Source organism: Papio anubis, chromosome 3 (genome assembly GCF_008728515.1).
Source record: "Papio anubis isolate 15944 chromosome 3, Panubis1.0, whole genome shotgun sequence".
Taxonomy (NCBI): domain Eukaryota; kingdom Metazoa; phylum Chordata; class Mammalia; order Primates; family Cercopithecidae; genus Papio; species Papio anubis.
In genome coordinates, this window is record NC_044978.1 from 73,199,697 (window position 1) to 73,343,875 (window position 144,179).

At 33.4% G+C, this 144,179-nt stretch overlaps 2 long non-coding RNA genes across 2 annotated transcripts; both read left to right on the forward strand.

The window, feature by feature from the left end:
• The first annotated feature begins 8,271 nt into the window (after window positions 1-8,271).
• LOC103884585 lies at window positions 8,272-70,101 on the forward strand. The gene is made up of 4 exons (XR_647219.4): window positions 8,272-9,404; window positions 18,648-18,735; window positions 24,560-24,698; window positions 65,307-70,101. It is a non-coding gene; the product is annotated as an uncharacterized LOC103884585 (long non-coding RNA).
• Window positions 70,102-101,639: 31,538 nt separating this feature from the next.
• LOC103884584 lies at window positions 101,640-106,926 on the forward strand. The gene is made up of 3 exons (XR_002522162.1): window positions 101,640-101,722; window positions 104,076-104,127; window positions 106,743-106,926. It is a non-coding gene; the product is annotated as an uncharacterized LOC103884584 (long non-coding RNA).
• Window positions 106,927-144,179: the final 37,253 nt, after the last annotated feature.

A 144,179-nucleotide genomic window follows, 5' to 3' on the forward strand; every position in this document is an offset into this window, starting at 1 on the left:
CTCAGGAAACTTACAATCATGATGGAAGGCAAAGGGAACGTGAGGATCTCGCATGGCCAGAGCAGAAGGAAGATAGAGAGAGGCTGGAGGTGCTATACACTTTTAAATAACCAGATCTCATGAGAACTCACTATCACCACAACACCACCAAGAGGAATGATGTTAGACCATGAGAAACTACCCCATGATTCAATCACTTTCTACCCAGGCCCTACCTCCAACATTGGGGCTTGAAATTTGACATGAGATTTTGGCAGAGAAACAGATCCAAACCATATCAAAAATCAATATAAAGGATCAGTGAAATGGAAAGTCAAAATGTTGGTTTTTTAAAAGGTAAATCAAATAGAAAGACTGCTAGCTAGATTAACCAAGCAAAAAAGAATGAAGATTTGAATAGGCATAATCAGAAATAATAAAGACAACCTTTCAAAGATACCACGTAAAAAACACCAAAAATTAACAGAGACTATTATGAGCATTTCTATGCACACAAATTGGAAAACAACAGAGGAAGTGGACAAAACATACAATTGAACAAGGAAAAATTAGAAATCCTGAAAAAAACAACAATGAATGGCGAAATTAAATGAGCCATACCAAATTTACCAACAAAAATAAGCCCAGGACCACACAAATTCATAGTCTGTCAGATGTACAGAGAATAACTGGTGACAATCCTACTGAAAATGTTCCAGAGAAATTGAAGAGGAGGGATTCATCCCTAACACATTCTGTGAAGCCAGTATCACCCTGGTGAGGGTGATATCATACCAAAGCTAAGTTAGAACACAACAGATAAAGAAAGCTACAGGCTAATATCTCTACTAAACGTAGATTCAAAAATCCTCAAGAACCTACTAACCAAACAAATCCAACAGCATACCAAAAAATTAATATACTGTGATCAAGTGAGCTTATTCCAGGGATGCAAAGATGGTTTAATATACACAAATCAATAAATGTTTTTCACCACATAAATATAATTAAAACCAAAACATTATCATCTCAATAAATATGGAAAAAGCATTCAATAACATTCAGCACCCTTTGCGATAAAAACTCTCAACAAACTACTTATGGAAGTAGCATACCTCAAAATATTAAAAACCGTGTATAACAAACCCACAATCAGCACCATACTGAATGGAGAAAAGTTGAAAGCATTCCCCCGTAGGAAGTATAAACACTAGAAAATACAGTATTATGTAAAGTGAGCAAACCTGAAAGTTATAGGCGTTCCTGAGGGAGAAGAAGAAAAGGTTAAATGTTTGGGAAACATATTTGAGGAAATAATTCAAAAAAATTTCTCTCGTTTTTCTAGTGATGTAGATGACCAGATACAAAAAGCCCAGAGGAGACCTGTGGGATACTTAACAAGATAAGCATCATCAAGGCATATAGTCAAGGAAAGAGTGACCACTTTCACCATGCTTATTCAAAATTGTCCCGGAAGTCTTAGCCAAAGCAATTAGGGTAGAGAAATAAATAAAAGGCATCCAAACTGGAAAAGAGGAAGTCAAACTATTTGTGTTCACTCTTGATATGATTTTACAGCTAGAACTCTAAAGACTCCTCCAAAAGACTCCTAGATTTTGGAAATGACTTCAGCAATATTTCATGACACAAAATCAATGCACAAAAATCAGTAGCATGTCTGTGTATCAATTACTTTTAAGTTGAGAATCAAATCAGGAACTAAATTTCATTTATGATAGCCATACATATAAATAAATTACCTAGGAATACATTTAACCAAGGAGGTGAAAATCTCTACAACAAGAACTACAATACACCAGTGAAAGAAATGATAGATGAGGCAAACAAATGGAAAAATATCCCATGCTCATGAATTAGAATAATCAACATTGCCCAAAGCAATTTACATATTTAATACCATCCCTATCAAAACACCAATGTTATTTTTCACAGAAATGGAAAAATGACTCTAGAATCGATATGGAACCAATAAAGATTCTGAATAAAAACTCAATCATAAGAAAAAAGAACAAAGTTGAAAGTATCATATTACCTGATATCAAATTATACTATAAGCTCATAGTAACCAAAACAACACGGTACTGATGCAAAAGTAAACACATAGAATAATGGAACCAAAATCAGAACCCAGAAATAAAGCCAGATACCTACAACCAACTGATTTTTGACAGTCAACTAAAATGTACGCTGAGGAATGGACAATCTATTCAAATAAATGATGCTGGGAAAATTGAATAGCCATATGCTGAAAAATAAAACTGGACCTGTACCTGTCATCATATGCAAAAATTAACTCAAGATGGATTAAAGACTTAAACATAAGACCTGAAACTATACAAAATCCCCAAGGTAAACTTAGGAAAATCTCTTCTGGATATCGGTATTGGCCAATAATTAATTATTAAGATCTCAAAAGCAAATGCAACAAAAACAAAAATAGACAAAGGTAATTTAATTAAACTAAAAAGTTTCTGCAGAGCCAAAAAAAAAAATTAAGAGAATAAACAGACAACCTACAAAATGGGAAAAATATTTGCAAACTATACATCTGACAAAGGGCTAAATCAGAATCTTCAAGTATCAAAAAACTCAGCAAGAAAAATGCAAATAACCCCATTAAAAAGTGGGCAAAAACAGGAACAAACATTTTTCAAAGGAGGCATGCAAGTGGCCAAAAATCATGAAAAAATGCTCAATATCACTAATCATCAAAGAAATGCACATTAAAACCACAATGGGATACCATTTTACACCAGTCAGAATGGCTATTATTAGAAAGTCAAAAAAACAGCAGATGTTGGGAATGATGTGAAGAAATGGGAACACTTACATGCTTTTGGTGGAAATGAAAATTAGTATAACCTTTATGGAAAACAATATGGGGATTTCTCAGAGAACTAAAAATACAGCAATCCAACTACTGAGTATACACCCAAATGGAATAAAATCATGACATCAAAAAGATACCCACACTCATGTGTTTATCACTGTACTACTCACAATAGCAAAGGCATGGAACCAACCAACCTAACTATCCATCAATGGATGACTGGATAAAGAAAATGCAGTATGTATAAAGTCCATGGAATACTACTCAGCCATAAAAAAGAATGAAATAATGTCTTTTGTAGCAAGATGTGTGGAACTGGAGGCCATTATTCTAAGTAAAATAACTCAGAAACAGAAAGTCAAATATTAGATGTTCTCACTTAAACCTGGGAGCTAAGCAGTGGGTACACATGGGCAAGCAGAGTAGAATAATGTACAGTGGAGACTACAAAAGGTGAAAGGGTAGAAAGGGAGTGAGGTATGAAAAATTATTGATTGGGTATAATGTTTACTATATGGGAGATGGGTACACTGGAAGCCCAGACTTTACCACTACACAGTATGTACATAAAGGAAATCTGCACTCGTACCCCTTAAATCTATAAAAATAAAAATTAAAAATATTAGTGGAGGATATTTCAGTTTATTACTGAACAAATGCAAAGAGGGAAATATTATAACCAATATCACTCACTCAAAAAATATATTCAGCATTAAGCATGTTCAGATCTTTATTATATATTCTCTTATACCCAAGGCTGGCAAACTATGGCTTTCCTATGGATCAAATCCAGCTCACATCCTACTCTTGTAGGTAAAGCTTTGTTGGAACACAGCAACACTCATTTGTTTACAATTGTCTAAGTCTGCTTTTTTTATTATGAAACATGGAGTTGAATAGCTATGATAGATAGCATAGGGTTTACAAAGCTTAAAATATATGTGACTTGGCTTATAGAAATAACTTAGCTAACCTCAAGTTAAAAGCAACCTACCTCCCTCCCTCCCTCCCTCCCTCCCTTCCTTCCTTCCTTCCTTCCTTCCTTCCTTCTACAATCATCTCACTTACTGTAACTCTCCCAGAGGACAAACTTTTTACAGAATCCAAATGTAAGGTCATCGGAATTGTCAACTGAAATATATCTTAGTACATACTCAAATGTCAGTACTTGCTGCTAAATTTACCATTGGTAAGTAAAATGAGCAAATATTCTTTTTATTAAAAGAAACATTCTTACTTAGTAATCAAAAGGACTTACTTGTCAAAATGTCCTTGCTCAGGCACCTCACCACAATACATTTAACATATTTAGCTAGAACATCTGGAAATGTTTGAAGATGTTCAGTATCTGTAATTTCAAGAGACATATCTTGGTTTAAAAGTGAGATTTCATTCTAGCTTCTGACAATTTTTCTTATAGGTGCTGTTAAAAAATTAAGATTCAAAGGGAAACCAGCAAAACACAAACACACACACACACACACACACACACGGACTTGCATGTTCAAAGTTTTGAACAATGAGCTTAAGCAAAAGAGTTGGCAATCCAATGAGAAATACATAATATATTTTGAGTTAAGACTGATGCAAACAGACTGTTTCTAGATGATTGTTTTAACACACTGACCATAGAACAGTTTGTGTTTGTGGCAAAGACCCAGCTATGAAGTAAGCTGAAATAGAATTTGGCAGAATTAAGAAGCTTATAACAAAACATGTTCTTGTTGGAAGAGCTGTGACTCTTGGAAAAATAACTGACATGAGACCATCTATATATTTTTAAAAATGATCTCTCTCTCTCTCTCTCTCTCTCTCTCTCTCTCTCTCTCTCTCTCGTTAGAGTACAAGTAACCACCTGTTCTTGTTTTCCAGGGGAAAATTATAATAAAAAAGAACATCTGGGTGATTTAACTAAAATATAACATTGCTCATTACACTTCTGAGATTGTTTTCTTACTGAAAAATGCTGACGGTAGGAACACAGAAAGATGGGTGTGATGGATTTTCTACATGAGTTACACAAGCTTACTTAACTTGGAGTTCAATGGGGGAAAATACTTATGTTCAAATTTGAAATTTTATTTTTGTAGAGTATTGTCTTTTTCTTTACTGAAACTAGTTGTAATTAAAATCAGTATGAACATATTCAAGCAGTCTCCAACAAGTATGTCATTTAAGAAATGTAATTAATGTTTAACAAAAATTGATAAACACATACATGTAAGTGAATATGTTTATCAATCATAATCATAAAAATCAGTATATTCATTACAAGTCTTTATCAGACTATTTGGTCCTGAATTTTGAAATTGCTTTCAAAATTTGACATTGTTTAAATATATTTAGTGGTGTGAAAGTGTGAAGGCTTTATCTTATGTATTGTGCATGTCATATTGGAATATAACATATCATATATCTACCCAATATCTAGATCAAGTTAGGTAATATCTCAAAGATAAATCTCAGTGAGAAACACAGTGTGTTAGGAATAACCTTTATAGAGCAACTTAAACTACCTTCAATCAAGTTATATTTGTGGTGAGTACTATTAGAAGGACATACTCATAACTTATGGAAATCCAGGCAAAGCGTAAACTATAAGATTTTAATAAAAGCAGAAGCAAATGCTGGGCAAATACAGAGAACATGTTAGGTCCCTAATATCTTGTATACACACATACACACAGATATCTATCTATCTATCTATCTATATCTATCTATCTATCTATCTATCTATCTATATCATGTATGTGTATATATATACACACATATATACTTATATATACTTTTTATATATTTTTAAATTCTCTCCAGTTTATTATTTCTTCCTTATGGGGTGATAACTGAGTCTCTTGTTAGTTTTGGCATAAAAACAGCATAAATTGTCAAGAAAATTAACTAAAACTTTTATCTATACACCGAATTTAAATAAAAGTATTACATTCTGGAATTGGATCTCATTTATTTCTGCCATTCCTTATTAATTTGATTTACTACTAAACGAATGAATGAGACTGAATGGACGAGACAATTTTATAAAATTTAACATTTAACATTTAGTATCTGATACACAAATCATAGGAATATAATTCATCAAGTACTCCAAAACAAGAACAAACATGATTAATTTTAAGAACGTGTGGGTGAAAAGTCAAAGATTTATATAGACAACAAAATTTCATAAGCTTTAACAGAAAACATACGTTGCATTTTTCTGTCATTTGAAAACTGTAAAATTCCAGAAATAAGTATATATCAAAATCTTGGCATAAAACAAAATGTATAAAACATCTTAAACTATAATTTGAATACTTACATTTTTATACTGGTGACTCTAGATTTAGTCTAAAAGATACACGAACTGGGATTATTTATGTCATCATTATTCTCATCTATTCACTCTGATATAATATCTTATTATCATAAGATATGATTATTTAATAATTACTGCAATCATTTAAACCAAGAACAACATGGTTAACTCTCTTAAGGAAATAGACAAAAATTGCCTATAATGGTAACCATGACTAATGATATACTATTATTTGAACAGAATTGGCTAATTTCCAACATAAAGAATAATAAAAATTTAGAAAATGTATTAGTGCTATAGAGTAAATATTTGATATAGAGTAAGTATTAGTGCTATAGAGTAAGTATAGTGCTATAGAGTAAGTGCTATAGAGTAAGAATTTGTTGTGCCTACAACAAATTCATGTTGAAAACCTAACCCCCAATATGATGGTCTGTTCTTTGGAAGGTAATTGAATCATAAAAGTGGAGCCCTCCGTGAATGGATGAGTACCTTTATAAAAAGACACGGGAGAGTATATTATTATTATTATTATTTCTCTCTCTCCTGTTTCCCATGTAAGGAAACAAGAAGAGGACTGCTGTCTACAAAGCAGGAAAATTGCCTTCATCAGACACCAAACTTGCTGCCACTTTGATTTTGGACTTGCTAGTCTCCAGAACCATGGGGAATAAATGTTTGTTGTTTAAGCCATCCAGCCTATGGTATTGTGTTATAGCTGCCTGAACTAATTAAGACATTATATCTGTGAGAATTATGAATAGATATGTCCTAGGCATTGTGAAGTGTATTGTTTAAATTTGGCTAAACTACTCAGAATAAGTATCTTTCTTAAACCTCAAAATGAAAAATTGAGGTATTTATATACAAAACATATTTCTAAACTAGACAATATTTAATTTGAATCTTTCAACTTGATAAATATTTACTGAACTCTGGGTACAGTAGATATATTAGTGAAATAATTTATACAAAATTACTATAGTTATGGAGCTTAGCTCTAGAGGAGACAAAACCAACAATTAACAAATAAGAAAACTAGATAGCATATTGTCAATATGACCCTCTATATTATGAAGAGAAATAAACCAGGAAAGCAAAAAAGGGTATTTATAAAGGATGGTTGCAAATTGTTCTCTTATTCAAGATAGTGAAATATTGGTGATTGACAGTTTCAAACTTTTGTTTTGAAATAATTTTAGAATTACAAAAATAATATTGAAAAGATAATGCAAAGAGTTCTCATATATGCTTCAGCCAGTTTTCCCTACAGTCAACATTTACAAAACCATTGTAAAATTATAAATTCTATGAAATTAACATTGGCATAATATTATTGAATAAACTTCCGGCTTTATTCACATTTTACCCCTGCCTTCACTAATATCCCTTTTTTCTGATTCTGTCATTTCAGTGCATTTAGTCATCATGTCTCTTTAGCCTGCTTTAATCTGTGACAATTTCTCAGTCTGCCCTTCTTACTATAACTTCCATGCTTTTGAAGACTGCTGGAGAGGTATTTTCTAAAATGTCTCTTCATTTATGTTTGTCTTATGTTTTCTCATGATTGGTCTGAAGTTACTGATGTTTGGGAAGAATGTCTCAAAGGCAAAGTGACCTGCTTATCGTGTCATATTGGAAAATATATGGTAACAACATGATGTATTTCCGGTAACGGTAACATTTATCACTTGATTAAGGTGTCATCATTGAAGTTTCTCCAAAACAAAATTATCATTTTCCCATTATGTGTTCCAGTCATTAGAAATAAATAGCACAATTCAGTCTACATTTGAGATGAGAACTACATTTTACAGTCCGAAGCAAGGATTGTTAGAGTATTTGAGGGTATATGTTAAAACCACCCCAGTAATTAGTAAATATATTTAGGAAATGCTTTTGGATTATTCAAATATTCTGTTTCTCTTTAAACTTGCTTTCTCCGTCTTTTAAAATTCATCAGTGAATATTACTGACAGCCATTAGTACTCTTGTATAATATTAATTTTTTAAATTCTCTTATTTATTATACATTTATTATGTTCTGACTTTTCCCCTTCTGCTTGTGCATTTGTTCATTTATCTATTTGTAACGGTATAGACTAATGGATATTCATTTTCTATCTTTAGTTATTTTATTACTTGGTTATCTATTCTGAGTCAATGCTCATTTCAGGAATTGGAAGAAATGCTCCACCAGGAACTTACAGTCTCTTTTGGAGAGAGATAATGGAAAGGGGTAGAATCTATTTTCTTTCTTCTGTTTTGTGTTTTAATTTTTTTAATTAATTTTTAAAAAATATCAGTATGCCTGTATTTTGATTTGTTTCCCTAGGGAAGCTGAATACTATTTCTAGAGAGACAGATATAATTTTTATGGTAAGACTTCTTATTATACTTTTGTTTATGAAAAATTGGCCTTAGGAATTCCTTGGTCAGGAAAAATATACATAAAAAGGTCAAACCCAGGTTCATGGCAGGAGATTTTGGGACTAGGATCAGAGATAATAATCAACAAAGAAATGAAAAAGACATTTCCTTACTGTACAGTGATATTATTTTACCATCCTCTGCACTTCAGTAAAATCTATTAGGAAAACAATGTGAGATAAATTATAGATGACTAAATTGGATTGGTCTGAGTTAATTAACTGTGAAGTTCAGGGCAACACGGTCTACACAAGGCTACCTTTACTTTGGACACCACTTACAAACTACCCTTAGGTTTGATAATATGCTAGGAGTACTCACAGAACTCACTGAAGACTGCAATATCCACAGTTACAGTTTATTCCTGGGAAAAATACAGATCAAAATCAGTCCAAAGAAGAGATGGGTAGGTCAGAGTCCAAGAGAAGTCCAAACATAGAGCATCCCAATGTCCGCTTTCCATGGATTCATAGACAATGTGAACTCCTCTCAGCCATAATGTATGACAGTATTACAAACCAGGAAAGCTTACCAAACTCTTGGTACCCAGTTTTTAATTGCACTTCATCACTTTGATTACATACTTCCCATGTGGCTGAACTTTAGTCTTCAGCTCTGTCAGTGGTCAAACTGATATCTTCAATCTCCAGTCCCTCTAGAGGAAGAACTGACATAGAATGACCCAAAGCCCTCATCACAAATCACATTGTTATGCTATCTAGTGGCTAGAGCCCCAACGCAAACAAAGACACTGGTATCAAGCATGACATTCTACAAGCCCAAAGATCACTTCCAAGCAGAGAGAGGCAAAGACCCGAGATCTTTCTTTGGGTAAGGTAAAATTTTTTCTACAAAAATTGCATCCACATTTCGGGAAAAACTGCACTACAGAAGACTGAAACTACCTATAAATGCAGTAGCATGATTGAGAAGGTGTATGGAGAAAAGAAGTATGTTATATGAAAGGCAAAATGTAAGCTCCCTCTCGTAGAAATGTGTGTGACTTTAGATAGACTTGTGAACATTCCACACAATTTATATTGTGGATTTCCCCCTACAATCCTCTTATTTTGAAAGAAAACAAGCCAATTTATTCAAAGAAAAGAGTAAACGCAGGAGAATAGTAACTGCTCTAATTTAAGTTGGGAAAAATATCATTGAAAACCAAAGGTTGTTTTGCCTAAGCTAAATAAGTTTTAGGATTTTAAGAAGCTCCAAAATAAAACTTTGACATCCAAAGTAACAATTTTTTATTTTCAAATCTAGTATTGGTATGTTTTAAGTAAAGTGGTATATTTCTTTATTAAGCAATGTAAATGAATACTGTTAATTTATTTGAACCATAAAATTTTATTTTGTTTTGCACAAAAATTAAGTTCAGTGGGTTGTTCATTTAATTAACTAAGAATTATAATGAATGTATTTAGTTATGACTGCTTATTAGTATTTTTCACATAATAAACTACGTGAGAGTAGGTAGAATAGAAGAATCCTACTAAACAGTTCACTTCTGAAGTTTATTTCTGAAGTTGAATTATGAGTGATTTCTTTCCTTTGTTTAATTTTATTTTCTGATTATTTTACATTTTTCCTACTTGAGTTTCCTGTTTGAGTAAACACACTAAAGGTAACTTATATTGACAAAAATATCTTACACTAGAGAGGTAGATATAAAAATTAAGCTTCTAATATACATTTAGGATAGTTAGGTCTTCATGTTGAAGACATGCATTATCATTATGCAACTCCCTACCTTTGTCTTTTTTTTTTAATCTTTGTTGATTTGAAATCTGTTTTGTCTGAAATTAGGATGGCAGCATTTGCTTTTTTTCTGGTTTCATTTGCTTGGTAAATTTTTCTCCATCCCTTTATTTTTAGACTATGGGTGTCATTATGTGTGAAATGGGTCTCTGGAAGACAGCTTACCATTGGGTCTTGCATTTTATCCAGCTTGCCACTCTGTACCTTTTAAGTGGTACATTTAGCCCATATACATTCAAGGTTAGTATTGATACATGTGGATTTGATCCTGTCATTGTGTTGCTAGCTGGTTATTATGCTGGCTTCTTTGTGTGGTTGCTTTATAGTGTCACTGGTCTGTGTATTTAACTGTGTTTCTGTTACCGTCTATTAGCAGTCTTTCCTCTCCATATTTAGTGCACCTTTCAAAATCCCTTGTAAGTCAGGTCTGGTGGTAACAAACTCCCTCAACATCTGCTTATCTGAAAAGGGTCTTATTTCTCCTTTGCTTTGCTTAGGAAGCTTAGTTTGACTGGATATAAAATTTTTTGTTGAATATTTTTTTCTTTAAGAATGTTGAATGCAGAACCCTGATCTCTTCTGGCGTCTGGCTTGTGAGGTTTCAGCAGAGATATCCGCTGTTAACCTGATGCGGCTTCCCTGGTAGGTGACCTGCCCTTTCTCTCTAGCTACCTTTAACATTCTTTCTTTCATTTGACCTTGAAACATCTGACAAATATGTGTCTTGTGGATGAACTTCTTATGTAGAATCTTGCAGAAGTTCTCTATATTTTCCTTATTTGTTGGCATCTCTAGAAAAGTTGGGAAATCTTTCATGGATGATATCCTGAAATATGTTTTCCAAGTTGTTTGCTTTCTACCCTCCCCCATCCTTTCAGGGATGCCAGTTATTTGTTTATTTGGCCTCTTTTCATAGTCCCATGCTTTTCATAAATTTTGTTCATTCATTTTCATTATTTTTTCTTTGTTTTTATCTGACTGTCATATTTCAGAGAGTCAGTCTTCAAGTTCTGAGATTCTTTCCTCAGTTTGGTTTATTTTGCTGTTAATACTTGTTTTTGAATTGCAAAATTCCTGTATTGTGTTATTCAACTCTGTCAGATATGTTAGGTTCTTTTTTATATCAGCTATTTCATTTTTTAACTCCTATATTATTGCATTTTGATTCTTAGTTTCCTTGGATTACATTTTGCCATTATCTTGAATCTTGAAGATCTTTATTCTGATCCATAGTTTGAATTCTATTTCTGTCATTTCAGACAGTTCAGCTTGGCTCAGAACTCTTGTTGGAGAACTGGTGTGGTCATTTGGAGGAATATGACACCATGGCCATTTGAGTTACCAAAGTTTTGCGTTGGTTCTTTCTCATCTCTTCATGTGAGCGTTCCTTTAACTGCAGTTTAGATGGAGTACAGACAATATACTTCTCTTCTGAATGTTTTCACAGGGCCAAAGTTTTGTGCAGGGTTTTTATTTGAAGTGAAATTCTTGTCTTTGGTTTCAGAAGGGGGTATATTGAGGTATTTTTGGTGTTGAGAAGCTTTGGGGTCTGATCCACTAGGTGGCGCTTAGGCACATTAGTCAGTTGGTAAACCCTTGCTTGGCTGTGTGTGGAGCTCCCTTATGTTTTCCCACACTTGCAGCCAGGTTCTCGCTCAATGCTCTGAAAGTGTGAGCCGCCCTCCCCGTTGAGTTCTGGCTGTATTTCACGGCTTGGCACTCCTTGGCTGCCCACAGCACTGGGGCAATCTCAGTGTTTATGTTTCTTTCTCAACTTGGAGGCAGCAGAGGCAGGGACCTTAGTAGTGGTGGTGTCCAATGGTCTTTTGCTTGTTTCCTGGGGGCTCTACCTCAGAGAAATGCAAGTCAGCAACTTCTCAGTGCAGTCAGTCCACCAAGGAAGGTCTGTGTTGTGGGTCTAAGCCATGGGTTCCATGTGTAGTAATGATCATGGTGGTGGGCCGGGGGAGGGTTAGGACCCATTAGAGACAGACTGGCCTTCTCTCCTTGGGTCCACTGCAGCTAGTTGAAGGTATGGATAAGGCACTTTGAATCTTTGCTGCTTTGTTAGTCCAAGGGTAACAAGGGCAGTCCCACTGCAGAGGCAGTGGCAGAGAAGCTTTCAGTTGCCCCTAGGGACTCTGTCCTGGGAACTGCAGAGCTGCTACTGGCTCAATAGATCTGACAAGGAATGACTGGAGGCCCACGCCTGGAGGACCTGCCCGGTGAGAATATGTAGGAACAGGAACCCACGCCACAGTCTGACCAATTTTCCACAGGGCTGCTGTGGTATGCTGGGGGCCTGCTCTAGTCCCTAGTCACTTCAGATTTTCCAGTACCTAGAGGTATCAACAGTGAAGACTTCAAAACAGTGAAAATGGCAGCCTGCCCCTCCTTTTGGGAGCTCCATCCCAGCAAGGTATGAACCTGTTGCCAGACTAAACACACCTATCGAAGGTGGTTTAAGACCCCACTCAGTTAGGTAAGGTTAGGTGATCCCCCCCAGTGAGGAGGAACAGGATCAGGGACCTGCTTTAGAAAGCAGTGTAGCTGTCTTCTCATAGAGCAGTTGTGCTGTGCTGAGGGTTCACTTCAGCCCCTGGTCACCTTGGACACTCCAGTGCCAAAAGGCTGGAATGGCTAAGTCTCCCAAACAACAAAGATAGCAGCCCACCCCTTTTTCTGGGACCTCCATCCTAGGATGGTTTGAAACCTCTGTTGGCTAGAGACCACCGGTGAGGGTAGCAGGAGACTCTACTTGGGAGATTTCACCGAGGAGGAGAAATAAGATTGGGAACATACTTTAAAAAGCAATCTGGTGACTTTTTCATAGAGCAGCTGTGCTAGGATAGGGCCCGCTCCAGCCCCAGGTCGGCTTAGACTCTCCAATGTTTGAAGACTCAGACAGCTAAGTCAGCCAAACAGCAAATATGGTGACTTACCCCTCCCCCTGGGAGCTCCATTTCAGGGAGGTGCAATGGTGCTACTGGGGGCTGGCTGAATTTCAAAACAGTGGGTTTTATCTTGTGAGGTGCCATGGAATCAGGGCCTGCAAACTGTTGCTGCTCAGTCCCCTGGTTTCAGCCCTTTTCATAGCGTTATGTATAGAGGACTACCCTCCCACTTTGCCAGACTTTGCATGTACTTTTGCTGGAAATCTTTAAAAAACTGAGTGGCTAAGGCTGCCCAGTCTCTCTCTCTCTCTCTTTCTGTGTGTGTGTGTGTGTGTGTGTGTGCACACGCCTGAGCAACTGCTCTGCTGAGACTGTAGGTAGCTCTGTGTGTCAGACTGAAGGCCCTGGTGGAATGGGTTCACAAGGGGATCTCCTGACCCTAGGATTGCAAGGATCCATGGGAGAAGCATGGATTCCTGAAGCTGCACATTCACTCACTGCTTCTTTGGGTGAGAGAGGTTCCCCTGGCTCCATACTGATCCCAGGTGGATCATTATCCTGCTTTTCTTCATTCTCCGTGGGTCGAGTTGCTTCTTTGATTAGTCCCAATGAGTGCTATATTGGGTCTAATTTCCACTGGAGGTGCTATATTGACTCGCTGTTGAAGGTTCTATATTGACTCGCTCCTTTCATTCCTCTCTATGAGAGCCACTAGCAGCTTCTAGTTGGTCATCTTGGGGTCCTTTCATTGATTTTTATGAATATCTGCAATATGTTGAGACTTGCATTCTAATCCCAAGCCTAGACTTTAATAGTACTTTAATAGTGCATGAACTTCAGGAAGTTTCTATCTGCTCCCAAAGTTGAAAAATGGAATTTAACCATATTGCCCATTGTAGTGTAGAGACCTCACATGCATACGTGTACACACAAACATGCACACATACACACACACAAGCACACACACATATTTAACCATTGTTTTTTCAATTTTTTAAACAATGTTGTTAAATGGACACACATTTACATTTTTGGGAGTTTATTTCAGTATTCAGTGATTCATAAATTGGACAACATCAGTCAGCAAGCGGTTTAGCACTTTGCTGGGGATGAAGGTGGCAAGAGACAGACTTTTATAAGATTTTCATGGAAGCAAGAAAAATAAAACATGTTTGCTTAGCATAGAAAATATCTAGTTAGAGTTTAATTGGAAGCTTGTGATTGGTAAAGTCTCTAGTTTTATTTTACTGTTTAGGCCATCTCAGCCTTAATAATCAAATATACATGTATTTTTAACAAAGGTAAAACATGCTTTTGAATTATAAAGTTTTAAAATTGGCTTAAAATGTATGTATTCATGTCCAATCATGATGGAGTTATATGTATTGGACTAAGTCTTCCAAAGAAAACAACTATAAAATTTGCATAAGATGCATTAATACAAAACTATTATTAAAAGAAAAAAGCACCATAGGTAGGACTTGAGTGGAACCATAGCAGGAAATAACAGAAGATGAAAAATTTTAGTAGAGACCTAAAATCCTATGAAAGAGGTTAAGTAGGAATTCTAAAAAAAACCCAATGTAATATAAGTAAGATTGAGAACTTAAAAACTGGGTGTAGTAGTGAATTGGATACAACTGAATAGAGATTTATAAAACTGGAAGAATATTCAATACAAAAATATTTAGACTGAAGTACAGAGAAAAAGAAAAAAAAGATAAAAATATAGGAACTAGCATAGGGAACATTAGACAGTTGTGAAACATTTATTTAGACTTACAGCAAGAGAGAAGACAGATTGGGACAAAAACATGCTTCAAAAATAATGATGGAGAATTTTATGATGAATTTTATCAACACCAAGCGGAATGGAGACAAACTGAAGATACAACTGCTAAAAATAAGAGACAAAAATAAAAGTTTATAAACCGTCATTGAACAGCTGGGGTACGGAATGGTTGTAAGTCTTGAGAAGGAGCATCTTATGACTTAACAGGAATTATTAAAAATAGAAAACAATAAAATGGCACAATTAAGTTTTCAAAAGGAAAACCAATCCAGATTTCAAAACTCATCATAAATATCATTCAAATGTAAAGATATATACATATAGAGAAAAATATCTGATATAATTTGTCACCAGCAATTTTTCAGACAAGAGTAAATTTGATGTAAATATTAATAAGCCAAGCAAACATGCTATATTCTATAGGTTAGCCAATAAAAGAGTAGGATAATAATATGTAACAAAAATGTTATATATCTCAATTGTCTCTCTGAAGAAACCCTCTTAGATATCTTTTGTAATTTCAGAATCTATCTATTATGCCTTGATTTATTTTCCTATATTTTTTATATTACATTTTCCTGTGTTCTCTTCCCTGGGTATTTACCTGCTGTGTTTAAGTCACAAGTTTAATTCTAAGATTTGTCTACTTTGTTCTGCAGTTCATTCAATTAAATAAACATTTTCTTATTTAAGTGTGCAATTTAATGAGTTTTGCAAAGTTATACACCTTTGTTATTGGCAACACAAACAACATATAGAATAATTTCCATCAATTTAAAAAATTTTGTTGTATTACTGATTAGTTCATCTCCCTCATTTGACTTCAAAGTACACTCAACTAACAATCTTACTTGCCACTATAGACTGTATATTTTATTCTTAGAGTTTTGAATAAATAGAATCTAAATACTAAACACTAAATACATACTCTTATATGGTTTCTTTCTCTTAGCATGATGCCTCTGGGGTTCTTCTATGTTGTGAAAATCAGTATTTATTTCCTTTTTAAGATGAAATTTATTTAGTATATGATTACAACACAAATTATTTGTCCAAATATTCTGTCAATGGGTATTTAGATTGTTTTCAGTTTGGGGCTATCATTAATAAAACTGCTGTGCAGGTGTCAAAGCTTTTGTGCGGATATGTTTTCTTTCAATTATTTAGTAATATAATTGCTGGGTAATATGGTAAATAAATGTTCTATTTTCTGAAGTACTGCCACAATTGAGAGTGAAAGTGGACAGTCATTAGTATGCAGTATCACACTTTTTTGCTGCCAATGTTGTCTGTTCCTGCACTGACATCTACCACTTTTGGAAAAATGGCAAACATGAAGCATGGCATACAGCATGTGTATAAACATACTGGGATGTGGTATTATGCTTCAAGTCAATTCTAATTCATTCTTATCTTTTCATTATTTCTTAGAATTTGTTGTAAGATAAAATATCTATTTATTTTAGCTGTTATACTTTTTGAATTTATATTTTATAATTAATGCCATTTCAAAGATATAATACAGGAATCTACAACACCTATTAAGTCTCCATCATATATTACCTTGTTAATTTTACTGACACACACACAAAAAATCTATGGACTAACTAATCATATAATTTAATGCAATACACTGTAATAGTTAAACTGTTTTAAAACATTATACTAATACATTAAGTAAAGTTGTAAATATTTATATGGAGACTAGCATATTCTCTTTATTGGCATATTTACATCATTTTACAATAAAGGGGCACTATAAAAATGGAGAAGATTGTATATCTTCATATTAAAGAAGTGTTTATAACTTATATGTATTAGGTAAACACTAAATTATACCATGTACAGAAAAGTTATTTTTGGTCTGTTTTAAGGAACCATATTAAAGTTTCCCATATCATTTTATAAATCCATATTACTGATATTTTTCTGCAGAATTTATTTGTCTAATATAATCACTTTTTTATTCTTTAGTGGAAATATCCAATATTAAGGTTATATTTTATGGATAAAACATACAAAGTTTTTGATATATTCAATTGTTTCTTCTCTGTGAACCACATTTCCCTTTAGAAAAATACTATCACTGGACATTATAAGGTTCTTAGTAAGCTCAGTGTGAATTATAAGAAAGAGAAGATATTCTTAAATCTAATTTTATTGAAAAGTATAAGCAATAGTACTTTATTAAATATGATAAAATAATATGATGTATACCAAGTAGGATGAAATACTGAAGCAACATGGCAGTCTAAAGTTGCTTATGTTTTATGCTATTTAATCTTTACATCACTAAGAACCTAATCGTCTGACTCTCATACAAGAGCTTCTTAAAGTGTTCTTCACAATTTCAACAATCCAAGTTTTCTTCCTCTTTATTTACCACATAGCTATAACATATTTCTTACATCTTGTGACTTAGTGTCATACCAAACTACATATTCAAACTACAAAGCTGTTGAAAAATTTAGAAACATCAACATTCAAATGCCAACTTATGTTTCCTGGCTCCCATAAAATGTTATCTATATAATGCCAAACACGCATTGCGTGTTCCCTTATTTTTGTGAATGAGCTTGCATTTTCAGGTTGACAATTTCTCTTTCATATCATTCAATGTATTTGTAAAAATGTTCATATCTGATGGAGTCAGTATTTTGTAGCAATTCCAGTCTCACCCAAAGTTCATTTTTTACTCTTTGAGAAGATTGGAAAACACCCAAGCATAACATAAGGGAATATTCATGCACATATGCATAAGGACTCCATGACAGAGCCTTCTACTCATTAAAATTAGCATAAGGAATCATTTTACACACAATAAATCAGTAAAATAACATCATCACACAGAATGAATAGCATTTAATGATTTCACAAAACCTGTTCCACCATAAATTTTAGTATGAATTTTTGGCAGAATATTATATCCTTTGCAATATCAAACTATTTAGTCTTGCTTCAGAACTTGTTTTATTTGCTGAGGCTGTGAAAAAGTATGGCTGATCATCTTGTTTTACATTATTATTTTATAGATCAATTTTTTTGTTAATTTTGATAACACCTTGCATCAAATACTTTGGAACTAAATAAGGTTCATATAAATCTCCAGTATAAACATTTTTTTGTGAAAGTAATCCTTACCATTTTGATTATTTACAGTCATACACATTGATCATAGAAATATTTTTAAAAACCTTCATTGAGTATATTACATTCATAGGGACTGAGTTGTTTTCTGTGAATATTACTTACTAAATTTTATCACTTGCCACGTTTTTTATGATCACTTCTGCTTCTCTTCCAGAAAACATACATGTGTACAAATACATACATCCACATACAATAAAATGATGACTTAAAGTTAAAGAGCTTACTATAATTATTGCTAAAGCCCATAACTTAGATTTGAAAAAAGTCATTCCCAGGCTCACACATCTACACATCCATGCTAAACTCGTCCAAATTGTACAAAGATTGATGAAAATACATGTATATTTCTTATATTATTTGTATTAGCACCTACATTTAAAAAGTATGCAAGCTGAAAAAAATTTAAATAATGTAAAACAATAAAAGAAATGTATACATGTTATTCACATTACTAAATTAATTCATGTATGATTGCAGATTCTTGGCAACCTTCCACTGAACCAAATAGCCAACATCCCAGAGAGCTCCTATGAGAATTCCTTCAGAAAATAAAACAATTCATGAGGTAATATTGCACTGTTCTAAAAGCTGCTTATAGTCTGTATCAATAGTTAGCCAGTGTTACATTATCAAGAAAAAGTGTTAAGTGCTTTCAAATGATGCTGAGAGGTTAAATGAAACAAAGACAAAGTTTCCACGGTTTTGCTATGTAGCAGCTTTTGGTGACCATAGCAGAAGTTGTTTGTTGCTATAATGGGGAGCATGTGATACATTTGAGTATAAGTAAAGCGAGAAAATGACAAATTAATTAAAATATAAAAATTATACTTCTAAATTAGGGATATCTGATTTAAGTGATAAGAACACAATCAAACTAGTAAAAAAAAAGGAATCACTAAGGTTTTGTGACAGACCTTCTGGCAAAACACAATCCAGGCCTTCAACTGAGGAGATGGTTATATTTCTCTGTTAGCTCTACTCTCCTCTATTTTTAGACAAACCTGATTTTTAGACAAACTTTCTTCATGGCTACACCAGCAATTCCAGACTTATGGTCTGCAAAGTTTAACGTCTGATGGAAAAAAAAAAAAAACTGCCTATTTTTAACCTCATCAAAAGGGGTCATTGTTAGCTTTAATTGTTTCTGATTGAAATAGAAAGCCTTTTTAAGCCAGATACTATAAAGAGGAAACAAAGCTTTCAGCAGTCAGGCTATGCTCCCACTTCCAACTCTGAGGCCAAAGAAAAACTTGACTTTATGTGAACCACATTAATAAAGGTAGAGAAACAGTGATTCCAAAAAATTTCAGTACTCTTATTAATAAAAGGGGAAATAGGTATCAGTGAGTGAAACAATAAAAATAAATTATAACTATACATACCACCCTTTCTGTAGGGTTGATGTGAAAAAAAGGAAAGAGGTTAAACGGATATAAAACAAAGGGATATACATTTTCTAAATGTTAGATTACTGAACAAAATTCTATCTCAATAAGAAAGACATAACTAGAAGAGGTAGCTTTCAAAGGATTAGAGAAGAGATTGACATTTGGATGAAAGACATGTTCTTTAATGCCAAAGGAGAAAGAAGAAATGGAGCAAATCTAGTAAAAGTAGTTTTGCACATGTGAACAAAAATTTGGAAGTAGGAGATTAAAACTTCTGCACAGAATAAAAAATAATGGGGGTGAGGGGTTTAAGGTTTAAAGAATGTGAGAGAGAATTGGCATTGGCATGTTAGAATAGTAGAGTGAATTGCACATGGAGAATACTATGTTTCCCAGGAGTTACTTAAGATTCAATTAAGATAGTAAATTATGAATTTAAAGTGACTTTCCTCTTGCTTGCTGTGTGGTTCATTCCAGCAGACCTGTACTGCTTATGTATAAGAACTAGAAATTCGTATAAAGTATAAAGGTTTGTCAGTTACTTGCAATAAAAGACAGAAGGGTAAGACAGCTATGAGAATATGTGAGCATAATATGGTAATGTTGGCTACACAATAAAAGCTGGAAATGCAGGGCTATTTGACAGAGTGAAATTCACACAAGGACTTGGAGTCTGTATTTGATAAATTCCAGAAACATTTTACATTGTTGGAAAGGAAAATCAGAAAGTTACATTTAGGATGCAATAGGATTTAACTAGGAATTTGAGTTAGAACAGTTTCTGCTGATGAGAGCTTTCAGTGTGTTCTTATGGGTTGATGGCTGAAGAGGACAGGGGGACTAAAAGTTCATGGCTGAATAGTATTCACAGACAGATAGATAGATAGATAGATAGATAGATAGATAGATAGATAGATAGATAGTATATTTATATAGTGTTCATATATATAGTGTTTATGTCTATATATATATAGACATACACACACCACAGTTTCTTTATCCACTCATTGATGGGCATTTGGACTGGATCCATACTGTGCAATTGTGAATTGTGCTGCTATAAACATGCATGTGCAAGTGTCTTTTGTATAACTTCTTTTCATCTGCGTAGATGCCCAATAGTTGGATTACTGGATCAAATGTTAGTTCTACTTTCGGTTCTTTAATGAATCTCCACACTATTTTCCATAGTGTTTGTACTACTTTACATTCCCACCAGCAGTGTAAAATTGTTCCCTTTTCACCACATCCCCGCCAACCTCTATTATTCTTTTATTTTTTGATTATGGCCATTCTTGCAGGAGTAAGGTGGCATCACATTGTGGTTTTAATTTGCATTTCCCTGATCATTAGAGATGTTAAGCAGTTTTTCATATGTTTGTAGGTCACTTGTATATCTTCTTCTGAGAATTGTCTATTCATGTTCTTAGCCCATTTTTTGATGGGATTGTTTGTTTTTTCTTGCTAATTTGTTTGAATTGCTTGTAGATTCTAGATATTGGCCCTTTGCCAGATGTACAGATTGTGAGGATTATCTCCCATTCTGTGGGTTGTCTGTTTGCTCTGCTGATTATTTCTTTTGCTGTGCAGAAACATTTTAGTTTAATCCCAACTATTTATCATTGTTTTCGTTGCATTTGCTTTTGGGCTCTCGGTCATGAAGTCTTTGCCTCAGCCAATGTCTAGAAGGGTTTTTCTGATGCTATCTTCTGGAATTTTTATGGTTTCAGGTCTTAGATTTAAGACCTTGATATCTCTTGAGTTGATTTTTGTATAAAGTGAGAGATGAGGATCCAATTTAATTCTTCTTCATCTGGCTTGTCAATTATCCTAGCACCATTTGTTGATTACGGTGTCATTCCCCACTTTGTGTTTTTGTTTGCTTTGTCAAAGATCAGTCAGCTCTAAGTATTTGGCTTTATTTCTGGGTTCCCTATTCTGTTCCATTGGTCTATATGCCTATTTGTATACCAGTACCGTGCTGTTTTGGTGATTATGATCTTATAGTATAGTTTGAAGTCAGGTAATGTTATTCCTCCAGATTTGCTCTTTTTATTTAGTGTTGCTTTGGCTATTCAGGCTCTATTTTTGTTCCATATGAATTTTAGGATTGAATTTCTAGTTCTGTGAGAATGATGGTACTATTTTCATGGGAATTGCACTGAATCTGTAGATGAAGGTTTTAATCATAGAGGGATGCTGAATTTTGTCAAATGCTTGTTGTGTATCTACTGAGATAATAATGTAATTTTTGTTTTAAAATCTGTACTTGTTGTGTACCACATTTATTGACTTACATATGTTAAATCATCCCTGCATTCCTGGTATGAAATCAGTATACAGAGACCAGGTTCATGAGTGACTTGTCAGTTTGGTAGTGAAGTCACATAGCATTGGAGTAGAGAAGACAACATGAAAGCTGCTTAAATCTTAGATGAAAAAGAGTAAATGGTCTTGGGGCAGTGGTTGTATATAATAAAGACCAACAAGAATGAATAAGTGAACAACACAGGCTCGCTTCCATAGTATTTTAACCCATTAATTCCTTTAATGTTTAAAAAAGAAAGGTAATAGTTTAGAAGTAGCAGTGTGAAGCAACATGTAATCTAAACTAATTTCTTTATTCAGAGGTATGTGTCATATGATATACTTCCACACCTTCACTTAAGAGGAAGGTTCGAAATAGTATCTTGTGGGAGGGCCAAGTGTTAGAGCCTTTAAAGAATAGTCTGAGAAGTTAGGATAATTTGCTGGTAATGTGATAGGTGGGGAAATTAGAAGAGCATAAAAGATAAGAAAAAGTCAAAAGATGGAGTCAGATACAAATTAGCACCTGTCATTATGAAAGTCCATGATAAAGAAGAGTAGAGGATGGCAAACTACAACTGTCAGGACACATTGAGCTTGAAACCTGTTTTTGTAATGTTTTCTTGAACACAGATATGGTCATTCAGTTACAAGTTATCCATGGCATTTTGTTTACTACAGTGTCAAACTGGAATAGTTCCAGCACAAACTATATTACCTACAAAGGCTGAAGCATTCACTATATAACTTTTTATAGAGAAATGTTGGCTAAACCTTAAAGACCAATAAAGTAATGGATTAAATTTGAAGAAATTTTCACTAATAAAAAGAGGTACGCATTAACAATATCTTTAAAGAGGGTCAAGTGTGACATAAAGTGATTTTCTAACTGCAGTAACTAACCACTGGATGGCTTAACCACCCTGTGATTGCCATGTCTACTTGTGTGTACCTTTACCCTGGAAGCAAAGGTGACAGTGATTGTAGGGTTTATAATTACATTTGGAAGAACTACAATAAAGGTCATTTCTGAAATTGCAAACTGTACCCATGAAACTAGAGAAGAGGTAATACTAAAGGTATCAAGCTTAATATAATTGTCTTAGGATGGAGTTTTTTTTTGGTGAAAATTCTTATTTTTGGAATACATTACGTTGATAGCATAAGCACATTAACCAAATTAATGGTGTAGGTATCAATCTCAGGAGATTCTTAAGTTTCTATACCACCATATAGTTTCACTATGTTCCTTTCCAATTATTCTTTTGTTTTTATTTAAAATTTTGAGAGCAAACTGTTATGCATTAACTTCCTGACTTTAAGAAATAGGATAACATAACTGAACCTATGTTTCTCAATTTGTTGATATATCTAGCTATCATTTATTAACCATTGGCTATATATAAGGCATTGTTTTAGTCAATGAGTATTCAGCAAAGTTTTAGCCTTCATAAAAATAAATATTCTCATGAAACAGACAATAAAATGTTAGCAAATAAATATGTAATACGATACCAGATTATATTTAAAGAATAAAATTAAAGCAATAAATATAGGAAGTAGATACACTATTTCATGTAGTCACAGAATACTGCTTTGATAAGATAATATTTGAGCAAAGACATGAATGATTAAGAAAACTATGAGAAAATATTTTCTGAGCAGAAAGGTATAAAGATGGTTAGATAGATACAAGTGTGGCATGCTTGTAGGATAAAGGCCACTGTGGTTAGAGTGGGATAACGGAGTCAGAGAGATAGGCAAGGGCCTTATTATGTAGAACCTGTATATATAGTAAGGAATTTGCATTATGATATAATTACATTTAAAAATTACTGGCTGGGCATGGTGGCACGCACCTGTAATCCCAGTTACTCAGGAGGCTGAGGCAGGAGAATTGCTTGAACCTGGAAGGCCAACGTTGCATAAGTCAAGATCATGCCACTGCTCTCCAGGCTGAGCAACAGAGAGGGACTCCATCTTAAAAATAAAAATAAAAATAAATAAATAAATAAATAAAAATAAAAACTCTGCCTGACCACTTTTGGGAAAATGAACCACAGAGAGTGGGGTGTAAGCAAGGTCAGTCAGCTTGCTGAGGAGTCTTGCTTCAGGGTAAAATCTTATGTGTAGTTTATCAGGCTTAACCATAGGTAATGGCAAAGCTTTGTCTGTCTGGCCTCGTTGGTGGAAGCTGTCTTCCCCTCACCAAACTTGGTGTTTAGGTATGCATTATATGTTTATTGGAAAGATTTGCAGTAAAAGGCTCAGGCACTCTCTCCCTATCTTGGCAAACCATGCTCAGACACTTATTTGCCTTGTTAACTCAGGCACCATTATTCAGAGGCCCTCATATCTAAGGCCTTTGTTAAAGCACTTCTCAGGTGCCTCTGCCAAAAACCCTTTATCAGAGTCTTGTACTTTTCTTCCTCTTTACTTAGGATTTTTCTACTCCTAGCTCTTTCCTATCTTTCTCCCTCTGCCCCACAGATCCATTAAAAGGCCTTCTGTTCAGGACTTTTTCACAGTAAAGCAATTTTCCCTGTTTGTGCTGAATCCACCAGATCTTAACACAGTGCAATTACACTGGAAAAAAAAATGTAATACTGGGAGCTTGTGCCTCCCTCATTTGCTCCTTGCTTGCACTGTCACAATAAGCAAATAAAGACTGACTTGATACTTTCATTTTGGCAGGTTACCTTAATTGACCAGCTCAATATCTCATTTCATGAACAGCCAGATAAGGGAAAAAATATAAGGACACTGCTGTGGCAAGGAAATCATGCAAATAAAGTATTTCAGGAAGGAGACATTGATGCTCCTGGGAGATCAGGTAATGTAATGTAAAAGTATTGGACTTCAGACTGGCCAAGATGCAAGCTGTTCTTAAATTTGATACACAAGTTTCAGTGGAGTGGTAGAGAAAACAAGTCCTGGATTTAGTTAATAAGAAACAGGAAGATAAATAAGTGAGAAATGTTATGTATACATTGTTGGAGAAGTTTTGTTATAAACTGACTAATGAGGAAACATCTGGAAGTGTAGGTATAGTTTCTAGGAAATTTATTTATATAGTATGGGATAAGGGTTATTAGGCAAAAGAAAGAAAAATTTGATGAAGTAGGACTATACATAAAGCATTATAAGAGCTATTTCCCTCGATTTCAAGAGTACACGGGATTCATGGCACATCGAGGAAGTTCAGCAGTTCTAGCAAGAGAGCAACTAATACATGTATTGCTTTAATCAGATTAGTGAATCTGCTGCTGAGAACATGAAGTAGCTCGCTTGTTTGCTTAAATTTTCTCATTGAAATACAAAGCAATGTCCTGAGTCGAAAGAGTTAAGAAAGTAAAGAGGACATAAAGGATCATTCTCAGAGATTAGAAGTGATGACTGATTAGAGAAAGTAGAAGCATTGCAAGGTATTTCAAAGGTTTTGCCTAAGATTTGTGGTCATTTATTTAGAGTAAGAATAATCAGTATGGTTAACAGTCTTTTTCTCATCTACTTGCTTTTGCTCAAATTTGGGCATGGAGAATCAAAACCATAAAAAAAGATTTGAATATGATATTGATGTAATTATTCAATTAAAATATAATTCAAGAATTTAGATTTAATATATAGGCAGACAGATGCTGCAACCGGGTTATTGGATGACTGAGTACACACTTTTTAAAGCCTTGTTCTTCAATTTGCTATATTAATAAATTAGCTCTGATCTAAAACTTAAGAAGTGGTGGCAGAAAGCCTATCTTCCCCCATGGGATCTAAAAATATACCTAAGATATGATATTAGTACCCAATTTATTTCAAATGATTGATTCCAATATTGCCCTTGATATTTCAGAAAATTGGGGTTAATTGGGTAACTCTAATTATTGAAATATATAATTGTGGCCTTTAATTTATTAATTTTGAATACTTCAGCAACTTCTTAGTTTCACATTTCTTATCAACATGTAACTAGTATTAAATATTATCTACAGTATACTTATTGTAAAGTGTTCTTAATGTAACAATTTTAGCATTGTTATGTGCTGTTACATAAGATGTCATCTTGTTTTAAAACATTTTTAATAGAAAAATTTTATTTAGTGTTCTAACAGAATTTACTTTTATTAAAATTCTTAATGATCTCTAAGTTCAAATTCTTTTTGTAAGAAACCTTATATAATTTGTGAAAGTTGTCAGAATTAAAATGCAGTCACTAATGTTGAGAAAACCCTGACAAAGAGAGCCAGGGAAGCCCATGAGAGAGGGTTCTCATGCTTGTATGAGTGATAACAAAAATGATCACAAAGAACTGAAAAAAACACAACTTTGCACAAAAGCCATTGCAACTTTTTACAAAAAGCATTTTTGCAAAGATACCTGCCCTCCAATTCCATGTTGAATCTCGAACTGGCATCATTCTTGCTACTGATCTTTGTACACAATAATAATTATTTCAAAACAATTGATTAATCCTCCTAATTTTTCTTCTTCAAAAACTTCTTTCTTCCTTTCACCTCCTAAATATGTACATAGGTTACTATGGAATGTGTATTTATACTGCAGTGATTTATTTCCGAATACACATTTTTTCTTTTAGGTAGCCTCTGTTTGTGTGTTGTTTAGGTTGACAAGTTCTAAAGACTAAAATTTGGAAACATGATCTATGTGATCTTAAATTACAGTTTTATTGTATTTACAAAACATTTTCATAGGCAAAATTGTAGTTAATTGTATGGTTTATACTGGGAAGAAAAACTCACTCTTTTTACTATATTTTCATCATTTTTGTTTAAAGAAAAATGTTTATTCTGATAAATTGCATTGTGGTAGAAATCATATTAACACCAAGAAAATCTGTTTATGTATTCTGCTTCCACAGTGGAAGGCTGACTCTTTATATTAGACTATGAGTAACTGAGAACTTAGTAATATTAATGATATTTCAGAGGTAATCAGTGTATGAGTATGCAAGGAGTCATGCCTCTTCCAAACTGTCAGTTTATGTAACTGCCTTGTGGCAAAACCAATATTAATGGCTGAGAATTTTTAATGCCCTAGGGCTCTCTTCATTTGCTAAGACATTATAATCAGCTATGCCAGGCTATATGGCTGCACCTCTGCCAACTCATGAATACATCATTCAAATGAGTGTCATAAACAGACAGAAGTGTTAGTTGCTTCTGTCGTCTAAGCCTTCTGTCAAGAAATAGAATCTGGCTTATTGTTGGGGAGCAAAAGACAAATAGAAATCTTACTAAAATGCAATAAATTAATGACAAACCTAATTGGAGAAATAATCATTAGGTCACTATTCAACTCCACATAGTCTTAACATAATATAAAAAGAACATCGTAACTCCAAATCCAAAGAAGCCTAAAGCCTAAATGATTTACAGGTAATCCATGTTCTTGTGAGCTCACTAAATTTGAAGAGAAAGTAAAATCTATTGTTTTGCTATCAGAAAATGGTAGTCTAACTAGATTATCTATTTCCTAATTATTTTACCTTGTATTATTTCACTTGGTAACTGATGTTTCTTACAAATGATACTGATGTTTTGCAGACAAAAATAAATATATATATTCAATACTATAGGCAAAAAGATGTTTTATTTCAGCAAAAAAGAACAATTCTAGCTTAAAATATACACATTTATAGCAAATTAATAATCTCAGAACATAAAGCCATAACATAATTTTAAATGTGTTTTAAACAATTAAGCCAGCCTACAATTTATATTGTTAAATATACATTGGGTACAAATATTTCAGAATTTACTCCCCTCTTGTCTGGCAAGATTTACCTTTCACTCCACATTGCAGAAAATACATATTTTTATAGGAAATTTCAGGCTGCAGTCACAAATGTTTTAGAACAATATACAATATTAATGTAATTCTTAGTGCTTTTTTATTACTTTATGAGTAAATAGTCATTCATTTTTAAGAATTTTCCAATTAAAATATAGATTTTTAGATACCAAAGAAGAAAAGTACAAGACTTTTAATTTTAAAATAAAATAAAAACCACCGCATGTTCTTACTCTTAAGTGGGACTTTTTACTTTAAAGTGGCATGCTCATTTTATAACTTTTAATTAGTAATATTCAATTGTGATCAAATAAAAAATTGTCTTGAATGGCTGAGATTTTGTAGTGATTATAAATAAGGCTCAAAATGCCAGCCCATATCATTTCTACAGCATTCATTCAGAGAATCCTGAATAGGAGGTTGAAACTATTGCTCAATTTGCAACTTCTCTACCTGCCATCAACAGCTGGGCAATCATTTATAACTATCTTCAGTGAGTAGCAAGTTCATGACAAAGTCAATAATTACAGAATCAAATGAAACATCAATTTCCATTCAAGATTTAATTTGGCAGCGTAGCACTTTGAAAAATAAGACTCTCATATAGTATTACTACAATCCCTAAATTTACAATCTTACTAGCATTTCTGCCTAAGTTAGTATGAATTATCATGTTTGCATTACAATAGTAATATAATCAATATAAAAATTTATTTTTGATAGTAGCCCTCTCACTTAAAAAGAACTGTTGCATATTGTTCAGTTGCTTATGGTTGTTTTCAAAAGATAATACTTCCAATCTCATTGCCTTAACAAATAATACTGCAGAGTTCTGTTGTATTTTGCAAATTTCTGTTTTTTATTGGAAATTAGAATTTTTGATATTTTCTACTTTTAGATAATTTTCTCGGTTATTTATTTATTTATTTTACTTTAAGCTCTGGGATACATGTGCAGAATGTCTAGGTTTGTTACATAGGTATACATGTGCCATGGTGATTTGCTGCATCCATCAACCCATCATCTACATTAGGTATTTCTCCACATACTATCAATCCCCTAGTCCCCCACCCCCTGACAGGCCCCGGTGTGCAACGTTCCCCTCCCTGTTCCCTATGTTCTCATTGTTCAACTCCCACTTATGAGTGAGAACATGTAGCATTTTGTTTTCTATTCCTGTGTTAGTTTGCTGAGAGTGATGGTTTCCAGCTTCATTCATGTCCCTGCAAAGGACATGAACTCAATCTTTTTTTATGGCTGCATAGGATTCCATGGTGTATATGTGCCACATTTTCTTTACCCAGTCTAACATTAATGGGCATTTGGGTTTGTTCCAAGTCTTTGCTATTGCGAATAGTGCTGCAATAAACATACGTGTGCATGTGTGTTAATAGCAGAATGATTTATAATCCTTTGGGTGTATACTCAGTAATGAGATTGCTGAGGAAAATAGTATTTCTAGTTCTAGATCCTTGAAGAATTGCCACACTGTCTTCTACAATTGTTGAACTAATTTACACTCCCACCAACAGTGTAAAAGCATTCCTATTTCTCCACATCCTCTTAAGCATCTGTTGTTTCTTGTCTTTTTAATGATCACCTTTTTAACTGGTGTGAGATGGTATCTCATCGTGGTTTTGATTTGTATTTCTCTAATGACCAGAGATGATGAGCTTTTCTTCATATGTTTGTTGGCTGCATCAATGTCTTACTTTGAAAAGTGTCTATTCATATTATTGGCCCACTTTTTGATAGGATTGTTTGATTTTTTTCTTGTAAATTTGTTTAAGTTCCTTGTAGATTCTGGATATTAGCCCTTTTCCAGATGCATAGATTGCAAAAAATTCCTCCCATTCTGTAGATTGCCTGTTCACTCTGATGTTAGTTTCTTTTGTTGTGCAGAAGCTCTTTAGTTTAATTAGATCCCGATTGTCAATGTTGGCTTCTGTTGCTTTTGATGTTTTAGTCACGAAGTCTTTGCCTGTGCCTGAATGGTATTGCCTAAGGTTTCTTCTAGGGGTTTTATGGTTTTGGGTCTTATGTTTAAATCTTTAATCCATCTTGAGTTAATTTTTGTATAAGGTGTAAGGAAGGGGTCCAGTTTCCATTTTCTGCATATGGCTAGCCAGTTTTCCCAACACCATTTATTAAATAGGAAATCTTTTTTCCATTGTTTGTTTTTGTCAGGTTTGTCAAAGATCAGATGGTCGTAGATGTGTGGTGTTATTCTGTTCCATTGGTCTATATATCTGTTTTGGTACCAGTACCATGTTGTTTTGGTTACTGTAGCTTTGTAGCATAGTTTGAAGTCAGGTAGCATGATGCCTCCAGCTTTGTTCCTTTTGCTTAGGATTGTCTTGGCTATACAGGCTTTTTTTTGGTTCCATATGAAATTTAAAGTAGTTTTCTCTAATTCTGTGAAGAAAGTCAGCGGTAGCTTGTTGGGGATAGCACTGAATCTATAAATTACTTTTGGCAGTATGGCCATTTTCATGATATTCATTCTTCCTATTCATGAGCATGGAACGTTTTGCCATTTATTTATCTCCTCTCTTATTTCCTTTAGCAGATTTAAACATAAAATTTAAAGATTTAAACATAAGACTCAAAACCATAAAAACCTTTAGCAGTGGTTTGTAGTTCTCCTTGAAGAGGTCCTTCACATCTCTTGTAAGTTGGATTCCTAGGTATTTTATTATCTTTTTAGCAATTGTGAATGGAAGTTCACTCATGATTTGACTCTCTGTTTGGCTACTATTGGTATATAGGAATGCTTGTGATTTTTGCACATTGATTTTGTATCCTGAGACTTTGCTGAAGTTATCAGGTTGTAAAGTTTTGGGGCTGAGACAGTGGAGTTTTCTAAATAAACAATCATGTCATCTGCAGACAAAGACAGTTTGACTTCCTCTTTTCCTATTTGAATGCGCTTTCTTTCCTTTGCCTGACTGCCCTGGCCAGAACTTCAAGAACTATGTTGAATAGGAGTGGTGGGAGACAGCATCCTTGTCTTGTACTGGTTTTCAAAGGGAATGCTTCCAGTTTTTGCCCATTCAGTATGATATTGGCTGTGGGTTTGTCATAAATAGCTCTTATTATTTTGAGATATGTTCTATCAATACCTAGTTTATTGAGTGTTTTTAGCATGACAGGCTGTTGAATTTTATCAAAGGTCTTTTCAGCATCTATTGAGATAATCATGTGGTTTTTGTCATTGGTTCTGTTAATGTGATGGATTACATTTATTAATATGTGTGTGTTGAACCAGTCTTGCATCCTAGGGAAGTAGCCAACTTGATTGTGGTGGATAAGCTTTTTAAATATGCTGCTGGATTTGGTTTGTCAGTATTTTATTGAAGATTTTTGTACCAATGTTCATCAGGGATTTGGCCTAAAATTTTTTGGTGTTGTGTCTCTGTGAGGTTTTGGTATCAAGATGATGCTGGCCTCATAAAATGAGTTAGGGAGGAGTCCCTCTTTTTCTATTGCTTGGAATAGTTTCAGAAGGAATGGTACCAGCTCCCCCTTGTACCTCTGATAGAATTCAGCTGTGAATCCATCTGGTCACGGGTTTTTTTTTTGTTTGGTGGGCTATTAATTGCTGTCTCAATTTCAGAACTTGTTATTGGTCTATTCAGGGATTCGACTTCTTTCTGGTTTAGTCTTGGGAGGGTGTATGTGTCCAGGAATTTATCTATTTCTTCTAGATTTTCTAGTTTATTTGCATAGAGGTGTTTATAGTATTTTCTGATGATAGTTTGTATTTCTGTGGGATCATTGGTTATCTCCCCGTTATCATTTTTTTTTTAATGTGTCTATTTGATTCTTCTCTCTTTTCCTCTTTATTAGTCTGGCTAGTGGTCTATTTTGTTAATCTTTTCAAAAAACCAGTTCCTGGATTCATTGATTTTTTTGGAGGAATTTTCACGTCTGTATCTCCTTCAGTTCTGCTCTAACCTTAGTTCTTGACTTCCGCTAGCTTTGAATTTGTTTGCTTTTGCTTCTCTAGTTTTTTTAACTGTGATGTTAGGGCGTGATTTTAGCTCTTTCCTGCTTTCTCCTGTGGGCATTTAGTGCTATAAATTTCTCTCTAAATACCGCCTTAGCTGTGTCATAAAGATTCTAGTACGTTGGTTCTTTGTTCTCATTGGTTTCATATAAGTTATTTATTTCTGCCTTAATTTCATTACTTACGCAGTAGTCAATCAGGAGCAGATTGTTCAGTTTCCATGTAGTTGTGCGGTTTTGAGTGAGTTTCTTAATCCTGAGCTCTAATTTGATTGCACTGTGGTCTGACAAACTGTTTTGATTTCTGTTCTTTTGCATTTGCTGAGGAATGTTTTACTTCCAACTACATGGTCAATTTTGGAATAAGTGCGATGTGGTGCTGAGAAGAATGTATCTTCTGTTGATTTGGGGTGGAAACTTTTTTAGATGTCTCTTGGGTCTGCTTGGTCCAGAGCTGAGTTCAAGTCCTGAATATTCCTGTTAATTTTCTGTCTTGTTGATCTGTCTAATATTGACGTGGGATTGTGTGAGAGTCTAAGTCTCTTTGTAGGTCTCTAAGAACTTGCTTTATGAATGTGGGTGCTCCTGTATTGGGTGCATATATATTTAGGATACTTAGTTCTTCTTGTTGCATTGATCCCTTTACCATTATATAAAGCCCTTCTTTGCCTTTTTTGGTCTTTGTTGGTTTAAACTCTGCTGTATCATAGACTAGGATTGCAACCCCTGATTTTTATTTTATTTTTTTTCTTTCCATTTGTTTTGTAAACCTTCTTCATCCCTTTATTTTGAGCCTATGTGTGTCTTTGCACATGAGATGGTTCTGCTGAATACAGCAGGCCGATAGGTCTTGGCTCTATCCAATTTGCCAGTCTGTGCCTTTTAATTGAGGCACGTAGCTCATTTACATTCAAGATTAATATTGTGATATGTGAATTTGAACCTGTTTTTTTTTTTGATGCTAGCCTGTTCTTTTGCCCATTAGTGAATGCAATTTTTTCATAGTGTCGATGGTATTAACATTTTGGTTTATTTTTGCACTGGCTGATACTGGTTTTTACTTTCCATATTTAGTGCTTCCTTCAGGAGCTCTTGTAAGGTAGTCCTAGTGGCGACAAAATCCCTCAGCATTTGCCTGTCTGTAAAGGATTTTATTTCTCTTTCACTCATGAAGCTTAGTTTGGCTGGATATGAAATTATGGGTTGAAAATGCTTTTCCTTAAGATTGATGAATATTGGCCCTCAATCTCTTCTGGTCTGGCTCGTAGGGTTTCTGCAGAGAGATTCGCTGTTAGTTGGATGGGCTTCCCTTTGTGCGTAGCCTGACCTTTCTGTCTGGCTGTCCTTAACATATTTTCCGTTATTTCAGCCTTGGTGAATGTGACAATTATGTGTCTTGTGGTTGCTCTTCTCAAGGAGTATCTTAGTGGTGTTCTCTGTATTTCCTGAATTTGAACATTGGCCTGTCTTACTAATTTGGGGAAGTTCTCCTTGATAAGAATTTGAAGTGTGTTTTCTAACTTGGTTCCATTCTTCTCGTCACTGTCAGGTACACCAATCAAATGTAGGTTTGGTCTTTTTACATAGTCCCATATTTCTTGGAGGGTTTGCTCATTCATTTTCATTTTTTTTTTCTCTAATCATGTCTTCAGGCTTTATTTCATTAAGAGGATCTTCAATCTCTGATATCCTTTTTTTCTGCTTGATTGATTCAGTCATCAATACTTGTGTATGCTTCACAAAGTTCTTGTGGTGTGTTTTTCAGCTCCATCAGGTCATTTATGTTCTCTAAACTGGTTATTCTAGTTAGCAATTCCTCTAACCTTTTATCAAGGTTCTTAGCTTTCTTGCATTGGATTAGAACATGCTCCTTTAGTTCAGAGGAGTTGTTTATTACCAACCTTCAGAAGCCTACTTCTGTCAATTTGTACAACTCATTCTCCATCCAGTTTTGTTCCTTTGCGGTGAGGAGTTGTGATCCTTTGGAGGAGAAAGGACATTTTGGTTTCTGGAATTTTTAGCCTTTTTGTGCTGGTTTTTCCTCATCTTCATGGATTTATCTATCTTTGGTCTTTGCCATTGGTGACCTTCAGATGGAGTTTTTGTATGGTCATTCTTTTTGTTGATGTTCATGCTATTGCTTTCTGTTTGTTAGTTTTCCTTCTAACAGTCTGGCCCCTCTTCGGAATGTCTGCTGGAATTTGCTAAGGGTCCACTCCCGACCTTGTTTGCCTGGATATCACCAGCGGAGACTACAGAACAGCAAAGATTGCTGCCTGCTCCTTCCTCTGAAAGCTTTGTCCCACCAGATGCCAGCTAGAGCTCTTCTGTATGAGGTGTTTGTTGACCACTGCTGGGAGGTGAGTCCCCATCAGGAGGCATGGGGGTTAGGGACCCACAAAAGGAGGCAGTCTGTCCCTTAGCAGAGCTTCAGCACTGTGCTGGGTAATCCACTACTCTCTTCAGAGCCAGCAGGCAGGAACGTTTAAGTCTACTGAATCTGTGCCCACAGCTGCCCTTTCCCCCAGTTTCTCTGTCCTAGGGAGATAGGAGTTTGATCTATAAGCCCCTGACAGGGGCTGCTGCCTTTCTTTTAGAAAGCCCTGCCCAGAGAGGAGGAATCTGGAGAGGCAGTCTAGCTACAAAGGCTTTGTGGTGCTGCAGTGGGCTCCACCCGGTCTGAACTTCCCTGTGGCTTTGTTTACACTGTGAGTGAAAAACCACCTACTCAAGCCTCAGTAATGGCAGTCCCCCATTCCCCCCACCAAGCTTTAGAGTCCCGGGCTGACGTCAGACTGCTATGTTAGCAGTGAGAATTTCAAGCCAGTGGATCTTTGCTGGGCTCCATGAGGGTGGGATCCACTGAGAAAGAACACTTGGCTCCCTGGCTTCAGCCCCGTTTCCAGGGGAGTGAACAGTTCTGTCTTGCTGGCATTCCAGGCCCCCTGGGGCAGGAAAAAAGTTCCTGCAGCTAGCTCAGTGTCTGCCCAAACAGCCACCCAGTTTTGTGCTTGAAACCCAGGGACCTTGTGGTGTAGGCACCCGAGGGAATCTCCTGGTCTGCAGGTTGTGAAGACCATGGAGAAAGCATAGTATCTGGGCCAGATAGCACTGTCCCTCACAGCAAGGTCCCTCAAGGCTTCCTTTGGCTAGGAGAGGAAATTCCCCAGCACCTTGTGCTTCTTGGGTGAGACAATGGCCCAACCTACATCTGCTTGCCCTCCATGGGCTGCACTCACTGTCTAACCAGTCCAGTGAGATAAGCTGGGTACCTCAGTTGGAAATGCAGAAATCAGGAAACTTTTGCATTGGTCTCGCTGGGAGCTGCAGGCTGGAGCTGCTCCTGTTTGGCCATCTTGACTGGGAATGTTCTCTCAGTTTTGAATGAATACAAAACAAATATTTTGCACAGGAAATCTTCATATATTAGACCTGAAGAACTTGTCTCACTCTAGAATTCTGTAAAACAAATGAACTGATGTTCAAGTGGCTTAATTTCAGTGATTCTTATGCTCTCTTTTGTATGTACTAAAATTGTTGGTAACTCTCCAAGAATATAGATTTCCAAAGAAAATCCAATACTGAAGACCACTTTGAATGTATACGAATTACATTGATGACAATAGTCTCTTCTAATCTATAGAGGCTTTTCATGATAATGCAGGCTTTTTATACTAATCTATACATCTCACTCTTAATTCCTGATCAAATATCATGAAATTTCTAACTAGATCACAAGAGCAATGACTTACAGAATGTTGTTTATTATACAAAATAAAGACTTCACAATATTTTAAAATAGCCTCTTGCTCATTAGTAGCTGTAAAGAGCACAAAAATGAGATACATATTTTCAAAGAAAAATAATATCATATTTTTCTATTCCTAATCAATTGGTACATATTTCTTTGGGTAAAAAAAAAAAAATCAAATAAAAATAATGGAACCTCAAATATTAATATAAAATAACACACTAGGTGATATTTTAATACATTTTTAAAAAGGAATAGTGAAATACAAAAAAGGCTAAATTATGTGGCAAGCTATAATAACTGGTATTTTGATATTTTATTCATAGCTTCTTTTCAATCTGCAAATCCCTTTTATATTACAAAAACACGTTATGATTTCAGTAAGTGAACCAATTTTTTAAATTAGTAATATGTAAAATATCCTCAAACATTTTTTCCTGTTTTAAGTTAGATAAGGTTAGGTTAGTAATGTAATATTTTATATAGAATTTGATTATTTCACTTAAAAATACTTTTTAATACAATTCTTAATCTAAGTATAACCAAATTACCTTTCCAATATGATGAGCAAATATTTATTGAAATTATATTGATGCATTTCAGGTAACATAAGTTGAGAATCTATATTTATTTATTATGCCAATTTGTTAGTTTATTGTACATATTTTAACAATATTTTCAGCATATTTTCTAGAGAACTTTTGATGAACTCATTTACTTAATTAATGTGTATGTGTATAACTTATTTATTACTTTAACTAAGAATGGCTTTCTTTTAAGAAAGTGTTGTATCAGGATTATAAGAGTATCAATATTAGAAAATAAAATAAAATGGAAAAATATCAGTATATTAATAGACGTGTTCATAATGTAGCCTATGAAAATTTTTGAAGTAATATCTACAAGCAAAACTATATTTTACAAGTTGAACTATTTACAGAACAACATTTTTCATATGTAAGTAGTTAATAAGTGTTTTTCTCATAAAATTAAACATTTTATGAGAAAATTTGATGAAAGCTTTAAAACAACAAAAACACACATATATAGTGGTCATAATTTCTTTCATAGTTCTGTTTTCCTGAAATTTAACTCTGTATCTAAATTACTTTTCTACATCTATAAATTTTCCAAATGTGCCAGCTATTGAAATTTTAAAATAGTGGCTGGCTTGGCAATGTTTCAATAATTCCACCCACAAAACAATTAAAAATAAATATAGTTAACTAATGAAAAATTGTGTCATCTCTAAATAAAATGAACAATTTAGGATGTATTAAAATTTTTCTAGAAAAACTCATGTAAAATGTAATTATAACTTTTTAATTTTATAAAATAACATATTTAATATTTTCTATTATAAATATATTATTAACTGATATTATATTTATAAAAAGAATGACTCATGCACTGAGAAAAAGAATGTATATTCTGCAACTCTTGGATGAAATGTTCTGAATATGTCTATTAAGTCTTTTGGTCTATAGTGCAGATTAAGTCTAATGTTTCTTTGTTAATTTTCTGTTTGGAAGATCTGTTCAATGCTTAAAGTGAGGTGTCAAAGTATCCAGCTGTGATTGTATTGGGGACTATCTCTATCTTTTGTTCTAATAATATTTTCTTTATATTTCTGCATGCTCCAGTGTTGGGTGCATATGTAGTTAAAATTGTTATATTCTCTTACTGGAATGACTCCTTTATCTTTATATATTGACTTTTTTGTCTCTTCTTGTAGTTTTGGTCTTTAAATCTGTTTTGTGTGATATACATACAGCAACTCCTGCTATTTTCTGGTTTCCATTGGCATGGAATAGCTTTATTCATCCTTTTATTTTTAGTCTAGGTGTGTCTTTATAGGTGAAATGTGTTTTTTCATCAATTCAGCTAATCTGTGTCTTTTGATTGGAGTGTTCAATTCATTTACATTCAATGTTGTTATTGATAAGTAAGGATTTTCTCCTGCCATTCAGTTATTTGTTTTCTGATTGTTTTGTCATCTTCCCTTGCTTCTTTCTTTCCTTCGTGTCTTCCTTACAGTGAAGGTGATTGATTTTTGCTGGTGATATATCAAATTTAGTTTCTTGCTTTTTATTTTTTGTGTCTCCATTGTATGTTTTTTGGTGTCTGGGCATTGAAGAGTTAGGTAGTTACTGTAGTCATCACTGTCTGGGCTTATTTACAACCATCCTTCTTGGGAAGGCTTTCCAGTTATTCAAAATGACTTTGATGTTGTGATCTAAGCTGTTTCTGCTTTAAGCCCAGTAACCCTGTGTTTCTTGCAGACTCATAGAGGTACCACGACAATTATCTTATGCAAGAAATTGAGGCAATAATTAACAGCCTACCAACCAAAAAAAGTCCAGGACCAGACAGATTCACAGTTGAATTCTACCAGAGGTACGAGGAGGAGCTGGTACCATTCCTTCTGAAACTATTCCAATCAATAGAAAAAGACGAAATCCTCCCCAACTCATTTTATGAGGCCAACATCATCCTGATACCAAAGCCTGGCAGAGACACAACAAAAAAAAGAGAATTTTAGACCAATATCCCTGATGAACATAGATGCAAAAATCCTCAATAAAATACTGGCAAACTGGCCGGGCGCAGTGGCTCACGCCTGTAATCCCAGCACTTTCGGAGGCTGAGGCAGGCGGATCACAAGGTCAGAAGATCAAGACCATCCTGGCTAACAGGATGAAACCCCGTAAAAATACAAAAAAATTAGTCAGGAGTGGTGGCGGGCGCCTGTAGTCTCAGCTACTTGGGAGGCTGAGGCAGGGGAATGGAGTGATCCCGGGAGGTGGAGCTTGCAGTGAGCCGAGATTGCACCGCTGCATTCCAGCCTGGGTGACAGAGTGAGACTCTCTCAAAAAAAAAAAAAAAAAAAATACTGACAAACTGAATCCAGCAGCACATCAAAAAATGTATCCACCATAATCAAGTGGGCTTCACCCCAGGATGCAAGGTTGGTTCAACATACGCAAATCAATAAATGTAATCCAGCATATAAACAGAACCAAAGACAAAAACCATATGATTATCTCAATAGGTGCAGAAAAGGCTTTTGACAAAATTCAACAGCCCTTCATGCTAAAATCTCTCAATAAGTTCGATATTGATGGAACGTATCTCAAAATCATAAGAGCTATTTATGACAAACCCACAGCCAATATCATACTGAATGGACAAAAACTAGAAGCATTCCCTTTGAAAACTGGCACAAGATAGGGATGCCCTCTCTCACCACTCCTATTCAACATAGTGTTGGAATTTCTGACTAGGGCAATCAGGCAAAAGAAAGAAATAAAGTGTATTCAGTTACGAAAAGAAGAAGTCAAATTGTCCCTGTTTGCAGATGACATGATTGTATATTTAGAAAACCCCATCATCTCAGCCCAAAATCTCCTTAAGCTGATAAGCAACTTCAGCAAAGTCTCAGGATACAAAATCAATGTGCAAAAGTCACAAGTATTCTTATTCTTATAAACCAGTAACAGACAGCCAAATCATGAACGAACTCCCATTCACAATAGCTTCAAAGAGAATAAAATACCTAGAAATCCAACTTACAAGGGATGTAAAGGACCTCTTCGAGGAGAACTACAAACCACTGCTCAGTGAAGTAAAAGAGGACACAAAAAAATGGAAGAACATACCATACTCATGTATAGGAAGAATCAATATTGTGAAAATGGCCATACCACCCAAGGTAATTTATGGATTCAATGCCATCCCCATTAAGCCACTAATGACTTTCTTCACAGAATTGGAAAAAAATTGCTTTGAAGTTCATATGGAATCAAAAAAGACCCCGCATTGCCAAGACAATCCTAAGTCAAAAGAACAAAGCTGGAGGCATCACGCTACCTGACTTCAAACTATACTACAAGGCTACAGTAACCAAAGCAGCATGGTACTGGTACCAAAACAAAGATATAGACCAATGGAACAGAACAGAGCCCTAAGAAGTAATACCACACATCTACAGCAATCCGATCTTTGACAAACCTGACAAAAACAAGAAATGGAGAAAGAATTCCCTATTTAATAAATGGTGCTGGGAAAACTGGCTAGTCATAAGTAAAAAGCTGAAACTGGATCCTTTCCTGACTCCTTATACGAAAATTAATGCTAGATGGATTAGAGACTTAAATGTTAGACCTAAAACCATAAAAACCCTAGAAGAAAACCTAAGTAATACCATTCAGGACATAGGCATGGGCAAGGATTTCATGTCTAAAACACCAAAAGCAATGACAACAAAAACCAAAATTGACAAATGGGATCTAATTAAACTAAAGAGCTTCTGCACAGCAAAAGAAACTATTGTCAGAGTGAACAGGCAACCTACGGAATGGGAGAAAATTTTTGCAATCTACTCATCTGACAAAGGGCTAATATCCGGAACCTAAAAAGAAATCAAACAAATTTACAAGAAAAAAAAAACCCATCAAAAAGTGGGCAAAGGATATGAACAAACACTTCTCAAAAGAAGACATTCATACAGCCAACAAACCCATGAAAAAATGCTCATCATCACTTGCCATCAGAGAAATGCAAATCAAAACGACAATGAGATGCCATCTCACACCAGTTAGAATGGCAGTCATTAAAATGTCAGGAAACAACAGGTGCTAGAGAGGATTTGGAGAAATAGGAACACTTTTACACTGTTAGTGGGACTGTAAACTGGTTCAACCGTTGTGGAAAACAGTATGATGATGCCTCAAGGATCTAGAACTAGAAATACCATTTGACCCAGCCATCCCATTACTGGGTATACACCCAAAGGATTATAAATCATGCTGCTATAAAGACACATGCACATATATGTTTATTGCAGCACTATTCACAATAGGAAAGACTTGGAATCAACCCAAATGTCCATCAGTGACAGACGGGATTTAGAAAATGTGGCACGTATACACCATGGAATACTATGCAGCCATAAAAAAGATTGAGTTCATGGCCTTTGCAGGGACATGGGATTCAGCTGGAAACCATCATTCTCAGCAAACTATCGCAAGAACAGAAAGCCAAACACCACATGTTCTCACTCACAGGTGGGAATTGAACAATGAGATCACTTGCATACAGGCAGGGGAACATCACACACCAGGGCCTATTGTGGGGAGGGGGGGAGGGAGGAGGGATAGCATTAGGAGATATACCTAATGTAAATGATGAGTTAATGGGTGCAGCACACCAACATGGCACATGTATACATATGTAACAAACCTGCACGTTGTGCACATGTACCCTAGAACTTAAAGTATAATAATAATAATTTAAAAAAAAAAGATCTGATTTTCTGTTCCTGTGTTAGTTTGCTGAGGATGATGGTTTCCAGCTTCATCCACGTCCCTGCAAAGGATATGATATCATTTCTTTTTGTGGTTGAATAGTATTCCATGGTGTATATGTCCCACATTTTCTTGATCTAGTCTAATCTTTATAGTAGAATAATTTAAATTCCTGTGTGTATATATACAGTAATGGAATTGCTGGGTTAAATGATATTTCTGGTTCTAGATCCTTGAGGAATCCCCACACTGTCTTCCACAATGGTTGAACTAATTTACATTCCCACAGTGTAAAAGCATTCCAATTTCTCCACAGCTTCAACCGCATCTATTGTTTCTCAACTTTTTCTCATCATTCTGCCTGGAATGAGATGGTATCTCATTGTGGTTTTGATTTGCATTGCTCTAATGATCAGTGATGTTGAGTTTTTTAACATATGTTTTTTGGCCACATAAATGTCTTCTGTTAAGAAGTATCTGTTCACATGCTTCACACACTTTGATGGGGTTGTTTGCTTTTTTCTTGTAAATTTGTTTAAGTTCATTGTAAATTCTGGATATTAGACCTTTGTCAGATTTTCACTCATAAGTGGAAGTTGAACAATGAGAACACATGGACACAGAGCGGGAATCATCACACACCAGGGCCTGTTGTGTGGTGAGGGGTGAGTGGAAGGAACTTAGAGGATGGGTCAATAGGTGCAGCAAACTACCATGGCACATATATACCTATATAACAAAACTGCATGTCATGAAATAGTTAGGTAGGGAAGTAACATGATACTTTAGGACTAAAAGGAATAAGACACTAAAGCTTAGTATCTTTGTGACCCAGAAGATCTAGATTTGTAAAACTGCATAGAATAAAACTGTCGATTTATTGGTTTATTCCCATAATTATATTTTGATGACTCTAAATACATTCCAAATATTCCGAGACTCATGAGAAAGGATTCTAACTTAGCAAATGCTTAAAAATAACATCTGTTTTTGGTGTTTTAACACTTAATTTTATATGCTGTTCTTTATAAGCTGCAGAACAGCGTCTCAAAATGGTTCTTTTTTTACCAGACGAAATAGTTGTATGTTGCTTCAGTTTCTTTAAATACCTACTGTTCCTTTTGAGACCAAAAATTTCCATCAAGGAAACAAGTCAGCCTGATTGTAACATTTTATGTGTTATATTGCCTTTAAGCACTATGATTGGAGGGCTTTTCTTCAATTTGTTTAATAATCCTTGGTTAAATTAACAAGTATCCAAAGTAAAATAGCTGAGTTACTCGATTCTGTAAGGAGAAGAAAAAGCATTTAATTTCAGAAGATTAACTGAAATGGAAAAGTAAATGAATTAGCAGAAGAATTCATTTAAAGTATCAGAGATATTAAAAAATCTAGGTTCCTTTGGCTATTCAGTATATGAATGCTTAATTATAATTGTTATATGTTGAATGGATATTAGGAATAACTCACCAGGCACCTAAAACTGCCATCATAGTAAAATGAGACAATGTTGAAAAGTAAAAAATATTGTCTGGAATGAAAATATATTCAAGTTAATGCATACTTAAATGTTTTCTATTTAATACTGCAGATTGGTCCTTTGCCCACATTTGTTCAAAACTGTTATTGTAGTATTAGTGTATCCTTTTGGATTGTGCCTTTGTTATGAGTCAATTGAGAAAAGTAGTCCTACAAATGATGTGAAAGTTATTACCATCACAGAATGAATATATAATATTGTTAAAATCAAATACCCACAGAAAAAAAATAATACAATTCTGCCAATAAAAAAAAAAAAAAATGGGAGAATTAGCTGGATTACCATGCAGAGACCCTTGTTCTGTTTCATTAATTTATCCAAAACAGAGGCTGTCTTTGTGTTCTGAGCTGCCTAAAGCTGAGGACGAAGTGACACAAGCACTCCTTTGGCCACCACATCTATGACTACACTGGATTAAACCTGAAGCCAGTGCAGCACTGGATCTCACCCAAGACCTGCTACAACTACTCTCTGGCTACTGCCTATGTTCACTCAAGGCCCTGGAGCTCTGCCATCAGTCAGTGACAAAGCCAGTCAGCCATGTGGGACTAGTATACTTTAATTAACAAGAGTACTTGGGATGTACTGATTGTTCTGTAGCACGTTCACGGGGATTAAGTTTTTCTACTTTGAGGCTATTATAAATAAATACTATAAATAAATTACAAACTTTCTTCTATACATCTTTGGTGTACATAGGTGCTTGTTTCTGTACATATATATAGAAGCGAGATAATTGACTCATAAGAATTGTATATATTTAGCATTAGTATATATATTTTTTGTAGTTTTCAAAAGTGGTTGTAACACTTAACATTAAAAGCAGTATATCAGAGTCTCAGTTACCGCACATTTTCATCAAAGTCGGTATTGTGATTAAAATTTTTTAAAAGCCCTCTGATAGATGTATTAGTATTTAATAGAGACTTTCATTTGCATATTCCTGATGACTAATGATATTGAGAATCATTACATATGCTTACAGGTATTCTGCATTTATTCTTTCATGAAATGAGATTTAAAATGTTTGCTGTTTTTTCTTCAATTGTGTTTTATGACTATTGGCTATTTATTTGTAGGTATACATTATATAATCTTGATACGAGTCCTGACTTCCCTTTTCAGTCATGCCTTTTGGTGACCAAAAATCTCAATTTTAATAAAGTCAAATTTATAAATGTTTCTTTCACAGTTAATCCTTTTTGTATCTTATCAATAAATATATACATTATTGAAGGTCATAAATATATACTTTTTGGTTTTTTTATTTCCTAGGTATATTATTTTATATTTTAGTTTTACCTATGATCCAGCTCAAATTTAATTTTTTACATATGTGTAGGTCTGTATTTGTATCTCTATTTGGTTTATTTAATCTCTTAGCTTATCATTTTGCCAAATTCATGCTTCTTACATAGTAAAAATTTCAAGTAAATTTTGATATTAGGTGACAGTTAGCTGACACTGTTCTTCTTTCATATTTTTATAACTATTCTGATTATTTTACATTTCTAAATGAAATTTAGAATTACATAGTCAGCTTTGAAAAATGCTGATATTTTAATTGGAGTTGCATTCAATTTGGGGAAGACATGAATCTAAATGGTTGAGTTTTCTGATTTATCAGCATGATTATATATCTACTTTTTTTTTGTCTTGCAAACTTTCTTTGGACAATGTTCTGTAAGTTTTAATGTAAAGTTTTAAATTCTTTAAAAATTTAATTTTAATAAGTTGACATTTCTGATAATATTATAAATGGTAGAAAAATATGGGAGTATAAAAAACTTACACAAATTATGATACTGGTATATATACAAGAATAGAAAAGTAGGTCAAAGTAACAAAACAGATGATATTAAAAGTAGACCTACCAGGATTTATATAACTGGTTATAGTTTTGAGAAATGTTAAACATTCATTTTATATATATATATATATATATATGTGTGTGTGTGTGTGTGTATATACACACACATATGCACACATGATATTAATTTAAAAACAGTATTCCTAAGCAAAATATACAGAAGATTACTACAGCCCTATTTTTTTCTTATTGTCTTTCTTTCAGACAAGTGTGCAGTATAATGTACTGTTGACAATTTTCTGTTTGGAGATCTTAAGATTCCCCTGATTAAATATATCTCTTCCTAGTCTATGTCTTATTGTTAACAATATGTCTTATTTGATATTAAGGTCACAAATTGGTGTTTCTTTGTAAATATGAAAGTTTATGGAGACCAAACATATGTAAAATATACAATGTGTGCTGTATTGCATGACTCATCTTAAGCTTAAAAGTGGCACTTGTAATTTCAAGTTTTACATCAAATGGCCTTTGATAGTACTGGATAGAACTCATATTCTATGGGGGATGTGTACAAAATAATGCCCCCAAAGAGATCCATACCCCAATCCTCAGAATTACTGAATATGTTATTTTACATATCAAAAGAGTCTTTGCAGACACAGTTAAGCTTAAGTATATATAGATAGAAAGATTACTCTGGACATTCCAGGTGAGTCCAATGTATCACTTGAACCCTTAAAAGAAAAAAATCTTCTCTATCTACAGAACTAGAGAGATAGCAACATGAGAACTCTCCCCAACATTGCTGGTTTTGAAAATGAAAGAAGGAGTCACAAGTCAAATAATGTAGGTGGCCAATAGAAAAGACAAAAAAATATATTCTCTCTTAGAATCTCCAGGAAAGAGTGCAGTCCTGCTGATGTACTGAGTTTGGCCAAATGAGACCCATGTTAGAATGTTGACTCCTAGAGTCTTACAGTTCTAGGAGTCAGACATGAACAACAATTTGTGTTGTTTTAAGCCACTTAGTTTATGGTAATTTTTTACAGCAATTGAAAGTATATATATGTATATATATGCAAGCAAACACACATGCATACACATACACAAATATGTATACATATACACAAACATATGAATGCACACATATGTGTATATGTGTATGCATGTATACAGGGATATACACATATATACTCATATTTAACATCCATATTTACATCTATCATGTGTTATACTTTCTCAAAGTCAGGTGATATCTCCCTTAAATTCTCTAAGTCTTTTAAGAAAGGAATTCATTGCTGATTTAACACAAAATCAATTTTAATATTGTTCAAATATTTGATTAGTAATATTTGCCAAATTACTACCCTTTTGTGATGCATTATTAATGGAATACACGATATCTATATGTTTTTCACAGCATGCAATTTAAAATGTAAGCTAAAGCATGAACATTGTAAAATGCTTTGAAAAATGTTCAAAGTAATTTTGGATGCCGTGGTAATGGCAAATTGGAACAGATGGCAGATAGAGGATAATCAATCTCAGTTACTTAGACTGAAATAAACTTCTAAAGTAAAGCAGAGTAATTCATCAAGATAGAGAAATATTCATTAAAATCACTGTAATTCCCTCAATTTGATTTTCTATTTAGAAGTAAAGCTTCAGTTGTGCCTGTTGTTTGAACCTGCTCCCAAACAGGAGGATGCCCTATCTAAGCATGTGTTATTGGATTTTAGGCAGATATGAAGCTTAGTATTCTATTTCAGTCTATGTTGCTATGCTGCTATTAAAATATGTATATGACCTAAGAACTCAAATTTGTAAATGTATGCAGCCACATGTATACAATATTATTCAATCATATTAAAATTGATATAGATTTATAAAAAGACTTGAAACAGAAATTTTTTTAAACATTGAAATTAACATAGATTTATATGTGTGTGCATTTAGCCAAACTATACAGTATACTAATATACTGATAATTAACAAATTTATATCATGGTTCATGGAAATACGTATATATGTACATACAGTCATACACAATGAATACACAATTTATTTTGTAGTGAACACACATACAAATTTGTGTACTCAATTGAGAGTATTACACATATAATTATGATATCTGCACCCATATTCCTACTTTCGTTGCATCTATTAAGTATGTTTAGCATTTTCTGAGGGCCAAGAGAAATGTCTTAGCTTTGGCTGAAATAGACTCCAATTCCTGTTTCATAACACTATATAAAAATATTACTATGTGGCTGACATTCTCTTGCTCCACGGTTTTCCCTAACATAGTCGTTAGAGATGGTTTTCTATAGACTTATTAGTCAGTGCATTTACAAATATTTAAATGTTCTATTCAATACATTTTTGCCAATACATTTCTCCTACTGTTTGTGGGAATGTAAAATAATACAATCTCTATGGAAAACAGTATGGAGATGTGTCAAAGAAGTAAATATTGAGCTACCATTTGACCCAGCAATCCCGTTACTGGATATATACCCAAAATGAAAGACATTATCGTATCAAAAGATACATGCACTCAAATGTTTATTGCAGCACTATTCACAATAGCAAAGATATGGAATCAACCTAAATTTCCATCAGTAGAGGACTGGATAAAGAAAATGTTTTATGTGTTTATCACACACACACACCACGGAATACTCTTCAGCCATAAAAAAGAATGAAATCATGTCTGTTGCAGCAGCATGAATAGAACTGGAGGATATTGTCCTAGGTGACATAACTCAGAAACCTAGAAAGTCAAATACTCCATGCTCTCACTTACAAATGGAAGCTAAACAATGGGTACACATGAACACACAGAATGGAGTAATAGACATTGGAAAGCCCATAAGGTGGGAGCATGGGAGGAAGATGAGAGGTGAAAAGTTACCTGTTAGTTACAATGTTCACTATTTGGGTGATGGGTACACTAAAAGCCCAGACTTCACCAATATGCAATATATGCATGTAAGAAGTCTGCATTTGTACCCCCTAAATATATAAACATAAAAAATTTAAAAAAATATGTTTGCCTATTATCTTTAAGGAAGATTTACTTTTGTTCATTATATTTTTCAAATACACAAAGACTCTTACCACAGTGCTACTTTTTCTTTCTAGTTTATTGAGTCCAGAAACACCCATTTTTATAAAATCTCCACTGATTATTTTTTCTTTACTCTTGATAGTGACCAGTGGGAAATGATACAATTGGCCCTCTTTGTTCTCGAGTTCCTAATCCACAGATTCAACCAACTGCAGATTGAAAATATAGTTAGCCCTACATAGTTGCTTCTATACTGAACATATGCAAACTTTTCTCTTGTCATTATAGCCTAAAATGTATGGTACAACAACAATTTACATAGAATTTATATGGTATTAGGTATTATAAATAATCTAGAGATGACTTAAAGTATATGAAAACATGTGCAAATACTACACCATTTTACATAAGAGCCTTGAACATCCACAAATTTTGTTGTCATCAAGAGAGTTAGAACCAATCTCCATAGATAATGAGGATGACTTTGTTTCTTAAGTGGGTAATAAAAACTTGCAGAAATCTTGAAAATACTTTACTCATAATCGGCGTTTGTAAACTTACCATGGTCAAAGTTATATAGTAATGTACACATAAATAAAAATATATTGACAGGATTTTTGGCAAATAAATTATAACCCATACTTTTAAAATAAAACTTTCTAAATACTTTACACTCATGTAAAATAAATAAAATAATGCATCGAGGACTTTATGAATTATCATAAAGCAAAAACACTGGTTAATATATAATCTAGGTTAATAAATTTAGCATTAATAACAATCCTTAAATCCTATCATGCCTACTTTTAGTATCTAGTCATTTAAATACAATATTTCTAGAGAAAACTTATGTAAATACTAAGTGGTCATGAGTGGAAATATTTATTTTGTGCGTTCTTTACAATTTTATTTTTAACATTTTATCTTATTTTAGCTATAGTAGAACATTCTGGCATCTAAATTAATTACTGGTTAGCTTTAGAGTAAGTATAATGTTGCCTTGAAGAAATATTAGAAAATGTGCAAAAGGATCTATTGGGGTGAAAGTAATATGTTTACAGATATAAAATTTTTTAAAGTAGAAAATTTTGAAAAAAAAAATGAGTATTCACAATTGAAAGAATGCTTCAACAAAATCAAGTATAGTAACACAGAGGAAAAAAACTGAAGTTTTGAAGGTAAATTAATTAATTAAATGATTAAATAAAGTATCCAACAGGTCCATCTATCTCTCAAGTAGAATAACTCCTGGATGCATGGACCTGCAGGTCTTATGCACCTGTTCTAACTTTTTGACAATAGGTAACTATATTATAATCTTAAATTTTCATTATCAGTATGGTGAAACTTCCTAGGTTGACATATCTCCTTCATTATTTCAATGGATCTGTTAATCTACGTTATTAATACTCTTAACTGTCTCAAATGAAAGAACACATTTCATATTCAAATTATTTTAAATAATTAATAATGTATGGCTAATTTATCCTGATGTGGAGAAAATTAGAACAAAGTTGAATAAATCTATAAAATACACTATTAATGAAAATTTAACCAATTACAGATGACACCAGCTTACAATGGTTTGACTTAATGATTTTTCAACATTATAGTGGTACGAATGCAATATGCACTCAGTAGAAACTGTACTTTGAGCACTCATACAATTATTTGGTTTTTCACTTTCAGAGCAGTATTTATTAATTTACATGAAATATTTCACATTTTATTATGAAATGTATTTGTGTTAGATGATTTTGCCCAACTGTAGGCTTAGGTAAATGTCTGAGCATATTTAAGGTAGGCTAGGGTAGCCTATAATGTTTGATAGGCTATTTGTATTAAATGCCTTTTTGATTTACAATATTTTCAAATTCTAATAGGTTTATTGGAATATAACCCTCTTTATGCATACAGCTGCATCTTGACAAGATAGGATTATATCCCAATAAACATTTTTTAATAGGCTAAAAGTACAAGGAGGTTTTAGTACACCAAGCAAAATTAACCCAAATAAGACAACCTCAAGACATTTAATAATCAAATTCCAGAAGGTTAAGGATTTTAAAAAGGATCCTAAAGAAGCAAGAGAAAAGAAACAAATAACATATAAAGAAGCTCCAGTATATCTGGCAGGTGACTTCTCAGTAGAAACTTTACAGGCTGAGAGAAAGTGGCATTACAAAAAGTGCAAAAGGAAAACAAAATATTTAATCCTAGAAGAACATGTCCAGTGAAAATATGCTTCATTTCTGAAGGAGAAATAAAGATCTTAACATACAAGCAATAGCTGAAGGATTTCATCAACACCAGACTTTTCCTCCAATATATGCTAAAGCGAGATCTTCAATCTGAAAGAAAAGGACATTAGCAAACAATAAGAGATTATTTGAAAGTACAAAACTCATTGGTAATAGTAAGTACACAAACAAATACAGAATATTATAACACTGTAATTGTGCTATGTACATGACTCATATCTTGAATAGAAAGACCAAAAGAGGAATCCATTAAAAATAATAATGGCAACAACTTTTTAAGACTTAGACAATATAAATATAAACAACAAAAAGTTAAAAAGCAGGCAGAGTTCAAGTGTAGAGTTTTTATTAGTTTTCTCTTTGCTCGTTTGTTAGTTTGCCATTTATTTATAAAAGTTGTGTTATATTGTCATGGGTATAAAACAATGAGTTAGAATATATTATCTGCAATCATCGTGGAAACTTCAAATCAAAATCACACAACAGATAGAGAAAAACAAAGAGCAATAAATTAAAAAAAAAAAAAAAAAACCCACCAGCGAAAAATCAGCTTCATTTTAAGGAAGACAGTAAGGAAGGAAAGAAGAAAAAAAAAAAAAAATCAAAAATAAACAAGACAAATGGCAGCAGTGAGTTCTTACTAATAACAACATTAAATGTAAATGGACTAAACTCTCCTATCAAAAGACATGAACTTGTTAAATAAAGGGAAGAACAAGACCCAACAATCGATTACCTAAAAGAAACACACTTAATCTGTGAAGGTACACATAGACTAAAAATAAAGGGATAGAAAAAGATATTCTGAATACATAAAAACAAAAAAGTAGAAACAACTCTACTTATATCAGAAAAGTAGATTTCAAGACCAAAACTATAAAAAGAGACTAAGGAGGTTATAATATAATGATAAAGAAGTCAGTTGAGCAAGAGGATGTAACAATTGTAAATATATATGCATACATCACTGGAGCACCAACATATAAGGCAAATATTATTAGGCCTAAAGAGAGAGTTAGACCCCCAGCACAATAATACCTGGATACATCAACACCCCACTTTCAGCATTGGATAGAACTTCCAGACAGAAAATCAATAAAGAAACATCAGACCTGTTCTGCACTATAAAACAAATGGACTGAATAGTTATTTACAGAACATTTCATCCAATGGCAGCAGAATACACATTATTTACCTCAGCACATGAATCATTATCAAGGATAAATCATATGTTAGGTAACGGACTTAAATCACTGAAAAAAAATACAGTAAGTGTCTTATCTGACCACAATGGAATAAAACTAGAAGTCAATTACAAGATAAATTTTGAAAACTATACACAGCACATGAATACTAAACAATGTGCTTCTTAATGATCACCAGGTCAATGAAGAAATTAAGAAGAGAAATGAAACGCTTCCTGAAGCAAATGATAATGAAAACAAAACATATCAAAGCCTGTGGGATAGAGTGAAAGCAGTACTAAGAGGAACCTTTACAGCTATAAGCTTCTATATTGAAAAAGTGGAAAAACTTCAAATAAATAACCTAATGATACATCTTAAATAACTAGAAAAGCAAGAGCAAACCAAATCCCAAACTAGTAGAAGAAAATAAATAACAAAGATCAGAGCAGAAATAAACGAAATTGAAATGAAGAAAAAAACACAAAAGAACAACAAAAGGAAAACTATTGTTTTGAAAAGATAAACAATGACAAACCTTTAGTCAGAATAACTGAAAGGACAGAAGAGAGAGAAGACCCAAATAAATAAAGTTAGAGCCGAAAAAGCAGAACTTAAAATTGATACCACCGATGTTCAAAGGATCATTAGTGGCTCGTATGAGCAACAATTTGCCAATAAATTGGAAACCTAAAAGAAATGAATAAATTCCTAGAAATGTACAACCCGCTAAGATTCAACCATGAAAAAATAATTATAATTTTAAAAAGCCCAAATAGACCAATAACAGGTAAAAAGACCAAAGCAATAATAAAAATGTCCCAGCAAAGGAAAGCCTGGGGCTCAATGGTTTCCCTGATAAATTTTACCAAACACATAAAGAGGACTAATACCAATCATGTTCAAATGATTCTGAAAAATAGAGCTGGAGAGGATATGTCCAAGCTCATTCTACAAGGGCAGAATTACACTGACACCAAAACCAGACATAGACAGAACAACGAAACAAGACTGCCTGCCAATATTCCTGATAAACATTGATGCAAAAGTCCCCAAAAAATCCTAGCAAACCAAAACCAACAATACCTTACAAAGATTATTCATAATTACTAAATGGGAATTATGCCAGGGATGCATTGGTGGTTGACCATATGCAAATCTATCAATCAATGGCATACATCATATCAACAGAATGAAGGACAAAAACCACAGGATCATTTCAACTGATGCTGAAAAAGCATTTGATGAAATTCCATATCCCTTCATGATAAAAATCCTCAACAAACTAAGCATAGAAGGAACATACCTCAACAGAATAAAAGCCATATATGACGGACTCACAGCCAGTATCATATCGAATGGGAAATGACTGAAAGCTTTTCCTCTGAGATCTGGAACACAAGAAGGATACCTGCTTTCACCACTGTTGTTCAACATATTACTGAAAGTTCCAGTTAGAGCAATAAATAAGAGAAAGAAATAAAGCCATACAAATTGGAAAAATAGAAGTAAATTATCCTTGACTGCAGATGATATGATCTTATATTTGGAAAGAGCTAAAGGCTCCACCATAAAAACTATTATAACTCATAAAAAATCAGTAAAGCTGCAGGATACAAAATCAACATAAAAATAAGTAGCATTTCTATATGCTAACAGTGAACAATCTGAAAGAGAAATCTAGAAAGTAACCCAATTTGAAACAGCAACAGATAAAACTAAATACTCTGGAATTAATTTAGCCAAAAATGTGAAAGATACGTACAATGAAAACTATAAAATATTGATGGGAAAAAAATTAAAGAAGACACCAAAAAATGGAAAGATATTCTATGGTCACGGATTGGATGAATCAATATTGTTGAAATGTCCACACTAAAAAAGGCCATCTACAGAGTCAGTGCAGTCTGTATCAAAATACCAAGGACATTCTTCACAAAAATAAAAAAAAAAAATCTAAAATTTATATGGAACCATGAAAGACCCAGAATAGCCAAAACTGTTCTAACCAAAAAGAACGAAACAAGAGGAATTACACTACCTGACTTCAAATTATACTACAGAGTCATATAACCAAAACAGCACAGTACTAGCATAAAAATGAACATATAGATCCATAGAACAGAGTAGATAACCCAGAAACAAAATCACACATCTAGAGTGAACTCGTTTTAAACAAAGGTGCAAAGTACCTACGTTGGGTAAAGGAAAGTCTCTTCAATAAATGGTGCTCAGAAAACTAGATATCCATATGCAGAAGCATTAAATATATCCCTATCTCTTGCCATATCAAAAATCAGATCAAAATAAAGACTTAACTCTGAGATATCAAACTATAAAACTACTACAATAAACCATTGGGTAAAATCTTTGGACTTTGGAGTGAGGAAAGACTTCATTAGTCATACCCCGCAAACACAAGCAACTAAAGCCAAAATGGACAAATGAGATCACATCAAGTTACAAAGCTCTGAAGAGCAAATGAAATAATCAACAAAACGAAGAGACAATTCACAGAACGGAAGAATATATTTAAAAACTCCACACCTGACAAGGGATTAATAATCAGAATATATAAGGAGCTCAAACAACTCTAAAATAAAAAACCTAATAATTCAGTTTAGAAATGGGAAAAAGATGTAAATAAATATTTCTTAAAAGAAGACGTACAAATGGCAAGCATGTATATGAAAACATGCTCAGCATCATTGGTCATCAGAGAAATGCAAATCAAAACTAAAATGAGATATTACCTCAACCCAGGTAAAATGGCTTATATCCAAAAGAGAGACAATAACAAACCCTGGCAATGATGTGGAGATAAGGAACCCTTGTACCCTGTTGGTGGAAATATAAAGTCATATAGATACTGTGGAGAAAAGTTTTAAGCTTCCTCAAAATCTAATAATAGAGAGCTCTCATATTATCCAGCGGTCCCATCGTTAGGTATAATATAAAAGCAAGAAATCAGTATATTGAAGAGATATCTGCACTCCCGTGTTTATCAGAGCATTATTCCCAACAGCTAAGATTTGTAAGAAACTTAAGTATCCTTCAGAAGATAAATGGATAAATAAAAGATGGTACTTATACATTAGTACAAGGGAGTATTATTTGGCCATGATAAATAATGAGATCCTGTCATGTACAACAACATTAATGGAACTGGAGGAATTCATTTATTTATTTATTTATTTATTTATTATTATTTTTTATTTATTTTTGAGGCAGAGTTTTGCTCTTGTTGCCCAGGCTGGAGTACAGTGCCATGATCTCCGCTCACCACAACCTCCGCCTCCCAGGTTCAAGCAATCCTCCTGCCAGACATGCATTTTTATACAGGCATACAATGTATACAAAATGCATACGATGCAATACAAAAATATCTCATGTACCCCATAAATATATACACGTACTATGTTCCAACAAAATTCAAAATTATAAAATAAAGGAATCTAATATTGTTTTTAAAATTAAAGAAAATGAGGAAATTGGCGTAAATGTTTATGTTAAGAAGTAGAGTTAAAGCATCACATCTAAGCAGACTATGAGTGAACTACATTTCTAATACAATCATTATGGTCCTAAACATCTTTTACTGGGGCAGAGCAAGTTCCTGATATTTTTTTTAGTGTACCATGCAAATGTGGAAGCCAGAAATTGACATGTATATCATGAAAGATTTGGGAAGAAGATAACTGCAGATTGTGGTAACTTAAGTATTTTTTAACATCTCTTTAGTACAATGCTAATGAAAGTGAAAACAAAATGTTTAAGTAATTTTAGAAATTGAACATGAGGATATTATCCTTTCAGATTTATATATTGCAAACTTTTAATATAAAGACTCTGAAAAATGGAACATGGACTTAGTGTCCATGAAACATTATTTTTACTCTTCATATGTATTCAATTTACTCTGCACAATTTTAAAAAAGCTTTAAGGAATACATGAATATATATTTCATAATTATATTGAACTTTTGAACAAATTGATATTTTAAGTCACTCTGTATGACAGTTCAAGATTATCACCTAATTGTGTCATTATTTAAATGTAATTTTTCATGTAAGTTTGTTATTCTGTTACTGACATCAAAGACATTAATCAAACTGTCTTAGTCGTTTTAAAAAATGACTTTGACATAAATTTTATCTAGTTCATAGAGTGTTATATGAGGCATATGGGAGGCTATAAACAGAGGAGAGTTCCTTACTCTGCCTTATCCATAATCGTTGCTTGTCAACACTAGCATCTGTAGCATGTACTGATTGAACATACTTTTTCCAAAGAAAAGTGAAGTAACAAATCCCACAAGATCAACAGTGTTTAACGAGAATATTGGTATTTTAAATTAAGATTTAACCATCTAACACAAATATCTCATATAATTTTAGTCCACTGCAGAATTTTATGACTATCCTGCTATTCAAAAGATATGTCTTTTCCCTAATCAAATTTTGGATTAATTAATATTGCTTACAAAATGATGTATTCTTTCCCTAGGTTGGCATTCAAATTCATCACACCCTGCATTGTTCCTCGTGAAACCTATTCTAATGCCACTAGTGTCAAATATATCTTAACTAGCACTGATGCTACAATTAAATATTTGTGTATACTTGTGCATGAGATTTAATTTTTTAGTATTGTTTAATCAAATTCAAAATAAGAATAATATTGATTTATATCAGAATTGTGGGTCTTATAAAATATCTATATTGTGTATTAAATAAACATTTAGTGCCCAGAGATATCTCCTGGTTTTTAGCCAATGTGTTTTTCTTAATTTTTGTGGGTGTATAGTGTGTATATATGTGTGTGTGTGTGTGTGTGTGTGTGTGTGTATGAGGTACATAAGATGTTTGAACGGGCATGCAATGTAAAACAAGCACATCATGGAGAATAAGGTATCCATCTTCTCAAGCATTTATCCTTTGAGTTACAAACAATCCAACTGCACTCTTTAAGTTATTTAAAAATGTACAATTAAGTTATTATTGACTTTAGTCATCCTGTAGCACAGTCAAATATTAGTTCTTGTTCATTCTTTCTATTTTTTGTACTCATTAAAATCATCCCCACCCTCCCCCGAGACTCTCACTACCTTTTCCAGCCTAAGATAACCATCTTTCTACTTTCTATCTCCATGAGTTTAATTATGTTAACTTTCACCTCCCACAAATATGTGAGAACATGCTAAGTTTGTCTTTCTGTGCCTGGTTATTTCACTTAACATAATGATCTCCATTTCTATCTACTTTGTTACAAATAACTGGAGATCATTCTTTTTTATGACTGAATAGTACTGCATTGTGTATATGTACCATATTTTTTTAATCCATTCTTCTGTCGATAGACACTTAGGTTACTTCCTAATCCTAGCTATTGTAAACAGTGCTGCAACAAACATAGGAGTGCAGATATCACTTCAATATACAAATTTCCTTTCTTTGGAGTATATATCTATCAGTGGGATTACTGGATCATTTGGTGACTCAATATTTAGTTTTTTGAGGAAACTCCACACTGTTCTTTATATTGGTTGTAAAAATTTACATTCTCACCAACAGTATACAAAGATTCCCTTTTCTCCACATCCTTGTCAGCATTAGTTATTGCCTGTCTTTTGCATATAAGCCATTTTAACTGGGGTAAGACAATATCTCATTTTAGTTTTGATTTGCGTTACTCTGATAATGAATGATGTTGAATATCTTTTCATATGCCTGTTTGTTACCTGTATATCTTCTTTGAGAAATGTTTATTCAAATATTCTCCCCAGTTAGCGATTGGATTATTATGTATTTTTTCTACAGAGTTGTTTGAGCTCCTTATATAGTCTGGTATTTAATCCCTTTTCAGATGGGTAGTTTGCAAATGTTTTCTCCCATTCTGTGGGTTGTCTCTTCAGTTTGTTGATTATTTCCTTTGATGTGCAGAAACTTTTTTTACCTCAATGAGATGCTTTTTACTCATTTTTACTTTTGTTGCCTATGCTTGTGAGGTATTGCTCAAAAATTTTTGCCCAAGCCAATGTCCTGGAGATGTTCCCCATGTTTTCTTCTGGTAGTTGTATAGTTTGATGTCTTAGATTTAAGTCTTTAATCCATTTTGATTTTACTTTTGTATATGGTGAGAGATAGGAGTCTAGTTTTATTCTTCTACATATGGATATCTAGTTTTCCCAGCACCATTTATTGAAGAGACTGTCCTTTCCCCAGTATATGTTCTTTGCATCTTTGTCCTAAGTAAGTTCACTCTAGGCATGTGGATTTGTTTCTGGGTTATCTCTTCTGTTCCTTTAGTCTATGTGTCTGATTTTATGCCAATACCATGTTGTTTTGGTTACTGTTACTCTGTAGTATAATTTGAAGTCAGTTAATGTAATTCCTCCACTTTTGTTCTTTTTAGTTAGGTAAGTTTGTGATATTCTGGGTCTTTTGTGGTTCCATATAAAATATGGGATTTTTTTCTATTTCTGTGAAGAATGTCATTAGTAATTTGATGGAGATTGCATGGAATCTGTAGATGGCCTTGGGTAGTGTGGACGTTTCAACAATATTGCAGCCTATATGGCCTAGATTGTTCTCTAAGTTCATTAGAGACACAGAGCACTGTAGCCCACAGTGACGAGGTTTGTGGGAACTCAAGTTCAGACTGTTGGGATCCTCTGGCTAGGGGTGGCTTAAACACTGTCTCCCTGGGCAGGCATCAGCTGAGTTTGATCTGCTTTTCTGTTCTGTTTTACCAGGACAGCACTCAGTTCAACCCCTGAAAATTGCTGTAATCTCCCTCCTCTAATGCCCAGAGACACTCTCCTCAGCTTGCAGCCTTGCCAGGGGCTGTAAGAAGGGTGGGATTCACATTTTAAGACTGTTTTTTCCATCTTTTCAGTGATACAAAGATAAAACCAAGTAGTATAAGGGCTCACCTGACTTTTGGTTATTCTGAAGTGTCTTTTCTGTGTGGATGGTTATTACATTGGTGTCCTTGAAGAGGGGACTGTCAGTAGAGCCTTCCATTCTACCATCTTGCACTGCTTCTCAGCATAATATCTTGTTTCTTGAACTAGTTTTACCTGCAGTACTTCTTTTACCTGTAGTACTTCTACCCATTTTTCAAGGTTTAGGTCAAATTCCATCAAAAACCAAAGGAACTACTCTTTTTTGTGCTCCCAGGGAAAAGGAATCTTTACTTACTCAACACTGATATCATTAATCAGTACAGAGTTGCCAGTTTGCTTGGGTCAGTCCCGGGTTATTCCTGTTGTATCTATCAGCAGTTGTCCATAGCATCCTTTTTAACTCACAGAAGTAGCCAAGTAAAATGATTAATTACACAGCCTCCTATTTTGTGTCACTCCAGAGCTACCCTCTATACCTTCTTTGGGTGAGAGTTGTGTATTCATTTTTGTTTCTCTAATTAAATTGAAGTATGAGGATAAGATTTCCCAACTTATATGTTTTCAGTTTTTAAATGTCTACATAGCGCCTTGGACATTTTGTAAATTTAGCAAATACATGTTTACTGAGCTATGTTGATTTTGGTTCATAATCGGCATATTTGACATCATTCAAAATATTAAAATGTTTTGACAGTACTTTTATAGCTATAAATTCTGAATATGCATATCAAAAATATGCTTATTCCTTATCCTTATTCCTATTCTTAAAACAGATATATAAATGAGTTCAATAATATGAAAAAAGATAGATTTTAAAAATAATAACATATAATTTAGGAATAATTATTCACAAATATTTATTTTCTTTCCATTTTCTACTAGATTCAGCAGATCCAGAGGTAATTTAAAACAATAACCCTGTGCTTTCATGATCTTAAAGTGAGGTAGATTGATATTGAAAAATGTGCCATTCTTCCATAAATGGTAAATCTAAATAAATGTAAATAATACTAAATGTAAATAATATATTTAAATTAGTATAATTGTTCCATTGGAACAGAACATAAGACAGTGAAACTTGAGAAGGTATTCCTTTTTTTTTTTTTTTTTTTTTTTTGAGACGGAGTCTCGCTCTGCCGCCCAGGCTGGAGTGCAGTGGCCGGATCTCTGCTCACTGCAAGCTCCGCCTCCCGGGTTCACGCCATTCTCCTGCCTCAGCCTCCCGAGTAGCTGGGACTACAGGCGCCCGCCACCGCGCCGGGCTAGTTTTTTGTATTTTTTAGTAGAGACGGGGTTTCACCATGTTAGCCAGGATGGTCTCGATCTCCTGACCTCGTGATCCGCCCGTCTCGGCCTCCCAAAGTGCTGGGATTACAGGCTTGAGCCACCGCGCCCGGCGAGAAGGTATTCCTAAATGAGGTATCATTTACTAAGATCTGGAGAAATAGAATTATGTTTCCATTAGCATAGTGACTTACATACCTTGTAAAATTCTTCCAGTTAATTAAAAAAAAAAAACTTGTGACAATATAAATATGAAGGTATATTGAAAGCCTGTTGATCTTTAGCAAGAAAAGGAATAGTCAGAAGCTATAAATTCAAGACAGGAATAAAGGGGTTGAGTTACTATAATGAGCTACTTACTTTAACAAACCCAAAATCTCAGACTGAAGGCATTAAAAGGTTTTTTATTCCCCTGCAACCATCCCCAGCAAGACAGCTCAATGTAATTGTTTGGTGGTGGAATCCATGTGGTAATTCTAAAAGCCTGACTCCTTCCATGTTGTGTAGATATTCATGAGCGACTTTGAGTCCACTGCAGGAGTCGCTATATCTAGTTTGGTAGCTCACCTGGGAGATTTTTGAGGTTTTAAGGTCCAGGACTGTGTTGCATCACTTTCCACCATATCCCAATTGCAAGAGTTTATCACTCAGAGATAAAATGAAGCTTAGAAAAGCTAGCTTCCAACCAGCAACTCTGTGTTGTGAAAAAAATTGTAAATTTTTTTGGTTAAAACTAGGTTTCTGTTTGTACGTGTTTGATCTAAGTACTGACGTTTGGACACTCAAGTCATGATTTCTTTGGCAATGCAATTTCGTCAAAAATGTTATGAGCTTTTCATTTCTGTTTCGTATGTTTGTTACAGATCCATGCATTTGTAACCACAAGCAAAGTTATTTCCTAGATTGATTTTTCAATTAATTGTGAGTTGCTTTACTCGCTTATCCTCATTCTTCTCTCTCTCTAACTAGTGACAGACGGCATCAGGAATGGGAAGAAAGGGTGTATCATCATTTGATTTTTGATCCAGGGTTGACTCTTGTGTGGATTGTGTTACTCCAAACCTTCTTCAGTCTTAGAACTACATTTGGGATTTCTTAATAGTGACCCTTTGCAACTCTGCTGACACAAAATTTTTGAACTCCATTCCATTGAACTTGTAAAATTACCAAATCCTCAGAGCTCAAAAATTTTAAAACATCTAATACATTGCTAAATGCATTGGTTTGAATCAATACATATCTCACACACTATTTTTAACCTCTAGAGTCTTAGGTCAGCAGACACTTGATCTACCTTCCAACTTCTAATTATCACAGGCAAATTTTTTTCCAAGTGTTTTGACATTTTTTTTAGCATGTCTATACTATAGGTTATGTTGTAGAAGCAAGCAATCTTATACCACAATGGAATAAGATCAATAACATTTATATTTAACTCGTATTATGTGCTAATGGCAATGTGGCTTTGAGTTTGACTTTGCAACATTTTTGCTCTGGGATCAAAGTTAATAACACAGCTACTACTAGGAAGACTTACAGCCATTGTGGTAGAAAGAAACCGAGCTTTGGAGAGTCTAGCACCAGCAAATAAATGTTATAGTTCTGGAGAATATAACATTTTCACTTATAGCTCATTAGATAGGATTAATTCCATGTCCTCATCAAACCATAAAGAGACCAAAAAGATTAACAAAAGGTTGTATGTAGATAGTAAAGGGTTGAGCCAGAGATATTGGAGAACAACAATAATGACTACTACAATAGGTCTCTATTTGTCCTAATTTTGTGACATAGTCTTTTTGAAGTATTGGCCGATGTATGATGCCTACTATTTTTCACCTGATACTAAAGAAATAACTCATTTATCATTATAACACATCAAGTGACCAATTTATGGATTAAATAAAGTAAGGATAGCACTGTTAATGTTAAATCTAAAACATCAGTGACTTTGCAAAAAAAAAAAAAGTTGTTCTTGCCATTAAAACCTAAATCAGTGGTGTGAGATCTCTGATTTAAGGTTATTATACAGAGACACACCCTTAGCATCTTGTGGCTCTGTCACTGTCTAAACATAGACACTGATCTACGAGACAGAAGAAAGAGAATTATTAATCATTTGACAGATTTTTAATGTCAGGGCCTCAAACTTTTATATGTCACTTCTGCACATGTTCCATTGTTGAGAACTTAGTCACATAATCACACCTAAATAAATATACATGGGCAAATGTAATGTGGTCCCTGGTTGATCAATCACACCACAGTAACAATTTTATGTTCTATAAGGAGTACAAAAATAGTTGGTGCAGTATTATCTATCTGTATCCTACATAGCTTCCTCTCTTAACTAAATGCTTGAAGTTTTGAGCTTCTCTTTTGAAGTTTGCACTGGAAAATAATTCAGAAGGTAATGCTTTTTCATGTTAAGGTACCTGATAGGGGACTACCTTATAAAAATGGAACCCCAAAGAGAAACGATTTTATTATAAAATTGAAGAAAAATATTAACTCCTGTGAAAAATGTGTCTTAAAGGAATAAGCCTGCCTGACTCTTGCATCAATTAGAAGGGGAAAAAGATTTTAAGGTAATTTGTGGAGAAAACACGTAAAATATCATGAACTAAACTCAAATGGCTTTTGTGAACTACTTACAAATAAAATTTATGAAAACAGTTTTATTTAAATAAGTTGCTAGTAAACTTAGCCACATTGACAAATGATTTGCAGATTTTCTCTGGAAAAGTACATCTTCAAATCAGACCTAGAAGGATCATAATAGATTAACCCTCCAAGCACTTGGATTCAACGAAAACACATATTATACAATCCAAATAGAATCATAAGTGAGCAGCAACAGAAAAAAATGAATGAACAGAAAACAGGGAAAGACTTATTCTTCCTTTTGGGAAGTTTTACGGAGAATACAATAGAGGTTAATTTATATTCAAATCAAAATTCTAAGCTTAAAGATGAACAAAAGGAAAGCATTAAAAAAAAAAGCTCCAAGATTTAAAAAAATGAATACTTCTTGAAATGTACAATATAATACAAACCATTAAAGCAGCAGAGACTCTTTAAAAGGCACACTAGATAAATTTTAAAAGAGAAATTGTGAACTTGAAAAAAAAAAGATGTAAATACATTAATGAGTACCTTAAAAAAAGATGAAGGAATTGGTAAGCTACCTAGAAGACAATGTGACAAGGCTCATCTACACAATAATTTTATGTCAATAGAATATAATAGACAGAATGGAAAGGGATGGTTTTGCAAAAGATTTTAAACTTTTCCACAATTGCCAAGAGATGTGCAATATAAAATACAAATTTCAATTTTAGGCTCAAAGAAAAAGAGGAAAACACCAATATAGATAGAGAATAAAAATACAACTAGAGAAAAATGATTACCTAATCAAATTTTCAAAAAATTATTAAAAGGAACAGTTCTTTCTCAATAACACCCATAGGAATAAGAAAACACACACATACACACACATGTGCACAGACTTTTTTGAGATGAAATTCTGTAAATATACAAGTTTAGACCAAGAAAACTAGATTTTTAGAAGCAAGTACATAATTAATAATTTTTTTATTTAACAGAAACATGAGAACATTTACTACTAATCTACTTTCATTGCATAAAAAGGGAAATATTCCACAAGTGATGTCTCAGGAAACCGAATAAGCAAACTGATAAACAAAAAGGTAAATGCAAACAAACATTAAGCAAAGCAATAATAATTATTATATCTAATTTTTTAATTTAAAAATAGTACCATATTTACTTATTGAACAGCTCTAATTTTGAAGGGTAGATGATCAGGTTTAAAATATTCTACAGACTTTGTATTATTTAGTTAAGTATACAAATATTAATAAAATTACACCTGGTAAAATGTTATTTTAAATTATATACTATTAAAATAATGGGCATAAAACAGGGAACATATTGAATGAGATCCATATTAAAAGACAAGTGGTAGTTCACTAAAGTGAGGTAGTGGGAAGCAATAAAATGGGAAGAGAACATTTCAAAGAAAATAATTTATGCCACGGTCATATGGTAGAAGAGTTGTCACCTTTTATGAGCAATAAAGAGAATAATTTTTCATAAATGACAGTTCATTTCAATTCAGAAAAACTTCTATGGGGAACAGGTAGAAAAGTTGGATGACAATACACATACATCTCCCCAACTGCCCCCTTAATCATCTCTACTGAGTGCACATGCACACACACACACACACACACACACACACACACACACACTATGTGAAAGTGTTGGAGAACCACCAAGGCAATGAGGACATGAGATTCCGGAATCCTGGGGAGTAGAGAGGCATCAAGGTAAACATTACTTGTTTGGAAATACTGTCCCTTAAGATATTTGTTAATTCTTTTCCAGTGTGGGGCCAAAAGAATAAGAAGCAGAATCAAAATCTTAAAGGATTGGGATAATGAAAGACATGTTTCAGAGTTTTACATAACATGACTATGGCTACAAAATAGGAGTTTAGAGTTAAAGCAGCTAGGATTTGAGAAGTAGCATTTTTGGCAATAAGTGAAGAACACTGAGGTAAACCTTACATTTTACTTCACTTTTTTCCACTAAATTTTTAAGAATGAACAAAAGGACCAAAAACTTACCAGAAAGTCGTAGCTAAGATAATTCAAAAACTGGAATTCAAGGTTCACCAAATAGTAGAGATATTGGCAAACATCATATCCTGAACTTCCATTGAAGGTTTTATTAAGGATACACCCTTAATAAAACCTTATCTTAAGGCAATAAACCAATCTTCACAAAGGCTGAAATACAGCTTCAAATTGACTCGGTTCCATGTGTTGATCTGTGCTTTCTGTAATGGCATGCTAGAAAACACAATTAAACCTTTGGAAGAAGGTAACATTGGACAGGTTTCAAATTATCTCTCCATTTTTCATACAAAATATTCAGTTTTAATTAAAAAATACCAATCATGTTAGTGGACAACTTCAAATGACAAAAAAAAAAAAAAAAAAAAAAGAGGAGGAGAGGAGGAGGAGGAGGACAAAGAGGATGTGGAGATAAGATAATGGAGTTAGCATGCATGAGTTTTAAAATAATATGATTAATTTTTTCAGGAAATAGATGACAAAATGGAAATGGAGACTTTCACCATTTTGGTTTCACCAAATTACTGGCATCCAAAATGGGGACCACAAATAGGGGGTACAGTGCTAACTACTACCAAAACAGAAGAAGAAGAAGGAGGAGGAGAAGAAGGAGGACAAGAAGGAGGAGGAGGAGGAGGAGGAGGAGGAGGAGGAGGAGGAGGAGAAGAAGAAGAAGAAGAAGAAGAGGAAGAAGAAGAAGAAGAGGAAGAAGGAGGAGGAGGAGGAGAAGAAGAAGAAGAAGAGGAGAAAGAAGAGGAAGAAGAGGAAGAAGGGGAAGGGGGAACCTAGGATTTCTGTTTTCAAAGTCAATAAATATAATTCACACATTAACAAAATAAGAAAGAACAAACAACATATGATGACCAAATTTCATATCCATCACGACTAAAACTCTTAGAAAACCAGAGACAAAAAGAAACTTCCTTAACCTCAATACATTTACATAATAAAATATACAAAGCATCAATAAACATATGAATATCTGTAACACATCAATGGTAATAAGGAGAATGCAAACTAGAACTATTCTAACGTATTTCTATAACTTATTAGGCTAAAATTAAAAAGACTAAAAGTACTAAAAGCTGGAGAAGTTGTGAAATAACAGAAGCTTTTATCTACTTCTCAATTAGTACAACCACTTTAGTAAACAGCTTTTCAGCCTCTATGAAAGTGAGTGTGTAAATACACTATGTCCCCAGAGTTTTATACCTGCTTTCATAGATAACACAAACCCATGGATGCATGTATCAAAAGACATGTGCAAGAAGGCTAGCTATAATATTAACTGTACTAATTAAAAATACAAAAGTAACCCAAATGCTCATTAACTATCTACTGAGAAAATAAACTTATTTTATACAGAAGACATAAATCTCATCTTGAATAAAATTTGCCAGAAATAAAATAAGACATAATATATGGTTCCATTTACATATATTTCAAACATAAAGAAAATTAATCTATCATGCATATACAAGTATAGTTACTTCTCAGGAGAGAGTGAGATGACTAGGAGAAAGTATGAGAGGGTTTCTGGGTTGCACTTAAGGTCTATTTCTCAAGAATATTCTGGTTGTTTACATGTGATTACCTCATGAACATTTATCTAGGTGTGTATTTATGACCTGCTCATGTTTCTGAATATACTATTAGCCTTTAGTAAGTGAGTTTATTGAACATAGTGCTGCTCACAGTATCACATTGTGAGAAGTTGCTAGGAAGACAACTAGAGAGCATATCACACAGCACTTCGTGGGACAAATATTAAAGACTTTTTTTTTTTTTTAATGTCTGAGGGCATTGAAGAGACATTTAAATGTTTTAATGAAGGGCTTATTTTTCAGGTAACATTTGCACTTCAGAATTCTGAATGCAGAAATGGAGAATTGACTGGAAGCAGAAAAAGGAGGTTCAGAAGAATAATATTCTAGAAGACATATGAAAATATCTTGGACTAGTTTGTGTGTGTGTGTATCTATATAAGAGGGAGACAGGAGAGAATGTGTTTGCATTGGGAAGATAAATATGAATATTTAATAGACCTAATACAGTTCAGTTTGATAGAGTTCAATGTTGAGCTGAAGTTTGATGGGGTGGAGAAGGACAAAAATAAATTTCTGTCCTGTATAACAGAATAGTTACTCATGTCTTTTGAGTGTAAGTCTTTTTTATCCTTTAGAATGTTGTTTGTGAAGTGTTTTTAAGACAAACAGAGATGCCAAACAGCATATTCCATCATGAGCTCTGAGGTGATAACTAAAATGGTGATATAGATTCGTAAGTTTTATTTCAATAAAGTAAATTTCAAAAGCTAAGATTTGGATAAGATGATCCTGGAAGAGAGTATAAATTGGAAAGAGAAGGTTTTCTAGGTCTGGAGGAACTCAATTTACTGTGGTTTTATTATTGAAACTGGATTTGCACAGGAGACTGAATGGGTGGACAGTGACGTAGAAAAAAGTGATGAGAATATTGTAAAAAAAAAAAAAGTAAATAGAAATAAATGAATCACGGGGGGAGGGGGTATGAACACTCTGTGTAGAATGAGATTTGGACTTACTAACACAGAGGCTATGGCTTTATTTAGTAGTGGGAGCTGCTTAAGTTATTAATTGAGACAGAAGCCAGTTGCAATCAATTACCAGACATGTTGGTAACAAAATAAAAACAGTAAGAATAGGCACATGTTTTGAGAGTGTTAGTCATGAAGGAAAGCTTAGTACAGGTTGACAACAGGAAGAAGTAGGATTCAGAAGTTTTGTTGCTGCTGCTACTGTTATTGATTTTTGAAATAAAGAGAACTGAGAAATGCTCTTAAAAATGAGAAGAATCAAATTGAGAGAACCTGATTGCATATTGAAGAGAAAGAATGGATAATAAGCAGTGGGATAGAAAATAGTTCAAAGAGATCCAAAGCACAGATTGAGGCATTCTCCTTTTAAAGAGGAAGAGGCACTCATCTGCTGTAGCAGGTGGTTAGATTCTAAAATCAATGGGTTTTTCAACTGAAAAAATAAAAATAAAAAGACACTGCCAACCGATTTTTGAATGAATTTTAAATATGACATTTTAATATACAATTTATATCCGAATTTTATGTTGCATAAAATCCTTAAGAAGAAAGCATGTGTATTCAAAACTGCTCAAATAGCATTACATAAATAATTTTAAGAGCACTTTTGCTATATTTACTTAGAGTGAGGCATATTATTTACCTATATTATTTGTCAATCATATTACATACTCCTCACAGTAGTTTATTTAAAAGTGTTGTTTATATTAGTATTTGTATATAGTTTAGACATTTCAGAGTTTATGGGTGAAATACCTGGAAATGAAACAAGATATTTTCTAGGCAGTTAGTTCTTTTAATGAACAGAAGATAAAAATATTTTGTGTCTTCACAATTTTAATAAGATGAAGTATAGTATTTAAGCTAAAAGAATATGAGGATACCATTTATAGGTATAAGTGCTAATTTACATGAAAATAAATGTATTTGTAAGAGTAGCTTTGTTTGTAGATCCATAATCCTTCTAGCCTTTCTTTAGTGGATTTTATGTTATTGATATAAAAAATAATATTTGAATTATCTGATTTCTAAATTGGGAAGGTACAGCATCATGCTGAAAGGGCAATGCTTGCTTCTGTAACTACTAAATTGTCTAAATAATTAGAGTACTACATTCCGATGCTAAAATATTACATCCCCATTTTCTCTGTTACACTCAGATGTTTTAATATATCTACAATCAAGATACCTGTTAAAGAAACATCATTGGAAGTTTTACAACTGCCAGTTAGAGAACATAAATTATTTTGGCCCAATATTTCTTTGATTATGAGTTTTTGAAGTATAGGCCAGATGGATGTGACATGCTCATGCTTCCAAATAATCACCAGAAACGTGCAAGGATATGCAGTAAACTATGGAGGTGGGGGAATTATATAAATATAACAAAATGTAAAAAGCAATGTACATGAATACAATACTTTTAAATATGTATTATAATTGTGCTAACAATCTCAAAGGCATACAAAATTCAAGACTGCAAGTATTGGCTTTAGAAGACAACATGTTAATATAATATGATGATGCAAAACTGCTTATGGACTAATGTGATACAAAAAATTTCTTCCTCAGTGAAGAAAGTTGAGACTTAATTTTTTCTCATAATGCTGAATAAGTCAGTTGTAACTAAATGCTATCCTCAATTAATTTTAACCTCTTTAAAGCTTCTATTAAATAATTTTTAATAGAATCTAGAATATGAAATATAGTACAGTCACTTACATTATGGTTTGACTTACATTATGGTTTTTCAATTTATGATGGTGTAAAAGTGATACGCCTTCAGTAGAAACCCTACTTTTAGTACTCATGCAACCATTGTTTTTTAACTTTCAGTACAGTGTTCAATAAATTCCATGAGATATTCAGTACTTTATTATAAATGGGCTTTATGTTATTTGATTTTGTCCAATTATAGACTAGCTAATATAAGTGTTCTGAGCACATTTAAGTTAGACTAGGCTAATATATGATATTTGGTAGCTTAGGTGCATCAAATGCGACTTCAACTTACATTAGTTTCATCTTATAATGAGTTTATTAGGATGTAATCTCATCTTAAATCAAGGAGAGTCTGTTTTTTATTTCCTTTGTTTGAAATATGTTATTACTAGCATATCCAAGAAATTAGTGGACTAAGCAGGAGAAGTCAAACAAAATTATGATGATTTTTCATGCATAAACTTAGCCTCTATAGAAACGAATAGAAAATTGTAATATATTTATCTCTACCTATGAGCAGCCTACTTAATTATAAAGTTTATCATACAGATATCATTACTTTAAATGTGTGTCATTATGTAAAAAAAAAAAATAGAAAAAAAGTTGGCTTTTAGATGCAAATGGGAATTATTTAGATGTAAGTAAAGGATAATTCAATTTGTATAGGCTATAAAAATAGTCGTATATTGGCTAACTAACTGAAAAGTCTATATCCTGGGTCATCTTTATGACAACACTGATCCATATTGAACAATGCCAGAAAAAGACACATTTTTAAAATTAGCCTACTTGTCTTGTAGAATATGTTCATCTTAAGGCTGGCTTTCTTTATGGTGGAGAATGACTGCCAACAGTCTATTGTGGTGGCATTCATTCATCTTCATATCTTGACATGTGCCTTAGAATATTAATCAAGATTCTTTCCTGGGAGTCACAGTCAGTTTCTCCTGATGTCTCCTTCAACAAAATAAACCTAACACCACCCTTTAACCAATCACTTTGGATACAGGATGAGAGGTGTTAAATTGGATCTGGCCTAAAGCTTCTTCTATATCTTGAGTCCGTATGTAACAAATCGCAACCTAAGTTAGTATATCAAGAAACTGTAACTTAAGAGTTTATTATTTTAACAAGTAGTTGCTTTAACCAATCACAGCAGCTAAGCTTCAGACAACCACAGGCTGCCAACTGATCAGATCATACTGAAATAAGGCAAATGTTAAGCTGTAACCAATCAAGATAATTCTGTAAGTCACTTTTCTCTTTTCTGTTTATAAATACTTCCTGCCCACATTGCTGGGTGGAAATCTATGATCTTATCCTGTTCAGAGTGCTGCCTGATTCGTGAATTTTTCCTTGCTCAAATAAACTCTGCTAAACCTAACTTGTCTGAAGTTTTTCTTTTAAGAGAGGCACTAATCAGATTATTTTTTCAAACAAAAATAGATTACTCAGGGAATTCCAAAGAATAATATAGACAATTTACTAAAAAGTATGTGGAATTCTTGGAAGAAGGTAGAATACCTAAACTAAAATTCCATTACAGTGTAATTAACGAATGTAACTGGACCCAAACTGGACAATGTAGACTATTTACCCTGACATATAGAATTACATTAAACTTTATTTATGCTGCAGAAAAAGATGAAAAATATAGATTAGACTGATGAGTAAATTTTCTATTTGCCAACTATCAAAAAGATATCAATTATGCTTATGGTTTACCTACTGATACATTTTTATGTAACTCTGTGTGTGTGTCAACTGAAAAAGAGAAGATGTTTTGTCATCCCTTTTTAATAAACGAAAAGTGATCAAAATAATAAAAATAAATAAAAACTGACCAAAATAATAAAAAAAATAATAAAAACTGATCAAAAATTCAACTGAAAGATACTTTGATATAAATGTGATAATAAATAGGCCTTGATCAATATGCATTCCTTTATGTTAAGAAAGTTTGCTTTTTGGAATTTTAATATTTAATTTTGAATAATTGATAAAATTATTAAATATTTATTTCATGTTCTTTGATGTTGCTGATTGGAATATTGGATTTTAATTGTCCAATCTGATGTTTCCTTTGCAAGGTTACTTTTAAAATTTCCCCTTTTTACTTTTTTCTACTCTCGAAATTACTTTTTCGAGAGGGAGGTATTATTAAGACAGTGTTTGATAAGCAGACAGGATCGTTTTCAAAACCTGGGAATGCAGGACAAACTATGTAAATTGTCAGCATCACTCATGATCAGGGAAATGCAAATCAGAACCACAATGAGATACCACCTTACTCCTGCAAAAATGGCCATAATCAAAAAATCAAAAAATAATAGATGTTGACACTAATGCGGTGAACATTTTTACACTGCTGATGGGAATGTAAACTAGTACAACCACTGTGGAAAACAGTGTGGAGATTCCTTAGAGAACTAAAAGTAAAACTAACATTTGATGCAGCAACCCAACTACTTGGTATCTACCTAGAGGAAAATAACTCATTATACGAAAAAGATACTTGCACTTGCATGTTTATAGCAGCACAATTCACAATTGCAAAAATGTCAAACCAAGCCAAATGCCCATCAGTCAATGAGTTGACAAAGAAACTGTGATATATATACACACGTATATGATGGAATACTACTCAGCCATAAAAAGGAATCCATTAATGACATTTGCAGTGAAGAGAAGTAATTCAGGAATGGAAAACCAAACATTGTACATTCTCACTCATAAGTGGGAGCTGAGCTGTGAGGATGCAAATGCATAAGAATAACACAATGGATTTTGGGGACTCAGTGAGAAAAGGTGGGAAGGGATTGAGGGACAAAAGACTACAAATTGTTTGATATGTATACTGCTTGGGTGATGGGTGCACCAAAATCTCACAAATCACCACTAAAGAACTTACTCAGGTAACCAAGCTCCATCTGTTCCCCAATAACCCATGGAAATAAAAAAAATTAAAACACACACACACACACACACACAAACTTCTTTGATAGACAAACTTTGGTACCAAACACAAAGAGGAACCTTAATAAACCAGATTGGAGCAATTGTGAAATTCCTTTAACATGATAGAGGTTGCTAACAGTACAGAACAGAAAAAGGCAAAGTGATTCTCAATGAAGAAAGTTCAAGACCAGCAGAATGAAAGTTACTCCTCTATCAAGGGCCAGATTTTCAAGACCTTAAACTGAGACGTGAGCTCATGTTTTCTCATCAACCAAAAAATTATTCAAAGAAGAAAAACCATAAGATATTATAGAAAAAAAAAAGAAACTTGCTCTTATAGAATCCTATTCATACATACACTTAACAAGTAACTGGTAATAACCTTATAAAAATGTTTAGTACTTTTTAAAAAATAAACGAGACCATATTTTGCACTGAAAAGGTCAAAAGTTCTCTTTGGTTAATGTCTGTAGCCTCTGATGAGAAAGTTATATCCTAACTAGAGTTCTACCACAACCTTGGTACCAGGTGCTATTTTTTTTAAAAAAAAGATTGTCAAATCTAATTCCTGTACACACGTAGCATGAATTATCAATCTGGCACTGAAATTAATATAAACAGGCTTTTGCAAACTCAGTGAATTAGAAACTGTCCATATAGTAAGCCTTTTTATAAACAGTCTTAATAAAATAAATACTATCTTTATTGCTGATGAAATACTTTTCTTGAAAAAAATAATGAAACAAAAATAAAATGTTTATGGAATAAAATATTCTGGTGTTAGGAAAATGTGTGTTTTTTTTTTTTTTTGAGACGGAGTCTCGCTCTGTCGCCCAGGCTGGAGTGCAGTGGCCAGATCTCAGCTCACTGCAAGCTCCACCTCCTGGGTTTACGCCATTCTCCTGCCTCAGCCTCCCGAGTAGCTGGGACTACAGGCGCCCGCCACCTCGCCCAGCTAAGTTTTTGTATTTTTTAGTAGAGACGGGGTTTCACCGTGTCAGCCAGGATGGTCTCGATCTCCTGACCTCGTGATCCGCCTGTCTCGGCCTCCCAAAGTGCTGGGATTACAGGCTTGAGCCACCGCGCCCGGCCGGAAAATGTGTTTTTAATTACTCAAGGTCCACACACATACACACACATGCACACACACATTCTTACTGACAGTAACCAAGTAATGGAAAGACAACGAAAACAATGTATATTTTAAAACATATCAAGTATTGTAAATATATATAGCTGAACTGCTCAACACATAATAGTTTTACAAAAATTCCATCAAAATTAAAACATTAGGCTTTTAAAATAAGGTAAAGTTTATTTTTAAAGTATTTTAAAAAAGTGAAAAAAGGATTAGAAAATTGGTGAAATTTCAGTTATCACCAAGCAAATTATTAGTTGTAAATTTTCAATTTTTCTTTTCCTTCTGCTGTATTGCCTCTTATGTATGTTGTATTCCTGAAAAAAATAAATCTTAAAAATGTAAGAAATTTTTAATTGATTTGCTTATTTTTTTCAAAATAGTTTATATATGTGCAGCAGGAAATTTTGAAAAGTTTAAATATAAACACATTTTTCCATAAAAATAGTGTTAACATTTCCTTTGATATTTGAAATAATTTAGCCAATTTTGCAATCATATATTTTAGTATTTATTTTAAATGTCACCATGAAAATGTTAATTTTGATATTTTACTTATTATATGTAATGCCTTAGGATACATATTTTTAGTTCTAGAAGATGAACAACTTAGAAATAAAATCCATGTATTTTAATTTTATACTTATAACTACCAAGTTATTTTTAACCCCCAAATTCAGGTACTTTGTACTATATTATAATATGAAAACTGTGCTTGTGATAATGCTCTTGGCCTTAAATTTTTTAGAATTTTATTTGCAAAGCATTATGACTTGAGTTTTTTAGCAAATAAAAATACAATAAAGATGGCTTCAAGCTTTTATACCAAGTCTGACATGTAATGATAAATATTAATCTAAAACTTTCCTTAATTTTTTCAGAATATTTTACAACCAAATGGATTTTTTTGAAAACTCTTATCTCATAGATTGATTCAAGCAAAAAATCACCTTTCATATCCCCCTTCAGTCTCCATATACACTCCATAACCTCCAATATGATCCTGTTATACTATTTATGTAGAATCCATTTCTTTTTTTACTATCATGTCATAGAAACATTATTTTGGTCTATAATTTTCATTTTCTTAATAAAATTTTCTTAGATAATTTCTCAAATTCTTAAATTAGAGAAGCTAATTCAAATGTATGATGAGTTAAGAACATCCATATCTTTCTTTTCTATTCTTTTATGGATATTTAGCAATGGTAATTTTGAGATAATATTTTCACCTTTGTTTTACAATCCAACAAGATGACATTAATGGATTGAGTGTAGAGAAACATAATGAAGAACGGTAACATTTCCACTTGATAGTGAAAAAGCTGATTTTAATAAGTTCTAAGTTAATGATAATTGATTAAAAACTTTTCAGTGATTATTTTGAGTTTATCCATATAAGTTCGAGACTAGCTCTATGATTATATAAACATTAATGTGATTCAAAATGTTTTTGTATGGCATTAGATTTACGGGTCAAAAGGTAAATTCAAGAGTAGGAGGAACCTACCTCAGTATACTGAAACTGAGTATAATTAATGAAACCAAAAAATAATTTGTGAATAAATTATTTTTTCTACCTTGAAATTAAATAACGATTTACATGGCCTTTCCAACTTGGTGGAATAAGTGAAATTCAATTATAGTACAACTTCGGTCAAAATTATTCTTGGCCTCACAGCTGTTCTCATATGGTATGTGTTACTTAATGTTTTTCAAAAATGATGATTGATGATATAACAAAAAGTTAAAAATCTAAGCATTTAATTTAAAAAAGATAATGGGACATCATCAAACCAATGAATAGTGTTATTTTATATAAAAATGTTTATTATTTAGTTTAAATTTTAGCTCAAGAGTAGAATTGAAGGATTCAAGCAAGATAACAGAGTTGGAAGCACAGGAATCTGTCTCCCCACCTAGACGACTGCAGTGGCCCAATCTATCTGAGTTTCGTACAGGTTTGAAACTTCTGGGAATAGTCTTGGATGGTAAATTACAACTAATTTTGCTCAAGTTTAGGTTTTAGTACAAGAGCAGCTAACCATCCCACATCTTTAGCACCATGACAAGCAGCCATAACTGTGTTCCATGAGAAGCTCATATGTAGCTTACATAAGCCAGGATATACTAAAAGCATGCTGTTCTCAAAATATTAGAGACAGGTGTGCAGATTCCATATTGCTCTTTCCAATCTCAGAAGTGTAGACAAAAAGTCTGATGGCCATTTTTGTTGCACTCTACCCCTTTGTTGCAAGCCTCTGCATCTCTGCCTGAAATAACTTCCAGAGGATTTAAAGAGCTAGTGTTTCTCCCTATTCTCCATTAATGTTTACCTCTGTCCCTTTTGGGAGCCAGACAGTAAATATGAGAACATTCAAAATTAACTACATATGTGAAGAAAATAAGACCTCATATGCCCAAGGACTAGTGCAGACTCAGGGAAGACAAGAGAAGACCTGAGTTTATACCTCAGGCTACTCTTTAGCATAAAGACAGCCTACAATAATGAAAAATACAAAGCAAACAAACAAAAAACAGCAATCCCTGGGAAAGATGGACAAGCTAATTTTCAGAGTTACCATCACCAAGTTGTTAGATTTAAATGCTCAGTTTTTTACAAAACTTTATAAGACACACAAAGAAATAGAAAAGGCTGGTCTATCCAAAAGAAATAAATACATCAATAAAAACTGATTTTGAAAAAGAACTTCTAGCAAGACTTTAAAGCAACACTCTTAAAAATGCTCAAAAACTAAAGAATGTTTTGAAGAAAATCAGGAAAACAAGGTATGAACAAAATGGAAATATCAAGAAACAGATGGAAAATTTAAAAATAAACCAAAAAGTAATTCTGGAACTGAAAATATGGAAACTACAATGAAAGATCTACAAAAAGGTCGGAAGGCAGATTTGAGCTGGCAGAAGAATAACTCAACAAACTTGAAGATGGGACAATCAGTAAGTCAAAGGGGTGAATATAGAATTATTAAAAAAGCAAAGCTATGTTTATTATTGAAGTTGAGCTGGTATATAAATTTGGTATGTTAAATTTAACTCCCATTTTAAGCACAAAAAACAATAAAATATATACAAAAGTAAATGAGAAGAAAGTTTAAACATTTCACTAGAAAAAAATCAACTAAACACAAAAGAAGACAGTGATTTAGAAAAAGATAGCATAAAGAAAACAAACATAAAATGAAAGAAAGAAGCCTATATGATTAAAAAATAGAAAACAAATGACAAAGATAAGTTCTTCCATTTCCATAATTGCTTACATAAATATAAATGAATTAAACTATCTAATAAGAAGTCTGAAATTGGCACAATAAATAAACAAATATGAATAAATAAACCAAAAATACACTGTCTCCAAGAGACTCACTTTACATCCAAAGACAAAAGTAGATTGAAAATGCAAGGATGGAAAAAGGTTTTTTTGCAAATAGTAACCAAAAGGGGTAGGAATGACTATACTAATATCAGAAAAAATAGACTAAAAAAAAAATTTACAGGATATAAAAAGATCTTTCATTACTATATAATTACTATATAATGAAAGATCCAATAAAGCAAGATGATATAACAATTATAACATTTATGCGTTGAATCACAGACTATCAAGTATATAAAACAAAAATTGACAGAACTAAAGAGAGAAATGGACAATTCTGTGATAACAGTTGGATACTTCAATACTCCATTTACAATAATGTATAGAATAATCCCATAAGTAACAAAATAGAGGATTTAAACAAAGCAATAAGCAAACTTGACATAGCAGATATACACAGAACATGCCATCCAATAATAACAGCATACACATTTTTCTCAAATACACATGGGGCATTTTTCAGAACACACCATATGTTATACCATAAATTAAGTCTCAGTAGATTTTACAAGATAGATATAAAACAAAGTATCTTTTCTGATTACAATAGGATAAAATTAGAAGTAAAACTGGAAAATTCACAAATTTGTGGAAATTAAGCAATACACTTGAACAACCAAACAATTAATGGATTAGAGGAGTAATCACAAGGAAATCAGAAAAACTTAGAAATGAATAAAAAATAATTTTAAAAGTCAAAACTTATGCAGTGCAGCATAGGCAACCCTGAGGAGAAAATTTATAGGTATAAATATTTACATTAAAAAACAAGAACCATCTCAAATCAAACACTTAAGAAGCTAGAACAACAAGAATAAACAAAACCAAACTAGAAAAAAAGAATAAAAATTTAGAACAGAGATAACAAAAATAGAGAATAGAAAAAACAATTTAAAAATATCATTGAAACCAAAATTTGGTTCTCTGAATAAATCAAAAAGATTGATAAACCTTTACTTAGATGGAAAAAGAAAAAATACAGAGAAGATGCAAATTATTAAAAGTATCATTTAAAATTATCATAGTGAAGATGTTACTACTGTTTCAAAAGAAATAAAAATATTATGAGAGTACTATGGCAAATTATATGTCAATAAGTTGGATAAGCTACGTGAAGTAAACAAATTCCCAGAAACACAAAACCTACCAAGAATACATTGCAAAGAAATAAAAAATCTAAATAGACCTATAACTAGTAATGAGATTGCATCAGTGATCAAAAATCTCCTTACAAAGAAAAGAAAAATCCTGCCGTGCCTTTGGATTCATTTTCAAATTCTACCAAATATTACTAGTACTACTAATGATAATAATAATAAACTAACACCAATTATTTTAAGAAACTAAAGAAAAAAAAAACTGAAGAAGAGAGAACATTTCTTACCTACTATGTGAGGCCAGCATTATCATGATACCAAAGTCAAAGACACTACAAAAAAATGAAAATGACATACCAGCATTCCCTGTGGAATTTGATGTAAAAAAATCTTCAACAAAATACTAGCAAAGCTAACTCTGCATCCTACTAAAATATCTATATATCATAACCGTTATGGTTAATATTAGGTGTTAACATGGTGTATTGAGGGATGCCTAGATGGCTAGTAAAGTATTGTTTCTGAGTGTGTTTGTGAGAGCATTGCCAGAGCAGATTGAAATTTGAGTCAGTGCACTGGGAGAGGAAAACTTACCCTCAATTTGGGTGGACACCATCCAATCGGGTGCCAATATGGCTAGAACACAGTAGGTGGAATTGGGGGTAAGCTTGTTTGCTGAGTCTTCTGGCTCTCTCTCTCTTCCCATGCTACACACTGCCTTCGTCTCCTCCTGCCCTTGGGCATTGGAATCCAGGTTCTTCAGTATTTGAACTCCGGAACTTGCATCAGCAGCCTCCAGGGAGCTCTTGGTCCTTTAGCTTCTGACTAAGAGCTGCACTGTCACCTTCCCTCTTTTTGAGGCTCTGGGACTAGATTGAGCCATGCTACTGACTTCTATCGTCTCTGAGCTTGCAGAAAGCCTATCGTGGGACTTTGCCTTGTAATCACGTGAGCCAATTCTCCCTAATAAACTTATATATATATATATATGTATGTATATATATACACACACATATATACATATATACACATATATATACACACATATATATACACACACACACATATATATATGCATGTGTGTGTTTGTGTGTTATATGTTATACAAGTTATATATATATCCTATTGGTCCTATCTCTCTGAAGAACCCTGATTAATACAATAACCAAGCGGAATTTATAATAAAAAGGCAGTTGAATATACAACAATTAACCAGTGTACTATCAGAAATTCACAAATTATGGGGGGAAAAGCAAAGTGTATAATCACTGCAATAGATGCAGAGAAAGCTTTTGACAAAATTTAATACCCTAATAAATACACTTAACAAACTAGGAATGGAAGGAACCTACCTCAACATAATAAAAACTATATATAAAAACTGGCAGCAAACATTGTATCCAATTGTTAAGGATTGAAAGTCTTTTCTTTAAAATCAGGAACAAGGCAAAGGTACCCACTTTTGTCACCTTTATTCAGTACAGTACTGGACACATTAGTAAAAACAACTAGGCAAACAACTAGGCAAGAAGAAAAAAAGCATCCAAATTCGAAGGAAGAAGTCAAATCATTTCTGTTCACAGATGGTATGATCTTCTATGTGGAAATCCCTAAAGAAACTATAAGAACTCATACATTAATTTTAGCAAAATTTCAAATGGAAAGTCATCACACAATTACATTTTCTTTTCAATATGCTAACAATGAAAGATCTGAAAAAAATATACAAAAAATCTCATTTACATTAGCCCCCAAATAAAATACCTAGGAATTAACCAAGAAGGTAAAAGTTTTATACAATAAAAACTACATAGCATTGCTCTAAGAAATAAAAAAAGAAAGAAGTGGAAATATACCTTTATGAATTGTAATACTTAAAACTGCTAAGACATCAGTACTACCCAAAACAAAGTACAGATTAAATATGATCTTTGCCAAATTCCCAATAATTTTTTGCAGAAAAAAAATTCTAAAATTAACATGCACTCTCAGTAGACCACAAATAGCCAAAGCAGTCTTGAAAGAGAAGAGCAAAGCTGGAGGACTTATACTTTCTGATACCAAAAGTCAGTATAATATTACAATAATCAAATCAGTGTGGTACTGGCATAAAGACCTATATACAGACTGATGAAATAGAATAGAAAACCCATAAATAAACCACCACATATACTATTAAATTATTTTTTACAAAGGTGCCAAAATGTGAAAAGGACAGTCTTTTTAACAAATGGAACTGGGAAAATTGAATATCCACATGCAAAAAGGACGTAGACCCTTACTTAATACCATGTAAAAAATTAATTAAACATGGATCAAAGACCTAAATGTGAGACTTAAAATTATGAAGGTCTTAGAATAAACATAGGTCAAAAGTTTCACAACATTAAATTTAGCGTTTATTTCTTAGACATAATCTGAGGCACAGGTAACCAAAGGAAAAATAGACAAATTTGATTTAATAAAAAAGTGCATTAAAATACAATAGCAACAGAATAAAATTGCAACCAAAATAATGGGAGAAAACATTTGCGAATCATAAATCTGATAAGGGACTAATATCCAGGATACATAGAGAACTCCTAAACTCAATAAAAATAACAAAAGAAAACCTCCTTTAAAACATGAGCAGTGTACATAAAAATTTTTTCAAAGAAGATATACAAATGCCCAATGAGCACATAAAAAGATGCTCAATATCAGTAATCATTAGGAAAATTCAAGCCAAACTATACTCGATAGTTAGTTACAGTCATTTATATGACTATCAAAATAAATAACAGCATTATCAAAGATGTGGAGAATTTTGAATCCTTGTGCACCTTGTTGGGAATGTAAAATAGTACAGCTGCTATGGAAAACTGAATGCTGATTTATCAAAAAATTAAAAATAGGAATAACATATGATCCAGCAATTGCACTTCAGGATGTATCCCTAAAAGAATTAAAAACAGAGTCTCCAAGGTATATTTGTATACTCGTGTTCATAGCAGCATTAGTCAGAATAGTAAAAGTGTGGAATCAACCCAAATGTCTATCAACAGACAAATGGATAAGTAAATGATGACATATACATACAATAAAACTTTCAGCCTTTCAAAAGGAAGGAAATTCAGACACATTATACAACATGGATGAACCTTTAAGAAATTATGCTAAGTGAAATAAACTAGTCAAATAATTACAAATACTGTATGATTCCAGTTATACATGTGGAATACAGAATATATAGCAAAGTCCGAACTATGGAAGTAAATGGTGGTTGCTGGGGACTAAGTGGAGAGGGTAATGGGAAAGTATTGTTTAATGGATATAGAATTTTAGTTTAAAAGATAAAAGGTTTATGGAGATGGATAGTGATGATGGTTGCACATTATGCATGTATTTACTGAACAGGACACTGAATCACTGAGAAGTGCATTTATTTAATGGTGGTTAAGATAGTAAATTTTGTGTTATGTGTATTTTACCTACACAAAAACGAATGGGAAAAAAAGCAGTAAAATGAAAGCTGATTTTTTTATCCTACAAAAGATGCAAGCCTGAGTTGCTTTTGAAGTGAAACAATGCCAATTTCTACAGTGGATGGAAGTTTTTCTAGTTTAAAGGAAATATGTTTACACATAACCTTCCTGGCGTCCTTTATCATTAAAACATACAAATGTTGTAGTGTGTGACTGTGCAGTCGAAAAATGCAACAGCTCTTTTTCTAATAAATTGACATTTAATAACCAAAGCTTGATGCTGTACAAATAACAAATTAAAACTTTCATTTATTGTTTATATTTTGGAGGACAAAGTACAATTTGTATTCATCAAATAAGTTGAAAGTTCAGCACCTTTCCTTTCAATAATATTTATTAATGGCATTTCCTGCTAAAATATATATTCACCAGAGAAGGGTGTATCATAATCTTTCTTTAATTGATATGTGTCCAAGGAGTATATTAAGATATTAGAACATCAAATGTATTCAATAAAATATAGACAATGGAATCACATTTCTTTTTTTGTTTGTTTTGCCAAACAATTTCAAAGAACATGAAAGAAGAAAAATGAAAAACATCTATTAAACAAATATGGCTTTGTTGAAGCACAACACAGGTATAGCTTTACTTATAAAATTATTTAATAATACATTTGAGGAGATGGTGTATTATCTCATTAATGTGCTAATGCTTTTGTAGCTTTGTAATAGTTAGGTGCAAAATAATTGCGGTTTTTGCCGATTAAAAGCAATGACAAAACCTGCAATTACTTCTGTACCAACCTAATTCTTGGCAATAGCCATAGCAACTTTGGAAGTTCAGGACTTCTTGGGACTCCTTTTCTTTAACAGGATAAATTCAACTTTTCTTCAAAATCTTGCCTGAATCAAGAGCAAATTTGAGGATAGGGCCAGTGTAGAGCGGCATATAGATTGAGAAACTAACTATAGGTAAAGTGAGAAAGTATTATATGAAAATAAATGTGTTGCAGCTATCTTTCTTTTTTTAATTAATTCAGAATGTAAATATTTCATAATTTAAATAGGAACAATATGAGCGCAGAGAAAAGGATGATTGAATTTGAAGTAAAGAGAAAAGGGAAAAGGAATCATCCAAGTTTCTACATAATCTAATTCTGTTCACCAGGAAGGTAGCCATGAAACGTATTTTGAACAGAATTATTTGTACTTTGTTCATCTTTTTATTTATTTATTTATTTATTTATTTATTTATTTATTTATTTATTTTGAGATGGAGTTTCACTCTTGTTGCCCAGGCCGGAGTGCAATGGCACGATCTCAGCTCACTGCAACCTCTATCTCCCAGGTTCAAGCGATTCTCCTGCCTCAGTCTCCCTAGTAGCTGGGATTATAGGCATGTGCCACCACGCCTGGCTAATTTTTTGTACTTTTAGTAGAAACGGGGTTTCTCCATGTTGTTCAGACTGGTCTCGAACTCCCGACCTCAGGTGATCCGCCCTCCTTGGCCTCCCAAAGCGCTGGGATTACAGGCGTGAGCCACTGCGCCCGGCCTTTACTCATCTTTTTACAGAGTTCTTTCCATGCAGTAATAAATGACTAAATAAAGGCAGGAAGAAATTAACATATAAAGGAATGAAGGAAAGACAAAAACTATAGTTCACCTTATCCAGTTCCACTGCTGGCAGTGAACAAATCTTAATATTGTACTGCACACTTACCTAAGGAAAACTTTACAAAATCATCAATCAGCAGGTGGTATGACATAAATTTTAAAATAATTCAAGATTTTTCTCAAATATTTCCAGCAACCTTCTGCAGGTGTTCTTAATAGAGAAAGTGTACCCATCTGTGAATGTTTACACACAAAAAGCATATAAACAGAGCTGTAGATTCAAAAATGGCCCAACTTTCAGCAGGCTCCTGTTGTGCATATAATCATATTAGATTAATTTTATTTATAGTAGTTTATTGCTCTGTGTATTTATCATGAAAAAAAAACAGTGAGACAGATATGGACACAGCTGTCTGTGATTTAGCATTCAAGTTATTTGGACCAAGTGATTAGCTACTACATACTTTTTTTTAGAAGAAAGATTTTATCAAAGTTATTGACAACCAAAAGCTATAAATGTTGCTGGGTGGCTTTTGCATGTTGTTTCTCATTCATGAAAACCAAAACTGAGTGCCACGGTACCAGTGGCAATTTCTTTAGTGAAAAAATTGCTATGATACTGATTCAGGTCCAGAGATGAATCTGTAGGTTACATAAAATATATAGAGGAGACAGAGAATGAAGCCTTAGAAAATATTTCATTTGCATGGTTCTCATCTCTGTGTTCCCATTAAAGCCATCGGTGTGGATTTTAACCTCTGCCAGCACTGAGTCTGTTAATTAAATTCACAATCTGGGATAAAGATAGGGCATAAGTCATTATTCATTTTATTTAGTTTAATTAATTAGTACATACATTTTTACATCTCTCCAGGTAATTTTAATGTTCAGTCAGAGTTGAGGAGTCCTGCTCTCTATAAAAAATTTGCAAATTATTTTGAGAGAAATATAAAGTATATTAAATACCAAACGTAAGCATTTTAAGAAAAGTAAACAAGGGACTCCAAATTTAATATACAGTTTAAGGAAGAACAAAAATATTCTAGAAAGATATCAAATTAGATATGGTTTAATTAAAGTATAGATTTTAACAAGAAGAAAATCTTTATCCAAGAATGGTAAAATAAGCGTGTTTGAAATCCCAGAGCAAGTCAAGATTAATGGCTTGAGGATGTGAAAGAGAGTAATTTTAAAGAAGAAAAAAAGAATAAAGAAAACTATCTATAATGTATTTATAAATTATGTTGCAAATCTAGTCAATAACAATCACAAAATAAAATATTTAGTGGTGTTGTCCATGTTTCTATTTGCCTCTTAGCTAGAATGTTAGCAGAGTTGATACGATTTTTAAAGCTCTCAACTGACCTGTCCTGTGGGATCCATGGATCCACTCAAACTACCCCTGTCTTCTAGACAACCTATTGTCTTATCTCCACCTACCCATACTCCCCCACTCCTCCATATATGTTGCTGGATATGTCCAGCTGTGTAATTCCTCTGACTTCCCATGATAACATTACTTTTCTCCTTAATGACAGTGACACTCCCAACATTAATGAAAGTATTATTGTTTGATATCTCTGATTGCTATTTGTCAGAAATTGCACCTGTGATTCATAAGCCATACAGGCTCTTGTTAATCAAAGTGTGGCTCAAGAAGCAGAAACATTGACATCACCTAGTAACTTGCAGGTATTGCAATATCATAAGTCCTACATCTGATCTACTGAATTAGAATCTTTAAAATAAAGTTTTAAGTTCATTTATACACAAATTATAACTTGTGTACTTTGATATAGAATATTTGTGTTGAGCCTTGCTGTAAAACTAAATTTACTATTATGTTAGATTATCAGGTTAAAGTATTTTGCTCTATATACCTTCTCAAGAAAGTTCACTCTACTTTGCCATTCATTCATATATTTCAGACACCACTGCTCCTATTTACTTGTTCTCCCAACTCAACATTGTGAGTCTGAGCTTCAGCTCTTAATGCCAATCTTGCATCTGCCTGTCATCATCTGTGCCTGAAACAGTAGACCAAGTTTAAAGAAACACTGAATCCCACAAGATCACCCTTAAAGACTTTATTTCAATGTTGTGAAGTATAAATATCCATAAATCTGAGAAAAATCACTCTAAATCCACCATGCTTGACTTTCCTTTGTAATATATTACTGACTACTCTTCTTTCAAATAATTTTTAATATTTTTATTTATATGTTCTTAATGATTTCTGTTTTCTTCTCTATACTCTCTTTCTCTCCTCAAATCATGGACTTATAGCTCTCTTAACATTGTGCTGCATAATTATAGAACACTTACATGCTCCATCCTCTATCAATGTCCTCTTAAATTGCATACCTGAACTGAAATATGGCCTACTTCCCTAAAATTTTCTTTCCTTACAGCATTCTTAAGGTGAAGATGGTTATTTTTCTTATTTTTATTATTATTTATTTTTTTATTATTATTATACTTTAAGTTCTAGGGTACATGTGCATAACGTGCAGGTTTGTTACATATGTATACTTGTGCCGTGTTGGTGTGCTGCACCCATCAACTCGTCAGCACCCATCAACTCGTCATTTACATCAGGTATAACTCCCAATGCAATCCCTCCCCCCTCCCCCCCTCCCCATGATAGGCCCTGGTGTGTGATGTTCCCCTTCCCGAGTCCAAGTGATCTCATTGTTCAGTTCCCACCTATGAGTGAGAACATGCGGTGTTTGGTTTTCTGTTCTTGTGAAGATGGTTATTTTATAGTATCTCACATATATCAGGGTCATATGGTTATGTCTTCTTTCTCCTCAATGCAAATATCAGATCAATCCTGCTCTGTCTTCTTAAAACTAACACTACTCCCTTGAGACAGATACAATTTCGGTTGTGTGACTATATTTCCATACCCTTGATATCTACTCATTTCTTTAAATGAATAGATTTTTACTTCAGTAAAATTTTGGAATTTGACCTAATCTTTCTTTTCAATGTCATGACCTACTATTATCTGGAATGAATTAAATAGCAGCAAAGACAATCTACACACTATCGAGTCCACTTCATTTCCTTTCTTCTGAACTCAAAAAAAAAAAATCTACTTCCCAAGTAGAACTCCCTACAAACTCACTTATTCATGTCCTGCATTTGGATATAGGGTTTCCCACTCTCAAACTTAATATTGTATCCTTTTTGGTTCCTTACTGAGATACAAAACAACTGTTCTTTGACTTCGACAATATCTCAACACAGTTCAGTCATCTACCTTGTGCATTCTAATCATCCCTTCCTCTTCCCATTCTCCTTCTTGTCAAGCTCAGTTACAAGTTCAATGTTTTCAACACCTTCCCTTACTAACATCTGTTATGTCTTGAATTCAGTAGTTTATAAATCATTTGCATACAGAGCATATGTAAAATTGCAGAACTGAATGAAAAGAGAAAAAAAGATTTGAGACAGGCAGGCTATCTATCTAGTTTTCTGTTTTGATGTGGTTTGGAGAAAAAGAACAAAAGCCCCTACTTAAGCTGTGGATTACCTAACTTCCAGCCAATCACCAACAAAAGACTCAAGAAGCCACTAACCACAAGTTTCCCCTTTGGGGGACTAGGGACTTCCCCAGGGTCCCTTTTACGTGCAGTTAGACTCATATTTCAAATTATAATTAGACCTTCCTCATTTTAACACTAAAAATTATGCCCCAAGATGGAGATTTAAAATGCTAATGATACACGCGATGTAAGTAAAAGCACACCGAGCCACTGCGTAAATGCTAGAAAAAGCCTTCCTATACATGCCCTGACATCATCCCTCCCCCTCGGAAAGCCCTGTGAAATTGATTCCTGCACAACTTTCAGGAAGCAGCCCCAATTTTTTTCCCCTTTTTTTGTGCTGGCTCCCTTGTGCACAAGTTAAACAAACGTTTTCCTCATTGCTGTGTCTCGTCATCTCTCTTGATTTATATCCTGGAAGATTACAAGAACCTAGGGCACTGGCAAAAAGTAGAAACTATCTTGAGTTACCACCTGCAGTTATCTCATTCAACATCGCTTTCAAGGCTACTATGTGCTGGATGCTATAATAGTTAATATGCAAAGTTTTATACCTGAGTCTGTCCAGGTTTAAAAAACCCTGAACAAGTTTATAAAAATTTTGATTTGTACATTTTACAGGATACACAGCATACACAAATGCAGTCTCTGAAAACAGATAAATCAAGAAAAAAGATACATAAGTTCATAAAAGTGATTAATAGGTTATCATCACTCCACTCCTCTGTCTTTCCACTGTGGTCCCAGAGCAGTGTTTTGTTTGTTTGTTTCTTTGTTTTTCCTCACAAAAAAATGGTATTCTTTTTCAGGGAAAACATGGTTGCAAACTATTGACTGAACTTTATTGCACTGCTTTATTATTAAGTCTGTTGTTGTTTTAATATTAAGGAAGAGAGTTGATCTCATATCAATTTGAAAGGATGTGCTAATCACAGCAACCAACTAGCACAGCTTCAAAGAAGGCTTAAAATTTTAGTAAGTGCTTTTACTCAATAACAATGCACACCAGAGAAAAGAAAGTCCTTAGTGGTTCTTCTATGCAAAACCCATATCTGAAGTAGGAACTTAGTTCAGAAGAGATTTGAGCTTAACAAATATTGTCACAACTGATTTATTCTACTTAGAGAGCTAATTCATGTCACTAAATTGTTGATATAGAGAAGTCTTACTAATGAGTAAAACATTATCTCTGAATTATTGCATATTTTAACTCCAAATGTTATCACTATCTCAAAATATATTTTAAGTAGAAATTTCAGTTTCCTTGTACTATTTCAGTTTCCTATTTGTTAATGAACTGCAGGACACTTTTAAATTTGAGAATGTTAAGCTTACGATATGAAAAATATGACATATAATATGCAAATCCAGACAAACATGCACAAAATATGCTAGATAATTTCATTCAAAAGAAACTAGAGATAAAATATAATAACTTCTTTCTCAAAAGAACAAGTAGAGAATAAATACAGATTAAAAACTACACAATAACATCCCAGGGACTAAAACTATAGATAGCAGTGTAGTTCTGCCAAGGGCGTGGGTGTTTATATTACATTGAAATTCATTTCCTGTTGATGGATTTAAGAAAATTATTATATCAGTTCATAAAACTTCTGGTAAAAAGAGTCAAAATACAATGATGTATGCATAATACTCAGCATACCCAGAGTATTATTTAGAATCTCTTTTCATCTAAATGAATTCTAAGAAATTGTATGTCGTTATTAATTTATTTACCATTGTGCTTCTCATCAGTTTATCCTGGTTAACATAATGCCCTAAAGGGAAATATAATGGAATGTATATTTCATGCAGTTAGGAATACCACATAGTGTAAAAACTGTGTTTAAAATATAACAGAGTACACTGGGTATGATAGTGCATGCATGTAATCCCAGCTCTTGGGAAGGCTGAGGCAGGAGGCTCCCTGGAGCCCAATATTTCAAGACCAGCCTGAAACAGAGTGTGACCTCATCTCTAAAATATTATATATATAAAATAATGTATAGATAAATAATTATAATTAAGTAGGAAATGTATTAAATTAGACATAACTTTATTTTTAAATAGTATCTTTATTTTATAAATATATAAATAATATACATACATATAAATATACATGCACACACACATACATACACAAAGATGTAAACTCATTAAAAATATAGGTGATATGTCAAATTTAATAATAGTTTAAGAATATCTTAAATATTTTAAGACTTCTGAGGAATAATTATAAAAGAGTGAATTTACCTCCAAATATCTAAAATAGAAAGTTCTTTATGTTAAAGTATTGAAGTTTTTGTTTTGCTTCATCTCTCTTTCTGACATTATTGTCCTAATATACAGAAACCAGCGTGAAAGTAAAATAAAATAACAAATTTGTTACTCAACATGATTTATTTTGTTTTTTGAATAGCCTGAAGTAAACAGTATTATGAAGAAATTGGCCTTGGACATTATAATTTCAATGAAGTAAACATTCCTGATTTACATTCTCTCAATGTGAAAACGACAATCCATAGGAAAAAAATAAGACACATCTTTGGCCATGTAAGCTTTGTTTTTAAAGTGACAGCATACCAAGATTTTCTGTCACTAAATAATTCAGACACATTTGTATGTCTGAATTGAGAAGCCTAATTCTTGGCCTAATATTCATATTAACATTATTAACCAATGCTTAACCCTGAAAAAACAATCAAGTGGACATTTCCAAATAATCTAGTTGAAAGCTTTATCTCACTGGTACTCTCAGTCTGCTCACAAATATATCATAAAATGTAAAATTGCACAGTTGTAAGAATCAGAAGAGAGTACTCACCTGGACTACCCTCAGATTTACATTTCTCTAAGTCAATCCAAAAGAGCATAGCTCTTAAAAAATTATACAACTGCAAAAAATGATTTAAAATATCTCCAAATATGCCCAGTTGCCTTTGACAAAGCTTTAAAAATTGTTTTGTACATAGAATCTCAGAGCAACACATGCTGAAAGACGTGATTCTTCATGCATCACATAAAGCAAAAACTTTAGACGCTATCTGAGAACAACTTACTTGAGGATAGTAGAAATCGTTAGAAGCATAGACAGTCGAGAATGAATTCCAAAGATTCCAATAGATATAATCATATCAGCTGTGGAAAACTGAAGTAAAAGTTGAACCGATAAACCTGAACATTGATCTATGAGTTTTGAAAATCGAAGTGATATGGAGGATAAACTGGATAAGATGAAAATGATGGCAAGGGGCTCATTTTGTCATAAGGATAGTTTTGGCAATCTTGATTGTCAAAATAAGAAAAAAGAAGGTGAGTAGATGGGGTGGTTTACACAGGAGTGTGTGACAGAATAACTGAATGGGCTAAAGACAAGCAGAAAGGAAAACATAAAAAAGACAATTAATACATAACTCTTCATACTTATAGGGTTCTTATAATGTTTTGATACATGCATACAATGTTAATAATCAAAACAGGGTAATTAGAATATTCATTGTCTCAAACATTTATTATTTCTTTGTGTTCACATTCTAAACCTTCTAGCTGTCTTTAAAATCAACTATAAATTGTTGTTAACTATTGTCACCCTACTGTGCTATGGAACACTAGAATTTATTCTTTCCATCTAACTATATATTTTTTACACAATAATCCACCTCTCTCCATCTCCCCCTTCCTCATGTCCTTCTCAACCTCTGGTAACTATCATTCTACTCTCTTCAGTCTTGAAAACAATTTTTTAAGCTCCCTCATATGAGTTAGTACATGTTATATTTGTCTTTCTGTAACTGACGTATTTCACTTAACATAATATCCTCCAATCTCATCCATGTTGCTGCAAAGAACAGAATTTTGTTTTTTTAATAGCTGAATAATATTACATTGTATATATATACAACATTTTTGTATCCAGTTATCTGTTGAAGGATACTTAGGTTGATTCCATATTTTGGCTACTAAGAATAGTGCTGTAATGAACATAAGAATGCAGATACCTCTTTGATAAAATTATTTTATTTCTTTTGTATTTATTCCCAACAGTAGAATTTCTGGATTATATGACACTTTAATTTTAGTGTTTTAAGGAATACTCCAAACTATTTTCCGAAAAGACCTAAATGTAAGTCCTTAAACTATGAAACTATTAGAAGACAACTTTGAGGAAACACTTTAAGACATTGGTCTGTGCAAAAATTCTTTGTGGTAAGACCTCAAAAGCCCAAGCCACAAAAGCAAACATAGACAAATAGGATTAGATTAAGCCAAAGCCTTCTGCACAGTGAAGGAAACAATAAAGAGAGTAAAAAGCAACCTACAGAATGGGAGAAAATATTTGCAAACTATGTATGTAACAAGGTACTAATAACCAGAATATATAAAAAACTCAAACAACCCAACAGAAAAGAATAATCTAATTAAAAACATGGGCAAATGATCTGAATAAAAAATTCTCAAAAATATATGAACAAATGGGCAAGAAGTGTATAAAAATATCCTCAACATTAGTGATTGTCAAGGAAATGAATATGAAAACTGCAATGAGATATCGCCTCACCCCAGTTAAAATGGTTGTTATATACATATAAAAAAAATAGCCAGTACTGGCAAGGATGCAAAAAGTAGGGAAAACTCATTTCAAAACATAGTGAGTGGTACATTACTTTGCTTGAGTTGCCATAAGAGAATATCCACAAACTGGGCATAAATGACAGAAATTTGTTTTCAAAGTTATGAAGGACAGAAGTCCAAGATCAATGTATCTGCATGGCTCTTTCCTTCTGAAGTCTGTGAGAAACAATGAGTTACATGCCTCATCCCTAGCTTCTGGTGATTTGCTGGCAAAATCTAGTATTTCTTGAATAGTAGAACCACCACCCAATCTGCCTTCATCTTTGATAGTTTTCTCCCTATGTGCAACTGTGTCCACATTTTTTTCTTTTTGTAAGGACAACAGTCACATTGGATTAGGGACCCAACCCACTCCAGTGTAACCTCATCCTAGTTAATTTTATTTACAATGACCTTATTTTCAAATAAGGTTACTTTCTTAGGAGTCAAGGGATAAGACATCAATATATGAGTTTTTAAGTTGACATAATTCAACTTGTACCCACTGTTAAGAAAATAAATAAACCTGCAAGGTATAATTTGAGGTAAATTTTTCATATACATTTAGGAAACAAACAAGAATATGGAATAAAAACTCACATAACTCTAAAATTCCTTTATTAAAAATAAAGGTGAAAATAGGTGAAATAAATAAAATGTAGTTTGTGCTATAACTTTAGGAGACATCTAAAAAGCATTGAACAAGAGTTGAAAATTAAGGAATGGAAAATGATACAGAAAGCAAATGAGATTATCAAGAAAACTGGTGTGTAAATATTCATGTCAGGTAAAAAGGAATTTTTAAAAAGTTTATATTAATAGCACAAACAAAAATACTTCACATTGATTAAATATACAAATTACCAAGAATCTACTGTAATGATAAACACGTATACATTGAAAAATACAGAATTAAATTTATATAAAATTAAAATGGTAAGAAGTGACAAATCTAATATGATAAAATATTCAAAATATCCTTTCAATAGAAAATAATATACTTAAGTACAAAATATTATCCTTTCAATAGAAAATAAAATACTCAAGCATTGTTGAGTAAGATAAATTGCAAGCTTGATTAAATAAATATAATTGAACTTCACCTGAAAATCAGAAAATCAATAATTTTCCTGAAGGCGTATACTATCCTGCAGAGAAGAGTCTTCAAAAAAAAAAAAAAAAGAGGCTGCATTAGCCATCAAATTGAAAGAATTAGGGTCATGACATTCAAAGGAATCTGGAGAGTCAAGATTTTCAGGTATATCAATCCAGATGTTACCATCCTGTATATCATTATTTTTCAATCCCTAACCTTGAAAGAGCAGGCTATTTTCATTGTGACCTTAACCCTTGGAACTTGGCTACACCTGCCATTAAGTCCTGCTCTCCTATGTTCCCTTGGGATCCACAATCATGGATGATATATAAAAGAATCAGGATTAGGCAGAGGGAGAAAAATGCAGTCTCAATGAAGTCCTCAGTCATTCCAGCAGAGGACTCTGGCAGTGAAATGGGTCTTTAGAATTATTCAGATAAAGGACAAATCCTGCATTAATCACAATTGCCTCCAAGTCAACTAGGGAAGTAGGTGTAAACTTGGTTCATGCAGAAACACTCCAGAAATTTCAAAAACTGTATACTTCTTTTGTGGTTAGTTGTTTTTAACAAAAGTGATTCAAAATCTATTTTGAGATATCAAAAAATATCTGCTTACATGAGAAAAGCATCCCAAAATTTCAATAAAATATTAAACATACATTGAGATAAATGAAAGAATTGTCACAATTTATAATTAAGCCATTAAAAATGTTCTAATTTAAATAGACAAAAGGGGCAACAAAAATATTAATTAATATCTATAACCTTCAGACAACGTAATTAATGATCTTAGCATTTTTTAAAACAAATCAATGAAAATTGAGACAATTTCCAATTGTGTTACTTATAAAAGTAATGTCAAATTTAGATTTGGCAGGGAATCAATTCTCACCCATCTCAACTAACACATACACAGCACTAACAGAAGTTTCCCAAACTCTGCTTTGCTTTTCATTACTCAGCAGAGATCAATTTCATGGCTATTTTAAGTAGTGTTGTTACTTAAATGGTAGAAAATAGGTTGGGAAGCCTAAATAACTCATAGCACATAACTAGCAAAGGTAAACCTTTACATTGACAATTTTCTGGGAGGAAAAGAGAAAGCGGAAAAATAGAATAACAGGTTTGTCTTATCCTTCATATTTTGGTTGCCCTAAAGTGACTAACTTTTCGTATGCTAAGCACATTGAATTTAAAAGTGCAAAAAATAATCACATTGAATTATTATTTGAAAATTAGATATATTTCATGCAGACTTTTATTAAAAATGAACATAATCATTTATTAAAATGCAAATTGAGTTCTCATTAAATGCATAGAAATTCTGTCAAAGAGTAATATTATTCAAAATATACTCCTGCATATTTGTTGTTTTCTAATTGCTTTATTTTTATGCAGTGAGATTTTCTTTAATGTTAATTTTAACATTTTTCTGTTTTTCACAGTTCATTCATAATTTTAAATTTTTAAAAACATTACACAGTTTTTTTAGCTAAGTAATCTAACTCAGACTATCTCTCTAACTTTGAAGAAATTGTACTTCTGTCTAGCAACATAATCTTTCATAATTGCTAATTGCTAATTGAAAAAAATATTATTTTATTTCCAGAATGTTCTTGCAAGAGAAGCTAACTCTCCTATTTCTTTGTATTATGTTTATTCTAAGAACTTTTTGTTTTACTGACAATTACTTTTTAAAATGTCCCTTTTGACCTGCTTTTCCAATATTGGTAAATTTTGCAATGCATTTTCAGTTGCTTTTACCTCATAGATTTGTCATACTCCTTAATTTTTGCTTCATATTTTATATATAGCCTTATTCTTATGTGAATGTCTATATCTAGTCCATAGATAGTCTTAAACATTCTCTTCCTTTATATGTTTCTTTAGTCTGTATGATTTTATCTAAAGGTTGCATCATCCATTTATTCCTGTTGCCCTTTGTAAAATGATTCTAGATAAATTACTAGAGAGTCTGCTTCACTATCTTATTATTTTCTCATCATTTTGGCTTTAGTTACATTAACATTTTTCTTACTCATTTCTTAATTGTATTACCCTTTTCCAATATCCACATCTTTCTGTAATTATTCAGCTTTGTGTAACAAGGCATATTATTAAATATATGTGTAACTAATGCCAGGGAAATCCTGCACAGAGGAATATAGAGAACCAAATTAGAATGTTTCTTGCTATATAATTTTTATTAGCAAAAGATTATTGAAGATTACAATGTATAATTTACAGGGATGCTTTGATAGGATATTATGTAGTAATACAGAAGAAATATTATTATATAAAAGCAGAATCAAATAGTAAAAACATAATTCTGGATCAAAAGTAAACAGTAAATACATTTACGTCAAATTGTTCTTTATAAAATGTTTTCTATAGAGATTATTATTTCGTGTGTGTGTGTGAAAATACATATATGGGCAGTGTGTGTGTGCACATGTGCACAAGTACAGAGACAACCATATCCAGCGTAATCAAAAACATAACACATTAAACACAAAGGAAAGGGTGTTGTCAGTAAGAAGAGATTGTTCTAGAGGTAAAAATAGATGTTTAAGAGAAAAATGTTAGACAATAATAATAGCATACCATAAGCCCAGGTATTTGTTCAATGCAATGCTTTAGAATACTAATATTATAAAAGTTCAAAAGTACAACTCCTTTTGGCTTCATGCATTTCTTGTGAATCTTTCATTAATAGTATGGTGATTTCTTAGATGTTTCATGATTCCTCCCAAGACTTTCTTCCTCTTCCTTCTTTTCTTATAGGCCCTATACAGAATTCAAATAAAAGTCATCAATTCTTTTGCTTTTCATCTCCTTTTCATTGCAGATTTGAAAATCACTCACCCACCCTGCCAAAATGTGCCAAATATTGACATAGTCTTGAAAAGTTTGCATCTTTTCTTAAAGTATAAATTATTTTTCTGTTTTAAGGGGAACACAAAATTGTGTCCTTAAACTTAAAAATTAGTCACTTTCATGGCAGCCTACGTAATTATACCGTATCTATGCCTTATCTGTAGGCACTCCTGTTTATCAACTCACACTTTCTCTGCCATAAATGAAAACCATTTGTGAGAGGAAAATCTTATTCCTTCACAATATAATCCCATTTGGCATAACATTTCAATTTTTATACTAAATTTATCTGCTTCTTGTCCTGAAAGATTTTAAAACATATTTTAACCCGATTAAAATTAAAATTACATTCACTTAATGTATATTACTTATTTTAATTTATATTCATTCATAATGAATATTATGTAACATACTTATATGTACATGCATATGAGTATACATAACACCATGATTTATATTAGTTATCAAAGAGTTGTAAATACTATTATTTTTCTATGAAAATAATTATGTCAGGAAACAGCAAAACTTCCCTTTGAGAAGCCACATATCAGTTTCTTGTTTTATTCCTCAATTTCACCTCTTTAGTCTACCTTAGTTACTGAGGTTAAACTGATGGTTTTAGCAGGTTATATGCGTGGTTTTATATTTAAACATGAAAATAGTATATGCTAAGCTGTTCTGATGTTTATTTGTTAAATAATATTTTTCATTACCCAACCAGAATAGACAATTTATGAAATAGACAGAATCATCTGAAAAACAGATTCATAGAAATCATGCACAATTTATTGGTCAACACTGACTTACCAAAAGATATTATAAAACGAAAATTAAAAATAGTTTTTATAGACGTCTCAGATACAATATTTGAGTATGATGAGAAAGACCAAGTAGTAAAAAGTTGAGCCTCTGATGTTAGCCAGTCAATATTATACTTGGTTTAGTCATTTTCTTCTAATAACTGGCAAGCTCTTTACCACTTTAAATGCCCAGCGCAATCTTTTTGTCAAACATGTCGACATGCACAGGTAGAAGAGATGTAGACCGTGCTTGAATGAGCAAGATTCTCTAAGTGACACATGCAAGTAAAACATTGGTTTTAGTCTGCCAGGGCTTTGCAAGAACAAGTAGTTAAGTATTCCTAGACTCTTTGGACCTGTGGCAATGCCAGTTCCAAATTCATTAAGCGGGCATCTGTGTCCAGAAAAAGAAGGTCTGCTGATTTTGTATTTGCTGGCATAAAAACCAAAGCTTATTTACACATTGCTACAGGAAATTAAAGACGAAAAGATTGTCATTCCAAGTAGTTTTGGTTGCTGGTGTTTTGTTATTATCGTTGCTTTGTTTTTATTTGTATTTAGTCCCTAGGGACCTTTGTAGATTTAAATGATCTATAGTGAAACTTATTATTTCTGTATCATTAATTTTACATAAAATTTACATTAAACATATTGTAATATATTTAAGGTAACTAAATAATAAAATGGTATTATTAGTTGGTTTCTTTATGTGTAATTTTAGATATTGCTAGAATAATTTTAGGATTATTACTAAAATAACAACTTTGTTATTTTTCAAGTCAAATAAAAAATTAAGAAATTTGTCTTTAGATATTTTAATCCAGATATATTATAGCTGATACTATTATATGACCAATGTATTTTGATATCATCTTGATACATTTTTTCATAGTAGCCTCAATTTATTCTGCCAACCACAAGACAAGCCAATCAATCTCAAATAAGTAGCAGCCAAACAGGATTATCTCTCAATGGGTTTGCCAAAAATAAAACTGTTAAAGTTGTGCTCCAAAAAATGATACTATTTCAAAATCAGAGATCCAAATTTTACATCACAGTTGACTGCAAATCAGCTCAGTTTAAGTCAGGTGTAGATAAATACAGATAACTTTGCTCAATTGACATTGAAAAAAATGTAGTACATTTAAAAATAACTAAAAGAGTATGATTGAGTTGTTTTAATACAAAACTAAAATGCTTATGGGATGAATATCCAATTTTTCATAATGTGAATATTATGCATTCATGCCTTTACCAAAATATCTTATGTACCCCATAAATATATACACCTATGTACCCATAAAAATTAAAAAAATAAAAAATGCAAATTTAGGAAATATGATTAAAAAGTGATTGATGCTGATTATTTCAGAAATTAAGTTGAAATAAAAATATGTAGACAAAGTAAAAATATTCAACAGTACTTATATGTTTTCAAATTAAGAATTATGTATTTGGAGGATAAGTCAAGAAAAGCCAATTTATATCCTCTCTTTGCACTATATTAAGATTAAATCCCAAACTGAAATCCTTCAAAGTCTTAATAAGAAACAAAGATCAACTGATTTAATCACAATACAATGTAAGCACAGAAAAATGTGTAAAGAGACATGTTAAGTAAAATTGTATAAATGAATTTCAGGAGTTAGTTATATGTTTAACTATGGAAAACAAATTTCTTAAACATAACTGGGAAAATGTGATAAAACATGCAAAATATTACATATCACATAAATAAGTAATTTCAAAATAAATCATACTATATCAGAAAGACACACAACGATAACTTGATGAAACTAAGAGAAAATGGAGCATTCTTTAGAAAATAGAAATATGAAGACTTGAGAAAAAGGAGCACATGGTTCAGAATGTATTTTGGATATAGAAGTGATAAATGTAATAATGTAATCACACAAAAAATAGAAATTTATATGAATATAAATCATGAAAATTTCATCAAATATACCATGTAAAATCAAAAGATAAATTTAATACTTAAAAGTAACCTTTACTATAGCAAAACTAACTACCATATCTTTCAAATATGAATCAGACAAAAGATGGGTGAATTTGAAATATCCAATAATAATCACCAATGGTACTCAAATATGGATATGTGAATTTATAGCACAATTTTTAGTTGAAACTAAAAGATGAAATGACAATAAGAAAAGAGATACATGTATTTCTTGTCTTGGGGTGTTTTTATATCAATCTGCAATTGGACTTTTTAACTCGACAACTGTTGAAAAGACTGTGTTTGAAATCTATAGGAGTACTGATTGATGAGCATATGTTTCTTTACATGGCACTTTTCATATTCAATCTGAGATGAGGATTTCCATTGAATTGAAGGTGATATTCTTTATTTTAAAATCTGTATTTTATGAAAATAAAATAAAATGGCAGTCTGAGAAAAGTGAATTTTATTATATTAGAGACATTTGGGAAGTGATTACATTTTATTTTTATCAGGAGTATTAAATACCAGCCCAGTGCAAATTTGCTTTTCAAGTGTGCTCAAAAGATTGCTGAATATATTCAAATGTATTAATGACAGTATTTGTAAAGAATCTTTTGTAAAATAAATCCTCATTTGAGCATATTTATATTTTTAACAGAGTAGATACAATACGAGTTTTTAAAAATATATCAATTAGAAAAATATTAGTAATGTAATATAACACCCACTATATTGCTATAAAAATGCATACATATTCAGATGCACAAACACACACAAACTATGCATAGGAAGTGGGATGAGGAGGAGGAAGGGGGAGAGAAAATCCACACCAAAAAAGTACAGTCATCTAAAAAAAAGCAAAAAAAAAAAAAATATATATATATATATTATTTTGTTTTTTTGAAAAATATATATATCTAGTTAAAAATAAATGCAAAGTTTTAACAGTAAGTTCAGTAAATATCGTTTATTTCATTCATTTATTAGTATATGAAGGGGATTCTGGGAGAGGAGAGAGAAAAATATGTGAAAAGATTAGTAGAGAATAAAGACACTATACACACACACACACACAACGAGAATTCCAAAGTGTATTAGGGTTCTCTAGAGGGCAGAACTAACAGGATATATGTATATATATATATAAAGGAGTTTATTAAAGATCAAAGGTAAAGTCCCAGGATAGGCCGTCTGCAAGTTGAGGAGCAAGAAAGAAAGTGGTAAATCATTTCAAGTCCCAAAACCTCAAAAGTAGGGAAGCTGACAGTGTAGCCTTCAGTCTGTGGTCAAAGGTCCCAGAGCCCCTGGCAAACCATTGGTGTAAGTCCAAGAATCCAAAAGCTGGAGAACTTGGAGTCTGATGTTCCAAGGCAGAAAGCATCCAACACAGGAGAAAATTGAAAGCTGAAAGACTCAGCCAGTCTGCTCTACCATCTTCTCCTGCTGCTTTATCCTGCTTTATCCAGCTGCACTGGTCAATGATTAAGATGGTGTCGGCCGGGTGCGGTGGCTCACGTCTGTAATCCCAGCACTTTGGGAGGCCGAGGTGGGCTCATTACGAGGTCAGGGGTTTAAGACCAGCCTGGCCAACATGGCGAAACCCCGTCTCTACTAAAATTACAAAATTTAGTGGGGCGTGGTGGCGGTCGCCTGTAATCACAGCTACTCGGGAGGCTGAGGCAAGAGAATCGCTTGAACCCGGGAAGCACAGGTGACAGTGGGCCGAGGCTGCACCACGGCACTCCAGCCTGGGCGACAGAGCGAGACTCCGTCTCAAAAAACAAATAAACAAAACAACAAGAAAAGATGGTGCCCACCCAGATTGAGGGTAGGTCTGCCTCTCCCAGTCTACTGGCTCAAATGTTAATCTCCTTTGGCAACACCCTCACAAACACAGCAAGGAACAATGCTTTGTATCCTTTAATCCAGTCCAATTGAACTCGATATTAACGATCACACAAATTAATGAATGAAAATAAAATACAATGTCATTAACATATTTTGCATAACATGGTCATGATAATAAATTAAGACTAAATAATGTTCTGTAGCATATTTTTGGTTAAGTATCTGAAAGTCACAGATGAAAGTTTCACATATATCTATTCTACATGATTTTTAAAGTTCTTTGAAAACCTTCAAATTTTTAGATTTGTAGTCCCTTTAAAATAAAATGTCTAAATTTTCATCAGGCGACATAGAATTTTATAATTGTAGGTTTGTCCCAATTATTTGCAAATCATGACCCCCAAAATATTATGCTTTGAGCAACTTTTAAACTCAGGACAAAGCCCGCAAGTGTAAAAATTTGCCATAACTTCTTTTCTATAACCCAGATTTTCCTCCAAGTGGATCCTATGAAGGGAAATCCAGTGTTTATTAAACATATTGAAGAGTTTACTCTACCATTTGAGAGTAAGAGGAGAGGTAATCAAATTGTTATAGAGAAGAGTGAGGAAAGAACTTGAATTGAAGCTGGATGTGGGGATCAAAAAGTGGTCACTGATTGCACTAGTTAGGGTTCTCCAGAGAAACAGCACCAGCAGGGTATGTGAGTGTGTGTGGAGAGAGACAGAGAGAGAGAGAGAGAGTTAGAGAGAGAGTTAGAGAGAGAGAGACTTTAACGTATTGTCTTCATATGATTGCAGAGGCTTTGGAAATACATAGTTCAATAAAATAGGAGATTCAGGGAACTATGGCACAACCAAATTGACACACAAAATTAATCTTCACATTTATCAAAGAAAGCAAGAAGTCAATGAGACCAGGTACTGAAAAGCAAGGGGTCAAGAGCTGATAGAGTCTGCTGACTGGGCAGCCAATAAGGAAGTTTGGAGACGATAAATATCTAATCTTAGGTTATGTTTGCAGTTTTCCACAACTATCTTCTACTTCTCCTATGGAATCAACAAAAAATAGCCACTTTATCTACTAACACTTTGTGTGAATGGTGAATAGAATCTAATAAGGGAACTCAAATTGTTATTTTTCTATTGTGTCAGGCTATGGCAAAGAGTGTGATAGTGATAAGTTGTCCATAAAAATCCCTCATAATAACATCTTTATAACTGAATTTGGATGCTCAACCAAAATACATAGCCTATATCAGAGGCAGCCTAGGGGTCTGTCCTTACCAAAGGATGTGAACAGATGAAATCACCAGCTTTAATATAAAATGCATGCTTATTCCATGCTCCATTTTCCCTTCACAACAATAACCTGGAGATATGTAAATTAGATTCAACCATACAAGTGACACAAGTTCTGTCAATGTTTTGGTTTCTTTCGTTCTTAAAAATTATTGAGCAGATCAAGAGTTTATGTTTATGTGGATCATACCTCCTAATATTTTAAATATTAGAAATCAAAACTGAGAATATTTTAAAATATGAGCTTATTAGTTCATTGCAATATCAATGAGCTCATTACATGTTAAAATAAATTGTACATTTTTATGATGAAAACTTATGTTCCAAAACACACAATTGGTAAAAAGAGGAGCAATATTTTACATTTTTCAAATCTGATTAATGTTTGACTTCATAGAAGGCAGTTGAATTTTCATATCTGATTCTTTATTCAACTTGCTAGCAGCATATTATTTTGATGAAAGTATATGAAAAACAAATTGACCACACACAAATACATAGTTGGAAAAAAAGAAAGACTTTAACAGTCTTTTCAGATCATTGTGAGTATTTTTGATAATCTTTCAAAACTTGACAAGTACTAGTTTTTAAAAAATTATTTGTGATATGTAATTACAAATCATGCCACTTAACTTTTTCTACTCCATTACATTAAGCTTTATATTTATATTATTTAGATACATTACAAGTTATTCTTTGAGAAATTGTGGCTTAGTGGGTAATAGGGACCTTCAAATTTTCACACATTTTCTTAGACAATTGCAACTATTCACATTTGTTAATATCTCCACCAGTCTCATCAGAAAAGCCTTTAAGTGTCTGGAAGGTTGCCAAATTTGCAGAAGCAGATATGAGTTTTTCAAACCTCATTATTTTGCTTGAAAGCTCCAATTTTATCATTTGCAAAAAATAATGTCATTTTTCTTTATAAAATTTTACTTTCAAAAATATTTATCATATAACCAAGCTGCACTTATCTTTATATGTTGATGGTTGTTGTTATTTAATAGATTAGTTTTAGAGTACATTGAAATTGAACACAAGGTACAGAAGTTTCTCATTTATACCGTAACTTCACATATGCATGTCATACCCCATTGCCAGCATCCCCACCAGAATGGTGCAGTGTTACAACTAATGAACCTGCATTGACATATCATTATCACCCATACTCCATGGTTTACATTAAGTTTCATTCTTGGTGTTACATATTCTACAGATTTGGATAAGTGTATCATGACTGGTATCCAACATTGTAATATCATACAGAGTCATATCACTGTCCTAAAAAATCCTCCATGTTGTGCTTGTTTATTCCTCCTACCCCTTAATCCCAGGCAACCACTGATTTTTTAAATATCTACATACATTTGTCCTTCCCAGAATGTCATGTAGTTGGAGTAATAGACTATGTCACCTTTTCAGATTGGCTTCCTTCACTCATAAATAGGCTCTTAATGTTCCTCTATGTCTTTTCATAGCTGCTTTCTTTTTAGTACTGTATAAAACTCCATGGTCTGAATGTACCACCATTTATTTATTCATTCACCTACGGAAAGACTTCGTTGTTTCTAAGTTGGGCAATTAAAAAAAAAGGCTGCTAAAACATTCATGTACAGATTTATGTGTGGATATATGTTTTCAACTTCTTCAGGTAAATACCAAGGAGCACAATTACTGGAACATTTGGTAAGACTATGTTTGTTTGGTTTTTTGTTTGTTTGTTTGTTTTGTTATTTTGTTTCTTGAGACAGGTTCTTACTCTGTCATCTAGGCTGGAGTGCAGTGGCCAGATGTTGGCTCATAGCAACCTCCACCTCCCGGGTTAAAGCCATCCTTCAATCTCAGCCTCCTGAGTAGCTAAGAATACAGGCATGTGCCACAACGCCCACCTAATTTTTGTATTTGTAGTAGAGATGGGGTTTCACTATGTTGCCCAGTCTGGTCTCAGAAAGTCCTGAGCTCAAGCTATCCACCTGCCTTGACCTCCTAAAGTGCTAGGATTACAGGCATGAACCACAGCACCTGGCCTATGTTTAGTTTAGTTTAGTTTTAGATTTAAAAAAAAAAAAAAAAAAAAAAAAATTCTCAAATTGTCTTTTAAAGTGGCTGTACTTTCTTTCTTTCTTTCCTTTTTTTTTTTTTTTTTGCATTTTTACAAGCAATGAATGAGAGCGTCTGTTTCTCTGCATCCTCGCTGGGATTTTCTGGGTCAGTGTTCTTGATTTCAGCCATTCTAATAGGTATGTAGTGGCATCTTATTGTTTCTTTAATTTACATTTCTCTTTTGACATATAATGTGGAGCATCTTTTCATATGCCCATTTGCCATCTATGTCTTTTGGTGAGGTGTCTGTTAAAGTGTTTGGCCCATTTTTAAGATTGTTTTCTTATTTTTGAGTCTTAGTAGTTCTTCGTATATTTTGGATAATAGTCCTCTGTTAGATGTCTTGTGAAAATACTTATGATATGTCTCTTCATTTTCCTAATAGTGCCCTTCACAGAGCTGAGAATTTAATTTTAATCATGTCCAACTTATGAACTCTTTCTTCCATGGATCATGACTTTGGTGTTGGAACTAAAAATTCATTCCCAGAGTCTGCACAGTATTCTGAACCCACTGCTGACCATGTACAGGAGAATGCCTAGAATCTGCAGAGCCATTGTAATAGGCGGTACAACTCTGATATGAAGCCTGAGGAACACAAGGAAGGGAAGCATGGCAGGCATATACAGGGAGATTCTGGATATGACTTTGACATCTGCCTCACCTCAGTGCAGAAGAGAGCAATTCTGATACTCTGCACAGTGCTAGATGCCATTGATCGAATGTGGCTGCCAGTACTAAGGATTTTGTACTTTGGTGAGTGGCACTTAGGGGGCCTAATGTCAATAAAGTAGAAACTGCTGTCAAGTGGGATGAGATCCAGATAAAGAGCTGGAGGTGCTCGTATGATATCCTACCACCTCTGATAAGCCCAGCAACATCAGTGAGGATCGCAGACATGAAGACCTCACTGAAGATCAGGTAGTACCCTGTTAAAGTCTGAGGGACATTACTGCCAGAGTTCTGCCCTTTTGGATAGAAGTAATAGTTTCTCAGATTAAGGAAGGGAACTGGACACTGATTGCGGTCCATGGAGCAGCCTTCAGGTAATTGTCAAGCATCAGGAGGCTGCTCTGAAGAAGCTACCATAGAGCTTAGTCTGCAGACTAGTGTTCTTGTTGTTTATGAATTGAATTGGGAGAAGAACTTTAAGTCCTTCAAACATATGCAGTACCCAGGAAATGAGGAGGCCATTTACGAAGCCATATGAGCTTTAACTGCCAAGGGCATGGTCAAGAAGTGAAAGCAAGGAGACAAGCTACTATCCCAAGGAAGACCTTACTTGCTCATACTGTTCCTTTGTGGTTTTACCCTATTACATATCACACCGACCACATCTACAGAGATTTTAAGTTGGAGCTGCAGATAGGAATTAGTGTCTCTGATCTTTATGCAGCCATTTTTTTCTCCTGCTCTCACTTTCTTTATATAATCTAGTTAGAATGATACTTCTGGGGTATGGGCCCTCAGTATAATCCAAGGAAAGATTCCTTTTGTCCGAAAGATTTGAGAAGTAGTAATTCTGAGATTTTTGCTACTACTTTTTTATTTTATTTTATTTTATTTTATTTTATTCTATTTTACTTTTTTAACTACAGACCTGCTTGAGTAAGGGTAGGGAAAAGGCATGCCAAGTCATGGCCAATGAAAAGCAAGATAACCTATTTATATTCTCAGGAGCCAGTTCTACATTCTATAGTCATATCACTATGTAGGGGCCTATTGTCATTCCAATGGCATGTGAATGTAACCTGCCTGGTGATTAAAAACTAAAACAAAACCCACAAAACAACAACAAAAACATTTCCTCTCTTATCCTAGAGGAGCTGGCTCCAGAAGGTTGAGTTCAATCCTGAATGTTTACATACTGCATTTACTTAAAAAAATATACGTATATAACAAAACAAAAACTCTTCTGGGGTTTCTAATCGCAGTTAAAATACAGCCATATGTGGTCATCAGAAAATGCTATTCCTTATGCCAAAATGAGAAAAACTCCTTGATTTCTAAGGGTCAGGAGTTCATCCTGAAGTGTGTTTTAGACTTCATCCCCTGCCTGTGTGTGTGTATGGCAGTGAAATGCTCCTCTATCTTGTCCAGGCATGTCTTTCACATTTCTCTGCTTACACTGCCCATCTGTTCTTGCATGCTATCTGCTTTATTTATTAGATCCCTTACCATATTAATCATACTTATTTCAAATTCCAGGTCTGATTATTCTAATATGTCATATCTTGTTCTGATGCTTGCTCTGTTTCTTTGTCTTTTTTGTCTTTTAGTATGCATTGTACTTCTTTGTTGTTAGACATGAGCTACTGGGTAAAAAGAATTGCTGTAAATAGACCTTTAGTAATGTGGTGGTAAGGTGAGGGGAAAGGTGATGTGTTCTATAGTCCTATTGATTGGGTCTTAGTCTATCAGCAAGCCTATACCACTGTGAACTTCACAAATGTTTCTCAGTTTTTTATGTTGTTTGCTTCTACCCCTTAGGTGCAACAGGATGGCCAGTGGGGTATGGAGTCCGGTATTATCCTCCCCTCAGGTGAGTTAGACTCTCATAAATTCCCAGCAGGTTAGGCTCTGGTTATTTAGGTTCTCCTGAGGACAGACCTTATTAAGAAATACAGAATGCTCTGGTTGACATCAAAATGGTTCCTTTTTCCCTCCCTCTACTGGATGCATGAAGGGATTTTTTTTTTTTTTTCTTTCCTTGATATTCACTCTGAGAATCTGTCAAGATCCAGGAGTTAAAACTCACAAAAAAGTAGAGGCCTCACTGTGACTGGGTTCCCCTGGAGTTTTCATCTCTCAGACTTTTTCTGCATTCTGCCTCCAGCAATTTGTCAATTACAGTTCCCATTTCTTAACAAGTTTCTTCTCTGTGGTAAGTTGTAATCTTCTGTACTGGCCTGTATCTTTCTCTAATTTTGGAGGCAAGAGTTTGCCCTTTGACTTCACCTTTTCTAGAGATCGAAGAAGAGTAGATTTTTTAGTTTGCTTAGCTTTTTGGATTAGGACAGAATGAGAAATTCAAAGCTTCTTACAAGCCTGATGGGAAACTGGTAATATCAATTGTTTTTCAAGTAAAAATGGTGTTCTATAAAAAAATAAAATATAATCACACAGCTAGCTACATTACCTAGAGACAACCTCATTTTTCATGACTCAGGAGAATTTCTCCATATGTAATTAGCTTTTTGTCACACAAAATATTTTTTTAAAAGATGTGCACCCAGTGGCCAAGATATAATACTAATTTAATAATAATAATAATAATTTTTACTGAGTCATCAAGTCAATTCTAAACAACACTTGGCATTTAAAACTTTTTTTTAAAATTATAATGCATGGAGGTTAAGAATACAATGTCTAGGAGCAAATAGTAACTCAGAAAAGATGCAAATAAGGTTTTATTATTATGAAAATTATATTGACCTTGAGATCTCTTGAAAATGTCCCAGAAACTCCCAGCATTCTATGGACCATCGGTTGGAAAACCCTGCCCTAAATGGTGTTGGAAACCCAAAATAAAAGAAATCCAGTTACCTTAAATTAGGAGTGATGAATGAAAGAAAAATAAAATTTGTATTAATTCAGACACTTATTTTCAGGACTTTTTGTATTAGTAGTTATTCCTTCAGTGTAATACTGATTTTAGAAGTCAGGAGATACAACTAAAAATGTAAATAAATACTTGGAACTTGCTGAGTATTTGGCAGCAAGGCAAAACGTATTGCAAACTGGAATGGGACTTCTAGACTTGTTGAGACTTCTTAAGCTGTGGCAAAAACATTCAGTATAATTCCTATGTATTCTGGCTTGATAGGTACCTTATCACATCAGGCATGTGGCTCTAGGTAAAGTGTCTAGAAAGAACTAGACTGTTAGGAGCTATTATTTGTTTTTTACTGCTTCAGTAAAGTAGCAAAAGAAAAAATTTAGCTCAAGCCCAAAGTGGCCAAAGTTAGTAAACAGTGATAGGAGAAAACAGAATTCAGAGATCTGGAGTCCCATAGCTTCAGAAACCTAAATGTTTCTGTTCCCAAAGTAGCAGAATATGTGACTGTTCCTCAAAGACTTTCTCTTTGAAAGTATCTTAAGACTGCTAAGCCAAGAAAAATGGGAGGTACACTGGTGCCAAATATAAAATTAAGGATGTAACAAACTGTTGTTTGAGATGGCTCAGGATAACTTTCATTAAAATGAGGGAGAAACACATGGGTACACAGTAAACAACAACAACAAAAATGTAAGCTTGAATATTGCATCCACTACTAGCAAACAGAACAGAAGTGTGCTAAATTTTGGAAATTGTGCTGAAGAAGTCATAAGCCTGGCTAACATAGTGCACCTTAAAGGTTATGAGAAAAATGCATATTTTCCAACTTCTACTTTAAAAAATACCATGGAAGACAGTAGACTAAAATTATTATGTATTATTTACTTTCACAGAAAGCAAAGGAATAGTTTACAAAATAAAAGGAGTAATGGAATTATACCCAACAGCAGAACCAGGGGTGACTAGATAGGCTAAAGGAAAAGATTTATTTTACATAATAGGAAGCTTTCATAATTTCCATCCAGATGAATTTTATAGATGGTATCAACTCATAATTGCTTTCCAGTATCCCCGTTTTTGATTAACTGTTTTTATAAAAGTTATCTACATACCATATAGTGGAAAGAGTAACTAGTTTGGAGCCACTATATATTCAAATTTGGTGGTACATTTTTAGGTCAAGAGAAGCCACACGTAAACTGATAGCAAAGTTTGTACATTATGGAGATACTTGAAGTAAGGTAAATATAGTAGCTATATGAGACTTTGTTTTTCTCATTTCAGGATGGGGTAAATATGTTCTATGCATATGTTTTATGATCTGTCAGAAAGGCAGACTCTATGACACTACTAGCATTACACACATCCATGTGCACACATGCGCGCACACACACACACAGACACACACAATTGGTTTCCCTGTTCCTTGAGATTTTAGTTACTGAGAACAAAAATTTCCAGTATACTTTGTTACTTAGTCTCCCTTGCTCTTAGACTTACTTTGCCAGTGAATGTAACCAGAAGTATTGTGTGCTAATGACACCTTGGGACAGAAGGTCATTAATTTACTTTCCTCTCTTCCTCCATCTATTCATCAGGAATCTAGATTAGACAGTGTCACTTCTTTGACCACCCAGACAACAACAATGCCCTAAAGGATGGCAAAGCCATGGATGAGAGAACCTTGGACCCTTGAGTGATTACATAAAGACAAACACAGACTTGGTCCATTCATGTCAAGTCTCCCACATGGGACATAAACAGTTTTTCTTCAATGACCAATGAATTTGTGGGAATCTTTTTATTATAGCAGTCTAGCTTTTGTCCTAACTATTTTAGAGTGGTATAAATACAACATTTGAGATTAAAGAAACCCTGAGTCAGAGAAAATGTAAGATTTAAGACTCAAGGAATTTGCAGAAAATTTGAAAAACTTAAGACTGACTTACACGTATTATAAAATCGGAGGTTAAAGTTGGACTATACCTAGATGTAAAGAATGAGAGTTCCCTGGTGATAATGTGTCTCACAAGAGAGACAGCATGTTTTTGTTACAAGCAGCAAATCCATATGGGTCTGCAGCAACTTGATTCCTGCCTTCTCAGAGGAAAGAATTTGACCAAGGGGTATAGGCAGAGAGAGAGATTGAGGCAAGTTTTAGAGCCTGAGTGAAAGCTTATTAAAAATTTTTAGAGCAGAAATGAAAGGAAGTAAAATATACTTGGAAGAGGGTCAAGCAGGTGACTTGAGAAATCCAAGTGTCCCATCTGACCCTTGACTTGGGGTTTTACACATTGGCATGGCTCCGAAGTTTGCAACTCTTCTCCCTTGATTTTTCCTTGTGGTGGGCTGTCCACATGCACATTGCCTGCCAGCACTTGGGAGGGACTGCATGCACAGTGTGTTTACTAAAGTTGTGTGCAAGTTCACTTGAGGTGTTCCTCCCTTTCCAGTCAGGTGTCCCTAGAGGAAGGTTGTATACCAGATAAGCTCGACCATTTTGCCTCTTAGTGCACATGCTTGAGCCTGCTTGCCCAATTCCTCAGATCTTACCAGTAGGCGGCTGATCACCAGCTTCAGGTGTTTTCTATCTATTGAGAAACTGTCCCTGTGCCAGCTGTGACCAATTATTATTTTAGCGAGACAGTTTAACAACTGCCTGACCATCACCTGATGGTCGCCCGACATTCCTGGTTGGCGGCCGTTGCCTGCCCAGCTCACGTCTGCCTCGCTACCTACTCTAACAAATTTATCTTCTTTTAAAAAATATAGCATAGGAGTGGATGGGGATCAGAGATTAGGATAGGTTTTGCAATGGAGCAAAATCAGAAATGGAGAGAAAATCAGTGATACCAATAGTGCTGATTATTTCCTAAAATAAATCATGAGTATACATTTTTAAACACCTCTTAAATGTGTTGTTAAATTTCAGCGTCAAATGAAAATGTCTAGTTTTCTGACACCTCCATTTCAATCACACATATACACCAATTTTGCCTTGATTTCTAAAACAAAAAAAACTGCTACTACTGCCAAAAGACCTTATTAGTTAGACAGTTCTGAGTGTTAAAGATCTCAACAGAAAATTTTGAGGTGAACATTATATTGACACTAACCCAGGAAACTGATTTTGTCCGTGTCCCTATAAATGTTAAAAAACAAAATAAAATAAAACTGAGATAAGCACTGTACTATTAGCATCTGCTCTTCACATTTCCAGTGATAGCTTTTGCTCTTTGAATGCTCAAAATCTGATGCAAAATTACATCTTAATTTTATCAGGAAAAGAAAAAAAACATATCTAGAACTCATAACAGATTACACTGTTGCAGACGATATGCGTAAGAGATGTGTGGTGTAAGACTGGATGGGGATTGAGTAACAAAGTCCCATCTAAAATTTATCCTAACTGCTAGAACTGGATCTGATTTCCACTAGGTAGTAGGACCATGACTGCTGGAAAAGTTACAGGTCTTTGTTTCTTTGTTTTTTAAAGGGGCGAGGACAATATTAACAAGATGTGAGTAGAAAATAAGTAAGTAGCATGTGTAAAACGAAAAGAAAGCTGAATTAGGGCGGTACAGGAAATAGTGCAGAAGGACTTTAAACCATGGGTGTCCCTACTACTTGACGTTAGGAAAGAGATAAAGGCAGTTTAAATTGTCACAGTACAGGTTCCCTTTAAAAAGATTTAAAGAATTGAATAATTTGGCTTCTACATGAACAAATTTCTCCTCAAATAATAATGTCTACAAAATATGTTGTGATAGAAAACTTTGTTATACAGCATTTTGGCAATCCTGTAAATCCTAGAAAATACAAACACAAAAACATTATTTTTTTATTGGATAGATAGAGCACATTTGGGGAATATTACTGTGTATGATATATGTAAAAGTGTTACAAATCTTTTTTCCTAGGGTCTTTTGGTTGCTTAGGAACAGAGAAATTGAAGGAGTAGTAAAAATAGGTCACTATTAAATGAGGGATTTTCTTTTTTTTTATAGCAGGAAATATCGTTTGAGGATAATAATAGACATAAATCATGGATATTCGGTGCATTGCTCTGAGACAGCCAAAGATCTGTGAGCATTGCCATTTTTTTTCTATCATTCTTCAACACTCTTTTTTCCTTCTGGGGAAATGTTAAACATAAAGTAAGTCATTTATCTTATGTGTGCATAAACGTTAAGAATTTTTTAATAGCCCATGAGTACTTCAAATTTTATATGAAATAAACTAATAGTCATTACACATTTACAGAAACTGGCAATGTTTATCACAACATTAGTAACTTTTCTAAGATTTCCAAACTCAAAGGAGTCATTTGTTTTATGCAAACAAAATAAAATGTAAAGTGTATTTCTTCATTAAAGTTTTGATTTTATGCTAATGATTAATATAAGTATCCAGGACATATAATTTAGACTGGTTTAGGTAATCACTTTGAAGGTGTGCTTCATTAATTTTAATAACAATAGTTTACTCCTATTCTAATTATGTGTTTGTTTACATAATAACACAGTTTAGTCTGAAATCATTGAGGATGCTTCTTTTTTAAATCATAGAACAGACAAAAATACTGTAATGACTTAACATCTGTAACAAAAAGGCAGAACTTAGGGTTCTGCTTTCAGATACCCAGATAACAATCACAAACTCTAAACAAAATACATTTTAAAAAATCCAGATACCCGAAGACTTTCTAAAGCAATTAAAAGGGAAAGAAATTTTAGATATGAATAAATCCCTAAAGAATGAAAGTATACTATGGAAAATTTACATTTATATGATTTTTTTTTGCCTAAAGACAAATGCCGATTTACACACTATAGACAAAATGGAAATCCAACAAAAAGCAATGATGTTGTTTAATAATAACAAAATTAGGCATTTCCAAAGCTGCTCATGTGGGAAATGTCCCACATAGATGGAAGAGAATACCAGATTCTAAGAGAAAAAGGAAAAGCCAGAAGACCAAAACCTTGAAAACAACTGAAAAAAGATTTTAGCTGCTACCCACCACAGAGAAGATGACAGTCAAGGTGACTGTCAGGTAGATAAAAAATCACCACTCTCCAGAAGAAAATAATGGAATCAAAAGTTTCTTAAATCTATAATTCATAATGACTGGTTGAAAGTTTATTTGAAGGTGCAAAAATATTAGATATGAGAGGAAGCATTAAGCCATAATTACCATAAAGACAGTCAATAAAAACTGACCTTGAGTCAGTATATGATTTAGAATTAACAGTTAAAAATTAAAGGCCGGGTGCGGTGGCTCAAGCCTGTAATCTCAGCACTTTGGGAGGCCGAGACGGGCGGATCACGAGGTCAGGAGATCGAGACCATCCTGGCTAACACGGTGAAACCCCGTCTCTACTAAAAAATACAAAAAAACCTAGCCGGGCGCGGTCGCAGGCGCCTGTAGTCTCAGCTACTCGAGAGGCTGAGGCAGGAGAATGGCATGAACCCAGGAGGCGGAGCTTGCAGAGAGCTGAGATCCGGCCACTGCACTCCAGCCTGGGCGACAGAGCAAAACTTTGTCTCGGAAAAAAAAAAAAAAAAAAAATTAAATAAAAATATAATTATAATGAATTAACAGCTGAGTAACTTCACTAAGCAAATAAAAACTATAAAAATTTATCAAATGTAAATTCTAGAACGAAATTATACAGTATCTGAAAAAATTACAATGGATATCCTTAACATTAGCTAGGAGATAGCAGATGAATGGGTAAGTATTTAGCTCTATAATGGTAGATTCTATGAGTCTATATAATCCATAGATAACCAATATGAAGAATGTATGTAAAAAATTTATAAATAAAAGAGCATCACTAAGATTTGAAACTATTAAACATCTAATACATGTGTCATTGAAGGTATAAAGATAAGAAAGAAAATAAGATTAAAAAAAAAACAAAGTTTCTAAATTTGGTGAAAAATATTAACTTTCATATACAGGAAGCCCAGAAAATTCAAAGGCAGGTAAGTAGAAATAAACAAATAGATAAGCAAATCTAAAGCCAAATAAATATAAAGAAATAGCAAAAAACAAACCAACAAAAACAATGTAAGTGCATAATAGCAAACTGATTTTAAAAAAGAAAATATTGAAAGCAGAGAATCATATTACATTAAATATAAAGTAACAATGACATAAAGTATGTCTCAGGTCACGTATATCAAAATATTTGAACAGAAGGCAATGGGAAGATATCACTAAATTCTGAAAGAAAAATAAGTTAACATATAAATCTCTTTCCATTTAAATCATTCTATAAAATAGAAAGAAAATGATATGATTTACCTTTAAATAAAATCTTGAAGACTTATTCATCATGGAAACAGTGTTAAATGAAATTCAAAAGCAAGAACTCTATAATGAAATAAAATTTCATTATGAAATTTGAAAAGACAAAAGATGAAATTTAGATCTTTAGAAATGAATGAACAACACAAAGAATGATAAGTAAATGTAAACTGTAATAGAATAAATAGGCTCTCCTTTTATTATTTTTCAAACACTTTTGTATTAGCCTGTTTCACACTGCTAATAAAGGCATACCTGAGAATGAGTAATTTATAAAGAGAAGAGGTTTAATGTACTCACAGTTTCACATGGCTGGGGAGGCCTCACAATCATACGCCTTACATTGCAGTAGGCAAGACAGCTTGTGCAGGGGAACTCCCATCTATAAAACCATCAGATCTCAGGAGACTTATTCACTACCACGAGAACAGTATTGGGGGAAACTGTTCCCATGATTCAATTATCTCCACCTGGCCTCACTCTTGACACATGGGGATTGTTACAATTGAAGGTGAGATTTGGCTGGGCACACAGAGCCAAACATAATCATTCTACCTTTGTCCCCTCCCAAATCTAATGTCCTCACATTTCAAGACCATCTTGCCTTCCCAACTGTCCCTGAAAGTATTAACTCATTTCAGCATTAACTTAAAAGTCCATAGTTCAAAATCTCATCTGAGACAAGGCAAGTCCCTTCCACCTACAAGTCTGTAAAATCAAAAGCAATTAGTTACTTCCTAGATGCAAGGAGACTATAAGCATTGGGTAAATACAGTCATTCCAAATGGGAGAAATCTGCCAAGACAAAGGGGTACATGTAGGCCTCATGCAAGTCTGAAATCCAATAGGGAAGTCATTAAACCTTAAGTTCCAAAATGATCTCCTTTGACTCTATGTCTCACGTCCAAGACACACTCATGCAAGAGGTGGGCTCCCACAGCCTTGAGCAGCTCTGCCCCTATGGCTTTGCATGGTACAGCCCCACTCCCGGCTGCTTTGACAGGCTGGCATTGAGTGTCTGTGACTTTTCCATGTGCACAATGCAAGCTGTCATTGGATCTACCATTCTGGGGTCTGGAGGATGGTGGCCCTCTTCTCATAGCTCCACTAGGATGTATCCCAGTGGGACCTCTACATGGGGGCTCCAACCACACATGTCCCATCCTCACTTACCTAGCTGAGGTTCTCCATGAGGGCCTCGCCTCTGCAGCAGACTTCTGCGTGGACATCCAGGTATTTCCATACATCCTCTGAAATCTAGGTGGAAGTTCTCAAACCTCAAATCCCGATTTCTCGGCACCTGCAGGCTCAACACCACATGAAAGTTGCCAAGGCTTGGGGCTTGCACCTTCTGAAGCCATGGCCTGAGTTGTACATTGTCTCCTTTTCACCATGCCTGGAGAAGCTGGGACAGAGGACACCAGGTCCCTAAACTGCATATAGCAGGGGCCCCTGGGCCTGGCCATGAAACCACTTTTTCCTCCTAGATCTCTGGGCCTGTGATGGGAGGGGCTGTCTCAAAGATCTCTGACATGTATTGGAGACATTTCCCCCATTGTCTTAGTGATTAATATTGGGCTCCTCATTACTAATGCAGATTTCTGCAGTGGGTTTGAATTTCTTCCCAGTAAATGAGTTTTTCTTTTCTATTGTATCATCAGGCTGCAAATTTTCCAAAATTTTATGCTCTGCTTCTCTTTGAACACTTTGCTGCTTAGAAATGTTTCCAGCAGATACCCTAAATCATCTATCTCAAGTTCAAAGTTCCACAGATCTCTAGAGCAGGGACAAAATGCCACCAATTATTTACATAGCAAGAGTAACTTTTACTCCAGTTCCCAAGAAGTTCCTCATCTCCACCTGAGACCACCTCAGCCTGGACCTTATTGTCAACTATCAGCATTTCGGACAAAGCCATTCAAAAAGTCTTGAGAAAGTTCCAAACTTTGCCACATATTTCTGTCTTCTGAGGCTTCCAGGTCTCTAGGACATTCCAAATTTTCCCACATTTTTATGTCTTCTGAGCCCTCCAAACAGTTCCAACTTCTGTTTGTTATCCAGTTCCAAAGTTGCTTCCACATTTTTGGCAAGCTTTATAGCAGCACCCACTACCTGGTATCAGCTTACTGTATTAGTCTGTTCTCATGCTGCTAAAAAGACATACCTGAGGCTGGGTAATCTGTAAAGAAAAGATGTTAAATTGACTCACAGTTACAAATAGCCAGGGAGTCCTCACAATCATAGTGGAAGGTGAATTAAAAGCAAAGACACATCTTACATGGCAGCAGGCAAGAGAGCTTGGGCAGGGGAAGTCCCGTTTATAAAACCATCAGATCTTGTGAGACTTATTCACTACCACAAGAACAGTATGGGAGGAAACCACTCCCATGATTCAACTATCTCTACCTGGCCCCACCCTTGACACACGGGGATTATTACAATTCAAGATAAGATTTGGGTGGGAACACAGTCAAATTATATCAACATTTTTCTTTAAATGAAACATTACTATATCGTATTGAGGAGTTTATGAACTATTTAGATACTGTAGACATAAGAGTTATGACAGTTATATCACACAGCTCTTTAGAACTGTACTGAGATAAATTTCTAATTTTTAAAGTTGTAAAATATTTACTCTGATGAATAAAAGATGACTAATTTATCCTAGAACTACTACAAGAAATAGTGCCAAAATGAATAACGAAAACTTTTCCATAGAATACTTAAAATTTCTTACTAATTATATTTATTCAAAACAATAGAAGATAGGAAAAGAAGAAGAAATAGAGGAATAGAAGATTATAAATACACTTCTAAGCAAGATGTGGAACCATGCCTCCAAAACTTAAATAAACCTAACAGATATTATTGAGTCTTCAGAGTACAGATAAAAGAAACAACTTGCTGAAATGCTGAAACTCTCTCTGCTTATAAGGAAACAAAACTGACTAAAATCTTCTGAAAGATTTTAGTCAACTAGAATTTTAGTCAACTACATTTTAGTCAACTAGATTTTGGCCAACTAGAATTTTCACAGAATGAGCTTGCTGACATTACTGCCAGAATTTCCACTTCATGTTTTGTACTAATTCCCCACAAGTCTGCACATGAGAATGAAACCCATGAGGAGACATGAAGAGATAACTGTTCATGTCCAAGGACTTTCCAGACCTCCCTTTTCCTTCCACAAATCACTTACTAGTTTCAGAGTCCACTCCCTAAATTTTTTTTTTTTTTGAAATAAAAATTCTGCCTTGAAACCAGTACAGGGAGACAGATTTAAGCTTGACTCTTGTCTCCTTGTGAGTTGACTTGAAATTAAAACATTTTCTTTTCTCAAAAACCCAATGTCATAATATTGCTTCTATTGTATTGGGTCTCAATCCTCTTTTGCTTGCTAACCAATGTAGAAACATGAACTGTATTTACATTTCAACCTCAAAAAAAAAAAAAAAAAAAAAAAACGAAAAGAAAAAAAACCACTAAAATTTAGAGAAAACAGACTAAACACAGCTTTTCAAGACACTGGACATCAAGCAAAAAAATATAGTCATCTCTGAGAGACAGGAAACAAACAATATAAACCAAATGACTTTCCCATCTTATTGATAAGAGAGACTTTCCAGAATGTGGTGCAGCAAGCCCTCAGTTTAGCCCAACAGAGTAACTGAGAAAGAGACAGAGGTGAGAAAGTAGGGAGGCAAAGGTGACAAGGTCATTCAAAACAGAATGCTGGAGAGGAAATTTCTACAAGAGAGGGAAAGGCAAAGGATTCTCATCAACTATTGTGCAGTTATCGAATATAAACACACACACTAGGTGAAAAGTAAAGAGACAGGGAAAGTGACATTTTGTTAACACTACTGAAAATGAAACTGGACTGTCCCTATCAATATCAGAGAAAGATTACAGAACACATAATATTACCAAAGATAATAAATGATATTTCATAATGATAAATATATCAATTTATCAAGAAAATGTAATAATATCCAGTGTTAATGCATCTGGTGACCTGCCTCCCCTTCCATCTTCTCCACCTCTTCCACCTTTGATAACCCCAAGGGTTTGGTAATTCTCTTCTTCCTTCTCCTTAGCCTATTCAATGTGAAGATGTAAAGGATGAAGACCTTTATGATGATCAATTTCCACTTAATGAATAGTAAATATGTTTTCTCTTTCCTGTGATTTTTCTCATTTTCTTTTATCTACCTTATATTATTGTAAGAATATGGTATATAAAGCATATCACATACAAAATATGTGTTAATCTACTGGTTATGTTATTGGTAAGGACTCCAGTCAACAGATAACCATTAGTCCTTGAGTTTTGGGAAAGTTTAAAGTTATACATGGATTTTTGACTGCCTAGGGGATGAATTCCTCTAATCCCTGGTTATTCAAGGGTCAATTGTATTCTTAAATTGACTTAAAATGCTTCCATGTGGAACTTCAGATCATGCAAAAACTTAACAATGGGTAATCGCTTCACAGCATCTTTATACAAATAAACTGAATCACATTATACTTTGTACTACTCAATAATTCAGAGAGAATTGTAAATCTAAATGTGAAACCTACAAAGATAATTCTTTTGATAGAAAATAGAGAAAAAAATTAGAATCTTGCATTAGGCAAATATTTCTTAGATATGACTCCTAAAATAGGACCTATAAAAGAACAAATTGATAATTAGAAAATCATTTTAACCAAAATTTGTGCTTCAAAAAAGTCTGTTAACTAAGAAGCTAAAGGAGAAATTATTTACATTTTATATATTTGATAAAGGGCATATCTAGAATATAGAAAGAACTGCCAGAACTCACTAGTAAGGAAATAAGTGACACAATGAATAAAACCAGACATTTTAGCAAAGAATGGATGCTATAAGGATGGCAAATAAACATAGTAAGATAATCAATATTATTCAGCAGATAAAAGCAAAATAAATATACAATCGGAAACTATTACTTATTTATTATAACGTTAAAAGTCAAAAAAAGATGGATCACCAAAGTATTGGCAAAGATAGGGAGAAACTGAAACTCTGCTGTTGGAAACTTAAAATGATAAAATAACTTTGGAAAAAATGGTTTTTCACTTTCTTAAAAACATAAGCATACATTTGATTCAGCTGTTCCACTCTGGGATATTTATCCAGGCAGGCTTTCTTCATGAGTCTACTTGGCTGAAATGGTTATTCCATTCTTCCATGCGCCTCTCAGCCCCATATACAAAGAGGTGCTACCATTTCAATGGGAAGGGCCTCTTCGGGTCTTGTCAAATTGATTCATCTTCAGCAGCACCTTATATTATGTGACTTGGACAGATCAATGAAGAACGAGAATTTCTGTTTTGTCATATTCCTTGATGGGGTTAAATCATGACACCTGGATATTTCTTTGTGTCCTTCTTACACAGAAATAAATATTAGACATATCTGCAAATTTTACCTTTCATCACATTTAGGAGTAGAAGTGTGTGAAAGTTCCTAATATTCATTCTTACACCCAAACCTATAAAAAGATGTTCTTGCATGTACTTTTCTCATCCTGGGATCACTCAAGGAGGGACAGGGTAGAGAGTATGTTACTCTTATCTTCTGTCTAATCTGTATTATTCTAACTTTCTTTTTCTCCTTCGGTCCTTTTTAGATCAATGAAAAGAAGAACTTGCAAAAGCAAATTTTACGTCTACTGCATCCACTTTTAAAATATTTACAATTCTCTATTTAATTACCTTAAAATTTTTGTTTTGATTTTTTTAACCCTTGGACATCTTTCCTGAAATTAGAAGCTGTAGAATATATAGTCTTTTGATTTCAACTGCACGTTATTTACATATTATATCCTGTTCTTTCATATTAGAAAAAAAGAGAGGGGGAAACAGAGACAAACACACACCCTGTGGTCGGGGGAGAGAGAGAGAAAGACAGAGAGAGAAATGGCCAAATTTTACCTCACAATGTCCTCAGGGTTGGGGGAAGGCAGGTCTGAAAATACAGCCAATTAGTATGCCCCCACTTCTTGAAAGTTTAATAAGAAATGATAGGCCGGCAACTGGCAAAAATCCTCACAGTAGGTTTCTATCTCACAGAGAAAAGACCATTTTATGGTAAGAACTGTCAAGTGGAAGATACTTGTGTTTCCACCAAACAAAAATAGTAAATCAGTATCAACACCACATACCCTAGGAAGTTGAAATTTTTTTTTCTAACAGAAAACCTTGGCAGATGCAGAGGTTTCAATTTCAATCAGTGGCCCCTCCAATTCTTCAGTTTAGCAAGGACAGAAACTGATAGGTTTTGGAGAATGACAGTGGATAATAGTTTTTTTCAGGTGGAAAATCCAACTGCATCTGCTGCATCAGATCTAGGATCCTTAATGAAGAAAATCAATACAGATTCTGATCCTCGACTAATCAGGCAGATTATTTTTTCTGACTTCTGATAAATTAGGAATATCAAGATATCATCATTGTTAAGCAGCATTATTCTGATCAATGCAATGAAACACCTATAAAACTATTTGAATAGAAGACAATTATCATGATTTTGAAACCTCAAAATACCTTCTGATAAAATAGAGTAAAATTAAGAGAGAGCTATCTAGAATAAAATACACTTATATTACTGAGACATAAAATGATATACAAAATTCAATAGTCTCCTAAATATAATAACAATAGACTTTAAGAACATTTAAAAATACATAGAAAAGAATGAGTATATGTGAATGTGAATTTGTGTAACGTGGATGGGGATTGTCTCATTCAGGAAAACAGACTGTTTGATTTACAAAATAACATGAACTTTCTGAAGATAAAAACACTCAAAACTTACAGAGCTATAGGAATAATTAGAATACTATAGCAATGACAGCTCCTACAATGATAGTGTATAATTTTGTATTTTAAAATATTATTTATGTACTCTAGAAAACACAAACCGTCATTCTTAGCAAACTAACACAAGAGCAGAAAACCAAACACTGCATGTTCTCACTCGTAAATGGGACTTGAACAATGAGAACGCATGAGCACAGGGAGGGGAATATCACACACCAGGGCCTGTCTGTGGGTTGGGGCTAGGGGAGGGATAGCATTAGGAAAAATATCTAATGTAGATGATGGGTTGATAGGTGCAGCAAACCACCATGGCACATGTATACCTATGTAACAAACCTGCACATTCTTCACATGTACCCCGGAACTTAAAGTATAATAATAATTAAAAAAAGAATTTCAAAGAAAGATAACAGAAGTGATAAAGGTGAAGTATTGTTGCTCAAGGTAATATGCATCTCTCTCTTAAGACTTAATTATACACAATAGGGTTTAAGAAAACACACTAAAAATAACTTTGCCCTTTCTCTGGAGGCAAGAGTGAACCTAGTGCTTGAACCAAGACTAAGGCTTTCAACTCATATCATACGGGTAAAGGGTAAGTCAGAAACCTACTCCTCCTACGCACAGTGTGCACAGCAGTGACTGGAATTCACCAATAGTTTCATTATACCTTTTAAACAAAATCTTTTAAACAAAATCATTTAAGGCATCATAGAAGTTTCCAGAAGGCCAAGACAATCTTCATTTTCCACACTTCAGCCCTATAATTATCCATACATACCTCATGCATTCCCCATTCTCTCAACATTTCCCAACACCACACACTCTGACAGTCCACTACTGGGAGGATTCACAGTATCTTCCACCTCTTCTCTAAGCATTTTCTTTAATGTATTGTTCTGGAAACCCATTACTTCCCTGAAAACACTATTACTCAAGAAGCTCGGGTTTTTGTTTTGGTTTGTTTGTTTCATTTCCTAAGTTGATTCTTCTACCACCGAACTTAGATTCAGGTAGTGAGACTTCTTGCTCCTTATTGCCCCATTTCAAATAATCTTTCTCCCTAATCTTCAATGGTCAGGTAGGAGCCCTTACTTTTAAATCTCATGTTATCAAATTATGTTACCTACAAATCCTGTTATTGTTGCCATTATCTACTAACTTCCAGGGTATTTCTCCTCTTTTTTAATGTTTAGTCCTTGACTCGATGTACTAATCCTATGGGTACTACTTCTGTCTTAATGATTGGCAACTTCATTGTACACATTGATGATTCTTACAGCATTCTTGGCACTTAGTTTCTTGATTTCCTCTCCTTGGATAATAAAGTCCTCTTCCTTACCTCAAGCTCTCTCTCTTAGAATACATACAACAGTTAACATTTTGTTAGATTAATTCCTAAGAAATCTATATACTCAAACACTACAGTAAATAGTATGCAATTCAAAAATAGATTATTTAATTTCTTGCTTTAAATATAAAAATGCAACTGACTTTATATATTATTTCTAAGTCCAACTGACTTTTTAAACTTTCCTTTTATTTTTTTTTATAATTTTAACTTTTTTTTTTTTTAATATTCAGAGTGTGCATGTGCAGGCTTCTTACCTGGGTATACTGTGCAGTGCTGAGGCTTGGGGCACAATTGATCCTGTCACTCAGGTAGTAAGCATAGTACCCAATAATTAGTTTTTCAACTCTTGCCCAACTCCCTCCCTCCCACCTCTGGTTGACTTCTATGTCTATTTTTGCTTCTTTATGTCCATGAGTACCTAACGTTTACCTCCTACTTATAAGTAAAAGCATGCAGTGTTTGACTTTCTGTTGTCAAGCATTATTTTGCTTATTATAACAGCCTCCAGGTGCACCCATTTTGTTACATAGGACATGATTTTGTTCTTTATTTTGGCTTCCTAGGATTCCATAGTGTATGTGTACTACATTTTCTTTATCCAATCCACCATTGATGGGCACCTCCTTTTATTTCTAAAGTGTCTATGGATTCTTCAGGGTTCATTATTAAATAATGACAATATCTAAAAATAGGTGTTTTATTAACTTCTTTCAAAATTTATGCCTTAATTACATTTTTGCCTTATTTTACTGACTTGGGCCTCCAATATCATTATCATTGGATATAAGTGATATTGATGGACTTCTTTATGTTATGTACGATTTAAAGGGGACACTTTTATTATTTTCCCATTCAGAATAAATTCTTTTGATGTATTAATGTCACAAATGACATTTATGGATATTTTGCAAACTATACCTTCTTGAAAAGTGAGAATAAATGGAGCTGGTGATTATATATTGGAGCTGGTGATTATATATTTTCTTTAAAATCACAGTTGATTTAATTTGTTTCTTTTTTTTATTTTACAATGTTGCAACTTGATGCCTGAAAGCAGAGACTAGCCTCTACAACTTTGCCTAATTTTGCTAGTAGGTTAAATTGATCCCATTGACTGAGTTGGAAAGAGTCCTCTCTGTTTCTCAGAAATAAAATTTGCAGTTGGGATGAGCTTTTCTTTCAGTTAGGTGGATTTCTCATATGAAACTATCTGAGTCTGTTTATGTGCAGTTATATAACCTTTGCTTAAATTTATTAAACTTGCAGGACCGTTCAAACTTTTAATATAAAATGCATTTTCCCATTTAAATTTAGGCTTAACAATTCTTGGCATGTAGACACTGATAATATTCTCTTTTTATCTTTTCCATTTCTCCTCTATCTATAGAAATCCCTCTCTCTTCCCCTTTTAATGCATGTGCTGTGCAGTTTCTCTTTCTCCTGTCATTCTTAAAACAAAGTTTGTTTTTTCGTAGACATTTATGAGGTTTTCTTATGTTAAAATTTTCCCTAGGAGAATATAAAAGTATAAATGTGGCATGAATTTATATTTTCACTTAGCCTTAACTTACTAGATTTTCCCAGATTTTATGTGAAATGTATAAAAATAAAGCTTGGCATTTAATTTTTAGAAACTACAGATATAGTTTAAAATGTGGTCAGTATTTATTTAAAAGGAATTACAAAGAATGCAGATGGACTATGCAGTAACTCTTCAAGTTAAGGTTCAGACAAATGGAAGAGAGATAATATCAGCTAAATTGAAAGTAGGGATATACCTCCGTGGTTTTCTTGTCCACTTATAACTGAAAACATGTCCTGAAAGATAATTATATAGAGCTATCTTATTTCCAGTCCCAAAGGGTATTGGATTTAGTGGTGCATATTACATTATTATCAAATCAGAGTGACAGTCCAGTATTACTTACAGTAAATAATATTTGATTACTAAAATATATTTTTGATTAAAAAAGAATGGGAATAATGAATGACCTAATTATATCTATGTTCATTTCTTGGCTGCACTTTCATTTTAAATTTGCCAAAAATATTTAGATTATGCACCTGTTGGGAAAAAATATTGCAGCATACCCAAGGGAAGAATAATACATTATCACAATATATTTTAGGCTGGCAAAGTAATAATGAGTAAAATAACAGAGAAAATAATACATATTTTAAATTTCTGATGTATCAGCTGGTGTAATATAAAGTGAAATTGAAAAAAGAAGAACTTTGCATTGCAACATTGCTTTTTATTTTAAAGAATCCTCAGTTCTTTAAATATATTCACTATCCCATATGAATTATATTCTTCATATGCACGTGAAAATATATAACACATTTAAAGTGTTTTTAGTGAATACATATTTAACTATTTCCTAGAAGGGAGAATATTTCATTCTTGATTTATACTTCTTCTTACTCTCAACATTACCATTTCCTGTTTCTACATCAAGTACAGAAAAAAAGAAGACCCCACTGACCCATAATTTGAATTAATTTTGAGATGAATAATAGCATGATCTTTTTATCCTATTGGTGACATTAAGACCAATGTTTAACTTAGTAAAGTTAGTAAAGTTTAAGTTTATTCAATCTTGACATTAAAAGTCTAGTTTAAAGCATTTTACACAGTCAAATTATAAAGTACTGAAAATGTAAATTGATGGTTAATCTCAAGGTTGTGATTTAATGTATTAATTAGACTGTTGAAGAGAAGTAAATGAGATATTTCCTCACCATTTTCTATTGATACTGTTTGGATTAATGCCTAGTAGAAAATTTCAGAAAATATAATTCTAATTAATTTGCTGTATTTGCAATGTTGATTTTTAAATGATTCTAAACTTTTCAGTAAGAAAAGTAAATCACACAAATCAGTGAATAAAATGAAAAAATATATAGGGCAATTAATAATAAAATAATTTTGATCATCTTTTGATATTAAAGTTAAAATATATATGAGTATGTGGCTATAATAAAAATTAAGTTTTTTAAACTTATAGATATGGAATGGTAAAATAATACTTATAATTTATAATTAAATTGAAACAGTCTGCTGAGCAATTTATGTTACTATACTAGGGTCAGATATAAACAGAAAATTTCCAGTTTACTATGACATCTAATATATCTCCTATCAATTTAGTTTTATAATAACCATGATGACATATCATAAAGGAAAATCTGACCTGTGAACTCACAAATCAATGCAAGTGAAAATAAAGTGAATGCCTCGGGAAAATTTTTACTAACAATTACATCAATAATTGGAATTCAAATACAAGTTCCATGCATCCATTTATAATTTGACAAGAGGCTTGAGGGTGGGTAGAGATGAACTTTGATTTATTATAATTATTTCAGTCTTACTTCAGATTGCAAGGAATATAATAACCAGGATATAAGGAAATTTTACCTAGTGTATATTAGAACTATCTTGTAAACAACTGGAGAAAATTTTCAATCTCAAACTAATGGGTCCAACTCTAAATTATCATCAAGATTAGTCCTACTAATTTAGCAGTCATTTAGAGAAATTTATTTTTATAATAAAGCATAAAATGTAAAATAATTTTATATGAATTATATCTTGGCACTCATAGTAGCGTAAGTGAAGTGGTTGCAGGAAAAGGTAGAGATCAAAATAATTATATTTTGGTTTCAAAATTATTATATTAGTAAGAAAAAGTTTATTAGGCTGAATTTATTATTTAGTCTTGCCACAGGATCAAATGGTCAGTCCATCCTACAGAACACCGTAATAGGTATGCTTACTAGGCATAACAAATTAATTTGAATTGAAGGACTATATTTTAGAGGTCAATGCTCCCAAAAATACGTTGAAAATGAAGAGAACTAAGGATATCTCATTGATATTGCCTGTTGAAAATGACCAGGCTTAAATAGAAGCATTCACATTTATAATTGTGGACGGCAGACCTTAGATTGGCTCCAGGTTTATGCCCTGCATAACCTTGAGTGTGGGAAGGGCCGATGCCTTGCTTCTAACCAATAGAATATGACAGTCTTGGTGTGATGTCACTGTTGTGTTATGCTGTGTCAACGTTCTCTGTTACTAGAATGAATGAGAGCAATGATTCCCTTGCTGGCTTTGAAAAATTAGCTGCTATATTTTGAATAGACCAATTTGAGAGGGACATGTTCCAAAGAAAGGTGGAAAGCCTTTAAGAGCTCCGTGTGGCCCCTTGCCAATAGACAGAAAAGAAACAGGAGGTAATAGCTATATATACAAGGAGACAAATTCTGCCAACAACCTGAGTAAACTTGGAAGCCGATCTTTCCCCAGACAAATCTATTATGTGGTAACAGCTCTGGCTGATACCTTGATTGCAGTCTTGCAAGACATTGAAGCACAAACTCAGCTAAGCTATGCCCAGACTCCTGAGATGCAGAAATTGTAAAATAATAAATACATATTTTTTAAAACTACTTACTTTGTGGTAATTTGTCATACACTAAATGATAACTCTTACAGTGACAAAACCTATATAAAATAAAATATTATAAAAGAAATGGAAAATTTCCCTTGTAACTCAATAATAAGATCTAGACAAAAATTGTTTTCTATAATAAATAAGTAAAAAATTTAAAATATATGTAATCAATGTTTTGCAAATACAAGAGGAGATGCTGCTTTTTATGAAAGAGGAAAAGAAAATATTAAAGGTAGACCAGTTTCCAAAAAAAAAAAAAAAAAAAAAAAATTTGTAAAATACTGCTTAAATCTTTGAAGTGCAAGAAAAGTAAAATTAAACACAAAGATTTAAAAATACGTTAAGCACAATTTCATGAAAACAATTAGGACACTATAGAAATACAATCAGTTTCTAAGAATAAAAGCAAGAATTTCTCATAATAGACAGGCTCTGGGCTTTAATGTGACCTTTTCAGAAAAGTGAGGCCTCCCCTAATTACCAATTACCGTTCCCTTTAAAATTTTATTCTCCCACATTCTTTTTTCTTTCTACTCTGTTTTATTTTGACAACAGCAACTGTCACCTTCAAATTTATTACATATTTTACTTATTTATTATGTTTATTAACTGTCTACTTCTACTAGAATAAAAAAATCATGGTTGCAGAGTTTAGACTTTTTATTTACCGATGTATCTCGAATATCTTAGAGCATTACACATCCTAAGTGCCCCAAAAATATCTGTTCAATGAATGACACTAATTAATTAGAGAAGAGAATGATAAACCAGATGGGATTAAAAAAACAGAAAAGAAAAAAAATGCATCATTGAAAATATCCATGTTTTCAAGAGTTCTTAGTCTACAGATGATAAAAACTCATTAATTTTCTGTAAGCACTTATTATGTAGTTAATTTTAAAGCGTAGTAAAAAGTAAAGTAATTTATATGAAGGTGATAAAATGTTAAAGCTATTTTTCTTAGTATTTTCAAGTTTTTAATTAGGCTTTGTTAAGCTTCCATTTTATTAATAGTCAAATTTTTATTCATTAACCTAATAACAACTTTAGTTTGTAATATAATAAATTATAAATACAAATTACATATTATTATCATTACTACTACTGATATCTATCAAATGTTTTGGTCTGTGCAAAATTGTTGATGCAGCATTACTAGTTTACTAATTTATATATTATTCATTTTCTTTTTCTAATACTTATCAAGTCAGGTATTTTCTTATTTCTCATTACAATATAAATTGTATTAATTTAATCTGATAATTTTTGACTTTGCATTTATTTGATGATTTTGAACATTTCTCTACAGAAGAATTTTCTTCAGGTTTATTTTTATTTTAGCACATTTCATTTTGAGATGTAAACATTTGAGATATACAGCTCAACAGCTGCTCCTCACTTCGTTTAACATTTTGTTTCATGGCTCTTATTTCACATCTTACTGGTTTTTAAATTATTTTTCTATTCCTTGGGAACATCTGGTGTTCTTTCTTTTCACATCCTTAAATGTATTCATTTGTCTGAGCAACAGCTTCTGTAGGTTTGGAATACAATCAACTCTAAAGTTTACTTTAATTTTGAAAACAGTATTTTGGAAACTACACTTATTTATAGTTAAATGTGCTTTAGAAAGCTACTTCACACTCTGGGAAAGGAAAAAAAAAAAGGATTGCAGGAGGTATTATTATTATTATTATGCAGTGATATATATTAAAGATAAATAGTGATGATGTTCTATTTCTTTTAACTTTCTCAAATGCAATATTTACTAGCAATAGCTATGAAATACAGTTGTTCAAAGTACAGAAGAGATTTTGAATGTTCCCAACACAAAGAAATGCTTAATGTTTGAGATGACAAATATCCCAATTATCCTGATTTAATCATTGCATATTGTATACATTTATCAAAACATCACATGTGCCCCATAAATATACAACAATTATGTATCAGGAAAAGATTAAAAAATTCCAAATGTAGACTTGGATTTTTCTATTTTGTTTTATTGACTATACATAGAATTTCAATAATATTTTTAATATTATTTTTAATATTTTTAATGTTAAAATAGTATAAGTTATCTGAAATACTACTTAACCCTAACATGTTTAAGTAGTTATAGAAAGCTTTACTCTTAGTTCTACTTGTATTCATCAGACAATATAACTTATTTGAATGAAAAGCATATTGAATAAAGAAGTAATACCACCTTTGTCATATAAAAGTGCTAATGCATATGTGTTGGCTTTTGGTTTCTATATTACATTTTGAAGGTCTATTTTCTATCCCTTTATTACTGCTAAACTGTCTTACACAACATTATTTTATAATTGTTGACATCTGATGGAATAAGTCTAGGCACTATGTTTTCCTTCATGAGTATCATGACTATTCTTTGATCTTTTGTTTGTGATTGAAATGACCTTAAAAATAATTTGAAAAAAAAATCTATTTTTCAGTGGGCTACACTTGAAATGTTCAAACATGATATATACGTATTTATTTAAGTATTAATACATCTCAGTAAAGCTTTACATAAAACTTGCAATCTTTTGTTAAACGTATTCTACCTTATTTATATCCAGATATTATTAAACATGATCTGTAATTTCCAGCTACCCAGTGCTGGCATACAGTAAATCAATTATATTATATACATTGTTTTGGTATCTAGCCACCATGCTAAGTTTCTTTATTGTCCTCCAATTTCATGCACATTCTTTCAGCATTTAAAGACACCATTATTATACTTTATTTATATTTTTGAACATTTATCATTTTAAATAGATTAGGTCAAATGACACAAGGAGTGTTGGTCCAAGACTGCTTCATCGTGGCTCACAGCAGTTACATTTCCTCAGTTTTAAAATGTGTAGAGGAAATAGAATTCATTTAGCAGAATTCTAACAGTAAGTGTCCTGACACATATAAAGAGATAAACCATGATGCAAAGAACCAACTGGAAGCTGACTTTCCTCCAAAGTTACATAAGAAGTAGCAGAAATTAATGCCAATATCAAAGCTTTGAAAGATGTAGTAGGGATGAAGATTCTTACAACACGCCTATTTGACAGGTGCAAAAGACAGATGGAGCAGACCACAGATTTAATCAAGTGGTGATACAAATTGTTGCTGTTTTCCTACAGTAGCATTTTTCCTGGGACACTGAACATCTCCGACACATGTTATGCAGCTATTGATGAGAAAATCTGCTTTCTTTTCCATTCAAAAATGGAAGGCAAAACGAGTTTCTTGAAGTTAAACTGGAAACATTTTACCTTTACTCACCTGCCTAAAGGGTAACTTTAGAGAAAGTACACACATGCACACCCCACATGTGTTTGGAAATGCTGCTGTGTCCCATTTACCTAGTAATTCGCAGCACTACAATTTTCTCTTGAGAAGCATAGCAAGAACAGGCCTGCCATCTTTATCATTTTAACTTTTGACAGAGCAGACACTATCTATGCAGAGCTTTAGCTGGGATAATCTGAGGAATCCCCAGCAAGCTTCAAAAGGGAAATCATAAGGCAATAGAAACAATGGCTGATCACAAAATAGCAAAAGATGTGATGTGAATTTCTCAGCATGAACCAGTATTGCTTGATTCATTTAAACATATAATTTGTGTGTGCAGCAGCATTTTATTATAAAATTAAAAATAATATATAGGAAACCAAATCAATATATTATGGAAAATATAGTTAAAATTCTTGAATAGGTGGCTTAGACTTCCATGGCATCTGTTTCTTCTACTTTGCTGCTCTGTGTCTCATCCCATGTAGATGACATTACTGAGAATGTTCTATTTCCATTTGGCAACTGAATCTGTTACCACACCCTTTTCTATAAAATATATTCATGAATGTTAGTGAGTTTTGGGGTAACGAAATATACATTAAAGAGAATTACTAGCACAGGCATACAAATTTGCTGGAACCCATCATATCATATACTTAAAATTTCATTTTACTGAATGAAAATTTTACCTATAAAAGAACCATAAACAAATATCAGATGATTGCTAATACTATGAATGTTGGAATGTTTAGATGTAAATATACTGGGACATACAATTTTCTTTGAATTTCTTCAAAAATAAGATGAATTAATAACTGGGAATAGGAATGGACAGGTATGTAATAAAACAAGTAAGGTAAAAACGATGGTTATAGATAAGAGACGAGCAAAGAAGTATATTTGTCTTACTGTAAAATTCTTTCAACTTTCCTTGAAATTTTTCAAAATCTGACTTTGGAAAAAATAAAATAGTTGCAGGAAATCCTTTCATTAGACAAAACTTTGTCTAATGAATATAGAAGTACAACACAATTTTTTTTGTTGTTGTTAAGTCAGGGTTTGAGAAATGCACCTATACTTACTGGACACATGGGCAATGACAAATGAGTTAGGTTGGTAAGCGGAGATGTGGATAAAATAAAATTTGCAACCCTATGGAATATAGGGGAGAGATTGCTCAAAATGAGCATACTGTGTGGATATATTCATATTCCATAAATACTCAGAAGAGGACATCTACAGAGAAGTTTTGCCATAATCAGAAAGAAAGGTAACTGGTACTATGCATACCATTCCTGTTTGCTTCCAGCTACCCAAGTATCGCTACTGATTCCATTGACAAAGTGTTACTCACACCACATTTCCTTTGACTGGAAGATAAACTTTATTACAAAAAAAGAAATAAAGAAATTGCTGATGATATTACATTTACGGTGCCTACTTGCAAACCACACCTTTCAAAGTTTTGGACAGTTCTAGAAGATGGATTATTGTCTTAAACTAGCAGCTAACTAATTCAGGTTTCATTTTATGCTTCAAAATTGGATATAATAGCAGCTGTTCTTATACTGTTTAATGCCATCCCCCTTCTTTACCATCACCAATTTGTAGGAAGAACTCCAGTGTTGCTTAAAGTATGACTGATTTTATATCACTCTATGATGATATGACAGTGGATATAAATTAGCAAATTCCTTTTTTGATGGCATTTTTTTTTTAGCTTGACAAGAGTAAATATTAAGAGGAATGTAAAACTGATTGTGCTGAACCTCCTCCATTTGCCCACCCAGAATCATCTTTCCCTTTTCTTCACTCTGTTCTCTGACTTAGGAGACAGACCTCTTTGAACAGTATCAATAGACTCCATTGACTTGTAGTTATTTTGTAGCATTTAGCTACTGAGAGTCCTTTTAAAATATAAGCATGGTGACAAATAAGGTCAGGCAATTCATTTTCAAGCTCTTTCCCAAAGTTTTCCCTCTAGCTGACTCTGACCTTTGACCAAAAGTTAGAGTCACCCTCATCACACATCGTCTAATTCTACATTCCAGTGATTACTTCTTATATTCCTCCCTTTTTTACGCAGAGGTGGTTACAACCATGGATAGTTGTGTAAACCCATGTATTTCTGATCATTGTAAATAATCCCTTTATTAAAAATTGTTGAGATTTGCTTGAATGTGCCATCAGTTGCTTGCTGGTAGTTACGGATACTAGTTTATTTACAACCCTTCCCAAATTAAATTTAATCAAAAATCACAGGATCAAAAAGTAATATCACATATTGTTGAAAGAACAACAGATTAAAAATATATTTTCATCTTGAACATAAAAGAACCACAAAATTCTGCCTTATCAGTTATAAATAAAAAAATAAAAGAATTATAGACATCAATAGATTAATGAACATTGTAGATGAAGATTTTCATATCATGTTTTAAGATACTACTATATCAATGAGAATTAAATAGAAATAGAAAGGAATAACGCTTGTTCAACAATTTAAAAATTCTACACACCAAAAGCACAGAATACACATTATATTTACATTAATCAGTCACCGAAATAAACCATGTTCAAAGAAAAAGTGTAAACCCAAATAATATCAAAGAAACATCAACAAAAATATTACATTGCCATATCACAATGAATTAAAGTTAAATATAAAATAACAATTAGAGATTATTATTATCTGCAAAAGCTTAGTATTTACTATGTGTGATTTTTTTCTATGAGTTTTATATACATCAACTCTTTAAATATTCAGGAAAATATTTTGTGGTAAGTAATTTTATGACCACCATTTTCTTTCAAATAGGTTTAATAGTTTATCTATGGTGCAGCAGTAGAACCTCCCAATCCATGCTTATATGATTGCTCAACTGAAAAACACAGCAAAACTAACAGAAAAACGTATACTTAAAAACATTTGTGGAAAAGTTAGAACATCTGTAGATTAAATAAGCTTCAGTATTAGAAAACATTGACAATAAAATAACAATAATTTCATTACATTTCAAAAAATGTGGGTATAATTGGACTAGTACTAGAAGAAATTCAGAACTTTTAAAATCAGTATTTAATCATTCATTATCAAATGTTTATTGAGCAAATCCCACATGCTATGCAGTTATTCATTGCAAAATGAAGAGGGATACATGACCATACTTATGCAACTCAAGGAGATAGATAAACATGAGAAGCACAAACATAAACAAAAATAAGGGACCAATAAATCTATTGTTAGAAGTCAACTGAAAGTAGCATAAAAGTAATAGAGCTAATTACAATGACAGGCCAGGTGCGGTGGCTCAAGCCTGTAATCCCAGCACTTTGAGAAGCCTAGGTGGGTGGATTACCTGAGGTCAGAAGTTCAAGACCAGCCTGGTCAACATGGTGAAACCCTGTATCTACTAAAAATACGAAGATTAGCCGGGCGTGGTGGCACACACCTGTAGTCCCAGCTACTTGGGAGGCTGAGGCAGAATTACTTGAATCCAGGAGGTGGAGGTTGCAGTGAGCCAAGATCATGCCACTGCACTCCAGCCTGGGTGATAGAGCAAAACTCTGTCTCAAAAAACAACAACAACAAAAACAAACAAAACAAAACAAACAAACAAACAAAAAACACAAACACACGTGCACACTCTAGAGGCATAACAGGATTAACAGAAACTTAAAACCTTCCTATACGTGAAAACACATGAGATTAATTTGAAATTTCAGATACTATTCCAGGAAATGTATTTAACAGGTGAATACCATATACCTTATCTTCACTTTTTAATTAAAAAGTTCCAAAGTGACAGCAATTAATGATAAGTGCCCTTATCATTCTAAAGAAGAGCTGCAGGTGAGGCTTATTCAAGAATGGGTGTACTACAAATGCAACAATCGTCTCATCATTTTCTGCTAGTCTCTATCAAGAGAAGACGAAAAAGTCATAGAGAAATGAAGTAATATTTAATATATAATAATTAATAAGCTTTGGCTTACTTGTGTGTGTGGTGACATTTCTTCACTGTTCTTGAAATGAAACCTACTCTTTTACTTAAGAAAAGAGAGAGCAGTTTCAAGAGACCAAGTGAGAAGTCTAAGTCTGCAAGAAATGGAGACTCTGGTGGATTCTTTAAAGAAAGAGAGAGCAGCTACTAGAGAGACCTAGTGATAAGTCTTAAATTTGCAAGAAATGGAGCCTCTGGTGGATTCCCCCATCTGGACATTTGCTGAGTAGTAGGAAGTCTTAAGCCCACCTCAGAGCTATTGTCAACATGAAGTTGAGAGTTCACAAAGAGCTTGAGAAGTACATTCCAGTTTGGACACACGGGATAACATGGAGTCTGCTGTCTGGATCTCATCTTGGGAATTCTATGCAGAGGATACAGCTTGGGAGAGCCATAGATGTCAGGATGAAGAAAGGGCAGAGATAGGCAGCCTGTGCTAACAATGTTGGGCATATGTTGTGCACAATGTGGCATAGGCTATACATTTTCTGTGTACCAATTGGAACTTGAAGAAGTAAAGAGACTTGGGCAATCATGATCAGTACCTGATAAAAAGGTGCAGCCTGTCTGTGGTGGCGAGACCTCAGAAATAACGACTGTTTTCTGGCCAAGGCAATAATTTAGGAGGCTAAAAGCAAAGCGTGTATCCCCTGAGACAGTTAATGTTCTTTGGTAGCCTCTGAAGAACTAACACTTACATCCCAAAAGGGAGTCAACATTTATTTGAAATTATTTGAAAGTATAACATGACACATTAAAAAATTATATAATAAACCCTAAAATGACAACTCAAATTTACAGAAAGAGGTACTAATAAACCAATAATAAAGAAAATGGAATCATAAAAATCTTCAATCTTACAAAGGCAGGGAAATAGGAAAAAAAAAAGACATAAGAACAAACAAGAAAAACAAAAAATAACTCGATTTACTTGCAAAAAAACTACCAAAATCAAGTATTTTTACAGTACTTCGTATTCATGAGAACGTTTTAACAGAGATCATGGTGGATATTTTACACCAGGCAAGTGCTTACTGAAAGAGAGCCAGGGTAGCTACATTAACTTAAATGATCACTATTTAAAGCAAAACACACTACTATACTCGGTTTTAAGGAAGTTACTATATAAAATGGGGAAGAATTAACTGCTACTATAAAATTAATAATTGAAAAATTTAAAATAATAATGTAAACCCAGAAGATTTGAAAACCAAAATTGGCATATTTAATTTAGTGAATACATGTGCATGTGCATGTTGGTACTCACGCAAGCACACACACATATGCACACACACACATTTTTTACAGTCAACAGTTACAGAATATCCATTTTGTTTAAGTTCACATAGCCATAACAGAATTTATTCTCCATGATGAAGACACCATAATTTGTAATGTAAATGTCACTGCAAGCTCCACCTCCCGGGTTCACATCATTCTCCTGCCTCAGCCTCCTGAGTAGCTGGGACTACAGGTGCCCACCACCATGCCCAGCTAATTTTTTGTATATTCTTAGTACAGACGGGGTTTCACCGTGTTAGCCAGGATGGTCTCAATCTCCTGACCTCGTGATTCACCCGCCTCGGCCTCCCAAAGTGCTGGGATTACAGGTATGAGCCATGGCACCCAGTCTTTTTTTTTTTTTTTTTTTTTTTTTTTTTTTTTGAGACAGAATTTTGCTCTTGTTGCCCAGGCTGGAGTGCAATGGTGTGCGATCATGTTCACCACAACCTCTGCTTCCCAGGTTCAAGCAATTCTCCTGCCTCAGTCTCCCAAGTAGCTGGGATTATAGGCATGTGCTACCAAACCCGGCTAATTTTGTATTTTTAGTAGAGATGGGCATTTTCCGTGTTGGTCAGGCTGGTCTTGAACTCCTGACCTTATATGATCTGCCCGCCTCAGCCTCCCAAAGTGCTGGGATTACAGGCCTGAGCCACCGCGTCCGGCCTAGACTCTGATTTTGTCTTCACTCTTCATTCCTGTTTTGTCACACTTCTGAGAGTTGTGGACTTTTGTTTTCTTGAACATAAAGTTTTCTCTTTAAACTCTGTTACTATAAATTCACTGCCTCCTCTGTCTGGAAAACTCCCTCCTCAGGGTTCTAACACACCACCAACTCCTGTTCATGCTTTACAGTTCTTCTTACATGCCCTTTCTTCAGGAAGGTTTTCTTGGTAAGTAGTTAAGGTCAAATGTCTTTTTGTACCCTCAAGACATCCTACTTCCAACTTCCACTTTTTCACTCACATATACTCTGCAATTACTTTAATGGTTTTTATTTCCCCCACTGGGTTCATTAAAAGTTAATGTTATATTTGCTAAATTTATTGTTATATCCATTGTTCTTAATATGTATAGTAATTAGTATATAATAGACATTAACAATGTTTAAAACTAATAAATAAAAACTCACATTGGTATTATGTAAGCCATATATTACATAAAAAATAAATACTGTTAAAATTTCTAAAACTTACTGTTCCATAAATTTATTATGAGAATATGTTGTTGTACTGTCTTTGTATATAAGATGTTTAACTAATTCTAACATTGTTAAAAGCCTAACCTAAATGTCCCACTTCAGGATCTATCCTAATCACAACCCATTCCCTCCTCTTTCATGCAAATAGTATTTCCTTCCTCTGCTTTTAACTGTGTTATCAGCCCTTTGGCTGGTTATTTGTATGTCCATCTTTATTTCTTTCTACTAAATTCCTAGGAGAGACTGAAAGTAGTTTTCATCGTTGCCTAGGTCAGAGCTAATGCTCATTCATTGATAGTTCCAAACTGTATGTAGATGCTCCAAATGACCAATAAATAGAACATCTGACAAATTTATGAACATTAATTTGTTTAAATAATTAAATAAAATAACAAGAGTGATAAATTTGTGCATTCCCAAATTATCTTGGTATGATACACCTTTCTCTGAGGCTAAATGGGATGCAACTCATTGCTTCCCTGTCTGCCGCGTTATCTCTCAGGACACTTCATATTTATGGTCCACTGAAGTGAACTCACCCAGAATACGATGTTTGGCACTTATTCAATCAAAATTATTCACTCTGAATAAGAGAAAGCCTTACCTGTTAAATAGGTTATGGCTTTTTAAACGGGAATACAAATCCTAACTTGAGTTTTTGAATTTTGGCAAATTGACAAAATGGTGCAAATAACAAGGGTAAATGAAAGAAAAATGGTGCTGTAAGAGTGGATAAATATAATGCACTGTTGAAGGTAATGAAGAAAATATATTTCATTACTAGCAGATACAAAGAGCTCAATAAAGTATAGGAATTATTGTGACTATTCACCCATGTAACACTCCTTGGTCCAGTTCTTTGCCTTGTGTCTAATTCCTACTCATTATTTGTCAGTTCCATAATAATGTTGTATATTTCATTATTTCAATATTTTTATATTTTATAAATTCCTTTTTCTTAAGGGCTCTAAATCAATGAGAATAATATAACTTTGATACGTTTAAAAATAAATAAATAAAATCAAATATAACTGTGAGTAAAGCTTGTTAGTAAGTTTATTGCAATTTACATGAAAAATATAAGTTGCAATAAAAATTTAAAGGAATTAAGAAAGGATGTATAAAATAGAGAATAATTTTTGACAAGCTAAATACCTTACTCAGCAGCTTTAATGGCTCTGGAAGCAATTCATTATTGCCCAAAGACATTTTGACTTATAATAACTTATTTTAGCATACTTTAACATATCCCATGAGGAATCATTACAGAGTTTGCTAGGATGATGGAGTTAACATGTGCTGATTGTCTTCATTCAGTATCTGTCAGCTGAAGAAAATATTCTTATATGCATTGGAGTATATGCCAAATACAATGCATGCCAAATTATCTGCTAAAATACAAAAACAGTAATAAATGCAAATCTATTGCACATACTGTTAATTGTTTTACATGGCATGTAACTGCTAGGAAGTTTTTCTATACTCAGTATTAGCACAAAAAGGCTGCTGATGTGAAGAGAAGGGTAAATTCATCCTTTTAAACTAGAGTAAAAAGCACAACAAGGTAAAACATATAGAGCATATTATTCCAAACTTAATGTTCCTATAACCTTCTTCTGAATTTCTATGTAAATATAATGACAAAATACATAATTGAATATTTATAGATACAAAATTATTTCACAAAGTAAGACCTTGAACTACTCTCAAGTACAGCAATATTTGATTGCTTTCAATGAGTTTTTCCTAGCAAATTTTAACAAAACTTATTTGTCTACCCATTCTAGAATTAGTGATTCATCTATCTAAAATTTTTGCAACCTAATAGCAAAATTCCTATTATTAGAACACATAAGGAACTGATGAACTCATATTCATATTCTACATATTTATTAATCCTAAACAATTGTTTAAGATATAAGTATACAAGCATAGGGCATGAATCACAAATTTAGAAGTCACAAACTTCTTAAACAAGTTTCAGAAAGAAACTCAAATAAAATTTACAACAAAGTTAATCTGAATTATTGATTATAAATGTGGTTTAAAAAGTTAAAAATTTAGCACAGATGGTTACAGTTAATATTATTTTTCTATAAACAGCATTTTTTAATCATTTGGAAAAGCGTTTGGTTATGGGACTAAAGCATTATTAAAACTTCGCTTATTCACTTGTGCAACTGAGGAAATTGACCTTTTTTTTTTTTTTTTTTTTTTTTTTTGAGACGGAGTCTTGCTCTGTAGCCCAGGCTGGAGAGCAGTGGCGCGATCTCAGCTCACTGCAAGCTCCGCCTCCTGGGTTTACGCCCTTCTCCTGCCTCAGCCTCCCCAGCTACTGGGACTACAGGCGCCCTCCACCTCGCCCGGCTAGTTTTTGTACTTTTTAGTAGAGACGGGGTTTCACCGTGTTAGCCAGGATGGTCTCGATCTCCTGACCTCGTGATCCACCCGTCTCAGCCTCCCAAAGTGCTGGAATTACAGGCTGGAGCCACCGCACACAGCCTGACCTAATTTTTTACCCTACATCAGTTTCTGTTTTGCGTTTGAAGCCAGGCTTTGAATCTTACTTGGATTTTAGGTGAAAAAGCCATTCATGTAAATACAAGTAAATCCTTGGGCAACAGTGATTGGTTTGCTCCATAAAAACTGAACACAAGGATCTACGAGCTAGGGACTTCCAAACTCCTTATCGTGGTGGCTTTTGGCAATTATTGTATGTTCGTTATTTATGGAACTGTCCCAGAACAATGGACTGCTCTATGTAGGTTCCATTTCTCTGTCCCTCCATACTTGTGTCCACTAAGAAAGAAAACTGCTTGAGTATTGAATACAACCTTTGTTTTGGAAATACATCCCATAGACTTTTCTGAAAAACGTGTCAATTATATTTGATCTGCTTTTTGTTACAAGCCATCATAACTTTGATATAAATAGTTCTTTAAGTATTTGCCTTCTTCCAGCTCTCTGAACATCGCAAATGCTTCTGAAATATAATCGCAGGGAGTCAGTGGGATTATCATAATTGTAGAAACAATGTGCAATCCTTATTACAGATGAGGAATATCTAACTTAAAAACTTCTATTTAATATTCAATTCAATTATGTAATAAGAATAATATTCTGTAATGCATTAAAAATGATAGAGAAAAATAAAATAGTGTTTCAGTTCTCTAGGTTCAGAAGATTGGAAGTAATTTAGTGCAGAATGACAGCTATTTGATTCTTTCGGTAAAAAGATAGCTGCCGTCATGATTTTAAAGAACTCATTAGGAAGCAAAGGTGACATGTGATGCCTTCTTGTTATTAGGTAAAGCAGTTAGAAAAATACTCATCTATAGTAAAAAAAGAAAAAGAAAAGCCTCTATGAGTCCCAGGATCTGTCATTGGGATCCATCAAAAGCACAAATCCACTAATGCATGCTCATATTTTAAAAAATAATTTTATATATGAGACTGTATTTTACTAATAGCACCTTGGATGTGAATTGATATAGCATCCTTGAAATAATTGGAGAAAAAGCAAATCATTTTTTAAAGTTTTAAATTAAACTCATTGTCTCAGAATTTTGAAGCAATTCTATAATGTATTTTTCCATCATTTAATAAAATAAAATATTGACAAAAAGAGGGAAAGGAGTAAGAATAATTTGGTAATTGGAAATCATGGAGGAGAGATTTTAAGTGGTGATATCTAAAAATTTGATTTTCAAATTGTTGTTTAAACCAGTAGCAACAGCATTACCTCACACCTTACAAAAAAGGCAGAGAACATTTTGCCAAGAAGCACTCTTCTAGATGAAAACTAAACACGTGGAAAGCAGAGATTAATAAACCGAGAGACTGCAGAAAAGATGGGGGCGGAAAATAAATTTTCCACATCTATTTAGATAATTGCCGTAAGCTGTCCTATTCCCTGCCTTCAATGTAAAAATTTAAGAGTGTATGACGCCGCCATCTTTACTACCTTGGAAAGCTGCCCAATCCCCAACCACGCCTTCTTCTATTTTGACTTAATATTTATTTCTTTATTTTATTAGTTCTTTTTTTAACCTTGCCAATGAGTGTTATAAAAGGCTTAGAACTTATCCCACAATCCTTTTCCTCTCTTTCTTGAATATATCCTGTAGTTTTTTGTGTAAGTATGTGTGTGTGTATGTGTGTGTATATGTGTGTGTGTGTGTGTGTGTGTATCTCCTGTAGGATAATTATTGCGTTTTCTGTCACCATCTTTTACTTGACAGTTGATTATAAAAATATCTTCCTATACAGTATATTTCTACTTGGGTACTTAACTAAGATTTCAGATGAATGTCTAAATGCATTCATTAGAATCCTGAGTAAAAATAGCTTTTCTTCTAAAATTAAGAGTTGCATCTCTGAATTTTGCCAGTGAACCAGACCAAATTCTAATTATTTCTCCTTCTTAGTCTCCAAATATGCCTAGGATGTGTTAGAAGATAAATTATATCTAAAGTAATTTTAAGGTAAAAAATATAATATAACAGATTATCATATGGATTGTTATTTTTCTCTGTGCCTCTTGTGGCATGTCTCACTTTGACTCCTAGCACTCACTTCTGCAACATTTAACATAAACTTGGATATTCTTTGTAATTCTACCTTTCATCATATCTACGTAACGTAATTTTCTCAAAATATTCTCTTTTCCGTGTCATTAAACACCTGAATATGTTGAATATATTCTTACTCATTCCAAGTCTCACTATTCTGCTGGCTTTTGAAGCCTATTAGTAATGTGCCAACTGGTAGTCTGAATAATTTGTTGAGTAATAATAATTCCTACCCTAGACTTTTGTTATAGGTTGATTTTAATTATCAACTAGTGTAGTTCTTGTAAAGTCAGTTTAAAAAATGATAGTATTTTTTAGAGACGTTTTAGGAAGTTTACAAGGAAATTGAGCTGAAAGTAGAGTTTCCCTATTCCCACCTCCAACCCGCACATAGTTTTCCCTATTAATATGGTTCATTAGTGTGGTACATTTGTTATAACTAATGGACCCATATTGTTACTAGTCGAAGCCTGTAATTTATACTAGGGTTTCCTATTTGAGTTTTACTGGTGTATGGGTTGTGACCAAAGCACAATGTAATGTATCCATGCTTTATTTATTTATTTGTTTATTTATTTTTATATATTTATTTATTTTTGAGATGGAGTCTCCCTCTGTCACCCAGACTGGAGTTCAATGGTACAATCTTGGCTTACTGCAACCTCCACCTCCCAGGTTCAAGTGATGCTCCTGCCTCAGTCTCCCACATAGCTGGGATTACATGAGCTCACCAGACCCACAGGCGTGGGACCAGCTAATTTTTTTTTTTTTTTTTTTTTGAGACGGAGTCTTGCTCTGTGGCCTAGGCTGGAGTGCAGTGGCCGGATCTCAGCTCACTGCAAGCTCCGCCTCCTGGGTTTATGCCATTCTCCTGCCTCAGCCTCCCGAGTAGCTGGGACTACAGGTGCCCGCCACCTCGCCCGGCTAGTTTTTTGTATTTTTTTTAGTAGAGACGGGGTTTCACCGTGTTAGCCAGGATGGTCTCGATCTCCTGACCTTGTGATCCGCCCGTCTCGGCCTCCCAAAGTGCTGGGATTACAGGCTTGAGCCACCGCGCCCGGCCTTAATTTTTGTACTTTTAGTAGAGATGGGTTTCAACATAATGGTCAGGCTGGTCTTGAACTCCTGATCTCATGTGATCCACCCACCTCGGCCTCCTAAAGTGCTGGGTTTACAGGCATGAGTCACCGCATCCAGCCTGTATCAACCATTATATCATCAGACAAAGTAGATTCATTTGCCCTAAATATCCCCTATACCTATTCATCCCTCTCCTTTCCTTGTGGCCACCACAGATGTTTTTGGTATCTCTACAGTTTTTTCTTTTCCAGTATATCATATACTTGGAACCATATAGCATGCAGACTGCAACCTAGCTTCTTTCACTTAACAGTATGAATTTAAAGCTCCTTCACGAATTTCTGTGGCTTGATAGCTCATTCATTTGTACAGCAGACTAATATTCCATTGCATAGATGTACTAGTCATTGTTTATCCATTTACTTGTTGCAGATAATCTTTGTTGCTTCCAAGTTTGGTCAATTATAAGTGAAACTGCCATAAACGTTTGTATATGGGGCTTTGTGTGATCATAAGTTTTCAACTCATTTGGGTAAGTATCTAAGAGAGTGATTGCTGGACTATGTTTAATTTCTAAGAAACTGCTAAACAATTTTACACAGTGGCTGTACCATTTTCCATTTTCACCAGCAATGAATGTTGCTTTACATCCTTGCTCCACATCCTTGCTTCACATCTTTTCCAAGATTTAGTTTTGTCCATGTTTTGCATTATAAAATTTCTAGGCCGGGCGTGGTGGCTCACACCTGTAATCCCAGCATTTGGGAGGCAGGTGGAATAAGAGGTCAGGAGATTGAGATAGTCCTGGTCAACATGGTGAAACCCTGTCTCTACTAAAAACACAAAACAAATTAGTCGGGCGTCATGGCACATGCCTGTAGTCCCAGCTACTTAGGAGGCTGAGGCAGGAGAATCGCTTGAACCCACTAGGCAGAGGCTGCAGTGAGCCAAGATTGTGCCACTGCATTTCAGCCTGGGTGACAGAGTGAGACTCTGTCTCAAAATAAATAAATAAATAAATAAATAAATAAATAAATAAATAAATAATTCTACTAGATGTGTAAGTGGAATTTCCTTGTTATTTTAATTTGCAATTTCCTAATTACATTTGACATTAAGCATTTTTTCATATGCTATTGGCCATTTACATATCTCTTTTGGTGAGGTGTCTTCATTTTTTTTTTTCACTTTTAATTGGCTTGTTTGTAATTTTGCTGCTGAGTTTTAAGGGATCTTTTTATATTTGGATATATGTCCTTTATCAGATATTTTGCAAATATTTTTTCCCAGTATGTGAGTGTATTTTTTTAATATATTTTAGAAAAATATTCTTTTCACAGTGTCTTTTACAGAGCAGAAGTTTAAATTTTAACTGAGGCCAATTTGCCAATTAAAAAAAATATAATGTATTTTTGGTGTTGTTTCTAAACCTCATTGCCAAACACAGGGTCACCTAGATTATTTCCTATGTTGTCTTCTTAAAGGTTTATACATTTTTATCATACGATTAGGTTTATAAATTAGTTTGAGTTAATTTTTTTTAAAAAAAGCCATAAAGTCAGTGCGCAGATTTGTTCTTTAACATGTGAATGCCACTTGTTTCAGCAATATTTATTGAAAAGGCTGTCATTCCTTCATTTGATTGCCTTTGTTCCTTTGTCAAAGATTAATTATATTTGCATAAGTACATTATTTCTGGGTTCTCTGTTCTGTTTCATTGATCTATTTAACTATTCTTTTGCCAGTACTACACTGTCTTGATTATCGTAGCTTTATAGTATGTCTTGAAGTTTAGTAGTGTCAGTTCTCCAGATCTGTTCTTTTTATTATTGGCTTTACATATAAATTTTAGAATCAGTTTGTCAACATCCCATGAATAACATTCTGGGATTTTGATTGGGTCCTGTTTTTTTCTGGATGAATTTTAGCAGGGCATGTCTTTCTCCATTCTTTAAAAAATCTGTCTTTTTATTTAATGTATTCTTTTTTTAATTTTTTTTCTGAGACAGAGTCTAGCTCTGTTGCCCAAGTTGGAGTGCAGTGGCGTGATCTAGGCTCACTGCAACCCCCACCTCCCAGATTCAAGCAGTTCTCCTGTCTCAGCCTCCAAAGTAGCTGGGACTACCGGAGTGCACCATCATGCCAGGCTAATTTTTGTATTTTTAGTAGAGATTTGGTTTCACCATGTTGGCCAGGCTGGTTTCAAACTGCTGACCGCAGTTGATCCACCTGCCTCAGCCTCTCAAAGTGCTGCAATTACAGCATGAACCACTGCGTCGGTTCTGATTTTCTTATAGAGAATATGTAGTTAGTATTGCTTTTGTAACCATTGTAACAGACTCTGTCTTTTAATTTGGTATTTAGGCCATTGACACACACACAAAAAGTACTTGATGTATGGTTTTGTGCCACATAATTATGTTTTGGTCAATGACAGACCACATCCATAATAGTGTTTCCATAAGATTATAATACTATATTTTTACTGTATCTTTTCTATGCATAGATATGTTTAGACACACAAATACCATTGTGCTAAAGTTCCCATAGTATTCAGTACAGTAACATGCCTTACAGGACTGCCTAGGAGCAAGAGGCTACACTGTATAGCATAGGTTTGTAGTAGTCTATGCCATCTAGGTTTGTGTGAGTACATATTTTGATGTTCACACAAGAAAATTGCTACTGAAACACTTCCCAGAATGTAATCCCATCATTAAGCAATGCATGACTGTAGTTGAATTAATATTTTTATGTTTATGACTTTTCTTTTATTTTGCAATTTTCATATAATATGCCTAAATGTGGTTGTTGTTGTATTTATCATGCTTATTCTCTATACCTCCTGGGTCTGTGCTTTGTCATCAATTTTTGAAAATTATTAGCTGTTATTATTTCATAAGTTATTCTGAAAATTATCTTTCTTCTCTCCTGCTATACCTATCACAAGTAGTTCTACTTTTTGTAATTGTTTCACAGCTCTTGGTTATTCTATTCTAGGTTGATTTATCTTAATTATTATTTTTGTTTTTACTTTGTTAGTTTGGGGAATATCTACTGCATATTATCAAGCTTACTGCTTCTTAACTCAGTTATGTTCAGTCTACTAATGAACCATATTATAATACAATAATAATGTACATTCTGTTACAATATATTTTTAAAGTCTTCTATAGTTTCCTTTTAATTTTTTCTTTAGAATTTTTATCACTCTGAATCTATACTCATATGCTCTTGCATGTTGTCCACTTTTTCATTAGAGTTTTTAGCTTAGTAATCATAGTTGTTTTCAACTCCCAGTCTAATATTTTCAAAATACTTGCCATATCTAAGTCTGATTCTAAGGGTTGCTTTGTGATTTCAGAATGTGTTGTGCCTTTTAGCACAGCTTGTTATTTGTGTTTAAAACTGAAAATAATATTTTTTTAAAAAAACTAAGATAATAGTCCTCTGATGTAAGCTTCTATGTTTATTTGGCTAGGAGTTAGGCTGCATTTACTTTTTTCTGTAGCTGTGGTGTCAGTGCCCCAAATTTCTTCTTCTTCTTGTTTTTGCCTTCTCTGTTGTTTGAATTTCTCTAGACATTTCTTCTTAAAAAGGATCTGAGCTTTGCAGTTGCTTTGCAGTTGTTTTGCAGTTATTTTAATTATAATTCCCTGTTATTAAATAGGAGAACTTTTGATGTGTTAGTATGATGTAGGGGAATGAGAAGCATTCCACAGTTCTATGATTAGTTCTCTGTGTTTTAGTGAGCCTGTGTGTCTAGGCTAAAATCTTCCAAGGACTTGTCGTCCACTCACTTAAGCAGAACAAGAAACATAGAGAAGGCTGCAGTTGGGTGTTTTCCTTCTCCCACGTTCATTAAATTCTGGCAAAACCCAAGTTAGTTAGGCTCTGAGTTTCCCTTGAGGGAAGGCTGTTGTTAATGAGAACATATCACTTCAGTCAATTTGTCATATAAAACTCAAGTCTCAGATGGATCTAATAAGATGTGTTGATTTTTAGTTTGTTCAGCTGAGGTTGTAGTCAGCAACTTCGAAGCTCTGGTAGGCTGTAGGTACACATGGAAGTCTCACATTTTAATTTATATTTTACTTAATCATATATGCATACATACATATAGGTATATAATTATAAAATACAATTTATCCAAAAATTTTACAATAAAAAAATCATTTCCCTTTCTTTACTGTCCAACTCTGTTTCCTATTCCCCAGAAGCAACTGCATACAACTGTTTTAAGAGTTTTTTTCTTATATTTCTCTCCATGCTATATGTAAATGGTTTATACAAATAACTATTTAAGCTTTTGATACACGATATCAACTTCTCTACTATAGAAATGTATAACTTTGCATATGTCCTTTTGTATTATTCTTGCCATGCAATTATCATTTTCCTCTTTTACAGTTTAGTTACAAATTGATTAGCATAAAGTATATTGTTTATATTATTATGCCCGTAAATACATTTCTTAGTTGAGCCTAAGATATTTATATAACTTGATATATTATCACCTTACATTAGTTTTTAGTTTTCATTTGTTACATTATGATATTATGTTAGTCTTTTGTTCTCAATTGTTTATGTTCCATTTACTTAATATTGGTCCAAGGATA